General features: G+C 39.5%; 10 protein-coding genes, 1 long non-coding RNA gene and 1 pseudogene across 14 annotated transcripts; 2 read left to right on the top strand and 10 right to left on the bottom strand.

Annotated features, from left to right (window-relative positions):
- Positions 1-292: 292 nt before the first annotated feature.
- LOC104457009 (L-type lectin-domain containing receptor kinase IV.1) lies at positions 293-3092 on the bottom strand. Its single transcript, XM_039299101.1, has 2 exons — positions 775-3092; positions 293-505 (listed from the first exon to the last, which is right to left on the bottom strand). Exon 1 carries the CDS (start codon positions 2851-2853, stop codon positions 814-816), a length of 2040 nt encoding a protein of 679 aa, XP_039155035.1. The 5' UTR covers positions 2854-3092; the 3' UTR covers positions 293-505; positions 775-813.
- A 2305-nt stretch (positions 3093-5397) lies between these two features.
- On the bottom strand, positions 5398-6469 carry LOC104447100 (disease resistance protein RPV1). Its single transcript, XM_039299703.1, has 2 exons — positions 6414-6469; positions 5398-6019 (listed from the first exon to the last, which is right to left on the bottom strand). The coding sequence occupies exons 1-2, from the start codon at positions 6467-6469 to the stop codon at positions 5398-5400; spliced, it is 678 nt and encodes a 225-aa protein (XP_039155637.1).
- On the bottom strand, positions 6466-7096 carry LOC120286288 (TMV resistance protein N-like). The gene is made up of 2 exons (XM_039299702.1): positions 6922-7096; positions 6466-6830 (listed from the first exon to the last, which is right to left on the bottom strand). The coding sequence occupies exons 1-2, from the start codon at positions 7094-7096 to the stop codon at positions 6466-6468; spliced, it is 540 nt and encodes a 179-aa protein (XP_039155636.1).
- Positions 7097-26823: 19727 nt separating this feature from the next.
- LOC104430993 (disease resistance protein RPV1-like) lies at positions 26824-30036 on the bottom strand. Its single transcript, XM_039299700.1, has 6 exons — positions 29621-30036; positions 29078-29339; positions 27839-28111; positions 27664-27751; positions 27003-27181; positions 26824-26859 (listed from the first exon to the last, which is right to left on the bottom strand). Exons 1-6 carry the CDS (start codon positions 30034-30036, stop codon positions 26824-26826), a joined length of 1254 nt encoding a protein of 417 aa, XP_039155634.1.
- Positions 30037-34235: 4199 nt separating this feature from the next.
- Positions 34236-94339, bottom strand: LOC104445161 (disease resistance protein RPV1). 3 transcript variants are annotated; one of them, XM_039299359.1, is made up of 5 exons: positions 94189-94339; positions 36535-37639; positions 36141-36413; positions 35127-36051; positions 34236-35050 (listed from the first exon to the last, which is right to left on the bottom strand). In XM_039299359.1, exons 1-5 carry the CDS (start codon positions 94293-94295, stop codon positions 34494-34496), a joined length of 2967 nt encoding a protein of 988 aa, XP_039155293.1. In that variant the 5' UTR covers positions 94296-94339; the 3' UTR covers positions 34236-34493. The 3 variants fall into 3 exon arrangements, with proteins under 3 accessions (XP_039155293.1, XP_039155294.1, XP_039155292.1); XM_039299360.1 differs by lacking the exon at positions 94189-94339 and adding an exon at positions 37773-37982 and having other exon boundaries at positions 34237-35050; XM_039299358.1 differs by lacking the exon at positions 94189-94339 and adding an exon at positions 38030-39144 and having other exon boundaries at positions 34238-35050.
- LOC104445165 (TMV resistance protein N) lies at positions 53431-54448 on the bottom strand. Its single transcript, XM_039299361.1, has one exon. It carries the CDS (start codon positions 54129-54131, stop codon positions 53643-53645), a length of 489 nt encoding a protein of 162 aa, XP_039155295.1. The 5' UTR covers positions 54132-54448; the 3' UTR covers positions 53431-53642.
- On the bottom strand, positions 94325-94639 carry LOC120287047 (TMV resistance protein N-like). The gene has a single exon (XM_039299699.1). The coding sequence runs from the start codon at positions 94637-94639 to the stop codon at positions 94325-94327; it is 315 nt and encodes a 104-aa protein (XP_039155633.1).
- A 1178-nt stretch (positions 94640-95817) lies between these two features.
- Positions 95818-100308, top strand: LOC120286378 (annotated as a pseudogene).
- Positions 100309-100764: 456 nt separating this feature from the next.
- On the bottom strand, positions 100765-102071 carry LOC104430628. Of its 2 annotated transcripts, XR_005546016.1 has the most exons (3): positions 101744-102071; positions 101009-101663; positions 100765-100809 (listed from the first exon to the last, which is right to left on the bottom strand). It is a non-coding gene; the product is annotated as an uncharacterized LOC104430628 (long non-coding RNA). The 2 variants fall into 2 exon arrangements; XR_005546015.1 differs by lacking the exon at positions 100765-100809 and having other exon boundaries at positions 100941-101663.
- A 5569-nt stretch (positions 102072-107640) lies between these two features.
- Positions 107641-109081, top strand: LOC120287045. The gene is made up of 3 exons (XM_039299698.1): positions 107641-107736; positions 108245-108313; positions 108825-109081. Exons 1-3 carry the CDS (start codon positions 107641-107643, stop codon positions 109017-109019), a joined length of 360 nt encoding a protein of 119 aa, XP_039155632.1. The 3' UTR covers positions 109020-109081.
- Positions 109082-112502: 3421 nt separating this feature from the next.
- LOC120286619 (alternative NAD(P)H-ubiquinone oxidoreductase C1, chloroplastic/mitochondrial-like) lies at positions 112503-123480 on the bottom strand. Its single transcript, XM_039298940.1, has 5 exons — positions 123305-123480; positions 122956-123233; positions 122759-122829; positions 112740-112849; positions 112503-112665 (listed from the first exon to the last, which is right to left on the bottom strand). Exons 1-5 carry the CDS (start codon positions 123417-123419, stop codon positions 112529-112531), a joined length of 711 nt encoding a protein of 236 aa, XP_039154874.1. The 5' UTR covers positions 123420-123480; the 3' UTR covers positions 112503-112528.
- A 7883-nt stretch (positions 123481-131363) lies between these two features.
- LOC104447196 (TMV resistance protein N-like) lies at positions 131364-135630 on the bottom strand. Its single transcript, XM_039299697.1, has 4 exons — positions 134824-135630; positions 133318-134428; positions 132893-133196; positions 131364-132789 (listed from the first exon to the last, which is right to left on the bottom strand). The coding sequence occupies exons 1-3, from the start codon at positions 135540-135542 to the stop codon at positions 133014-133016; spliced, it is 2013 nt and encodes a 670-aa protein (XP_039155631.1). The 5' UTR covers positions 135543-135630; the 3' UTR covers positions 131364-132789; positions 132893-133013.
- Positions 135631-143625: the final 7995 nt, after the last annotated feature.

The raw sequence follows: 143625 nt of genomic DNA, 5'->3' as shown, positions 1-143625 counted from the left end.
ATGTTCAATATAGTCCTTTCATTAATTCAGGATCAGGAGAAACATTTAATATTTTTATATAATCTAAAGATTAAAGTGAATATGTATCAAAAATTTGAGGACTACATTGTGTATTTGGCTAAAGTTTATGGACCATGTTAAACAAATTAAAAGTTCAAAAACCACAATATATATTGAGCTAAAATTCAAGATCATTTTATATCATTTTCTCATTTTGCCATCCTTGACTCTGAAGCCATGTTAATCTATCTATTCAGCTTTCTGGAGGAGGAAGGGGGTCATGAACATAATGTGATATGAGAAAGTTTTCTGTTCCAAGAGAACATGTAAAAACATCATAAATCAGGCAACCACTGAGATGATTAGGGTACATGCACCTACACTACACCTTGCTAATAACCCACTTGCACCTAGAAAATTCTACCCTTTGTCACACGTCTCTCTCTTTTCTTCTTCTCTCCATACGGTTGTTTCCTTCCGCCAGCTCTTCGCACCCATTCTTTCTCTGCAACTTGAGACCATGGCCATCAGCCCACACACATCTCTCTCTCTCCCCACCAAAAGAACGAAGAAACTGAGATGGAGTAAAGGAAAAACAGAGCAGGGGAAGAAAAAATGATCTTCTTTTTCCATGTGTAATCAGGTCCATAGAGGATTAATAAGGAACACCGCTCAGTGAACTAAGTCTCGGGAGCGGCAGCCGAATGAGGCTGCCGCACCAGAAGCTAATCTGAGCCATACTAAAATTAAGAGCAAGCGATAGGTGATACTTACAATGACTAGGACCGGAATGACTCTCGGAACCTGCAAATTTTAGATCTGCACATTGTCTCGCTTTACCGGGAGGGAAGGAAGAAAATCAGAAACTACACCAGGAGGCTCATCGCCCACCTGAGAGAAGCGATTTGTGACAGAAGATGAGTGCGCCAAATTGTCGAAAGCTTGGCGATGAACAAACGTTAACCCCGCAGACGAGATTCTGATGGAGGACAATTTAGGCATCGGAAGATCGCCCTCCAAGTACTGCAATACTTGACGCATGCTTGGCCTCATCAACGGATCGGAGTGGGAACACATCAACCCGAGTTTCAGCACCAATTCCATTTCTTCTCCCACAAACTCCAACCCCAATTTCGGATCTCTTGCCTCGAGAATTGCACCTCTGTCCCAGCAAGAAAATACCCAGTCCGCTAAGATCACGTCCTCCGTTTCCCCTTGCTTGATTGGCCTTCTCCCGCAGGCGACCTCGAGCAAAAACACTCCGAACGCAAACACGTCGGTGCTCGTAGTGGCCTTGCCGGTTTGCATGTGCTCGGGGGCCAGATAACGGAACGTTCCCACGACGTGAGTCATTTGAGAGTCGGTTCCATGATCGTGTAGTCTCGCGAGCCCAAAATCTCCGAGTCTTCCATTAAATTCAGCATCTAACAAGATGTTACTAGCCTTTATATCCCTGTGGATTACCACTTGCTCCGACCCTTCATGCAGATAAAGCAGCCCGGACGCCACTCCTTTGATCACCCGTAATCTTTGCATCCAATTAAGGGTGACCTTTGGTTGGTTATAGAGGTACTTGTCGAGGCCCCCATTGGGCATGTAGTCGTAAACCAAGAGCAACTCCCTTTTCCTGCGGCAGTAACCGAGGAGCGCCACTAAGTTGCGGTGACGGAGCCGACTGATGCTGATTATCTCCGCTACAAATTCTCTCATGCCTTCTCTTGATTCATGAGAGACCCTCTTTACCGCAATCTCTATATTCAATGTGGATAAGATTCCTCTATAGACCTGCCTGAACCCACCAGTCCCTAATAACTGTTGGTCCCGGAATCCTTTTGTCGCAATGTAGAGATCTTTGTACTTGAACCGGTGCAGGCCGTAGTCCCTCTCCCAATCTTCAAGGACCTCGGCCAATTCCCTTTTCCTTCTCATCACGTAAACTGCGCCCGAGATCAGCATCGATACAATGAAAAGAACCGTCAGTGGTAATCCGATGGTCAGTACTTTTGATGTTTCCTTCTTACGGATCTGAGAAAGCTTAGGAAGCTTAGGAAGTTGGGAGAGGTCAAGTGTCTGAGCCTCTCCATTCACACTGAAGCTCCAACCCAGAACATAGTGAGAAGTTAGGAGATTTACAGTCGATGCTGAGAAGCCCACATACATGTTCTCGTTGATGATTGGTGAGAGATCCCGTCGAAGAGACAGAAGGGGAATCTTCGGTTTTTGCACATGGATCGGAGCCAATGTGACATTGATCAGTTTGTCCGCACCATCATAGTCCACCCAAACTTGCATTTCTTGACCGCTGATTAGGGACAAGATGTTGAACTCCCCATTATCTTGATAATACCCCGCCGGAGCTGACTTTACTGACGTCAGCCCGTTCAAGTCGATCCCGATGTGATTATAGTTAAGGTCCTGAGACTGGACGCTGAGGAATGTGTCGAGTTCTACCCCAAACACATGATTGCTGAACTTGCCATTGTTGGTTTCATTGAACATGCCGAGATATCGGCCCGGCAGGGACCCAGGGAAGCCACTCTGGGGCGCGACAACAAAGGCAAAGCCGCTGCCTCTCATACTCTCATAAAGAGGTCGAATCGCGAAGACGAATGTGGTGGAAAAGGATTTGACGGAGCCTTTCGGCAAGTTCTTGAATTGGACCGGGTAGGGATGGAAGGCGTGGCCCTGCTGATTGGTATCGTTGTTCAGCTTCAGGAGGCCATTGGAGGTGATCTCGGCGATCCCGTCGAGGCTCAGATTGGCCGATCTGAAACCGTTGTACACGAAACCCGTCCCTTGAGCGTAAGTCAAAACTACTAGCAGAGAGACCAGAAAAAGAATCTCGACGGACATGGCTCAAACTCAAAGCCCGCTTAGCAATTAGGTGAAGAATGATGCGGATTACCAAGGCTATGAAGAATTCAATAGTCAAGTCCCCTGTTCATACGGCAATTGGGAATTTGCGGTCACGATGACTCTGAATAAACCAATCCGAGTTGGAGAATGACTTTTTTGTGCAAATTAAGTCTGGTGAGAGATTGAAGGAAGGTGGGTGGGCTAAAATCAAAAGCCTGTCAATTTCTTCCGATGAGAAAATTGTAACACGTAGTGTTCACGAAATTGTTTGAGGAAGGACAAAAGGCCCCGAGTCTACGACAAAAGGAAAAAAAGAAAAAAAGAAAGAAAGAAAGAGATTTGGATAATCACGATGAGCAATGCTAGCATCACGGCCGCTCTTATCGGTAGGAATGACGGCGGCCTCTCAACCACAATTATCTCATGCCAAGATAGGGCCACAAGCTTAGTAAGTTAAGGTCACCATTGACTAAGAAAGGGGAAAAAAAGCCAAATAAAGAAATAAATGATCCGTCCATTACTAAACAAGAGAAGGAGGAAAGATACTAAATAGCGAGTTATTTAATTTGTCTATTTGTAGATGACTTATTTAGAGTGATTTAGAATTAGACCACATTGCAAATTCTCTCGTTAATTGTCCATTTGCATATGACTTATTTCTTACTAAATTGAGATTGCAATATGTATTCCGCTACATTAAAATCATATTAGATATCATTTTGTTGTGACAACGGGAAAAAAATTAAAGTGTGACGTGAAATTGGTAAAAAGAAAGAGAGAATGATAAGGACAATGCTAGCCTAATGGCGCCATAAATACTTCAAAATAATGGTGCATTTTTAGCCTTTAGTATCACTTCAAAAGCAACGTGCAATCAAAGATTTGATTAATTAATAATTCGGCTTCACTGGTAGAAGATTGCAGGTATTTTATGGAAGAGAGAAATGAACAATTTCATTTAATTTAATAACTTAACATTGATATAATATCTATTTTATATAAGACAAATCCACCTAGCAAATTTGAAAAACAGATTTTAATTCTCATACGAAAAAAACAAATAAAATCCAAGGGAACAAGATCTGAAAGATTCCACTCAAAATCCTAGATTTCCCAAGGAAACCGGACAAACAAGTCTTCCGGTTTCCTTAAGAAAATATGGGGTCAAGACTGCACTATTACTCTTTGCAGAGTAATGGTGCAGTCATCTAAGCTTTTTCCAATCACCATTGATAAAAAAGAAAAGAGAGAGAAGAAAAGAAGGGTTGTGATTATCTAACACTATTTTTTTTTTTTAAGTTATAATGGAAGAACGGTCATAAAGGAACCTAGTCCTACTATTTAAATAAGGAAAAAAAACATAAATGGTCCATAAATTTTAGTCCAATGTGTAATGTGATTCATGAACTTTTAATTTATTTAATGTGATTCATGAACTTTTAATTTATTTATATGATCCTTAGACTTTTAGTGCATATTCAATTTAGTCCATTAAACTCTATGAAACTGTCAACAATCAGGGCATAGACCATATTATATATTAGGTCAATGTTCATGGACTATTTCTATCATTTTTTCAATAAATAATCTTTGACCTTGCGCAAATTTTTAGAGATTTAAGATATTTAGTAGTAAATAAAAGCTAAAAGTAAAATAAAGGGCAAATGTTAAAGATCAGTTGAAGGACTCAGCATTCGGATTCGTAGATTGCCATGCAGCAATGAGCCACCGGAATACCAACTTTTTCTCGATGAAGTACTGAAGTTAAGATAAAAGTCACAACTTAAATTGTATGGACTCAACAAGAAGAAAACTTGCACTTCTTTAGGATAAGTTTGACCTGTCAATGGTACTTTTCACCACAAATTTCATGGAAAGCACTAGAAGTTTCAGAAATTAGACTAAGACATACTAAGTCGTTGAATTTAAAAACAAGGCCCGTCCAAACATACGGAGGAAGTCTCCATGAAATCACTTGGACTTTAGGATAGTGAATTTTCCATTCAAGGCATAGACCAACTGAGCCTAAGCAACACTTGATTCCTCATGAGAAAGTTCCATTGGTTGGCACATTAATGGTTTGGCCCAATTCAATCGATCCAGTCCTCTAAATGGAGTACTCGAGTGTGATCATTCAATAAGATGACCATTTAGAGGTGGATCTCACCCTGTGAATCTCTTCATGGCACATTCCCTAATTGAAGTAGGATTATTTTTTATCAAGGACCTCTCGATGAGAATTTCCATTCCTATGGTTGTGTCGAAATCACAGCTGTCAAGAACTTCCTGATGTCCTTTATACTTTTCCCCTTAAAGAAACAAGCAATATCAAGGAAAATCTCCCCACATTCTCATCCAATCCATCGAAGCTTATCCTGAGAACTCGATTGATTTTTGATTCAGGAATTTTAGAGAGTTTATGCAACGTACTTTTCCATTCAGGTTCCTTTCTTCCACGTAGGAATGAGCCCAACACTTCCAGAGCTAATGGAAGGCCACCGGCATAATGCAGTGCTCCATCGATGAGATCCCTTCTTATTTCTACTTTATTGCTGTTTGTAAAGGCATGCTGACCAAAAGGTCTTGTGCTTCATTGTCTTCCAAAATTTTGACTTCATGCACATAATTTTTGTCATAAGAAGTTAATAAATGTCTATCTCTTGATGTAACAATGATTCTCCCTTTGCCAAACCAATCGCCTTTTCCAGCTAAGGCATTTAGTTGATCCATATCATCAATATCATCGAGAACTAGAGAACCTTCTTGCGACATAGTCTTTCCCCGTATCAAACTAATTCCTCTGTCAACAAAGTAGACCGTAAATTCTGGACAAGAAAAGATCTCAGATAGAAGTTGTTCTTGCAAAGCAACAAGACCACCGCTTTGGTTCGATTTTTCTATAACTCGCTCCAAAAAACTACAACCCTGAAATTGGTTCTCAATAGCATTATATAGTGCCTTAGCAATCGTTGTCTTTCCGATGCCACCAGGTCCCCATAGACCTATCATCAAAACATCACTGCCAGCTGGTTCTGACAAACTTATCAGATTTTGAACTTGGGATTCTATACCGACTGGATACTTAGCGACATATAAGGATCTTGGTCTGAGACGACTTGATAATTCATTGATGATGGATTGTATGAGCTCCGCTTCGTCATCACTGATGAGCACTCAAAAGAAATAGAAACATGTTTTACCATTTCAAGCCATGGCAGGAATTCAACGTCTAATGTCATAAGGAAAATTTCATAAGAAGATTAACAAAAATAAAATGAAAAGAAATAACACACACCTGCGCCAACGTCTGCGGAAGGAAAATTACAAAGAATGTGCGCCTGAAGACACTAATTACTCGGGTCCTTGGAACCACACTACTTATCTAAGACAGAAATTTCTGCTAGCTTCAAATTTTGGTCTTTCGACTTTTGTGTCTACTGCGAATTCAAAGAACTTGATGTATCGTTTGGGCAACTCGAAGCTATACATATGATTTGATATCTAACAGACAATCACAAGCTAACAATCACATAACACCACGTCACATTTGTGCATACCTGTCATTCAACTCCCACCCAGACAAGCTACCGGCTTCAGAGAGAGCCTTCTTCATCTCTTCACTTTCTCTGAATCCTTCCCGAACTTGGACTCATGGTTATCCATAGCTCTCTTATAACTCTCTCTGCCCCCTCTCACTTCTCTCGGTTCCACTTTGTAAAACACTGGGAACACCACCATCAGGTCGTTTTGCTCCTTGCACTCCATGATTTTCAAGAGCTCTTCCAAACACCACGGTGAGGAGGCGTAGTTCTCAGAGAAGACAATGATCGCGATGCGCGATTCCTTGATCGCCCTCATAAGCGCCGGAGATATTTCCTCTCCTTTCCAGAGCTCCTCGCGATCCACAAAGTGTGTATTCCTCTGGTCCAGAGCCGCGTAGAGATGACTGAGGAAGCCGTGGCGGACATCTGGTCCTTTTCATATTCGAAGAAGCAGCCATTAGAAGAGCTGATGGTACATGTGCTTCCCTAGAATGCCAAGCATCGGAAGAGAGAGTCTTGCTACGAAAATCAAGGGCTGAAGGCTGAAGCAGAGTGGGCTTTGCTCTCGGAGAGGCTGGGCGGCCTCTGACCCGGGGTTGCCCTTCCCCGATCGGCAGCGAGGTCGACGATCTCTTCCCTTTGCTCTGGCTCTTGCTCTTTCTCGCTCCAAAGAAACAAGCGCTCTCAGCCTGTCCCATTCTCAGGAAAATATTGACTCGTGAAGACGTTTTCAGCTTTCGATTTCAGATAAATATGCTGCTTATGCGCGGCGGTGAGGGTGTGGAGGGCGAGATCGACGTGATCGACAAACGAATCTGGAACTACGAAGAATCGGCCAAGGACTCAGAAGACGAAAGCTTCTACTAGGGTTTATAAATCTGGCTGTGAGGTCTCGGGTCCGGCCCGCGCCCAAGGACGCGCAAAAAGGACGCGTCAAAGAACGCGCAAAAAGGACGCGCAAAAAAGACGCGCAAGGACGCGCAAATCCACCTTTGAGGTATCAAGTCTAAGCGCTAGCGTCCTAGGCTTAGTCCTCGAGATAGAAGGATAATCACATTGAGACGAGCTGATGCACTGTCAAGCTCGACTCACATGTTTGATAGCACGAAACTTCACTCGAGCTTAGCTTGATTGAGAATTGAATTTCTTGCTTGAACTCAATTGAAAAAGAAAATCGAAGTATTCAAAAGCTGCACTTGGATTCAATTTTATTATGCTGAAATATAAATAGATTGAGCTTGAAATTTCACATAAATAATTTACAAAAAGAAAAACTCAATTAGACTTGTAAAACTATTGAGCTGAGTACTAACGAGTTGAAGTTCGATATCATATGGCACATTCATGTTTAAGTTTCGCCTAATCTCGATTTTCGTATATTGTAAATATTATTTTTGTGAAACAACGAACCCTCCCCCATGCCTAGCGAGGGGGTCGACAGTCTTGTTGGCCTTGTGAAGAAAGTAAAAATAGAATTTAAAATTTAAAGTTGTCTACATTAGTATTGACATCTGAGTTTTAGTTGACAACTAAAAAATTGTTCTAGTCTCAAGCTTCTGGAAAGGAAATTAACATATAGGCCATTGAAATGGCTTTTTAAAGTAAACAACCAAGCATTGAAAGCATCCAAGAAAAGGCATGGGAGATGAAAAACTCGATACAAGTCGGGCAAAAAATAAACATGGCATCGTTATTAAATCTTAGGACATGAATCCCCATAAGCTAAACACCATGTTAAGTTGGGGAAAGAATATATAATGTCTTGTTATTTAACCTTGGGACATGAACCCCATAAGCTTGGGATATGCACGCCCATGATCACCAATGGCGAGTATGTAACTAGATATAGGATTTGTCGTATGAATCAATCTCTCACTATCTCAGTCAACTTTTGGAGAATTAAAATTAGATTTTATTTCTATCTACTATAAGTAAGTAAAAAATATTATCTTGATCACTATGTTAAAAAAAAAAAAAAAAAATGAACTAGGTCAGTCCTTGCATACTTGGACTTTAGACTTAAAAAGCTTAATCAACATTATTTGTTTTGATTGGTTTTTGTCATCTCAGTTCATAGCAGGTTAAAGTTACTTTTTCACATGCGGCATTCCGTAATCGTGCACTTGTAGGAGTCACTTAATTATGATTTTTTTTTTTTTGTTGGCCACTATTCGTGAAGAGATAATAAGGTAAGTATAAATTCTGTCAACAAGAAATGTATAATATTATAATATCTCTTTTTAGCGTGCAAAACCGATATTTAAAATGATAGGTGAAATTGATGTATGGAGAGCCACATATAAAAAAAAAAAAACTGGGTTTGAACTTGGCTTTGATATCATATTGAATAGTCCAACCTAGAAATGTAACTTATTAGACGAAGAAAGACTACATATATAGAAGACCCTCGCAAACCCTATAGATAAGAAGATATTTTAGCATAGCAAAGTTACTTTGTTTGGTATAAAACATTGTAAAATTACTTGGAGTAAACAATTTGATATATATTTTTTAAAGAGACATTAATAATTTACAATAAATTCTATTTTGTGGTTGTATTAGTATAGTTAGAGTGTAACAAGCACACGAATTAAGTGTTTACATTAATAAATTCTATTTAGTGAAAGATTTTTTTTACCAAATAGGAAGAAAGACAAAGACGTGTTTATATTTTGTGTAAATCAATTATACAATAAAAAATTAAAATATAAAGCCTGAATTGCGTGCACAGTATAAGGGATTCTTTATTGTATAAATGAAGTAAACATAATATTTCACACTTGTATGATTCTGAGAGAAGAAAACAAGTAAACCTTTTAATAGGGGTAATGAATTTTTAGTCCTCCTAACTGTTTATTAATATCGGCCGACTCCTTATATAGTATGGAGATTATTTGTTGGCTCTTTCTTTGATAGAATAATATTTAGAGTAATTATAACTACGTTTAATTTTTTTTCTTGAGGTTAATGTAAATTCTTGAACCATGAATCACTATGTTCTTACCTCCTAATTCTTAAATTATATATATAAAAAAGGGTGTAAGCTTGACAAAAAAATTTGAAAAAAAAGATTGATTAATCCTGTTATTAAATGGTTGTAGCAGTGAATATTGATCCCCTTAAAAAAAGTACCAATTCAGAGAGCATTTTAAGTTGATATTAAATTTTAAAGTGGAATAAGCTAAATTTCAAAATTTCAAGAAGAGAGAAAATAACTAGAAAACGAGATTTCTATTTTTGCTCTCAGGGCTAAAAGGTTCAGAAAGTCGGGAAGACGTCGGACACCAAGATCGGTTTCAGAAGAAAATTTTAGGTGTTATCTGTTGTGGGAAGGGGCCGAGTCAAGAGGCCCAAATTATGAGCCGACTGAGTTGGCACTCATGAATTACACTTCTGCCCTTACCGAGCCAGGACGCTCAAGCTGCACATGGGAGACGAGCAGCTTTGAATTTCCAAAAGCCCTTGAGCCAAAGTTTTGGCATTTTGGAACACGACTTCAAATATTTTGGTGCAAAATTTTGCATTGAAAATGGTCAAAAGCTCAAGGCGAGCGAGAGCTCGGAGGCTTAACATCTTTGGCATGCATGTTCATGTTTTTTCTAACAGCAACATCAAGGAGTGTAAATGGTCCGGTTAGGTTCGATTTTTTTTTGAAAAATGGAACCAATAATGGAATTTATTGAACCAAGCCGAAATCCGATTTAAACTGAAATTGAACCGAACCGAACCGAAATCCCTGTTTGGGTTGATTCTGTTTAGCTTGGTTTTTTTGGTTTTCACTTTTGTGTTTGTATTTCTCCCTACATACACCCCTTTCTATACATTTTTCATTTTTTTAAACCGATTTTTTAATTATTATTATTTTTTTTCTTTCTTTCTTTTTCTTCTTCTTTCCGGGCCATGACCGGCCAAGGAATAAGAAGAGGAAGAAAAAGAAAAAAAAAAAATTAAAAATGATTTTTTTAAAGGCAAAACTTTAGATTTTATCGATTTAGTTCGATTAATTGAACTGATAAAAACTAAATCGGTTAAAAAGGTTCGATTTTTAATGAGAACCGAACCGAATCGAAAAAAAAAAAAAAATTGAATTTTTCGGTTCTGGGGCGGTTTAGTTTTTGACGCCCCCTACCCCCAACCCAATCGTGGATGGAGAAAGAGAGAGCCGTGGTCGCTCATGGCTGGGATGCTTTTTGGAGAAGGTTGGGGGACATTGGAAGGCTTGACGAGGGTTGGGGGACATCGCAAGCTTTACCGAAATGGTCGCTCTAAGCACCGATTCTACTTGCCTAGGGTCACCAACACCAAATCTAGTGTTTCTAATGCTTCTAAGATAAATTATCTCTATGAAGTCTCTCTTAGCGATGAAACCAAGATTTCGAAACCCAACTCCCCTCATGAACCCTTATTCTGCTTTTGCAAAACCAACCTCATCATTTTCACCTATCCGCTCCATTCGTCGCCTAATTCACCAAAGCCCAAAGCAAGTAAAGGATCGAGCATTGCATTACCTATTTGTGTGGCCATGGCGTTGCGCATCGCATGGGACCACGGCATCGCAATGGGATCGCATGATGTTGGCATTGGTCTAGTTTTGTGGCCCCCGCCTGAGTTTTCATATGCAACTGCAAGTTCCTTTGTTCTCTTCTTCTTTGCTTATTTGAAAAAAAATGCTCTGCAGTAAGTATTTTAACAAGGAATTAAACACTATTTACTTTAAAATTAATTCCTTTTGAGTCAATGTCCTTTGCTTAAATGCGAAATCTTGAAGCTAAAGCTCTCCCTTAGTACCTATACAATGCAATTTGCCTAGCGACAACAGAGGAGCCAACTAATCTTCCCGTATAGACCTTTTGATCTGTGAGACAATTAGATCAATGCTTTCCCAAATAGATGGATTATATTAGATTGAGCCAAACTTACTATCTCAAAATTTTAGAGTATGAAGTGCGAGCATCATCAATTAGATTATAAGAGGAGATAGATGTCCATATGATAAATTACACAAAGCAACTCGGAAGACCATGGCCATTCAGCAAGCATCCAATTAATTTTGAATTAAAATACTTAGCATCACAAATCATAAATAAAGAGAGAGAAAAGAAGAAGTTCCTCAGCCATGTCAGTAGCATGATGCGAAATCTATATTTCATAGTGATTTTGATTTCCGATCGAAGGAGCAGACATTTTCAAATTTCTAGTAGAGAGATGACCAAGGAAGTTGCTGCGGGCATTCTTGCCTCTGAAACTCAGGAGCATGCTAACACCTTTTTGATTCGAAGAAGCAGCCATGAGAAGAGCCGATGAATGATGGGCTTCAAGAATGTTTACTATCTGATGGGGTTTCCAGGCTCTAGCTCTCATCTATATATCACTTTGTTTGTGGATTATGGCTTACGCAATGGAGCAAAGACCAAAAAAAGTTATACATAGATTAGATCCCCACCACTACCGGGGTATCCGTCCGAAAATGATCGTGCGCCATTTGCTCATAGCCCAAGTTTCTTTCTCCTATTTCCCTTTCGGAACTTTCCTCGTTCCCTCTCCCCTACTATTCGAAAATGATCGTGTACACCGGTTCTGGGCAATCTCTTGAGTTCAGAAAGTGATTGGCAATATCATATCTACTTCATTGAATTTTGCGCATGACTTTAGGCCTCCCAAACATGAAACTAAGGGTTGATAGTGAGATGGAAAGTGAGAGAGATTAAACTTTAGCGCAAGTCAATGAAGAATAGAAATGCAATCCTATTATGAACTTCACTTTATAAAATATTCTTAGAGGGAAATCACTTGGCATTTTCACTTGCCAATTGAAACGGGACTGAAAACTCTTCAAGAGGAGAAGAAAAGAAAATGTATATATTAAATTAAAATAAAATAAATTGCTCTCATTCGAAATTTGTTCTTGCTTAATTCTTTACAATGCGTTTATATGTGTTTTTATTATCTTATTATTCTTAATCAGTGTCTTTTGATACCTCTTAATAAAAATTATTTTTATTTACACTCAAATCCGTTATTTATTTATTTATAAAGAAATGGAATGGAATGGGAAAACTGACGAAGGAGAGATTCAAGGTGAGCGGGGGTCAAAGGGATGGGGATATGCACTATGCAGTGGGGCCCGGAGACAGAGGTGGGTCGTTGGATATGATCGACGGCGGTGATTTGTTTAGGGAGGGGCCGACCGAAGAGGCCGAATTGTATGGCACATTCATGTTTTTTTTTTTTTTTTTTATCGACCACTTATGTTTAAGTTTTACATAAACTAGATTTTGGTTCCCATAAGCTGATCTGTGCCGTAAATTGGAAAAACTCTCCTTCTTTTTTTTTTCGATTGGCATAAAAATGGAAAGATTCATTATTTTTCAACGTATCATTCTTATTCAATAATAGACTCGTAAGTTGGAGTCATTTCTATACTACTTCGAATGTATAATATAATATTACAACATCCCGTTGTAATTAAAAGTACAATACTATTATGATACATCGGTATAATTGATTTATGGTATTACGAGTTATGGTGATATAGAGTGCAGATTCAATACGGTTTACACATTCTGAATGTTTAGCGAGGTTGGACAATCCTATTCGATCTCCTTTAACCCATTTGTTCACCGCACTTCTGTATTCCGTATACATCTAGCTAGTTCATCAGATATTGTTTTACCCCTTTTTAGCTCAAAGAATTTCTCCATAAACCAACCAATTGATAAGTTTCAATTGAAATTGGCATAGTTATAGAGGAATTTTTGTAATTATTAAAATTAGCTATATGGTAAAAATAAATTGTAACAACTAATGCGAATCTTTACTTGACTAAAACCGTACGATTGTCTCAATCACATGCAATAAGACTCCATCAATGGGCCAATCGTGAGCATGACCCCTTAAGAGTTATTCTTATTGGCGAGTATGCAACTAAATACAGGATCTATCTTATAAGTAAATCTCTCACATACTCAATAAACTCCTTGAAGATTAAAAATTACATTTTGTTTCATTTTTATTGTAAAGATCACCATAGTTTAATAAAGAATGAACCTCGTCATTCCTTGCATACTTCGACCTAGGCTTGGACTTAGCCTTACAAAAACTGAATCAACATTATGTGTTTTGATTTTTATTTTTTTTGTCATCTCAGTACCAAAACAGGGTTAAAGTTACTTTTGTCACATGTGGCATTCTGTAATCATGCACTTGTTGAAGGAGTAACTTAATTATGATTTTCTTTTGTTGGCCACTATAATATGGAGAGCTACATATATGAAACAAACTGGGTTTAAATTAGCTCTAATATCATATTCGTATGTCCATACAAAAAATTTAATCTATTAGATGGAAAAAGACTACATATATATAGGAGACCCGTGCAAACACTATAGATAAGAAGATATTTTAGCATAATAAATAAACTTTGTTTGGTTCCAATCAAAGGAAAATTTTACTTTGTTTGGTATAAAACATTGCAAAATTACTTGAAGTAAACAGTTTGAAATGTATTTGTAAGAGAAATCAATTATTTGAAATATGTTCGATACAAAGTGGTTGTATTTAGTATAGTGATAGAGTAATAAACACAGATCAGATAAAAAAGGAAAAAAGAAAAGTCAAGTACACATGAAATTTGACCATTATTTTACTTAGCACAAAATCGAAAAGAATATAGAAATTTCTTTAAGGCAAAAGAAAATGATAACATTAGGATAATCCTAACACCACTTGATCTTTTGAGATATTTGTGACATCCCGATTTTTCTCAATTTTATTTTCAGTCAATTGAATCGGGCAATTCATCCGTGCATGTAGTTCGTCTCTTAGAGTTGGCCACTCCGAGGGAACTAGTTTATTGAGTGAAGTAATTAAGGAATTTTACTTGCGTCGACTTGGGACCGATCACCCTCGGGTTGGATGCAAGAAAATTTCCCCAAAAGCTACTCAATGGATTAGGCGAGCTGAAATCGCACCGGATTGAATTCAACGGTAAAAATTGGGATTGAACTTAGAAGTTGGAAGCCGGTCATGTCACATACCCTATTAGGAACCTTGGATTAATTTATGGACTTTGATTTGGACTCAATTGGAAGAGAATTGATGGAAATTGAAGTAATTGGATGTGCAAGAACTTGGACCCGGAAAATGAAATCGAACCTATTGGACTAAAGTTGTGGAAGGTTTGGAGTTAGTGGATGATGATGTCACCAAGTGATGTCATGGATGAGGCAAGATGGGCTAGGGTGGTGACAAGTGGAAGGTGGGGATGAGGTCTTGGAAAGGTGGGATGTCACTTCCCTCTTGTCCCCATCATCTTCAACCTTGAACTTGGAGGAGAGAGGGGAAAGCGTGCCTGAGAAACCAGCGGAACCGTCGAGCTCCGTCCGCCCCGTGCCCGTTCGTCGCCGTTCGTCGCCGCCACCGGAGTCCGCCGTCGCGCCGTCCGTGCACGACGCTCGCCGTTCCGTGCGCCGAGCCGCCTTGCCTCCGTCTCCGCCGCGAAGCCTCGACCGTCGCAGCTCCAAGCCGCGTGCCGTTAAGTCGTCGCCGAAGCCCCGTCGCCGCCGTCCGTCCGCTCAAAGCCTCCGCCGGTTGTTGCACAAGCTGTCGCCGGTTCTCCTCCGCCGTTTCTCCGTCCGTTCAGCCGCTGTTGCGCCGCCATTCAAGCTGGTTAGTTGCTGGAAAGAAAACCAGCAAGATCTAGCATCTTCCGAGCTCGTTTTGGTCCCCTTCTAGTGCTCATTTGGTGTTGATCCGTATAGGTTTGTCGTCGGCGTCGTCGTGCTCTTCACCGGAGACCCGTCGGAAAGCGATTCCGGTGAGTTTACCTCACTAATCCGCGATTAGCGAGATAATGATGCCCTAAGTATGTTTAGCTTAAGTTGATTGAGATTAGGTGGATAGATTGGCTTAATTAGTTGTGGATTATATTAAGGTGATTGTTTAAGGTAAATGATGTTTAGTTTAATGGTTAAGTATGGTTATTTTTAAAATAAACCTTGATGTGACTTAAAGGAGTTTATTTATGATTTAAATAAATGCCTCGAAATTGTTGGATTATTTAATAATATATCTTATTCCGAAATTCATTAAAATATTATTTTATTAAAAAAAAAAAAACTCGAAAAATTTATTTTGACCCTAGTTGCTCGAATTTCGTTCCGATCGTTGTCTTTGTGCTAGTAGAATTTGAAATTGATGATTGGTTGTGATGAATTGAGTGTGATTGTGATTTATAGGGATTCTCTATGAAATCCTAAGTGTAGAAACTGATGGGAGATTGGCTGTGAAATACCACCTATTAGAGGTCGTGCCCGAGAGGCCGTGATAAACCACCTTGGAAAGGTCGTGCCCGATGAGGCCGTGAAAACCACCTACAAGAGGTCGTGCCCGATGAGGCCGTGAAATACCACCTATTAGAGGTCGTGCCTGGAGAGGCCGTGATAAACCACCTGTGAAAGGTCATGCCTGAGAGGCCGTGATAAACCACCCGTGAAAGGTCGTGCCCGAGAGGCCGTGATAAACCACCTGTGAAAGGTCGTGCCCCGAGAGGCCGTGATAAACCACCTATTAGAGGTTGTGCCCGATGAGGCCGTGATATGCCACCTATTAGAGGTCGCGCCCAATGGGGCCGTGAATTGCCACCTGTTAAAGGTCGCGCCGAGTGGGGCCGTGATGCCACTGATTTAAATTTGCCGAGTAGGGCCGTAGTTGAGAGCAATGATTGATTTGCTAGAATGACATGTAGTCGGCCGAGTCGATTGATCGCTGAGACGATCCAAGTGGTTGAATTGTTTTGATGATGTGATTGTGCCATGGTTGGTTGGTTATCATAATTGTACGTGGTTGAATTATATAAATTGTGCTAACCTGCAGATGAGGGCTAAGCCGAGGTAAGTCTTCTATGTGTTGTGGCTAAGCTACTTCGGGCGTATTTACTTTCTAATAGAGGTTTAGGAGGGGTTGAACTTGCTAAGACAAAGTCTCATCCCGGTTTGGGGAAAATATTACAGGACCGTAGATGGCGGTATCCCGGAGATGGATGGCATGCTGACGGAGGTGGACCAGACGATAGAGAGTGCTCTTGACCCTTTTTGATGCACATAAACCCTGACCCATTTTTGGTGCATAGTCTCTGGATCCCGTTGATGTTCGTAAACCTTGTAATGATGATGATGAATGAAAGTATGTTGTTTGATTTTGAATTGATGTTCCTGCTGTTCCTATCCCGTATGCTTTTGTAAGGGGTTTTCTTAATACGTTCCGCTTGCGCATTAAAAGAAATAAAAATTGGGGTCGGCGACACTACCTGGGAATGTCGCATTTACACGACCACGGCGGGTTGTTTCACGTGTCTCGGACTTCGGGGCGTGACATATTACTATTAGATAAAGACGTGATTTATAATTTAAATATTCTAAGACTCTCTCTTATGCATAGGTTGGTCTTTAACCTAAGCTTAGGCATGGAAATATGTAATTGGAGAAGCAAATAGGGGCCTGATAGATTTTAATTCAAGATCTCTTGCTCTAATGTCATATGAGATTTTGGTGGAACCATTCCTAACTATTCAAAAAAATTTGAGCTGTTAGATTTGAAGACTTGGTTTATTATTTAAGTATTCTAAGAGTCTTGCTCTCTTTCAAGCTCTGGCAAATTTATCCTCGCATTTGCTCATTTCCAGTAGGTATCATCCATGCTCCATTGTCAGATCATTGTGATAATTTGCTTGCACTTGTTGAAGATCGATTTTAGAACAAAATTTTGAGAATTGAGCTTGTCAAATCTAATGAAAAAATTCGATTATTACCAATGGAAAAAAAAAATCAAACTAAGAGAAAATATGGTAAGCGAGCTAATGGCAAAACCCAAAGTGAAAATATGACAATGCCTTTTTCCTTCATTGTCTAGAACAAATCCTGGTCCATCCCGACATAATCGAGAATTCTAAAAGTCATCAATGTGGCTGTCATTTATGCAAGATTCAAATCAAGACTACTCTAACTTTGACATTTTTCTTTTATTAAATTGACGAGTATATATAAATTTAAGTAATAGATGGACGTTTTTTTTTTGCCACGTTACCTCCTTACAATTAATTCTCGCATAGATTTTCAGCAGTCGTTGTCATTTCTTATATGGTTTCCTCCAATAAAAGTTAAGTATTGATTTGAAAGTGATACAACAAAGGAAATTATGAGATATTTTTCTTTATCTATTTGCCGTTTTTCATCCGAATGTTGAAATCAATGGCTCACAATTTGTCGAGTGATCTCCTAACCTCCATTCCACTAGTAAGTAACTATCGCATCATCGAGAGAAGGGTTGGGAGTTGAGTTCCTAAAGTCTAATGTTGGTAAGGTGGATAACTCAATGGGAATTTATTTTATAAACAATGAATGAAATGACTCATTCTTCTGTAATAAATCACCACCTTAATAAGTCACACTGCAATAGAAAACCATAAAAAATCGGTGCCATGGCCGAGGGAGTAGATGGCCCGGGCGTGGAACATCATGAGGGAGCTGCAGAAGAGCGCGATCAGGGAGTGGAGCACGCAGATCACCGTGAACGCTGACGACGCCGCCAGGGCCGGCGGGGGGCTTGGGGGTGGCGGGGCAGTGGCCGTGGTGGTAGGTCTGGGAGGGGGTGATGTAGGCGTGGTGCATTGCTGTTGGGTGAGAAGCTCTGAGCGAGAGAGAGAGAGAGAGAGAGAGAGAGAGAGAGAGAGAGAGCGGAGATGATGATGATGATGATGATGTTGGCTTTTGTTGACAAAAGCGGCTCTCTTTGTGCCGTTGATATTTTTTCCTTTTCAGCTTTGAGACTTTAAGAGAGGGGAGATAACGACAATGTTGGGGGCACTTTGGGGTTATTAATAGTGCTTTTGATAATATCAAAAAAATTGCTAACTTAAAAGCAAATTGCTCTTTTTAATTTTTTTTTAATAGATATTGGTACCCATTTTGGATAATGATATAAATAGCCCTTGGATTTTTATTCAGTACACCATACGGTCATTGAACTTTTAATTTGTTCAATAATCATTAAAATTTTAGTATATATTCAAATTAATTCCTAATATCCAATATTATCATTCTAATAATTCAAATTCATGGGCGATATTAAACATTTTTATGAATTTAAATAAATTAAAAATTTATGGATGATATTACATATTGAGTTAAAGTTCAGAGATCATATTAAATAAATTAAAAATTTTAAAGATTAGTGGTGTCATTTTTCCTTTTTATTTGTATGCGATTTCTTTTTAATAAAAAAATTGGAAATGAGCGGAGATTAGATTCGAGATAAGCGTATGGGTGGGGGCCACGGCCTAGGGATGGGGCTATACAGTGGGGCCCAAAGACAGAGATGGGGGTCGCTGGGTGGTGGGAGGAAAAGTATGTAATGAGACTCCGCACGTGGGTCGGGTCACTATGTGCCGACCCACGGGCCAGGCATGATCGACGGTGGTGATTCGTTCCGGGGGAGGGGGCCGACTCCAGGGGCTGAAATACTGAGCTGATTGAGCTTGGCACTTGTGCAAAATTGCTCTCGTGCCCTCGTTTAGCCCGGACACTCAACACTATAATCGGGGAAGAGCAGGGAAAGGTACTATCAAAGCCACTATTCGAAAATAATCGTGCGCATTTTTGCGTAACCTAATAGTTTTGTTTTCAATCGAAAATTTAAAGGGAAAAATTGAATGATCAGTGTGTCATTTTGGGTGTCTTGGGTTTTGGCCAAACCCAACCATGAGTTAACTCAAGTTGAAAGCTTGGAGTGAAGATCGATCCAAAGATGGAGTTCGTGTGGCATCCACGCGACAAGGGACATAGGATCAGGGGTTATGCCTCTTGAGAGTGTTTTAGGGTTTCTCTTAGTAAGTTTTGAGAGTAAAAATGTTGAGAGAGATAGTTTCTATATTTATTGCTTGATACTCTATTAATATCTTGTTTGCACAACATCATCAAATATTTCATGATATGGAGTTGTCATGCGATATATTAATACAAATTGATGGCAGCACATTATAGTTCCATAATTCATAACTCAAGTCCAAGGCCAAGGCCCTAAGTCTACGATAGGGTTTTAGGCTTGGCTCACGCTATAATTTGTTTGGCTAGTGTCTTTGGTCCAAGTGCTAAGGTCCTAAGTCTAGCCCTCAACGTGGAAATATAATCCAAATTGAGTTGAGCTAATACAGCGTACTCGATGCTTGAACCTTCACTTGAACTCAATCAACTATTAAAGTTCTTGTTCAAACTCAACTCGAAAAGAAATTGGACTATTCAAAATTGACTTCACTCAACTTGACTATATTAAATAATTGACAAAAAGTAAATTAAGCCCGATTAGGCTCTTGAGACTATCAAATTGGGTATTACTGAGTTTAAGCTTGATATTGTGTAGTACATTCATACTTAAGTTTCACCTAAACTCATTTGTGAATTATCTAATTGATTCTTATTGTAAATTGAAAAACCTTTTTTTTTTCAATCGACGTATTGCCACAAATAGAAAGTCTGAATGTCACTTTTTTCTTTTCGATGATAAACTTATATGTTTGGAGCACTTCTACGATTCTTCAAATGTATTATATAAGATTATTATGTGTTGTTGCAATTAAATACAAAAACGTCTTATATATATTATGTGTTATATCAGAAATCGTCGCAACCGTAACGTAAAACCGTTGTTAAAAAAGTGGGATCGGGGACCTTTTTCACATTCCTAGAATCTAGTTCACAACGTGTTGGATTTGCACTGCAGCATTCGTTTGCAGTTTTTTTTTTTTTTCGTTTTCTTAACCCATTTCTTCGCATGTGTTGGCAACTTGCCATCGAAGGTTGGGCCGACAGAACCCTCTCCCCATCGAGGATTTTTTTTTTTTTTACAATAATAAATAAGATTATTTCTATGGTATGATTTTTTGTTTTAATCAGTGAATACGGCTCTTCACTTGCCAAATCCTACTAATGCATGCAAATCATCTTATCCATGATCAGCAAGACCTCATCAATAAGCCAATAATAGGTGTGACCCCTTAAAGTTTTTTTTTAAATGGTGATTTCATAACTAAATACTAAATCGGTTGTATGAATTAACCATTTAACTACTCAAACTACCTCTTGGACTATAGGTTTAAAAGAACGAAACCCTGTCAATCTTTGCGTACTTGCCATCTAGACTCAAGCTTCAAACTAAAAAAAAAAAAAAAAAACGTGATCAACATTTATTTTGATTTTCTTTTTCATCTCACTTTCGTAGCTAGGTTAAACTGTTTTTTTACATGTGACGATGCATCAGTTTCATTTTGAAAAGTGTAAGTCAATCACTTATAGATGCGTACAATGAACTTCAACATTTTAATTTTAGCAGTTGGTATTCTGTAATCACTCACTTGAAGAATGAGTAAATTATATTTTTTTTTTGTTGGCTGCAATCCATGGGGAGATGATAAGGCTCGTATAAACTTCATATACAAGTGATGTGTAATTCTACAATAAGTTTCTTAGCATGTAAAACAAATGTGAGAACGACATGTGGAATTAACGAATGAGGAGTGCAAAAAAAAGGGTTAGAACTTGACATTGTGATTACGTTAAAATGTCCAATCCCAAAACAAAAAGCATTATACTGATAGAAATTACATGTACATGAAACCCGTGTAAACCTTGTAGATAAAGAGACATTTTAGCATGCCAAAGTTACTTCGTTTGGTATAAAACATTGTAAAATTACTTGAAGTGAGCAGACATTAATAACTTAAAATAAATTATATTTTGTGGCTGGATTTAGTATAGTGATAAAATAACAAACCCATGAATTACGAGTGAACATTAATAAACTCTATTTTGCACAAGATTTTTAACCTCACCAAATAGGAAGAAAGAATGCCACGTGTTAACATTTTTTTGTACATTAACTATAAATTAAAAAGCTAAAATATAAAACCTGAATGGCATGCAACGGGTTAAGGAGTTCGGAAAGTTGAAAGACGACAGACAGCAAAAATTAGGAAAATTCAGACATCCCCTCTTTTCCAAGATAGCCGAGGTTACACTTGTAAATACACAGGATCGGACGGCTCGTGTGGTCGGACGATTTTATCATTTTCTTTTTCCAGAGAAAACTTGACAGTTGAAATCAAGTGCCACGTTTTCTTACAATAAACTGAATTCAACGGCCACGGAGAGAACACCGGTTGGATAAGGTAGGAGAAAATAAAAGTCAAATACACGTGAGATTTGACCATTAAATTACTTAGCACAAAATCAAAGAAGAAAAAATTGATAACATTAGGATAATTCTATCACTACTTGATCTTGCTCTCTTTCTTGCTCTAGCCAAATTATCCTTGCATCCGCTTATTTTCATCAGGAATTGTTGATGCTGCTTTGTTGGATTGTCGCGAAAATTTGTTTATGCTCGTCGAAGATTGGTTTTGGAACAAAATTATGGAGAATTAAGCTTGTTAAGTCTAATGAAAAGATTTACCGATTAAAAAAAAACAAACAAACTTAGAGGATTATATACTAAAATACTTTTCTTTTTCTTCACTTTCCCTGACCTATTGATGATAACGTAAAGTCTACAACCGAGGGTACGATTACTTATAGTTGTTGTAGACTTTACCATTAAAGGTAGCCAGGTCGCAGTAGGTCTTGCACCTGCCCTCACTCACCCCAAGTGCAAGTGGTTACTATACCAGCTTACTCGAGAGTAGCTAGGACCAAAATCCTGATACGGTGTCTACCTTCACCACCATAAGGCCCCTTAATTCTAAACTCTAATTTTTTTTTCTTCCTGAGGAGGAGAGAATATGGAGTGATATTGTGGGGTCTCTCACCCCAAGGCGGATCTCCTGTATGTCTCTTCCCATGAGCCTTTTAAAGACTTGCTCTAGTCCACTATTGATGATATTTATAAAATGACAAACATTGTCAAAAAGTCATTGTCTAGAACAAGGCCTGGTCCATCCTGACATAAGTGAGGATGCTTGAAGTCGTCGATGTGGCTATCGCTGATGTAAGATTCAAGATCATTACCTCTACACTCTTGACATTTTTCTTCAATTAAAATTTATGGTTAGATAGAGATTAATTAATTTAAGAAGGATTTTTTTGGCCAAGATATTTCTCAACAATTAATTTCAAATAGGTTTTTCAATTGTAGTCGAGTGTCAATTTCTAATAGTTTCCTCAACTAAAGTTTAGTATTGCTTTGAAAGTGTTGTGAAAAAGGGATTTATATATATATATATATATATATATATATATATATATATATATATTTTGCTGTTTGTGGTTTTTCATTCAAATGTTGAATCTGACGGCTCTCAATTGGTCAAGTGATCTCTTAACATCGATTCCACTAGTAAGTAACTATCGTATTATTTTAATTGAGAAAAGGTGGGGTTTGAATTTTATGTTAAAGTATGATCTCTAATCTTAGTAGGGTCAACAACCCAATGTCGATTTATTTTAGATACAAGGAGTGAACATGGCCCATTCCTCAGTCTTGCTAGAGGATCAGCCAAAGAATCGGCCCATCATATCAGTCTTGGTTGCCCATTTGGTGGAGTTGACCCGAGACTTTTTCAATTCTGGTCGGCCCAAGAATTTGCTTGAGTAGTTGCCCAACATTGCTCATCCTTTTGAATTTGTTCTTGAATGTTGTTAATTCAAAGTAAAGTTATAACAACAAGGAAAGGGTAAAAAAAAGGGGGAATTACAGGATGTCTAAATAAAATCTTTTTGTAGCTTCCGTTTTTTCTAATCATTTTCTGTCAATGGTGTTGCTCCCATAAAATAAGATTCGAAAAGAGTCGATGTTTATTAAGTACATTCTCTTTTATGGGATTACACCTAGAAAATAGCCACTACCGTTCGTAGTGCTTTCTTATTCTATGTGATGTGTAAATTAATTCGTGCATGTACTTCTGTTAAAGAGAGAGAGAGAAAGGGAGGGAAAGAGGAGGGGGAGGAGAGAAGATGGCGATGACATGATTTTGGAATTTGATCATTTGTGGTAAATATATGTGAGATGAACACGTGTTACAATTCAAAAAAGACATAAGACATCACTAGTGTGTATAATCTCAAATCCTGAGATACGGACAACTGAACTGCCAAAACTTGGCACAGAGAGACTTAAGTGCCAAAAGTTTGGAAAATAACACTTAAGTGCTAAAATTAGAGCAAAATGAATCTAAATGCCAATCCAGCCAAAATGTTAACGTGGCAATTTTTCGGCGAGCTAAGTGCAAAACGACGTCATTTTGTCTCGACGTGGTAAAAATTTAATATAAGAATTAATTAAATTAAATTTAAAACATTTAAAAATATAAATACATATATTTATTTTTTATTTTTAAATGTGGGGAGAGGAGGCGTGGGCGAGGGCTGAGCCCTTGCCGTCGTCGCCTCCCCGCCGTTGCTAGGAAGGGCCAAAGAACGATGGGGGAGCGTCGACCGGGGTTGCCGACCCCCGGCCGACCGATGGCGAGGGCCCACAAGCCCTCATTGGATCTAGGAAGGGCCACAACCCTCCCCCCTCTATCATTGGCCCTTCTCGGTGATGGCGGGCAGGTGGCGAGGGTCGGCGACCCCGGCTAACGCTCTCCCCACCGTCGGCAGCCCTTCCGGCGGCGGCGCGGCGAGGGCTCAGCCTTCAGGCACTGCCTCCTCTCCCCCACCTTTTTCTATTTTTATTTTATTTTATTAAAATAATTATTATTTATTTTTATAATTTAATTTAATTAATTTTTATATTAACATTTGAATTCACTTAAAAATGACGTTAGTTTTGCCTTTTTTGGTTGAGTTAGTATTCGGAGAGCCACATAGACGAAAAAAATAATAAAAAATTGCCATGTAAGATTTCCAAAGTGAGGTTTGTCGGAGATGACACTTAAGTGTCCCACTTTTCAAAAAAAAAGTGATACTTAAATATCACTTTCCTAACTCGTTGGCACTTAAGTGTCCATTCGTGCCAAGTTTTGGCACTTGGGCTATACTTTGCCCCTCAAATCCTTAATGATTGTAAGTGATAGTTTAGTGACAAGCATTTGACATCTCATATTTTCTCGTGATGTGATTATGTTGCCTGTGCGAAGACTATTGTAATCTTTTGCTCTTGCCAGTTCTTGCCTTCAGAAAGTGATTTGCGATATCATTTCTACTTTATTGAATTTTGCATTTGACCATGGACGATTTGGGACCACCAAGACTAATACGAAGGGCGACTGATGGGAGAGAAAGTATAAGGAGAATGACTTTAGTGAAAGCTAGGGAAGAATACAAAGGCAATACTAGTAGGAACTTGACTTCCCAAAATTCTGATAGGAAATTATCAAAATGCCACTTGGCATTTCACTTGCCCAATGAAATGAAACTTGACTCTTCAAAGGAGAAAAAAAGAGAGGAAATAATACATATATATTACTAGGATTAATATCACAAAATATCTTCAACTGGTACTACTCCAACATATTTACTTCCAAAAAAAAATAAAAATCGGACTCATAAAAACCCCTTAAGTGGTACCGGTATTTCAATTTTAACCTTCGTTTCAATCCCATCCAATTTTGGCCGTTAAAAATTTGAGTGCTGAGTCATCTTGAATTAAGCTATTTTGGACCTTCAAGGGCCCTTGAGTCCAGGATTTGATGTTTGATAACAAAATTTCAAAGATTTTGATCCAAAGTTTTGCTTTGAAAACGCTCGAGTTCAAGGTAAGCCTCTGAGCATAGGCTTTAGCATTTTAGAAATGCAAGTTTAGGTTTACTGAAGTTTTTGTCTTTCCAATCTTACCGTCACTAATATATTTGCAATCATATTTTACCCCTCAACCTTCGATAGTAGAGAGAAAGATGTGGTTGATCATGGCCGGGAAGCTTTGAAGAGGGACCGAGGGATGCTGGTGCAGCTTTGCCGAGGGTTGAAAGACATCAGCAAAGCTTTGCCGAGGGTCACGCAACGTCGAGGAGCTTTGGGAGGGTCACTTGGTGTCAAATTTAGCTTGCTACGGGTCAAGCGTCATATTGCCTAGTAGTGTGGCCCCAGTGTAGCATCACTTGGGGTTGTGTGACACTAGCATTGTGTCACTTAGTTTTACTCGGCCTCAGTGTCACGTTGCCGGGTTTGCTCGACTTTAGAGGCGCGTTGCCTAGGGTTGCAAATGTCGGCACAATGTCACCCCCGCTTGTGCCTTCATATACAACTGCAAATTCCTTCCTTCTCTATTTTTTTTCTATACTAAAAATTATTCTGTAATAAATATTTTACAAGGCGTTTGTCAAACACCATTCGTTTGTCATGAAAATCTTTTAAGTCAACACCTTTTGCTTATACGAAAAGTCTTGCAGTCTACCTAAGAACAACAAAGGAATCAACTAATCTTTCCCGTGTAGACCTTTCAATTTTTTAGACAATTAGATCAACACTTTCCTCAGGAAACAAAGCTTTACTATCTTAGAATTGTAGAGTATGAAGTATCAGCATCACTGATTAAATTAAGAGAGATGACAAGAGATCTATGTGATATATTTCACTGAACTTGGAAGACCATGGCCATTCAACAAGCATTCACTTGATTTTGGATTGGTGCACTTTGCATCACGGATCATAGAGAACGAGAGGGAAATAAAAAGGTTCCTCAACCATGTCAGTAGCATTATGCGAATTTTAATTGAAGCAGTAGACATTTGGAAATTTCTAATAGAGACAAGACAAAACGGGGAAAAGCAAGAGGCATGATTTTGATTTGACATTGAAGGAGCATACATTTGCAAATTTCTAGTAGAGACAAGATAAAAACAGGGAAAAGCAAGAGGCATTGGAATCAAGATCAACCAGTTCGCATCCCCAAGAATCGCTACCTCAACAAGTGGTGCGAGTTGAACCCATACTCTCGCCGTCGTTAAGACCATCTCATCTTCTTGTTGAGTTCAGTCCCACTGGATTATCTTCTTCATTGATTGAGAATTATCTTTCGAGTATCTTTCCTTGAAACTCCAATTTCTTTCCATCGGCTGATGGTGTTGGAAAACAGACCCTCAGATCATCCTCCCGTTGCTCACATATTAGACGGAATCCATGCTTCTTTATGCTTCCTTCTGGTGTGCCGAAGCAAACTTGGATATGGCTCCAATTGTTTTGCAGAAGCTTCTCTTCTCCTCTCTTATTGTCGCTTGGGACATATACAAGCCTCACATGATCGGATTCCAATGGAGAAATAAATGTCAAACGGAAATACTCTCTTTTGCCATTAACAAATATTCTGACCTCAAATAGATTTTCGAACATGCGTTTTTTTATTCTGGCCAAGAATAACACAAAGTGCTAATCCTAAGAAGTTGTCACGTAGGTCTGGGGGAACCATAAAAGATATGGAGTCCTCTTTACACTGGAGAATCCATTCAGGCATTTCTTCCATTTACAAGAATCTCAACTACCTGTCGTACATATAGTACACGTATCAAACATTCAAAATCTAAGAGAGGGAGAGAGAGAGAGAGAGAGAGAGAGAGAGAGAGAGAGAGAGAGAGAGAGAGAGAGAGAGAGAGAGAGAGAGAGAGAGAGAGAGAGAGAGAGTGACCTTGAGTGGTGACACATCAGCCACACTGACCCCTTTGCTTTCCTTGCAGCTATAAACAAACAAGTCTTTCCCATAATCATACTTGTTGATGCATGTTGGCAGATGAGTAAACTTATTATTTGAAAGATCTAGGTGCGTCAATGTAGGACAACTTGAAGCATTCTCAAGGAACTCTACTTCTGATAAATTGCAGTCACAAAGGTCTAGCCAACTTAGACTTGGGAATCCCAAATCGCCATCCAGATAAATTGGATTCTCCAAGTTCTTTGGAAACACGGCAAGATTCGAGCAATTGTAAAGATAGAGAGCCTTGAGATTTTTCAACTTATGAATGCTCAATGGAAGCCTTGTGAGGTTTTCGCAATATCCTAAATCTATTGTCTCTACAGAAACAAGATTTTCAATTGATGTAGGGAGTTCTTTAATAGCCATCCATTGTAGATCAAGATGCTGTAAATGTTCCATCTTTTCCGGAATATCAGGGTATTTCTCAAGTTTATGGCAATAAGAGAGATCAAGGTTTTGAAGAGACTTTGTCTTGAGTGTGCTTGGAAAGATCCTAAGATTAGAGCAACTTGATATCGACAAAATTTTTAACTTGTCAAGATATCCGGCAGATTGGTGAACCTCCACCAAGCTTTCACACCTTAAAAGATATAACCTCTCAGATTTGGAGCTGATGAAAGATCAGGAACAATAGCCAAGAACTTGCAATCGCAGAACTCGATGGACTTCAAATTTATAAAATTCTGCAAAAACATACTAGTGCGGTCATTCAGCTCCGCAAATATATTCATAGCTTTAGAAAGTTAAAACTGATCATCACAAGGGCTTACCTGAAAGTTGCTTCCTAATTGTTTGATATGACCATTCTTGACATGGAGTCTCACAAGTTTCTTTTGACCAGGGCTGAATTCTAGATCCGGGTAATTGGCCCATTCAAGCCAGCTAAGCTCATTAGGGAGGCATATTGGACCTCGTGAAAAGATATGCACTTTAGGCATTATAAACATTCTCAACCTTCTCATGTTTGTGAAAGCATTAGGACTAATGGTCATCTCTTTTGGTGTAGGCAAGTCCAATACTATGGCCTTTATCACATTCTTTCTCTGTTAACAACAAAGCAAATTCAATCATCGACAAAATTTCCTATTGAGTTTTACATTTTACTATTTGAATTAGAGTGATGTAAAAACTGAGATTGAATAAAATGGACATAAACGACTTTTACCGTATATTCGCGTAGAATGTCTTGAACCTCTTCAAAAAGCCATAACCTACTACACTTCCTAGGATCATCGGGACATTCATGTTTAACGATATCCTTACCCATCAATTGAACCAAATCATGCATTTGTAAGGTTCCATTCACATTTTTTATCGTGGGACCTCTCGATGAGAATTTCTATTCCTATAATTGGGTCAAAATCACAGTTATCAAGAACTTCCTTGATGTATTCTATTCTCTTCCTCTTAAAGAAACAAGCAATATCGAGGAAAATCTCCCTCTCACTACCCCCCAATCCATCGAAGCTTGTTTTGAGAACTCGATTGATAGTTTGGTCGGGACTTTTTGAGAGTTTATGCAATGTACTATCCCACGCAGATTCCTCCCTTCCATATAAGAATGAGCCCAACACTTCGAGGGCTAATGGAAGGCCGTCAGCATAGCGCAAAGTGCCCTATCAATGAGATCCCTTCTTATTCCAACTTTCCTACTATTTGGAAAGGCATGCTGATGAAAAAGTTCTCGTGCTTTGTCGTATTCTAAAGGTTTAATTTCATACACACAATTCATTCTATGGGAAGTTAGCAAATGTTTATCTCATGATGTCACAATGATTCTACTTCCTTTTCCAAACCAATTGCCTTCTCCAGCTAATGCATTCAGGTTGATTCATCTGGTCAACATCATCAAGAACTAGGAGAATCTTCTTGCAACATAGTCTTTCTCATATCAAACTAATTCCTCCACCAACACTATAGATCATTAAAGATTTATGAACTAGGATCTCATATAGAAGATCCCTTTGTAAAGCAACAAGACCATCACTTCGGTTCGATTTTTCTCTAACTTGCTCCAAAAAACTACAACCCTGAAATTTTCTCTCCATAGCATTATATAAGGCCTTAGCAATTGTTGTCTTCCCTATGCCTCCAGGTCCCCATAGACCTATCATTAGAACACCACCATCAGCCGACTCTTGCTGTATCAACCGTATTAGTTTTTGAACTTGCGAATCTATTTCAACAGGATACTTAGTGACATATAGGGGTCTTCGGTTGAGGTGAACTGATAATTCGTTGACGATGCATTGGATAAGCTCCGCTTCATCTCTGATGAGCACTCAAAAGAAAGAGAAACATCCTTTAGCATTTCAACCTCTAAAAGTCATAAGTGATATTTCATAAGGAGGTTTGCAAATAATAAGATGAAAAGAAATAACACGTGCTTGCGCCAACATTTGCGCAATGAAAATTACAAAGAGCCTGCGCCTAAGGACAATAATGCCTCGAGTGCAATGAACCACACTATTTATCTAAGACGAAATTTCTCATGAATTGGATTCAAAATATTTGCTAGCTTGAAGTTTTGGTTATTCAAGTTTTCCGCGTACCTGTTATTCATATCCCACCCAGACAAGTTACCAGCATCAAAGAGAGTTTTCTTCCATCTCTTCACTTTCTCTGAATCCTTCCCGAACTTTAACTCATGCTTAGCCATATTTCTCCCATAACTCTTTCTCCTCACTTTCACTTCTCTTGGTTCCACTTTGTAAAACACGGGCAACACCTTCAAGCCTTTTTGCTCCTTGCACTCCATGATTTTCACAAGCTCTTCCAAACACCATGGTGAGGAAGCGTGCTCCTCGGAGAAAATGATGATTGCGACGTGTGATTCCTCGATTGCTCTCATGAGTGCCGGTGATATTTCCTTTCCTTTCCTAAGCTCTTCGCTATCCACAAAACTGTGTATTCCATTCCGGTCAAAAGCTATATAGAGATGACTAAGGAAGTTGTTACGAACATCCATGCCTCTGAAATTTAGGAGCACTTCGTGATTCATTTTCGGCTTTGAAGAAGCAGCCATTGAAAGAGCTGATGAATGATGTGCTTTAAGAATATTTGCTATCTGACCGGGGATTCCAAGATCTAGCTCTTATGTGTATTTGTATAGACGTGGAGTATGAGATACGCAATGGAACGAATGACTAGACGAACTAATCACGGTGAGACTGGAGATTCTGCCCGAGTCCCACATCTATTTGTCAGAGTTGCTTTTTGACTTTTGTCTTCTTTGTGAGTAAACCGTGGAAGCCTTTTGTCTTCTTTGTGAGTAAAACCGTGGAAGCTACCACACCATTAGAGCCACCATTAAAAAATGATCCTTCCCCGTTCCTTCCCTCCGAGTAAATATCCCCACACTCCAGTTCTGGGCAATTTCTTGCAATATCATTTCTACTTTTTTTTTGGTCGTTAAAAAAAAAAAAAAAACATGAATGTGCCATACGATTCGGCCTCTCCGGTTGGCCCCTCCCTAAACAAATCACAACTGTCAATCATATCGAACGAGCCATCTCTATCTCCGGGCCCCACTGCATATCCCCATCACTCTGGCCCCCACCATGCGCTTCTCTTGAGTCTCTCCCTCACCGACTTTTCCATTCCGTCCTTCTTTAAAAAAAAATAAAACACAAATTTGAGTATAAATAAAAATAAATTTTATTAACAGATATCCAAAAGACACTGATTAAGAATAATAACATAATAAAAACAAATGCAAATGCATTTTAAAGAATTAAGCAAGAACATATTTCCAATGAGAGCAATTTAATTTAATTTAATTTAATATTTAACATAGACATATTTTTCTATTCTTTTCTTCTTCTCCTTTCGAAGAGTTGAGTCCCATTTTATTTGACAAGTGGAAATGTCAAGTTATTTCCTCAGAGAGCATTGGTTAAGTCAAGTTCATGGCCGGCACTAAAGTTCACTCTTTCTCGCTTTCCATCCCATTAGCGACCCTTCTTTAAGTATTGATGGCTTGAAGTCATTAAGTCTACCATTTAGGTTGCATATGGTAGGACTTTTAAGGAAAGCCTTAGGGAAAATGTAAAGAAATTTAAAATAAATACATTTTTCAGAATGCAAAAGTCCACTATGAAGTACATTTGAGTAAAATTATATTTAGAAAAATTATATTTATAAATGACTTTTGTTATTAATAAAAAAAATAACTGGCCCTTTGTTTACATAAGCGGCCGTTGTTCGAGGTTCCGGACCTCGGGTGGCCCTCGGAAACTAAACTGTTAAACGGGTTGGTCGGGTTGGGTTTAGGTAGAGTCATAAATAGTTTGATCCAAATCGACTTATATAACCCATTTATGACTCATTTATTGTGATGCAAAATTCTTGACTATACCCACCCCAACCCATTACCAACCTATACCTAACTTGTTTAACTAAATCCAAGAAATCTTATTTCTTATTTTTTTTAAATAGTATTGCTAAAACACTTTCATGTAATACAAATCTAGTGGACAATTTTTATAATCTTTTAAAAGAATAAGCCTCCATTTGTTTCTTGGAAGAAGTTTTTTTTAAGGAAAATTACAAAATTTTTGGTTTTTGCCTAAAACCTGAAAATGAATTAGAAAATATTTTCTGTCATTTAGTATGAAAAAATGATTAAATTTTCCTTCGTGCACTCATTTTAATTTTTTTAAAATATCAAATTTATAATTATTTACTATTGGATGCCACAAACGAGGGCCATTTTGTGCATAGAAATGAATCTAACTTAGGAGTTTGTTATCGACAGAGAATGATACATTGAAAAATATTGAGTTTTCCCTTTTTTTATTATGCCAGTTGGAAAAAGAGTAAAGTTTTTCAATGTAGAGGACAGATCGACTATATAAACCAAAATTGAGTTTATGTAAAGCTTAGATATGAATGGTCGATCGAGAAAAAAAAAACATGTATTGCCAAACAATTCTGGCCTCTTCGGTCGGCCCCTCCCTAAACAAATCACCACCGTCGATCCTATCCAACGAGCCATCTCTCTGTGAGCCCCACTGCACGTCCCCATCACTCTGGCCCCCGCCATTCGCTTCTCTTGAATCTGTCGCTCCCCATCGTTTTTTCCATTCCGTCCTTTTTCTTTAAAAAAAAAAAAAAAACACATATAAATGCATTTTAAAGAATTAAAGAAGAAAAAATTTCCAATGAGAGCAATTTAATTTAATTTAATATCTAATCATAGACATTTTTTTCTTTTCTTCTTCTCCTTTTGAAGAGTCAAGTCCCATTTCATTTGGCAAGTGAAAATGTCAAGTAATTTCCTCAAAGAACATTGGTTAAGTTCATACTAGGATTGTGTTTAAATTATTCATTGGCCAATGCTAAAGTTCACATTCTTTCTCACTTCCCATCCCATTAGTGACCCTTTGTTTAAGTCTAAATGGCCCGAAGTCGTTAAGCCTACCATATAGGCTACATTTGGTAGGACTTTCGAGGAAAGCCTTAGGGAAAATGTAAATGACTTTAAATTAAAGGCGTTTTCCAAAATACAATTTATGTTTGTTAAATCATAACCTAAAATTTTATTGTAAAGTACCTTTAAATAAAATAGTATTTGGGAAAATTATTTTTACAAAACACTTTTGTTATTAAACAAAGAAAAAGCTAGCCCTTCGTCGACACAGGCGACCGTTGTCTAAGGTTGCAAGACCTCAAGTGGCCCCTGGAGACCAACAAGGGGCCGCACGACCACCCCCCAATGATGGTACTTGGGTCACCACGACCACACTGGCCCCTCTTTAGCCTATCATAGGTCCCTCATAGCCACGCACAACCACACTGGCCGATCTCAATAGAGAAGAAGATGAAAAGTCATAAATGAGGGCAAAACCGAAAAACCAAAATGTTAATGAAGATAATTTGGGGAAATTTTTTACTAACCCTAGCCTTCTTGCATGCCAAGAGTGTCTTGGGTTTTCAGCCTTCTCAAGGTTAGCAAAGGCTGACTTTTGCTGAATGAGATTTCTAAAACACTTCCAAAACATCTATAATTTGGCCAGCCCAAATTCCCTTGGGAGGGTCTTTCCCAAACACAGCCATAATATTACGACATACAGTTGTAATTAAAGTACAATATTGTTATGATACAGTGGTAAAATTGATTTATGGTATTAAGAGTTATAAGTGATATAAAACGGTCGTTGAAGGAGTGGAGATTGGGTATGGTTTAGACATTCCCGTATGATAGCGAGGTTGGACAATTCTACTGGATTTGTACTGCAGCTTTTTGTTTTGAGGTGTTCTACTTTGACCCATTTGTTCAGCGCACTTCTTTATTCCGTATACATCTAATTAGTCCACTAGATGATTAACAAGATATTGTTTTACCGTTTTTCTAGCTTAAAGAATGTTTTACCCCTCAATCTTGGTCAGGAGAGAGAAAGCCATCGTTAGTGATGGCTAGGAAGCTTCATGAAGGAGGCTGAGGGTTGATGGACAGCGGCAAAGCTTCGTCGAAGGTTGCATGATTCTCATAAGCTTTGCGAGGGTTGCATGATTCTCAGAAGCTTTGCGAGGGTTGCGTGATGCCAGATTTAGCTTGTCGAGGGTTGAGCATTGCGTTGCCTAGTCGTGGGGCTCCGACATTCCGCCACTTGAGGTCATGGGACACTGGCATTTAATGTCGTGTAGTCTAGGGTCAAGCGACACTGGTGTTGTGTCTCCAAGGTTTGGTTGACCTCAGCGGCATATTGCCTAGGGTCGCACAAGGTCGGCACTGGTCCTACTATTGTGCCACTTGCTTGTGCTTTCATATGTACCTGCAAGTTCCTTCATTCTCTGTTTTTTTTTTTTTTCTCATTCTAAAAATTGCTTTGAAATACTTATTTTAGAAGGCGTTTGACAAATACCGTTTGCTTTTCATGAATATCCTTGAAGTCAATCTCCTTTGCTAAAATGCAACCTTTCTCATCAGAGCTCTCCCTTTATACCAATCCAATGCAAGCTGCTCAGTAACAATAGGGGAATCAACTAAATTTCCCTATATAGACCTCTTGATCTTTGAGACAATTTGAACAACACTTTCCTAAAGATATAGACTATACTAGATTTAGCAAAACTCACTATCTCAGAATTTCGAATTATGAAGTATCGGCATTATTAATTGGATTAAGAGCAACTTGGAAGAGCAACTTGGAAGACCATGGCCATTTTAACAAGCATCCTCTCATTTTTTGGGTTAATGCACTTTGCATCACAAATCAAAAAGAAACGGAGGCAAACAAAATTTTAAAAAATGTTCCTCAATCATGTCAGTAGAATGGTGTGAAAACTCTGTTTTATAATGATCCTGAATTCTAATTGAAGGAGCAGACACTTGCAAATCTCTTGCGGAGGCCCAGAAAAGGGAAAGGCAAAGACATTGGAACCCATTGTCTCACCGTAGTTAAGATCGCCTCATCTTCTTTGTTAAAGGTGATGAGCTTTCCTCCACATCTGTTTGAATAGGAGTATTTCTTCCTCAGTGTCTATTGAATTGTCTTCTTCTGAGTCTTCCCCAAAAAACTTCACTTCGTTTCTATCAGCCGATGGTGCTGGGAACACCACCCTCAGATCATCCTCCTTTTGCTCGCACATTAAACGGACACCACACTTCTTTATGCTTCCTTTTTCTGCTCCAAAGCAAAGTTGGAAATGGTTCCAATCATTTTGCAGATGGTTCTTTATTACAGACAGAAAACCGTGTGAATAGCAAAGCCACACATGGTCAGATTCCATTAAATAAATTTTTTTACTGTGGATCTTCAACTTTCGGCCATTAACAAGTATGTTGACATCACATGAAACGTCAACCACTTTTCCTTCCTCCGGGCTAAGAACAACACAGAGTGCTAATCCTTTGAACTTATCATGCAAGTCCCCTGGAACCATGAAAAATATGGAATCCTCTTCACAGGGGAGAATCCATTTAGGCATCTCTCTTCCCATTATAGTAATGTCGACACTGATCGTCTTTGGCAGTTTCTGTCACACAGATGGTACGCATATCAAGCATTTAAGTTATATATGAGAGAGAGAGAGAGAGAGAGAGAGAGAGAGACTCGAGTAATGACAAATTAGCCACACCATCCATATTGACCCCTTTGCGGAATAATTCACTACATGAAGTCAAGTCAACCGAAAGATAGCGAAAAGGGTAAACCCCCGAACCCCCCGAAAAAGCTTGGCCGCCCAAATCTGGGAGTTTTTGCAAGGATTTACAACAACGTGCTGATAGTGTAAAAACATTTGATGGAAGCTGAGGAATCTCTTGTAGTAGCTTGCATCCCCTAACAACCAATGTGCTCAAATAATAGTACTTGTTGATGCATGTCGGCAAATGAGTAAACTTGTTATATGAAAGGTCTAGGACCTGCAATACGGGAAAACTGGAAGAACTCTCAAGGAACTCTACTTTTGATAGATTGCAGCCCCTAAGTTTTAGGTAGTATAGTCTTCGGAATCCCAGAAGGCCATCAAGATCAATTGAATCCTCCATGTTTTTTGGAAACGTGATTAAATTCGAGCAACCGTCAAGATCCAAATACTTGAGATTTTTCAACTTATAAATGTCCAGTGGAAGCCTCACAAGGTCTTTGCAAAATATTAAGTACATCTTATTCAAAGAGACAAGATTTTGAATTGATGCAGGGAGTTCTTTAATAGCTGTCCTATTTAGATAAACTTCTTCCAGATGTTCCATCTTTCCGTCAATATCTGGGAACTTCTCAAGTTTAGAGCAACCAGAGAGATGAAGGAGTTTAAGAGATTTATTCCTTAGTGTGTTAGGAAAATTACTAACATTAGAGCACGATTCTAGCAACAAAACTTCTAGCTTGACAAGATTTCCAACGGATGGGTGAACCTCCACCAAACTCTCACACCCATTAAGAATCAATTTCTCCATATTTGGAGCCGATGACAGATCAGGAATACTAACCAAGGACTCGCATTTATAGAGATTGATGGACTTCAGCTTTCTAAAATTCTGCAAAAACATACTAGTGCAGTCATTAAGCTCCGCAAATATTTTTTATAGCTATGAAAAAGGAAAAGCTAATCATCGCAAGTGCTTACCTGAAAGTTGCCCATCAATTGTTTGATATGACTTTCCCGAACATCGAGTCTCACAAGTTTATTTGGACCAGAGCCAAATTCTAGATTCGGGGCATTGAACCATTCAAGCCATCTTAGCTCGTTAGGGAGATGTACTTGAGCCTGTGAAGAGATACACCCTCCGTGCAAAATGAGTATTCTCAACCTTTTCATATTTGTGAAAGCATCGGGACTGATGATTATCACTTCTGGTGGGGCCAAGCACAATACCATGGCCTTTACAACATCTGTCCCCTATCCATAACAGAAAAAATTCATTTGTCAGACAAAATTTCCAGTTAAGATTTACACTATACTGTCCAAATTAGAATAATATAAACTGAACTGTAGCAAAACTAACATAAACAACTTTTACCGTATTATGATAAAAAATGTCCTCGACATCTTCCAAAAGCCATAATCTGCTGCGCTTCCCAGGATCATCGCGACATTCTTGTTTAACAATATCCTGACCCATCGACTGAATCAAATCATGCATTTGCAGGTAACCCCACTCATTTTTTATCAAGGACCTCTCGATGAGAATTTCTATTCCTATGGTTGTGTTGAAATCACAGCTATCAAGAACTTCCTTGATGTCTATTATACTTTTCCCCTTAAAGAAACAAGCAATATCAAGGAAAATCTCCCTCTCATTCTCGTCCAATCCATCGAAGCTTATCTTGAGAACTCGATTGATTTTTGATTCAGGAATTTTAGAGAGTTTATGCAATGTACTTTCCCATTCAGGTTCCTTTCTTCCACGTAGGAATGAGCCCAACACTTCCAGGGCTAATGGAAGGCCGCCAGCATAATGCAGTGCTCCATCAATGAGATCCCTCCTTATTTCTACTTTATTGATGTTTGTAAAGGCATGCTGACCAAAAAGGTCTTGTGCTTCATTGTCTTCCAAAGTTTTAACTTCATACACGTAATTTTTGTCATGAGAAGTTAATAGATGTCTATCTCTTGATGCAACAATGATTCTACTCCCTTTGCCAAACCAATCGCATTTTCCAGCCAAGGCATTCAGTTGATCCATATCATCAACATCATCGAGAACTAGGAGAACCTTCTTGCAACATAATCTTTCCTGTATCAAACTAATTCCTCCGTCAACATCGTAGACCGTTAATTCTTTATGACGTAAGATATCAGATAGAAGTCGTTTTTGCAAAGAAACAAGACCACCACTTTGGTTCGATTTTTCTCTAACTTGCGCCAAAAAACTAGAACCCCGAAATTGCGTCTGAATAGCATTATATAGGGCCTTAGCAATTGTCGTCTTCCCTATGCCGCCAGGTCCCCATAGACCTATCATCAAAACATCACTACCAGCTGACTCTGATAAACTTATCAGTTTTTGAACTTGGGATTCTAGACTGACCGGATGCTTAGCGACAGATAAGGATCTTGGTCTGAGACAAATTGATAATTCCTTGACGATGGATTGTATGAGCTCCGCTTCATCTCTTTCATCTCTGATGAGCACTCAAAAGAAATAGAAACATGTTTTTCCATTTCAAGCCATGGCAGGAATTCAACGTCTAACGTCATAAGGAAAATTTCATAAGAAGATGAACAAATAATAAAATGAAAAGAAATAACACACACCTGCGCCAACGTCTGCGGAAGGAAAATTACAAAGAATCTGCGCCTGAAGACACTAATTACTCGGGTCCTAGGAACCACACTACTCATCTAAGACAGAAATTTCTGCTAGCTTGAAATTTGGTCTTTCAACATTTGTGTCTACCGTGAATTCAAAGAACTCGATCGTTTCGGCAATTCGAAGCTATACATACGATTTGATATCTAACAAACAATCACGAGCTAACAATCAAAAATCACTGCATCACATTTGTGCGTACCTGTCATTGAAATGCCACCCAGACAAATTACCAGCATCAAGGAGAGCCCTCTTCCATCTCTTCACTTTCTCCGAATCCTTCCCGAAGTTGGACTCATGGTTATCCATAGCTCTCTTATAACTCTCTCTGTCCCCTCTCACTTCTCTCGGTTCCACTTTGAAAAACACTGGGAACACCATCAGGTCGTTTTGCTCCTTGCACTCCATGATTTTCAAGAGCTCTTCCAAACACCACGGCGAGGAGGCGTAGTTCTCAGAGAAGACAATGATGGCGATGCGCGATTCCTCGATCGCCCTCACGAGCGTCGGCGATATTTCCTCTCCTTTCCTAAGCTCTTCGCTATCCACAAAAGTGTATATTCCTCTCTGATCCAGAGCGGCGTAGAGATGACTGAGGAAGCCGTGGCGGACATCTGTTCCTCTGAAACTGAGGAACACATGGTAATAATTCCTTTTCATATTCGAAGAAGCAGCCATTAGAATAGCTGATGGTATACCGTATATGTGCTTCTCTAGAATGCCAAGCTTCGAAACAGAGAGAGAGAGAGAGAGAGAGAGAGAGAGTCTTGCTAAGAAAATCAAGGGCTGAAGGCTGAAGCAAAGTGGGCTTTACTCTTGGAGATGCTGGGCGGCCTCTGATCGGGGGTTGCCCTTCCCCGATCGGCAGTGAAGTCGACGATCTCTTCCCTATGCCCTGGCTCTAGCTTTCGCTCGCTTCAAAGAAACAAGTGCTCTCAGGGCCATTTGGTTGGTGAAAACGTTTTCAGCTTTCGATTTCAGATAAATATGCTGCTGGACGAGGAAGGAACACGCGGCGGTGAGGGTGTAGAGGCCGAGATCGACGTCGGGATCACCGGAAAACCATAGACGTGCAAAAATAAACGAAGCTGACCCGTAACGACGATGGATCGCCCGGCCCTGACGGTGTCGAGGGCGAGAAGATAGAGAGATCTAGGATTGTAGCTGCCAGGCGGTTCTGCGTTGACTATCGTTTTGAAGGAGTATGAAGGAGGAGGAAGAAGAAAGTAAAAAGAGAGAGAAAGCCAGGGAAGCAGAAAGAAGAACTCAGAAACAAAAGCTGGATCGATGAAGAATCGGCCAAGGACTCAGAGACAGAGACTGCCGCTGGGGTCTGTAAATCTGGCCACGAGATCTCGGGTGCGGCCCACGCGATCACCCGTGCGGATGGTGTCTCTTGGTCCACTTTTGAGGCATCAGTGTAATCGCAAGCGACCTAAGTCTAGTCATCGCGATAGGGAGAAAAAATATTCAACGGTTTGCAAGCGCCACGTCAACGTCTCATATGGCGGTCACTTATTTATTAATATCCAGTTAGATCTTGACGTATGGATATTGACATTGAAATTAAAAAAAAAATTAATCTTTTTCTCTTTTACGCCCCCTGCTTCAACCTATGCTCTGCCTGGGCTTGGTTTCTCCACTGCCCAAGCCGCCATCGCGGCCGGCAGTCTGGTTGGCATGTGAATAAAAAATAAAAAAAATAAAAAAAATTGTCCACACGTCAATATTGGCACCTAAGTTTTAGTTGACAAATCAAGCATAGACTTTTGTAAAATATATTAAAATGAATTTTAAAAAAAAAAAGATAAAATGATAAATAGGGCTCCAATGTGGTCCCCCTCCTCTTTCCTTTCCCCTTCCCCTGTCAGAAGATATTAACAAGACGTGCGCTCATAGAGGGGAAGTACTTGCATCCACGATAGCAATTTCCATGAAGCAAAATATCGATAGATTTTATTGATATAATATGTGAACAAAAAGATCATAAGTTACGAATGCATATATCTTGTATCCATGCACCCAATGTATTTCACGATAGACAAATGTTATGGAAGGAGCTAGAAGGTATTAAACATCCGAACCATCTACCGTGGATTTATGTAGGGGATTTTAATGAAATACTCTATCCTTAGGAGAAGATGAGGAGGAGGATGGCTAAAAATTATTGACTAGTAGCATTTAGAAACTTCCTAAACAATTGTGATATTATAGAAGTGGAAAGCAAGCGATGTGCTTTTACTTGGGATAATAATAAAGAAGGGGAGGAATTTGTCAAAAAGAAACTAGATAGACTCTTGTAACACTATCTACAAGTGTATTACAAAGGTGCTAGCTAATCGGGTGGCCCTAGCTTTGAAGAACATGATAGGCCATTTTCAAACTGCTTTTATAAAAGGTAGACGAATTAGGGACAATATATTACTGGCCCAGGAGCTATTCTCTAGCTTTCACCTTCAGCCTTATCTACCTAAATGTGCGATAAAGGTGGACTTCAGGAAAGCATATGATACGGTGGATTGGAGCTTCCTTGAGAATGTCATGCTGGCCTTTGGCTTTCCTCACTCTGTCACTAGCCTAATTATGACGTGTGTTCGCACTCCGAAATTCTCAATTGCCTTGAATGGAGAGCTCCACGGGTTTTTTGCGAGCGGTCGAGGTCTTCGCCAAGGGGATCCCATCTCTCCTTACCTTTTCACTATGGTCATGGAAGTGCTCTCAGGGATCATTCTTAAGCAATCCTCGAGGCCTAATTTCAAATTCTTTTGGAGGTGCAAGGCAGTGGGTCTTTCACATCTCTTCTTTGCAGATGATGTCTTCCTTTTTTGTGAGGCGCACCTTCCTTCGGTAACTCTCCTTAAGGAAGCTCTAAACATATTTTCCTCCTGGAGTGGCCTTCGTCCTAACTCATGCAAGAGTGAAATCTTCTTGGCGGGTGGCAATCCTTCCCTAAGGAATAATATTCTATTGGAGTTGGGCTTTCGAGAAGGAAGCCTGCCAGTTCGGTACTTGGGGGTTCCCATTATCACTTCGAGAATCAATAAAGCAGACCGTTGTACCCTGGTCAATCGCATCACTGCAAGGGTTCAGTCTTGGACTCACCGTTTCCTCTCTATTGCTGGTCGGCTTCAGCTTATCGGCCGTCGATTCTTCATGCTATACAAGCCTCTTGGGCTAGTGTCTTTGTCTTACCTTCAGCTGTGATAGAACAGATAGAGAAAATATTTAGACAATTCCTATGGAAAGGTCCGGACCTAGGCAGGGGTGGTACGAAGGTAGCCTGGGATGACGTTTGCCTTCCAAAGGATGAAGGAGGGCTAGGTGTTAGGAGGCTCCAAGATTGCAATAAAGCCTCCATGCTAAAGCATATTTGGATCTTGTTCTCCGACAAGGAAGCGCTTTGGTGTAGATGGGTCCATTCCACGTTCTTAAAAAACAAGAATTTTTGGGTTGCTAGGAAGCCAACTTCGGCTCCCGGGCTGGAAGAGCTTGTTGACCCTAAGAAGGAATTTCAGGATGGCCTTCGTCTGGAAAATTGGCGATGGCCAAACAACCTCTCTGTTGTTTGACAACTGGCATCCTAGAGGGCCCTTGAACCTGTTCTTTTCAAACTCTCTTATCTATAGTTCAGGGCTCTCTAGACAAGCTTGTGTTGCTGACCTCTTCTCAGATGCTGGCCAAGCTCTTAGATTGGTGCTTCAATCGTGGGGGCAACCTCTTCCGACCCTGACGAATGACCCGGATCGTTGCTGTTGGCGAGGAAGCTCTTCGGGCCAATTCACTATGGCATTGGCGTGGAACTTCATCAGGAAGAAGAGGACGCGGGTCCACTGGTACTCCTTTGTATGGGACAACGCCATAGTGCCTCGATATCAACTTAATCTTTGGCTCATGGCCGGACGTAGGCTTCCAACCCAGACCTCCTTTTGGCCTATGGTATTATTGGAAATGCTACCTGTGCATTTTGCAAGAATGTGCCTGACTCTCTTGACCACTTGTTTTTTGACTGCTGTGTCACGGCTAGCGTTGCCTTCTTTTGGGCGTCCAGATGCAATTTACCACCGGCGCAACGAGGTTGGGGGAGAATTTCAGGTGGGCAACTACCTATTTGATGGGGAAAGATTTCTATAAGTGCATAGCCCGTTTTTCATTTGGCGCGTTGTGTCATATCATTTGGAAAAATAGGAATGCCATCATCTTTAGAGACCAGCCTCTCTCTATTCCGGCCATTAAAAACCACATCTTTAAAGTGTCTTCGCGACAAGGCTATCACCTTCGGAACGTCGAAGACAATTTCAGAAACGTAAGGCTGCGAGAGAAGTTGGAGTCTAGACCCGATTATTTTCAATGGGGACCCTTAGGTCCTAGATCAGACGATGGCCTCCTCTTTGTTTTTTGCCTCTGCTTGATAGCTGGTCGAGCTAGCCGTGCTTAGTTTGGCCTTGTTGTTGTTGTTGTTGTGCCGCCTCTGCGGCTTTTGCATCTCGTCACCCTTCCACTTCTTTTGGTACTTCATTTGGAGTGCAAGTTACTGGTGACGAGATCTTTTGTACATTTGGCTTTTCTTAATATATATCTTACCTTTACCAAAAAAAAAAAAGTCTTTGCTTTATTTGCAGTTGGTCAGACCATAGTCCTATCTTGCTTAGATTATTCCCACAACCAGTAGAAAAAGCAAAAGAATTTAGATTTGAAACATAGTGCTTGGAGGACGAGGAGTATGGAAATATTGTCAATGGGGTTTGGTTATCTCCCAAGCGAGAAGGAGCTGATTTAATAACTAAATTGTGAAAAAGCAACCTAAACCCTTGCATCTTGGAGTAGGAAAAAATTCTCAAAGCGCTCATATGAGAATTGAGACACTAAAGCAGGAAATCAAAAATATAACAAACAGCCCAGATATTTCCCAAAGTAAAGAAAAGATATCGAAATTGAAAAAATGAAATTGGCTCACTGTGGAAAAGCGAAGAAATTTTTTTGGGGCATGCATTCTAGAATTAGCTGGTTGAAATGGGGGATAAAAAACTCCAAAATTTTTCATGCAACAACTATTCAAGGAGGTAGGAAGATAGAATCTCTATACTGCTAATACTGATGGGGAGTGGACACATGAACCTAATGCTCCAAAGCAAATGATGGTGGAATACTTTAAGAGTTTATATATGTCGTCAAGACAAAGGAATTTCCAACCAATTATTGAACATATTCCAACTTTAGTTTTGGAAGATATGGATTGAAGGTTGATAGCTGAGGTCACCATACTAGAAATTTCAAAAACTGTACGCTAGTTACGAGCTCTCAAAGCCCCCAATCCCGATGGTTTAAGTGGACATTTTTTCAAACATCACTAGGAGGACATTCAACATGATGTTTTTCAAGAAGTAACTTGGTTTTAGAACACTGGATGCTTAAATGCTAAAGCAGATAAAACCTAAATTATACTTTATTCCCAAAATGCCCTACTTAGAAAAGCTGAAATAGTTTCGTCCCATTAGTCTGTGTAATTTTGTCTACAAAATTATATCTAAAGTTATGACCAATAGATTAAAATCATACCACCGCCTTGGTGGCCGCGATGGTTTGGGCTCTCTCCCCCTCACGAAGGGGAGGAGTTCGAATCCCCTCACGGTCGCTTGGGGTCTTAAGTGGAACGTCAAGGGTGGTGGGTCCTCCTACTTACGTGTCCCCCCAGGTTTACTCGCCGTCTGCCGACTGTACGAGGTTCTTGGGTCACCAAAAAAACTAAAGTTAAAAAAAAGATTAAAATCATTAGTTTTGGATATTATCTGCATAGAACAAAATGCTTTTGTCGGTAGCCATCAAATTCAAGACAATATACTTTGTTCAGGAGATGTTGCCCTCTAAGAGTGCATGTAAGCAATAAGAAGTTGCCAACTATGCTGAAACTTGATATGCAATAGGCGAATAATAGAATAGATGATACCTTTTAGAAGCACTTCGAGGGAACTATTTGACAGACTATGAAAATTATTGTTATTCATTTAAATTCACAATTAACGGAAGATAGATTAGTCTAGACAAACAATAAATATGGGACATGCTCTATTAAGAGTGGGACAACAGAGTATTTACTATGACCGTCAAATAGCTTGATTCTTAGAGGATTACATACTAAAAAGTAAATATATTGCAAATATAAAAAATGAAAATATATGCAATTTCTTTCGCGTTAGTCTTTTTCCCTTGTTTCTTCGAATTTTTTGACCCCTTGATGATATTTATGGAATGATAAATATTGTCAAGAAGTCATTGTCTAGAAAAAGGCCTTGGTCCAAACCTGACGTGACTAAGAATGCTTTGAGTCATCAACGTGGTTGTCACTGGCGTCAGATTCGAAATCAAGATTAATCTACTTTTGACATTTTTCTATGAGAAGTAGATAGAGATAGATTAATTGATGGGATTTTTTTGGCCAAGTTATTTCCTAGCAATCAATTTCAGATGGGTCTTCCAGTTGTGACTGGGTGTCATTTTCTTCATATGGTTCCTAAGATGAAGTTCATTATTGCTTGGAGACTGTTATGGAAAAAGAAATTATCTGATTTTTTTATTTTTCTTTCCCTTCCCTATGCCGTTGTTCATCCAAAATCTGAACTTGACGGTTGTCGATTTGCCGAGGGATCTCCTAACATGGGTTCCACTTGAAAACCATCGCATTATAATTTAAGAGCGAACTAATTTTTTATAAAGCGAAAATAAAATCCCTTGACTTTTTTTTTTTTTAAATGAAGAGTTTATTACAATTAACATAAAAAAAAAATTGTGTTTAAAAGTGTAGAAGTGCCCTAAAGATACTAGTTAAGACTACTAATATGAACGAACGCTTTGTCAAAGCATTTTACATGATCGGGATGCGTTAAAATTTACTTCGGGCTTAGCTGACACCAAATTCTGCATTCGAGAATTTACCAAATACTCAAATAGAGTTACTTTTAGCTTTTTTTAAAGTAAAATCATGTGAATTAACCGCACTGATCAACTACAATAGCACATGATTTATTTCTTTGGCCAGTTTAGAACTTAGAAATCATCATCATCATCATCATCATCATCATCATCATGATGCTGGGAACAAAAAAAAATTAAAAAAGTAGGGAAGAAAATTTTCATGAAATGTAAAGCAAATCCAAACCATATTTTCATTCATGTTCCAATTAAGCTAGCAAGAGAAACGGCCCATCGTTTCAGTCTTAAGAGGCCCATTTTGACCTGAGCTTGTTTCAAATCGGATCGCCCTAGGATTTTTCTCGTGAATTTGCCCAACATTGCTTCGCGCTTTGTTGGTTTTCGTGTGGCAATTTTGTAGTCATCCTTTTGGATTTTGTTCTCAAACGTTGTTAACTCAATATAAATCACAACAATAAGGAAGGCTGGTAAAATGGAATGATCCAACATATAAATAGAAATCGGTACATTGCTTAAGGTTTTATTAATCATTTTCTATCAATGGTGTTGCTCTTGCTCTCATTGCATAAGATGTGAATTAAACTATATATTTTTGAATGAAAAAATAGTATATACTTGTCGTGACCTAACTCATTGTTAGGTTTAGGAATATTATCAACTTAAGGCCGATGACCATTCCTTGACTCTAGCTCTCTCAAATTCATATCATGCGTGACTTTAATTTCAATCAATTTAGCCTATGTAAATTTTAACAAAAAAGTGGCCACTAGCTTTTTTGGGGGCAGATAGAAATCAGTAAGATACAGGAGAATTTCTTATTATTTATACAATCAAAGATTATAGACTCATGGATTTAATTACGTTAGCCCTAAGACTAACGCCCTTTCAGTACCTAACTTGGTTATGTTAACTAATGCCATAACAACCTATTGAAAAAATTTAAGTTTTGTCCTGAAAATTCTAAAACAAAAGAAATAACATCCAATATATTAAAAAGTACAACCGAGTATAATAAAAAGAAAAGATAAAAACTTCCTAATATTGTTCCTTAAAAAAAAAAAATCCAAACCACTAAAGAACCCAATTGTAAAACTCTAAAGACTTGTCCAAATATGGGTTTCAATTTCTAAGGGCTTCTATTTTCTTTGAATTTTTTTATAATTTTCTATTTTTTAATATGTTCTGAGTTTTCTAAATTTTTTAATGAATTTCTGAATTTTCTAAATTTTTATGAATTTTCTCATTTTTCAAAATTTTAAATGTTTTTATTGATTTTTTTAAATATTTTTCGGATTTTTAAAATCTTTAATGATTATCTAAAAATCCTGATATTTTTATTGATTTTCGTATTTTCTAAATTTTTATTATTTCCTAAGTTTTTTTATCATTTTCTGAATTTTTATAATTTTTTTCGAATTTTTATAATTTTTTAATGACTTTTTGGATTTTTAAATTTTTTATAATTATTATTAATAATATATTCGGGGAATGGGTTCGGACTGTTTACCCGATCCGACCCATTGACCCGACCCTTATACCCGTATCCGACCCGCTTCGGATTAAAACTGGATTTAAATTTTTTTTTTTTAAATTATTTTTGTCTTTTTGTCTTTTTCTGCCTGCACTTCCCCTTCTTCCTCCAGACATCCTTTACCCGAACGCCATTTTCAACCCGCAACCCCATCTTTCGCGCCATTTTTTTTTTTCTTTTAACGAAACAAATACCATCGTTGACGAGTTTATCACCAGAACTTAGATTACCGCCGATCTATCTACAACCGCCGATCATTTATTCCGACCGACGTTGACCACCTCTGGCCGCCCGCTCCATCTATCACAAAACTTAACAAAAACCATCCTACCTAATCCACACTTTTCACCGCAGCATCCCAACAAATTAACAAGCAAAAATACATTAGAATGAAGTGAGATGGGCTAACTAGTATGTCCCGGAAACGCTGACTTCGCTGGTGCAAGGGGATACTCTGACGAAAAGCTTTGCGGCCTTGGAGATACGCATGTACGTTGGACTCAAGCAAAGATAGCACATAGAAACACAGAGAAAATTCCATCATTAGATATGATTCAACAAAAAACACAGCAAGTACGAATCGATCTTGAATTTAGACGGGACTTGACATTCGGCCTCTTTTAGGCATTTTTTCAAACATGTAATACGCAGATTTTTCAATGGTTTTCTGTCTTAATTTTAACTAGATCCTGAGCCTCACACGTTACGAACAGACTTAAAACACCATGGTTATCAACAAAGAAACTTCGTTTTATCATGATCTCTTCAAGAAAATCGATCGAACCGAGCATGTCTTTCTCGGCCAAAACAGAGACGAAGTAGAGCGTTTGGACCGAGACTGTACCTGGTTTGTTTGGCGAGTCGAGGTCTCGATTGACGACGATGAAGGGCGTCTGGTTAGAGCTTTTCCCCCGCTCGCGGAATAAATCTCAGTACTCGTCTGACCTTCGACACCGACCCTGTGAAGAACAACTCGCGGATTGGCCGTTAACCGGAGCTCTGAAAACCGTCGGCGAACTCCGGCGATGCGGTTTTCTGCTACTCCGAAACGGGATGCACTCTCCCTTTCTCTCCCATTCGAGCTAGCTCCCCTGCTCACCTATATGGTCGAGCACGCACTCTCCATGTCGTCGAGCGTCCTCCTCCCCTCTCTCTCTCCGAGAAGGAATCTTTTATGTTATTTTCCCTCTCTCGCTGTTCTCTCACGGACCGACTCACGGACGCCTCTCTTGCTCGGTCACTGCTCGCGTCTTCGTCGCTCACGGACGGGGAGCAGGCAAAAGAGAAGGAGCCTGGGATATGGGCTGGGCCTTCTTGTTTTAAGTTCAGATGGGCTATTGAGGACAACATAAGGAACAAAAGAAATGGGCTCAAAGGGAACTAAAAGATGGGCTGAGGGGATTAGATTTTGGGCGGAACTAATTCTAATTATTATTATTTGCACTTTTATGTTTTTGCCCAAAATGGACACTTGAACAATGGACAAAATTCAGATGTCAACAATACTCTTTATGGGGTGACATCCAAAAGAGGGTCACTAGCGTTGGTAGTTCTTTCCTGTCCTTTGTGGAGTATAAATTTATTTGCACATGAGAGAGAGAGAGAAGGAGCGAAGCAGTAGAGGTGAGCAGCGGTCTAGGGTCGACCCTGGACCGACCCTGGATCGGCCCAACCCTGTCAGTCCTGGTCCGGTTCCCAAGGGGATTGGGTCGGTCTTTGGTCCTGAAATTCCAGGACCAACACTGTGCGAGTTAGTCTCCGGTCCTAAGAGTTTTTTGTCGGTCCAACCCTGGACCTACCCTATATATTATATTATATTATTTATAATTCTTTTATATATTCAAACCTAAGTAAAATGTCTGTTATATTATATTATTTATAATTCTTTTATATATTCGAACCTAAGTAAAATGATGTTGAAGATGTTGACTCCTCAGGCTCACAGTCACAAACAGACGGCATCCAATTCCAAAAGGCGTGAAGTTTACGCCGTAAAGGTCTTCACAACGTCCTCTATAGTCCAGAGTATGTTCTTCAATCTTCATTGTGAGGACCAAGGAGTCCTCACAGTCACGAACTCGCGACATCCAAAATGGCGCGAAGTTTACGCTGTAAATCTCCTCACGGCTTCCTTCCCCAAAGGACATTCTCTTCCATACTATCTTCCTTGTTCTTCAATTTGCCAAAATCAACAGTAGCAATATCCCGCTCGCCTCTGGTTGCCCACGCTGCTCACCTCTGATCGTGCGTGCCACTCGCATCGCTTGCCGCTCACCACTTGCCCTTTGCTGTCGTTGCTGGCCTCGCTCAACGCTCGCCACTCACCACTCACTGCTAGCCTCGCTCAATGCTCAATGCTTGCTGCTGGCCTTGCTCAACGCTTGTTGCCCGCCAATTGACGCTCGCCCCACTCAACGCTCGACACTTGCCACTCGCCACTCATGCCGGTCACCTCACTTAATGTCAAGTAAATCAGAAGGAAAAAAAAAAAGAAAAAAAAAGCCCTAACTAGAAACCCTAACACTCGGGTCACCCTTGCTTTCCAAACACAACTTGGCTAGTGAGTTCTACTTTGTGCTTCATTTGAGATCTTCAATGCTCTTGATTTGTGTTGAATTTTTATTTTTCCACATTTGCTTCGCGTACGTGATCAGTTTGGCTGGGTATTAGTCCCTGTGACCTCCCCTTTTGGACCCTCGATTGATGGGGGTGATTGCATCCGATGTGTTCTTTCTGGGCTTTTCTTTCCTTTTTTGGAGATGGGTTTTAGCTTTGATTGGAGAACCGAATCGTGCTCATCATCCATCGTGATTTTAACTGAAGTAGCAATCAAACCGTATTGATGTCATGTTTTTAAAATCTAGATCGTTGCATGTTGGAACAACAAGCTCGATAAAGACACGAGCTTGTAATTTATGAGCTGAAATTGAGGTCATGGGACACTTGATGTCAGATTTAGCTTGTCGAGGGTGAAGCGTTGCGTTGCCTAGTCGTGTGGCTCCAACATTCTGCCAATTGAGGTCATGGGACACTTGCGTTCAGTGTTGTGTCGCCTAGGGTCAAGCAACATTGGTGTCGCGTCCCCTAGGTTTGGTGGTTGACCTCAGCAGCATATTGCCTAGGGTCGCACGACGTCGGCATTGGTCCTACTGTTGTGCCACTCGCTTGTGCTTTCACATGTACCTGCAAGTTCCTTCATTCTCCCTTTTTAATCTTTTTTCTCATTCTAAAAATTGCTTTGCAATACTTATTTTAGGTGTTTGCCACATACTATTTGCTTTTCATGAAAATCCTTGAAGTCAACCTCCTTTGCCAAAATGCAAAGTTTCTTAGAAGCTAGCGCTATCCCTTTATACCTATCCAATGCAATCTGCTGACCAACAACAGAGGAATCAACTAATTTTTCCTGTGTAGACCTCTTAATCTTTGAGACAATTCAAACGACATTTTCCTGAAGATACATATTATACTAGATTGAGCAAAACTTACTATCTTAGAATTTTAAAGTACAAAATATTGGCATCATTAATTGGATTAAGAGAGGCAACAGAGGCCCGTGTGATAAATTACATGGAGCAACTTGGAAGACCATGGCCATTTTAACAAGCATCCTCTTAATTTTTGGTTTAATGCACTCTGCATCACAAATCATAGAGAAACAACACATAAAAAAAAAAAAAAAATTCCTCAATCATGTTAGTAGCATGGTGCGAAACCCCTGTTTTATAATGATCTTGAATTCTAATTGAAGGAGCAGGCACTTGCAAATCTCTAGTGGAGGCCCAGAAAAGGAAAAAGAAAAGACATTGGAACTTATAGTCTCACCATAGTTAAGACCTTCTTCTCTTCTTTGTTAAACGTGATGAGCTTTCCCCTGCATACATTTCAAATAGATCATCTGCTTCCATGGTGTCTATTGAACTATCTTCTTCTGAATCACTCCTTGAAAACTTCAATTTGTTTCCATCGGCTGATGGTGCTGGGATCACCATCCTCAGAACATCCTCCTTTTGCTCGCATATTGGACAGAATCCACACTTCTTTATGCTTGCTTTTTCTGCCCAGAGGCAAACTTGGTAATGACTCCAATCATTTCGCAGATTTAGAAAAAGGTCTGGATGATAATGAAACCACACATGGTCAGATTCCATTGAATAAAAATTTTGTGCCAATTGACCCGCTGACCAGCCATTAACATATGTTAATGTTCCAACTGAACATGAAGCATCGACCACTTTTCCTTCCTTCGGGCCAAGAACAACACAGAGAGCTACTCCTTTGAACTTATCGTACAGCTCCTGAGGAATCATGAAAGATATGGACTTCCCTTCACAGGGGAGAATCCATTTAGGCATCTCTCTTCCAGGTAGGCAAATGTTGAGAAGATCCACCTTTGGTAGATCCTGTCACACAGATAGTACGCATATCAAGCATTTGCAGTTGACATATATATATATATACATATAGAGAGAGAGACCTCTAGTAACGACAAATCAGCCACATCAGCCATAGTGACCCCTCTGCGGGATAATTCACAACATGAAGTCAAGTTAACGGAAAGAGAGAGGTCGGGGCGACCCCCCAGATCTGGGAATTTTTGCAGAGATTTGCAACATCGGGCTGATAGGTCGGCATTTGGTGGAAGCTGAGGAATCTCTTCTAGTAGCTCGCATCTATCAACAGACAATTCGTACAAACTATGGTACTTGTTGATGCATGTCGGCAGATGAGTAAACTTGTTATCTAAAAGGTACAGGAACTTCAATGTGGGAAAACTGGAAAAACTCTCAAGGAAGTCTACTTCTGATAAATTGCAGCGGCTAAGTTCTAGGAACCTTAGATTTTGGAATTCCCCACGAGCATTGGGATCAGTTGAATCCTTCATGTTGTTTGGAAACGTGATTAAATTAGAGTAGTCAGGAAGATTCAAAAACTCTAGTTTTTTCAACTTATAAATGTGCCATGGAAGCCTTACGAGATTTTTGCAAAATGCTAAATTTATCCACTCCACAGAGACAAGATTTTCAATTGATGCAGGGAGTTCTTTAATAGCCGTCCTACGAAGATAAAGTCTTTTCAGATGTTCCATCTTTCCGTCAATATCTGGGAACTTCTCAAATTTAGAACAACCAGAGAGATTAAGGGTTTGAAGAGATTTAGTCCTCAGTGTGTTGGGAAAATTACTAAGATTAGAGCATGACTCTAGCGATAAAACTTCTAGCTTGACAAGATTTCCAACGGATGGGTGAACCTCCACCAAGCTCTCACACCCATTAAGAATCAATTTCTCCATATTTGGAGCCGATGACAGGTCGCAAATACTAACCAAGGACTTGCATTCACTGAAATTGATGGACTTCAGCTTTCCAAATTTCTGCAAAAACATACTAGTGAAGTCATTAAGCTCTGCAAAAAAAAAAAAAATTATAGCTATAAAAACGAAAAGCTAATCATCACAATGGCTTACATGAAAGTTGCCCCCTAATTTTCTGATATGACTTTTCGGGACATTGAGTCTCACAAGTTTATTTCGACTAGAGCCAAATTCTAGATTCGGGGCACTGGGCCATTCAAGCCATCTTAGCTCGCTAGGGAGACGTACTTGAGCTTGTGAAGAGATATGCACTCCAAGAAAAATGAGTATTCTCAACTTTTTCATATTTATGAAAGCATCAGGTCTGATGATTATTGCTTCTGGTGGGGGCAAGTCCACTACTATGGCTGCTGGTGGGGGCAAGTCCAATACTATGGCCTTTACTGCATCCGTCCCTATCCATAATGGAGCAAATTCGGTTGTTAGACAAAATTTTCAATAAAGATTTACGTTAGACCGTTCAAATTAGAGTAATGTAAACCGAAATGTAGCAAAACTAACATAAACAACTTTTACCGTATTATAACAAAAAACGTCCTCAACATCTTCCAAAAGCCATAATCTGCTGCGTTTCCCAGGATCATCACGACATGCTTGATTAACAATATCTTGACCCATCAACTGAATCAAATCATGCATTTGCAAGGTCTCGTCCTCATTTTTTATTAAGGATCTTTCGATGAGAATTTTTATTCCTATGATTGTGTCGAAATCACAGCTGTCAAGAACTTCCTTGATGTCCTTTATACTTTTCCCCTTAAAGAAACAAGCAATATCAAGGAAAATTTCCCTCTCATTCTCGTCCAATCCATCGAAACTTATCTTGAGAACTCGAATGATTTTTGATTCAGGAATTTTAGAGAGTTTATGCAACGTACTTTTCCATTCAGGTTCCTTTCTTCCACGTAGGAATGAGCCCAACACTTCCAAGGCTAATGGAAGGCCGCCGGCATAATGCAGTGCTCCATCAATGAGATCCCTTCTTATTTCTACTTTATTGCTGTTTGTAAAGGCATGCTTACCAAAAAGGTCTCGTGCTTCATTGTCTTCAAAAGTTTTAACTTCATACACATAATTTTTGTCATGAGAAGTTAATAAATGTCTATCTCTTGATGTAACAATGATTCTACTCCCTTTGCCAAACCAGTCGCCTTTTCCAGCTAATGCATTCAGTTGATCCATGTCATCAACATCATCGAGAACTAGGAGAACCTTCTTGCAACATAGTCTTTCCTATATCAAACTAATTCCTCCATTGACATCGTAGACCGTTAATTTTTTATGAAGTAAGATCTCAGATAGAAGTTGTTTTTGAAAAGAAACAAGACCATTGCTTTGGTTCGATTTTTCTCTAACTTGCGCCAAAAAACTAAAACCCCAAAATTGCGTCTGAATCGCATTATATAGGGCCTTAGCAATCGTCGTCTTTCCTATGCCGCCAGGTCCCCATAGACCTATCATCAAAACATCACTACCAGCTGACTCTGACAAACTTATCAGTTTTTGAACTTGGGATTCTAGACCGACTGGATACTTAGCAACATCCAAGTATCTTGGACTGAGACGAATTGATAATTCTTTGACGATGTCTTGTATGAGCTTCGCTTCATCTCTTTCATCTCTGATGAGCACTCAAAAGAAATAGAAACATGTTTTACCATTTCAAGCCATGGCAGGAATTCAACGTCTAACGTCTTTCATAAGAAGATTAACAAATAATAAAATGAAAAGAAATAACACACACCTGCGCCAACGTCTGCGGAAGGAAAATTACAAAGGCCTGAAGACACTAATTACTCGGGTCCTAGGAACCACACTACTTATCTAAGACAGAAATTTCTGCTAGCTTGAAATTTTGGTCTTTCAACTTTTGTGTCTACTGCGAATTCAAAGAACTCGATGCATCGTTTCGGCAATTCGAAGCTATACATACGATTTGATATCTAACAAACAATCACAAGCTAACAATCGCAAAGCACTGCATCACATTTGTGCGTTCCTGTCATCGAAGTCCCACCCAGACAAGTTACCGGCATCAAGGAGAGCCTTCTTCCATCTCTTCACTTTCTCTGAATCCTTCCCGAACTTGGACTCATGCTTATCCATAGCTCTCTTATAACTCTCTCTCCCCCCTCTCACTTCTCTCGGTTCCACTTTGAAAAACACTGGGAACACCATCAGGTCGTTTTGCTCCTTGCACTCCATGATTTTCAAGAGCTCTTCCAAACACCATGGTGAGGAGGCGTAGTTCTCAGAGAAGACAATGATCGCGATGCGAGATTCCTCGATCGCCCCCACGAGCGTCGGCGATATTTCCTCTCCTTTCCTAAGCTCCTCGCTATCCACAAAAGTGTATATTCCTTTCTGGTCCAGAGCCGCGTAGAGATGACTGAGGAAGCCGTGGCGGACATCTGTCCCTCTGAAACTGAGGAACACATGGTAATATCTTCTGATATTCGAAGAAGCAGCCATTAGAAGAGCAGATGGTATATGTGCTTCACTAGAATGCCAAGCTTCGGAACAGAGAGAGAGAGAGTCTTGCTACGAAAATCAAGGGCTTAAAGCTAAAGCAGAGTGGGCTTTGCTCTCGGAGATGCTAGGCGGCCTCTGACCCGGGGTTGCCCTTCCCCGATCGGCAGCGAAGTTGACGATCTCTTCCCTATGCCCCGGCTCTGGCTCTCGCTCGCTTCAAAGAAACAAGCGCTCTCAGGGTTTGGAGGGCGAGATCGACGTGATCGACCAACGAATCTGGAACGATGAAGAATTAGCCAAGGACTCAGAAGACGGAAGCGGCCACTAGAATTTATAAATCTGGCTGTGAGGTCTCGGGTCCGGCCCACGCGCAAGAACGTGCAAATCCACCTTTGAGGTATCAAGTCTAAGCGCTAGCGTCCTAGGCTTAGTCCTTGAGATAGAAGGATAATCACATTGAGACCAGCTGATGCAATGTCAAGCTCGACTCACACGTTTGATCGCGTGAAACTTCACTCAAGCTTAGCTTGATCGAGGATTGAATTTCTTGCTTGAACTCACCTAGAAAAGAAAATTGAAGTATTCAAAAGTTGTGCCTGGATTCAATTTTATTATGTTGAAATAAAAATGGACTGGGCTCGAAATTTCATATAAATAATTTATAAAAAGAATAACTCAATTAGACTTGTAAGACTATTGAGTCGAATACTAACAAGTTGAAGTTCGATATTATATTGCATATTCATGTTTAAGTTTCACCTAATCTCAATTTTGGTATATAATAAATATTATTTTTGTGAAATAAGGGACCCTCGCCCATGCCTAGTGAGGGGGTCATTGGCCCTCACCTTGTTGGCCATGTAAAAAAAATAAAAATTAAATTAAAAATTAAAAATTATCTACGTCAGTATTGACACATAAATTTTAGTTGACAAATCAAGCATAGATTCTTGTAAAATAGATTAACATGAATTTTAAAAAATTAAAAGAAAGAGAAGATGATAAAAAGGGCTCCAATGCAGTCATGATTGGAAGGGCCTAGTCCAATTTGCATGGCCCAAAGAAGTGGATGTTTGAATTCAAACACTATCGACTTCAACTCATTGCCAAATAAAGAAACCAGAAGAATAAGCACACAAAGCACAGAGAGCATCCAAAGCCCTGCCATTTTCTTCTCTTTCTCCCTCCCTCCCTCCCTCCCTCCCTCCCTCCCTCATGCGCTCGTTGAGGAAAAGTATTTGTATCCATGATAGCAATTTCCACTGAGCAAAATACCAATAAATTTATTGATACGACGTGTGAATTGAAATATCATGAGTCACGAATGGTTATAACTTATATCCATGCATCCAATGTATTTCATGATAGACTAATGTTATGGAAGGAGCTGGAAGGTATTAGACATCTGAACCATCTATCATGGGTCTGTGCAAGGGATTTTAATGAAATACTCTATTTTTGGGAGAAGGTGGAGAGGAAGATGGCTGAAAATTATTGGCTAGTCACATTTAGAAACTTCCTAAACAATTGTGATCTTATAGAAGTAGAAAGCAAGGGATGCGCCTTCACTTGGGATAATAATAAAGAAGGGGAGGAATTTGTCAAGAAGAAACAAGATAGAGTCTTATGCACGATTGAATGGATGGTGCTTTTTCCAGACACAGAAATCTTTGATTTATTTGCAGTAGGATCAAACCATAGTCCTTTTTTGCTGAGATTATTCCCACAACCAGTGAAAAAAGCAAAAGAATTCAAATTTGAAACATGGTGCTTAGAGGACAAGGAGTATGGAAATATTGTCAACGGGGTTTGGTTGTCTCCCAAGCGAGAGGGAGCTGATTTACTAACTAAATTCTGAAAAGTGTCCTAAATCCTTGCATCTTGGAGTAGGATAGAATTCTCAATACTCATACGAGAATTGAGACGCTAAAGCAGGAAATCCAAAATATAACAAACAACCTAGATATTCCCAAAGCAAAGAAAAGATAATGAAATCGAAAGAGGAAATTAGCTCACTGTGGAAAAGGGAAGAAATTTTTGGGACATACATTTGTGAATTAGTTGGTCGAAATGGGAAAATAAAAACTCCAAAATTTTCATGCAACAACCATTCAAAGGAGGCTGGGAAATGGAATCTCCATGCAAGCTAATACTAATGGGGAGTGGACGCGCGAACCTAGTACTCTAAAGTTATGACCAAAAAAAAAAAAAACCTAGTGCTCTAAAGCAAATGATGGTGGAATACTTTAAGAGTTTATATACGTTAGCAGGACAAAAAACTTCCAACCTATTATTGAACACATTTCAACTTTAGTGTTGAAAGATATTGATTGAAATTTGATAGCGGAGGTCACCATGTTGGAAATTTTAGAAAACGTACACCGGTTAGGAGCTCTCAAGGCCTTTGGTCCTAATAGTTTAAGTGGACAATTTTTCAAACACCACTGGGAGGACATTCAATAGGATGTTTTTTAGGAAGTAACTTTCTTTTAGAACACTGGTTGCTTAAACGCTAAAGAGGATAAAAGCCAAATTATACTTATCCCCAAAATACCCTACCTAGAAAAGCTGAAAAAGTTTTGTCCCATTAGCCCGTGGCCAATTAATTAAAATCATTACTTTAGGATATTATCTGCATGGAGCATAGTGCTTTTGTTAGTGGTTGTCAAATTCATGATTATATACTCATTGTTAAGGAGGTATTGCACTCTAAGAGTGCGTGCAAGCAATAAAAAGTTGCAAGCTGTGTTGAAACTTGATATTCAATAGGCGAATGATAAAATAGAATGAGACCTTTTAAAAGCACTTCGAGAGAATTATTTGACAAACAGACAGTGAAGGAAATTATTGTTATTACTTTTGGATATTATATGCATAGAGCATAGTGCTTTTGTTAGTGGGTATCCAATTCATGATAATATACTCATTGTTTAGGAGGTGTTGCACTCTCAGAGTGCGTGCAAGCAATAAGAAGTTGCAAGCTATGTTGAAACTTGATATGCAATAGGTGAATGATAAAATATAATGAGACTTTTTAGAAGCACTTCGAGGAAATTATTTGACAAACAGACAACGAAGGAAATTATTGTTATTCCTTTAAACTCTCACTTAAGGGAAGATAGATTAGTCTAGACAAACATTGAATATGGGACATACTCTATTAAAAGTGGAACGACAAAGTATTTACTATGAACGTCAAATAGCTCGAATCTTAGAGGATTACATACTAAAAACTAAAAATATGTGAGCTAATTGCAAATATCAAAAATGAAAATATACGCAATTCCTTTTTCCTATGTCATTTTCTCTCGTTTCTTCAAATTTTTTGACCCCTTGATGATATTTATGTGATAAATATTGTCAAGAAGTTATTGTCTAGAAAAAGGCCTTGGCCCAATCCTAACATGATTGAGGATTGCTTGAAGTCATTGATGTGCCTGTCACCGGTGTAAGATTCGAAATCAAGATTACTCTACTCTTGACATTTTTTTGGCCAAGTTATTTCCTAGCAATCAATTTTAGATAGGTTTTTCCAGCTGTGGTTGGGTGTCATTTTTTTCATATGGTTCCTCAAATGAAGTTCATTATTGCTTGGAAAGTGTTATGAAAAAGGAAATTATCTTCTTCTTTTTTTCTTTTCGTCTGCCGTTATTCACCCAAAATTTGAACTCGACGGCTGTGGATTTGCCGAGTGATCTCCTAACATGGGTTCCACTAGCAAGTAACTATCGCATTACAATTTAAGAGCGAACTAATATTTTATACAGCGAAAATGAAATCCCTTGACTTTTTTATTTCCCTAGATTTTGAAGAGTTTATTACAATTAACATAAAAATTCTTGTTTAAAAGTGTAGAAGTGCCCTAAAGATACTACTTAAGACGAGCAATATTAATGAACGCTTCATCAAAGCATTTCGTGATCGGGATTCGTTAAAATTTACTTCGGGCTTAGCTAAAACCAGATTCTGCATTCGAGAATTTGCCAAATATTCAAATAGAGTTACTTTTAAATTTCTCGAAAGAAAATCATCTGAATTAACCGCACCGATAAACTACAATAGCACATGATTAATTTCTTTGGCCACTTTAGAACTTAGAAAAGAAATAATAATAATAATAATAATAATAATAATAATAATAATAATAAGAATAATAATCATCATCATCATCATCATCATCATGCCGGCGGCAACAAATTTTTTTTTTTAAAAGTAGGAAAGAAAATTTTCATGAAATGTAAAGCGAATCCAGTCAAGAGAATTGCCCCATCGTTTCAGTCTTAAGAGGTCCATTTTGACCCGAGATTGTTTCAAATCGGGTCGGCCCAGGATTTCGCTCGTGAATTTGCCCAACATTGCTTTGCGCTTTGTTGGTTTTCGTGTGGCAATTTTGCAAAGGTAGAGTCATCCTTCGTTGTTAACTCAAAATAAATCACAACAATAAGGAAAGCTGATAAAACGGAATGATCCGATGTATAAATAGAGATTGGTACATCGCTTCGGGGTTTATTAATCATTTTCTATCGGTGGTGTTCCTCTTGCTCCCATTGTATAAAATGTGAATTGAAGTACAGACTTTTGATTAAAAAAAAAAGTATATACTCATCACAACCGAACCTCTTACGGAAGCTGTCAGGAAGCTGTTAGGTTTAGAGGTATTGCCAACTTAGGGCCACGAGTTTCCATTTACTCAGGTTCTTCCAAGCTTATACCTCGCACAACATCAGGCGTTCAAAATTTAAATTAATTTAGCCTATGTAAATTTTAACAAGGCAGTTGCCACTAATTTTTTTGGGATTCAGTTAGAAACCTAATAAGATATGAGAGAATATCTTATCATTTACGGAATGAGACATTCTAGACTAGGGGACTCCATTACATTAGCCTTAAGACTAACGTCATTTCGGTACCTAACTTGATCATATTAATTAAAGCCATAGCATTCTATCAAAAAATTCTAGGTTTTATTCGAACCATTATAAAACAAGGAAAATAACATCTAAGATATCAAAAAGCGCAACTGAGTATAATCATAATGAAAACATACAAGCATCCTAATATTGTCCCTAAAAAGAAAAAGGAAATCCAAACCAAAGAATCCTATTGTAAAGCTTTAAAGGCCGTCCAAATTTGGGTTTCAATTTCTAGGTGTTTCTAATTTTTTTCCTGATTTTTTCTGATTTTTTTAATAATTTTATGATTTTTTTAATGATTTTCGATTTTTTTTTTTTTTTTTTGTTTTCTGGATTTTCCTTTTTAACGATTTTCTGAATTTTATAAAATATTTTTTAATGATTTTCTGAATTTTTAAATTTTTATTAATTTAATATTTTTAAAATTTCTTAATGGTTTATATTTTTAATGACATTTTCGGATTTTTTTAAATTTTTTTAATGATTTTCTGAAAATTTTAATTTTTATTAATTTCCGAATTTTCTAATTTTTTATTATTTCCTAAAATGTTTTACCATATTCTGAATTTTAATTCTTTAAAAAAATTTTAGAATTTTTTAATTTTAATGACTTTCTTCGGATTTTTAAAATTTTTCATTATTATTATTATTATTATATTCAGGGAATGGGTTCGGACTTGTTTACCCGATCCGTATATCCGGATCCCACCCCCGTCCGATTAAAACTGGATTTTTTAATGTTTCGATTTTTTTAATTCTTTTATTTTTGTCTCTTGTTCTTTTTGTCTTTTTCTGCCTGCACTCCCTCTTCTTCCTCCAGACATTCTCTACCCGAACGCCATCTTCAACTTGCAACTCCATCTTTCGCGGCCATTTTTCTTTTTAACGAAACAAATACCATCGTTGATGAGTTTATCACCAGAACTTAGATCACCGCCGATCACTTATTCTGACTGACGTTGACCACCTCTGGCTGCCCGCTCCATCTATCGCAAAACTTAATAAAAACCATCCTACCTAATTCACACTTTTCACGGCAGCATCCCAACAAATTAACAAGCAAAAATACATTAGAATGAAGTGAGATGGGCTAACTAGTATGTCCCTGAAACGCTGACTTCGCTGGTGCGAGGGGATACTCTGACGAAAAGCTTTCCGGCCTTGGAGATACGCATGTACGTTGGACTCAAGCAAAGATTTTTCATCAAATCTCATAGAAACACAGAGAAAATGCTAGTATTAGATATGATTCAACAAAAAACAAAGCAAGTACGAATCGATCTTGAATTTAGACGGGACTTGACATTCGACCCTCTGTCAAGCATTTTGTCAAACATGCAATACGCAGATCTTTCAATGGTTTTCTGTTTTAATTATAACGAGATCCTCATGTTAGACGCAAATTGCGCAATCCCAAGATCTCCATAACCAGAACAAGAACGTAATTGAGTAGAAAGATTAACGCACCTGTTTTGGAATCCATTGAACTTAAAGCGGAAGCAGGAAAAAAGGATTACCCACATATATCAAGAGGATCCACGCATCAAGTCCTTCTCCTCTATTGCCCTCCGTATCACTGGCTCAATGAGGCGGCCCCCTCACGTGCAGCGTTAGGTAAACGCCCCCTTAGGTGAGGATACATGTGAGAATCAGGGTTAGAGGAGAGACTTGAGCACTATTTATAGAGTTTCCAGCCAGTCCCTCTCATTACGGGTCAGGCTCAACTCGGCCCACACTAGCCAGCCCATATTAGACTAATTAAGAAACATTCTATCTCACCTTAGACCAACCCTGTTTTACGATAGCCGTAAAAACAGTAAATTACAATATCAATTAATTTAGTCCACATTAGGAAAAACTCTTATATTCTCCCACTTGGACTATATTAATTGAAATCGTACTGTATGTGCGCACATTTGGTCCAGAGATAATTCTTAATAGTCAATCATATCCCATAAAATCTTAAACACCGAATCATGGCGGTAACTGCATGTATACACACAGAGCCTTCCATGGTCACGAATGTTCTCAACTTTATTGATATGGATTCAATATGGTAGTGTGGCAAATGGATAACATCTCTCATAGAGAGATCCCATTTGTTAGTCATCATTCTCTTAACTTTAGGCGTCACAAAAACTTGTGCCACTAGAGAATGCTTTATGGTTCCAATGAACCCACATATGTCTTGTCCTTATGGTTAACCTTTATTTATGTATCACAAGACATATGCACAAGGCTAATAACCGGATGCCTAGATGCCCCTAACCTTCACTCAAGGTTTATACAATCCCTTGAAACTTTATCAATATGTATTCAACATAATAACAACACATTCAAAATATTTTATTGAATGCAAAAGTTGATACATATCAAACCGTTACTAAGTGTAACGAACCACATGTGAACTTTATCAAAGTAAAGCCAAAATAACTCCCACTAAACAACAGTATCCGAAGATACTCCTAGGCCCATGTTAACAATATGTTACTAAAATATACATGGGCGTAGGCCTTTAGTTTGTGGATCTGCAACCACATCATCTGTGAAAATATGTTATATCATAAGTCACCTTTCTGTACCGTTTCTTTATGGTTAAAAATATCTGACCACCATATATTTAGACCCCTTGAGACCTCTGTAGTAAATAAATAATACTACAAATTTGTTATCTCAATACAACCGTATGGATCTATACATAAAGTTAAAACGATCAACTCCTTTAATGAGGTTCTGGAGCTTAAAAGCCCAAGTAACAGCCTAAAAGAATGTTACTAACACTGCTTACATAGTAGAAGATGACATAGAACTTTATTTATTGCACTTACTGCTAACATAAATATGTATTATGTTATTGATTGCATGTCATCAGAATAGCCAGCAAAGTTTACATTTAAATACCTTACTAACTGCAAGAATTGAACATGTCTATAAATTAGCATATAATCTCTTGTTTTCTTTAAGTACCTTTAAAATCTTCTTAGCAACAACCTAGTGATCACGTCATGGATTTGACTGATATCTTCCTAGAAGTCCCGTCACAAAGACGATATTTAGTCTAGTGCAAATTTGAGTATACATTATACTTTTAAGTGCACTGACACAAGGTACAACATTTAATTAGATTTTCTCAATATTAAGGACAATGTGATTGATTTAGTCCATCACCTTTAACAACAGGAGCAATTCCTGGCTTGCAATGATGTATATTAAATATTTTAAATATACAATCAGCAAATATCCTCTGAGAAAATCTAATATAATATGGAAAAAACAATCCTTACAGACCTCAGTACAAAGGATATAAGATGTCTCAAGGTCAAAACTTGTAAGCAAAACATCATGTACATAAAGTATGAGAAAAAATAAATTTCCTCCCACTGACCTTGCAGTATATTGAATTACTTTGTTCCCAATTGAACAAAATAACAACACTATGAAACTTTAAGAATATTGTCTGGAAACTTGCTTAAGACCATGAATTAGAACTTTTCAGTCTACATACAAGTTTACTTGAATCTGCTGCAAAATCATCCAGTTGCACTATATAGTTTTTGAATCTGTTTAACGTAACTCCAAATAAAAAAGAGTTATTAATGGCAAGTTCACTCTGAAATAATATTTAAAGAAATAATTATTTCTTCACTATAAACTATCCACCCCTCTTTCAGAGTGAAAACTGTAGTTATCAATTTGGCTTTAAATTCCACAATCTTTCTTTGAAATTCTTGTAATTTTGAATGCCAATTTGCAACTAATGAACTTGTAATCTTTAGACAAGTCAGTAAGTTTCCAAACATGTTTCATAGATTGCATATCGCATTTTATGGCATCTAATCACATACTTAATTGAGAATAAGAAACGACATTTATAAATATGTCATTACATCAACCATATAGTGGATATTGTAATCATGCTCTCACAAATAGACTATATAGTCTGATGGTATAACTGATCATCTTTCCTTAACAAATCTCCTTAATAAAGCTGCAACCACTTCATTCTGCACTTGAGAGGTTTAAGAAATTTCATTATAAACTATATCAAGAATAGTACATTAAACCTCAACAAGTTTAGTCTATGGTTACAGTAGATTCCATAATTATCTGTATAGGTAAAGACAAAAACATAGTAACCTCCATCATACTATTCTCTTTAATAATCTGAGAGCAGCTATCCTCTACAATTACGTCAATATTTAGAAACTTTAGAGTATGTGATTCTATAATTCTTTTACCTTCTTTAGGGTTATAAAATCAATACCCCTTTTGTATATGAAAAAATTGATTTCAAAATATCAGCCCACAAAAAACCAGATAAATTAGTCTTACTAATCATACTCATCACCATGTTCAATATGGTGCATTTATGCCTTTTGCCCAAATTTTTTTGTCAGAATTTTCAGGTATAGTAATTAAACTAGCACCCCAGAATCTATCAAGTATTTGACAAATGACCCTTTAAGCTATTTCGCATTGTCATACTTGCCAAAATACTCATTGCCATTGTTAAACCTAACAACCTTTTTAATCATATACGAGATGTATATGTCATTAGGATTTAAACACAATTTTTGCAGATGTGTCCTAATTTCAATGTCAGACAAGACATAATTTCAAGCAACTAAGGCTTCCTTTATCTTATAGCAGTGCAGTCCGCAGGCAAACCTCTTTTCAAGTGTTCCAGAATGGAACGCTTCATTGACAATAAGCAAATTCAGTTGCTCTTTACTCAAGTAACAAATCATATGTCCACAACTTAAAATTTGAAGCGGTAAAAAACCTCAATGATGACGGAATTACCATTTACAGAAAAGGTGACTGAAAAACAAGCAGTATATAATTAGCATCATGTGAGCATTGTGTAACTTGACGTACAAGTACACATCTAGAGAGTTACATGCAAAATCACATAATCACCTTTGGGCAGAATACATGACATGCAATTGTACACTCTCCACATGATAAGAGTTATGAGAATATGTTCCAATTCTTCGTAAATTCATCACCTTTGGGCATATGAATCACTAGAATCAGTCACTCCTCCACCACACTATCATGTATCCCTCCATGAACTAATACACAATCACCTCCTTTGGGAGTATGATTACACATTAGACCAGGAGACATCCCAATCATCATACGAGACCGAAATTTCTCAAACTCAATCAAGCGTGCCACTTTGGCGGTCACTACTCAATTGAATCATTGAAATTCTCTCATACCAAGGATATAAACTTTACTCCTCACATACACCATATACATGTGATTTTAACTTTAGTGATAGGGGCAGCATATCACCAAAATCACATAATCATGCTAATTACATTGCTTTATTCATTAATAAAAATTAATCATACATATATATATATATATATATATATATATATAGCGAACCTGTTTTGACAGATTCTAATGAGATCATTGATTACAGTAACACAAGAAACTTCTCATAACAGAGAATAAAACATCTCTTATGCACCCTGATTACATATTACCAGAACAACATAAAAAGAATACTGATCTAAAATATATTTCACAAATTAACATCAATAGTAATACAGGGTACACCAAATCAACAAGCACTATTGCTCATGAGTTTCATACGACAAAACATGACTCCAAGGCCAACATCTGATTTATTAGCCAATTTTAAGCAACAAATTATCATTGTAATTAACCAGTGACCTATTAATTGAGTCAAACCAGAGAACCAAATATCTAAAATTTAACAGTAGATATTATTGCTCTGCATAAATGTTGTCATACTCCTTAACCATAAAAAATATTCAACTTGATAGACATTAACAAGTGACCAGATGAGTTCATGTACAATATGCAGTAACTTAATTGACATGCATTACCCACATTCAGCAGATGTGTTAATCAGTACATCAGTTTGGTCACGAGTCCTTAAGTCGTCTATCATTCAAATATTACTAGTGTGTAAAGGAGTATACTTGAGTAACAAAAGTTTCATAATCTTTATTGTTTCTCATCATCTCAATACATAACTCAAATATAATCTCATATGAATTGTATCGCATTAAGCCAGCTTCAGTTCACAATAAAGTTTGATTTTTATTGATGAATCACACCTTTTTATTATGTGATAACATACTGCTAACCCATCACCTGTATTTCCAAAATCACAGAAAATACAAGAAAAATACGCAAAAATACACTAAAAACACACGTATTTAGGGTTCCGCATGTATTTTCACATCCATAAAACCATCAAACATATAAAATAAATATACCATAAGATAGGAAAACATCATACGAGTTCAACGCCGTCAGACACGCGCCGATCCGACGCTCCACGCACCCTCACGCGCCTCCCGAGAGCGTGGCGCGTGGATCTCACGCGCGGCGCGCGTTCGACGCCCAGGCGGCGCGTGACCGTGCGAGAGGGCGCGTGCGGACTCTTCTGGCGACGCGCCGCCGACCTTCTTGCTCGTCTCATCGAGCCCAGTCCAAATTTGTGATTTAATTTAATTTTTATTGAACAAAAGGTCTCGAAAATCGCAAATTAGGGCAAGATCCGCACTAATTAGGGCTAATCCGTACAAATTAGGGTAGATCCGTACAAATTATGGTAAATCCGTACAAATTAGGGCAAAACCAATTGCGTTCGAGTTCTAGGGTTATGGTTGCTCTGATACCACATGTTAGACGCAAATTGCGCAATCCCAAGATCTCCATAACCAGAACAAGAACGTAATTGAGTAGAAAGATTAACGCACCTGTTTTGGAATCCATCGAACTTAAAGAGGAAGCAGGAAAAAAGGATTACCCACATATATCAAGGGGATCCACGCATCAAGTCCTTCTCCTCTATTGCCCTCCGTATCACTTGGCTCAATGAGGCGGCCCCCTCACGTGCGGCGTTAGGTAAACGCCCTTAGGTGAGGATACATGTGAGAATCGGGGTTAGAGGAGAGATTTGAGCACTATTTATAGAGTTTCCAGCCGGTCCCTCTCATTACGGGTCGGGCTCAACTCGGCCCACACTAGCTAGCCCATATTAGACTAATTAAGAAACATTCTATCTCACCTTAGACCAACCCCGTTTTTTACGATAGCCGTAAAAACAGTAAATTACAATATCAATTAATTTAGTCCACATTAGGAAAAACTCTTACACCTCAGCCTCACACGTTACGAAAAGACTTAAAACACCATGGTTAGCAACAAAAAAACTTCGTCTTATCAAGATCTCTTCAAGAAAATCGATCGAACTGAGCATGTCTTTCTCGGCCAAAACAGAGACAAAGTAGAGCGTTTGGACCGAGACTGTACCTGGTTTGTTTGGCGAATCGAGGTCTCGATTGATGATGATGAAGGGCGTCTGGTTAGAGCTTTTCCTCCGCTCGCGGAAGAAATCCCAGTACTCGTCTGATCTTCGACACCGACTCTGTGAAGAACAACTCGCGGATTGGCCGTTGACCGGAGCTCCGAAACCGACGGCGAACTGCGCGATGCGGTTTTCTGCTACTCCGAAACGGGATGCACTCTCCCTTTCTCTCCCATTCGAGCTAGCTCCCCGCTCACCTATATCGTCGAGCACGCACTCTCCATGTCGTCGAGCGTCCTCCTCCCCTCTCTCTCTCCGAGAAGGAATCTTTTATGTTATTTTCCCTCTCTCGTTGTTCTCTCACAGACCGACTCACGGACACCTCTCTTGCTCGGTCACTCCTCGCGTCTTCTTCGCTCACGGACAGGAGCAGGCAAAAGAGAAGGCACCTGGGATATGGGCTGGGCCTTCTTGTTTTAAGTTCAGATGGGCTATTGAGGACAACAAAAGGAACAAAAGAAATGGGCCCAAAGGGAACTAAAAGATGGGCTGAGGGGATTAGATTTTGGGCTGAACTGATTCTAATTATTATTATTTGCACTTTTATGTTTTTGCCCAAAATGGACACTTGAACAATGGACGAAATTTAGATTTCAACAATACTCTTTATGGAGTGACATCCAAAAGAGGGTCACTAGTGTTGGTAGTTCTTTCCTGTCCTTTGTGGAGTATTAAATTTGTTTGCACATGAGAGAGAGAGAGAGAGAGAGAGAGAGAGAGAGAGAGAGAGAGAGAGAAGGAGTGATGTTATGACTGGTGAATCATACGAGACCTGAATAGATGTTACGATCCAAGAAATTCGATATTGAAAAAAGACATCGCTGGTGCACATGATCTTGAACCTTTAATGATTGTAAGTGATAGTTTAGTAATGAGCTTTTGATATCTCATTCTCTCATAATGTGATTAGGTCACTTGTGTGGAGACTATAGTGATCTTATATTTAGCTTAAGATGTCGGATTGAGAAATCAGCAAATGTCATTTCTACATCATTGAATTTTAATGTAAGCCGATGAAGAATATAAAGGCAATTTTGGTATATTCCAATTTCACCTTCTGCTTCAATCCCATCTAATTTAGCCATTAAAAATTTTGAGTGTCCGAATTAACCTGTTTTGGGACTCCAAATGCCCTTGATTCAAAGTTTTGACATTTGGTAACACAATTTCAAAGATTTTTTGTACAAATTTTTGTTTTGAAAATACTCAAAGCTCAAGATAAGTCCCCAACTTTTGTTGAGGATTGCTTGACACTAGATCTAGCTCGTCGATAGTTGCACAATGCTGGGAAGCTCGGTCAAGGTCGCTTGATGCCAATTTTAGCTCGCAGAGGGTCAAGTGTCACGTTACCTAGCGGGTGGCCTTGGCGATGCGTCACTTGGGGTCCCACAACACAGACGTTGCGTTGTGTGGGCTTGCTTGACCTCAATGACACATCGCTTGGGGTCGTGCAACGCCAGAATCGGTCCCACCATTGTGTCACTCGCCTGTGCTTTCATATGCATCTACATAGTCCTTTGTTCTCCTTTTCTTTTTTCTTATTTTAAAATTGCTTTGCAGCAAATATTTTACAAGGTGTTTACCAAACACTAGTTGCTTAATGTCGGTGTCCTTGACTTAAAAGCAAAGTCTTGAAGATCAAGCTCTCCCGTTGTACCTATTAATGCAATCTGCCAGTCACAACGGAGGAATCAACTAATCTCCCTTTGTACCTATCAGTGTCAGTGTCCTTGACTTAAATGCAAAGTCTTAAAGATAAAGCTCTCCCTTGTACCTCTTGATAAGTGAGACAATTTAATCAATGCTTTCCCAAAGATATAGATTATATTAGATTGAGCAAAACTTACCATCTAAATTTTTAGAGTATGTAGTGCTGGCATCATTAATTGAATTAAGAGAGGTGACAGAGGTCCATATGATAAATTACACATAGCAACTTGGAAGACCAATGGCCATTCAACAAGCATCCATTTAATTTTGAATTTATGCACTCAGCATCACAAATCATAAAAAAAGAAGAAGAGGAAAACGAAGAAGTTCCTCAACCATGTCAGCAGCATGAGATGAAACCTCTATTTCATAGTTATTTTAAATTCTGGTTGAAAGAGCAGACATTTTCAAATTTCTAGTAGAGACCAAAAAAGGGAAAAGTGAGAGACATTGGAATCAAAATCACTTGGAATCATTTCCTCAACAAGTCATGACCAATTTGACAAGCATGTTTTGCAAGCCATACTCTTACCACGGTAAAGACCATTTCATCTTCTTTGTTTAAGTTTTGTTCCACTGGACAATATTCTTCCTCGGTGTCTATTGACAATTGTCTTCCTTTGAGTCTTTTTCCTTAAAACTCCATTTTATTTTTATTTTTTTATATCGGCTGATGGTGTTGGAGTGCAGACCCTCGGATCATCCTCCTCTTATTTGCATGTTAGCAAAGTCCACACTTCTTTGTGCTTACTTTCATTGCTTTGAAGCAAACTTGGCAATGACACCAATCCTTTTGCAGAAGCGTCCGTGGTTCACACAGTCTAACGAGTGGTAAATATTCAAGCCTCACATGATCAAATTCCAAGGAAAAAAAATAATTTCAAGTTTTAAGTCAAACTTCGGCCATTAACAAATATTTTGACCTCACATGAAGCATCGACCACTTCTTCTTCCAAGCCAAGAACGCTAGAGAGTGCTAGTCTCAAGGACTTGTCATACAAGTCCTCGGGAATTATGAAAGATGTTGAACCCCTTTATCGTGGAAAATCCATTCTGGCATCTCTCTTTTAGGATTATGTCGAATCTGCTTGTCTTTGGAAGTCTCTGTCATACAGATAGTATGCATATTAAAAGTTGAGAGAGAGAGAGAGAGAGAGAGAGAGAGAGAGAGACCTTCAAGTGACACATCTGCCATATTGACCCCACATGAAGACAATGTTGGGATTTGTTTTGATAAACAAGAATACATGCATAGATAAATTTGAATCAAAATGATAAGTAACAAAAGTAAAAACGTCCATACACGTATTTTCAAAGCATTGTTCATGCATTTTAATAAAAGTACATAGAAGTGATAAATGGGCTAATCACACATCTTGGACCGTGCTCCAAAAATTTGCTAATGATGTTCCTCAGATTTTGACCACAAACGTCTGATGTCCTCATAACATTGATTCCAACATTTTTTAGATTCTGACTATGAATGTTTGATCTTCTGGCAACACTGATTTTGACATTATTGGAATTCTGACCACGAATGTCTAATGTCTTCTGTTAATACTAGTTCTAACGTTCTTTAGATTCTGACTATAAATGTCTGATCTCCCCATAATGCAGGTTCTGACGTTCTTCAGATCCAGCCCCACAAATGTCGAGCCTCTAATTCAAACACACCACCAATCTTACGTTGAATAGTAGAGATAAATTGAGAGATCTCACAATTACAACTGTGTTAGCAATTGTTCTCGTGTGTAAATGACTTAGTCGATCACTATTAACACTTTTAATTGTTGATTGTTAGTCATCTTGTGATCAGCTCTCTCAATTGCCTTTTATAATTAATCCCATATCACCTTTAAATCGGTTCATTAACTCTAAAATTGTTTTAGAGAATTAATTCGACCGTAACATTTGAGGGACGTAAGTTCAGAGACCGTTTCAGACACTAATCCGTGCATTAATTTTGTAACCGTTACAGAATATTATTCCAAGCATTAATTTGTAACCATTACAAGACTTTATTCTGGGCATTAATTTTGTAACCGTTACAAATATTTAATTTGACCATTAAATTTGAAACCGTTTTAAATTATTAATTGGTCATTTGAATATGAAACTATTTCAGATCATTAAACTGCCCATTGATTCTAAAATCATTTCAAATCATTAATGTGATCGTTAAAACTACAGTTTTAGATATTTAATTTAGTCATTAAGTCTGAAACTGTTTCAAATCATTATTTGACTGTTGATTCCGAATTCACTTTAAATCATTAATGATGCAATTGATTCTGAATTCACTTTAGATCATTAATGTGGCTATTAATTCTGAACTCACTTTAGATTATTAATTCGGTCATTGAATATGAACCCACTTTAGATCTTTGATTCTACTATAAATTTTGAAACATGCTTTAGATCTTTGATTTGTCCATAAAATCTGAAGCCACTTTCAGATCTTTTATTTTCAGCCTGACTCAATCTAATTGACTCAATTGCAAACACATTTGCAATATCGTCTCTATCATTCAAACGTCATTCCAATTGGTTATAGTGTATAATATCCCTAGGTTCATCATTGAACTAGCAGCAAGACTTGTACTAACACATTAGCACAACCAAGAGAATTGATTGTCTTGATCAATCTCTGATTCCTATAAATCATGAATGACATCTAGCAATATGTTATGACTACAAAGACAGTGCGAATGTTTCAAGAACATAATGAATCTATTAGCTTTGGTGACTATGTAATTTGATCATTCTGTCTCATCATGTCCCAATCGAATAAAAGCCATGGAACCATATGTCAAGCTACCAATTCGATCATATGCCCAAATCTAATTGACATGTATTCTACGAGATATGAACCATTCATTTTCGATTACAACTCCAACCGACGATTTCAATACAATGTCATTATTAGATCGCATACAACATCAACTTTTTATCTTGTATATCTACATATGTATACCAAGAAGATAGATTCTACATTGCACGCGCATGTGCCTTCGTATATGAATAGACAATGACCATTGAGAATAGAGACGGTTTGACAAAGTATCAATATGCGCACTTGTGAACCATAGACATCCAACATATAAATTGTTTGAGCTACATGGATTATCTAGAGGGGTGAATAGGTGATAGTACGGAATAAAATAAATTTAAAACGTTACAACGTCTGACAACAAGTTGAGTACTTTTCAAATCTTATCAGTGTGCGATTAACTTTTATCACAAGTAAAATAAAGAGAGTAAGGAATAGAAAATTACACACAAATGATTATAGTCATTCGGCTTTTGTAACCATACATCTATTCTCTCGCACTAACAGCTAATTGGTTGAATTCACGATGAATCTATCAGAGGAACAAGATCTGAGTAATGACTATTCAAGCTTGTGTGAACAATTCCTCACACACTCTTAACCTCTAAAAGATTACACAGTATAGTTCATTGAAACAAATATATATGATTGAAGATCACTCAAGACTTAGGAATTATAAACTTTAGAATTTCAGCTTCTTGTTTCCTTTCAGCATCCTGACCTTCTTTTATAATCCTCTTTCTCCAAGTTGACCGTTGGACGTAACCTTAGAGGATCGCCCATCCAATGTACCCATTGAACTTGAATGTTGTTAGAAGATCTTATTGCTTCAAGACTACTAAGATTGAAGTCTCTCAATGATTTTGCCGCCTATATAGTAGATAGAGTTTCTATAAGAAAAACACTTCACTTGGAAAAAATATTTCTCCTCTTGTAGATTGATTTATCCAAGTCTTGCTATATTCCATCTTGAAAATTTTTTATGATATAATTTCATTCTTGGATAGATCTTTTAATTTTAGCAAGGAATTCACCAAATTTCTAGCCGTTGCATGAAGATTACTCTCTCTATCAATATCCCCGAGTATTGAATATCAAAGATATGAACTTCTTCAATATTTAGAGTCCGATTTTCTAAGTCTAATGAGTAACGTCTAATAGTACTCATCACAGTTTCCACTTGAAAAATCTTACCATCAGAATTAATGAACAATTAAAGAAAGTTTTGTTAATCATCAAAACTAAAAAGGGAATTTTCCTTAATAGTCTCTCCCCTTTTAATGATGACAAAACTTTCACAGCAAAATCATTTTAAAAGAAATGATTTTGGTAAAGCTTTGAAAATAGGAAGATTTTTAATTAAAGCGCAATCTTAATCTATAAGAATGATAGATAAAAAGATTATGATTCTTATAGATATTCCAAATCCTGGAAGATAAGAGATAGGAAAGCTTTAACTAATCTTGCGAGAAATAAATCTTCAAAATATGGATCGCGTTGCATCAACATCCTTGCATCATCACATCAAAATCCACAAAATTCTACGTCCTCATATTTCTTCCCCTTTTTGTCAATAGTACAAACGGTAATAGCAAGCCATATAATATATATAATAGCAACCATAAGTCCAACACTTAGTGGCAAATTGACATAGCAAACCCAAATCACAAACTAAAGCAAACTGATAGTTCAAGCAAAAAACAAGCCAACACAAATGAAATTGTCTTAGAAATTTTGAAAAGAAACTAAAAGATTATTTAGAGGTGGAGGGCTGGTTTGGGTCTTGTGCTGGAGGACTTAAAGAAGGGAGATCATCTGGAGGCACAAAGACAAGGACATAGTGACTCATGTGAGCGATTGTGTTCTCAAGCTTCTCTACCCTTCGGTCGCCGTCCCATGTGAGCCTCTTGATATGATATTTCAGTTCCTTGACCTCATCCTTTAGTTCCATTAGCACTCGAAGAATGTTATCATTGGAATTAGCTGTAACCTCCGGATGAGGAATGATCTCAATGGATAGATCATTGTCTTTTTCCTTTCCACCTTGCTCTATCTCCGCAACCCTTGTAGTCTATGGAAGGGCTAATGCAACCACCTAGAGGGGGGTGAATAGGTGTAAATAAAAATTTTCGCAAGACTTAGGGGAAGTAATTTTCTCTTAGAAAATGATAAACTAAGAACGTAATCATTTTTAAATGAATATGCAAATATACGAATGAAAGTAAAGAGTTCAAGGAAAGAGAATTAGAACACAAGGTTTATAATGGTTCAGCTTAGATCAAGCATACGTCCACTCTCCTGAGCTGACAGCCCACTGGCTAGATTCCACTATGAATCAAAAGAGATTTTACAACTTGTGATCTTTGACTTTCTCAGTGATGAGTCTCTACTAGTCTCACACAAAATCTCACTAAGTATTTCTCTCTTTTGTATACAACTTTGAGCTCAATGAATGAAACGGTAAGTAACTGGAGAGCTTCAGACTTTGAAATTCTTCTTTCACGCACACATTCGAACAACTTGAGAGTCTGCCTTAAATACTCCTTCATACCTTCATAACCGTTGGCACTTACCAAATGAATTCTTCCAATCTACCCGTTGGACAGAATCAATCAAGGGGATCTTCGAGTCGTTAAATGATTGTGATGAAAGCCCATCAATCATGTTTGCCCATACAATCAGGATTTTTGGTTTTCACAAATAGAACCTTCCAAGTTTGCTCGTCTTTCAAAAGATCTTTAAATCGGAATTGATTCGATAAAGATAATCAATCAAATAGGTGCTATATCCAGCCATAAGGTCATCCATAAACCATACGAATCAAAATCTTGAAGACAATCCCCGCATCTGGATAAGTCTTCATTCTTCGGTCTGGAAACTGTTAGTGAGGGCAAACTTTTTAGACTAAAGTCTTGCGGTCTTCAAATTTTGACAAAAGAGTTTGGAGTTCTTTAGATAATAACTTTTGAGTCTGCAAGTCTTCAGACTGGACTTTTGGAAATGTTTTGTCAACTTCAAAACACTAATGGAGTTTTCTCTAACAGTCTGCACTTGCTCACCCTCAATTGGAGCATCCTTGTCTACTTCTGCTTCTTTCTCGGCATCTGTTTCTTTGTCAGCCACCACGACTTCTTCATTCGCAACTGAGGCAGCAAACCTTTGCTCCGTGGTTGCTCCCGTATTCTCATTAGGATCTTGGGGTACCTCTGCCAGCATTTGTTCACCTTGCAACTAATCCAGAGTTTCTTTGATTTTTGGATGATTTGATAAAGTAGCATTGTCCATTACAGTTTGCTTTTCTTTACTGACACTAGCCACAACTTCTTCCAACACATCCTTAATCGATGCTAAGGTATCAGCCACTTCCATCTCTTTCTCTTGCGTAACTGTTGGAGGGTCAGTACTTGCACAATTGCTGGGGGGTTAGTCCTTTTTTTTTCCACCCTGCTTTGTCTCCACAACCCCTGTAGTCTGCACTTGTTCCCCCTCAATTGGAGCATCCTTGTTTGCTTCTACTTCTTTCTCTACATCTACTTCTTTGTCAACCACCACAACATCTTCATCTGCAACTGAGGCAGCAACCTTTTACTTTGTGGTTGCTCCCACATTCTCATCAGGATCCTAGGGTACCTCTGTCAGCACTTGTTCACCCTATAGCTGATCCGGAACTTCTTCGATTTCTGGATGATATGATAAAGTGGCATTGTCCATTTCAGTAGGCTTTTCTTTACTAACACTAGCTACAACTTCTTGCAACACATTCTTAATCGATCCTAAGGCATCGGCCACTTCCTTTTCTTTCTCTTGCACAATTGCTGGAGGTTAGTCACTTGCCATTTTTGCGGATTTTCCACATCATCTGGCTTGTCCAGTTTAGTTTCATCTACAATCTTATCTTCCTCCAAATCAAAATCCTCATCCAGAGGGCTATCGCCAATTCTGTCAATCAACTTGTCTAGATCATATTCCTAATCTTATGTTACATTGAAGTCCTCACATGATTCCTTAGTCAATTTTTGCAAGAAGGATTGAGATCCACTCCTATGAATCTGAGTTTTTCTCCTCTTTGCAAGTGGTGAAGCTAAGTCTACCACTGGATTTTCAACATCTGTTCGAATTGGTTTTCCATGTCTATCTTGCCATCTTCATTGGACAAACCTAAAACCCATTTTTTTTCCATCATCTTTTCATTTACCGACATTAAAGGGAGTTGTTTTTTCTTGAAACTATCTAGGATCTCGATATCATAGTGCATATAGATTTTGGTAATCAAAGATCCATAGGACAACTGTTATTTGGACTTTAAAACAATTCAGTACGTGTGAAGGATGACCATGTGTGCGAGTGAAAAATGATGATTATTTAAAAGAGCCCAGATGATCTTGGTTCCATACCAAGATACATCTGTTCTTTTGATTGAAGATAGTTAATGATGATTTTATGCAAAACTATTTGGTTCAGAAGAAAATTGTGATGTGAAAGATGGGATAGAGTATCTATGGAAAAATCAGAGATACGTGAGATCGATTGATAAGCCACATCAGGATCAACATTGATTGGAAAAAAGACTAAGTGATTGACACCAAGAATTTTTGCCAAATTAGTGGCATGGATAAGAACATATTTGTCAAAAATAGTGAACTCAATAGTGTCAAGTGCGTAAAACGACAGACTTGGGTAAAAATATGTTGTTAAAGAGGGATAGTTTGGAAACTTGTTAATATACGGATCAATCATCAAAAGTTTGTCAAAAATGTGCTTAATCTAAATTCCAAATGATTCAAAAAATTCAAACTCAATAACCCTGTGATTCATGACTACTATTCTTATCAAACTTTGCAAATAATTCATATGTCAAGTAGAATCTTATCAGCTTTCCAACCCTAACTTCCAGCAGCAACATATCCAACGAGTGAAGTTCATGAACAATTTCTCATCATTATTGCCTTTCCTACCATCATCTAGATCCAAACCTCTAGCCTTAGATGATTTTCCCTTCTTTCTAGACATAGAGGTTTCTGCCATTTTTTCTTTCCCCTTCTTAGCAAAAGACCTTACTCCACTAGAGGTTCATGTTGATACCTGATTTTTAGTCGACATGTAAAAAAGAAAAGGTAAAAATCAAAATTCGAGATTCTGATCACAACAGAGCTCGTTTCTCGGCTAAAAAATGTTGTTTTTCATTTCTTTTTGTTGCATTACTATTTGTAAACAATTTTCAGCTCATTTTCAAGGAAAACTTGAAAAGTTAAACGGTTGACTTTCGAGTTGACTTTTTTTTAGTCAACCCTTTGATAAAAATTAACCTCGAGTCAAAAATTGGCTTTTTACCAAAAGAGATGCCAATTTCACTTTTCTCAAGTCAATTTTTTAAAAATCCAAAGATTTGGCTCAAAAATCAACTTTGAGGAAAAATCAACTAAATGGTTGACTTTTGGTAAAATTTTTGACAAAAAAATCAAACTCAAAATATCAAAAATCCACAAAAACATTTCTTTTGGTCTCAATTTTACTTTAGTATCGAAAATTTCACAAAATTGATCAAGAACCTTGTTTTCTAATTATTTCGATTTTCAGTTCTAAATTGACCAAAAATAAATTTACTTCTATTTTGGGCCATAATTAGGTGTAGTTCCTTCTTTGAAATTTGGTTTAGAGATTATTCTAAATCCGCTCGTGCTTTCAATTTTGCGAATTACCGTGTCAAAAGATAAATGTTTATTTTACGCCGTAATTAGGGGATAAAAATTGATTCTTTATGATCTACAAACGGACAATTATTTTCCACTTGTTTTCTTAACATAAGTCCAAATCCAAAGTCCTTTTTGAGAAATTTACATTAGAACTTTCCAATTTAAGGGATTTCACTCTCTTAAAAGTAAGAAAACTGAACCATCGAGCTCCAATTGAAGATATTCGAACTGACCCATTCTAAACTAAGGCCCAATTGTATGAATCTAAGTCCAATTTTAATATTAGACCCGATTTAGTTTTGGTATCTCAATTCAAAGTAAATTTGAATACTCTAGGTGATCTTACACATGGCTAATTAGTTGGATAGGGCAATTACAGCACAAATTGAATCTAATTTCCATTAATTTGCAATTTTGGCCATTGAATTGTAAATTTGCGCATTTTAGGCCTTTAGGGTCAATCTTAAGTATCCATGGTTTTAGCTCGTTGTTTTCACAATAATTGCTCAATTAGGTCAATAGATAATCCATAGATCACATTTATAAAGCTTAATTGGCTTAATTGAATTGAAATCGGGCAATTTTCCTTCAAACCGTGTAAGTTTTCTCTTCAATTTGATCCTTGATTGCATGAATTTTAAACCCACAGGGACCACAAATGGGTGAATCAATTAGAACCAAACCAAACTGGTCAAGAACTGGCCAAACTGATGCAAACCAATTTGACCAGTCCAATTGGTTGCCGACGAGGCAGGCTTGTCCGACCCCTTGTTGGTCAATTCTTGACCTTTGGCGACTAGTTCCAAGGTCCTCATTGTGTCAATTTTACTTCTGCATCTTTAGTTGCACGAGATTTTGAAGATTGGCCTTCAGATTTAGTAAATTTGCATTTTGACCCCTAAATAGACATTCTAACACAATTCTTGAATTCGGCTTTGGTTTTGCGAATCGAACCCATTAGATCGATTACTTGACACCTCTAGATCATAATTAAACTTTCGAAATCAAGTTTTGCCTGTTGGATTAGGATTTTGACCGTCGGATCGAACTGATGGTCAAGATTGACCGATTTGAGGTGGTATAAATAGACTTTTCCCTTCAATTTTTTGAAAGGGGGCTCATTTATGCATTTCTCTCTCTCTCTTCTTGGTGAGCCACTCGCTGCTGATTTAGGCCCCGATCGACAGCCTCTCTGACCTCTTGTCTTTCCCCTCCGGAACAACTTCCTTTTTTGGTGGTCAAATTGCTTTTGAACCAACAGTGGATTTTTTCCTCCATGGGAGACCGGCAGCCGTCTCCAACACCCTCAACACCCTCAGCCACTTCCAATTCAATCCTAGGTGAGTCTCCGACCATCTATAAATCTTAGTAGTAATGACTGAATGTTCTGCTGTTTTGACAACTTCTTGATGCATTGTTACTTGCTTTTTGACTTTTACAAAATCATGCTTAGCTCTTTTGGAAAACTTCCTTCATGAAAGTTGTTCTATATCATGTTGTGCATGTTAGGAAATTTTCTTATAGTTAGATTATCGATGGATACTTTCCAATTTTGTTGATTTGCTGTGCTTGGTTTGAAATTTTCCGATATGAATTTGTTGTTGTGATTGTTTAGTTAAATCTTTAGGTTAGTTTGTCTATGATATTAGGGCATATCATCTTCATGAAATGTGTTGCAAATCGCATGATCGTTGTTGTCAAAACGGTTTTCAATGAATGGACTTTTCAAATTGTATCTCGAAATCGCTTTGGTACATATGATGTTTCAAAAAGCAACATTTTAGAAATTCTTTCCACAATCGATTTGACTTAGGAAAAATCATGGTTTGGAGTGTGTTTTAAATTTCTATGACCCTTGTGAGTGCATTTATGCAAGTCTTGGGTTAATCTTGCCAATTAAATGTGTTTCATAGCCTAGATATTCCTTAGTCCAAAATGAATTCAAATCTTTTCAAGCTTTGATTTGACATTGTGAAAGTCATGGTCTGGAGATGCTTGTGAGTAAATTTATGCAAATCCTAGGTAGGTTTGGTAATTAAACGTGTTTCATAACCGAGACATCACATTGTCTCAAAAATCTTTTAATGATTTCGAATCCATTTTTGAGACGTCACATGTACCATATAATCACGCCATTTGATAGAAATGCTTGTGTTCGTGATTGGCGCGTGCCTTGGCAATAAATGACCCGCTGACGGTTCATTCATCTTGTTTGATTGATTGGGAAATAAGGCCCAAAAGGCATGTGTGTCGCAACTTACCACTCGGGAGAGGGAATAGGTTTAGGGGTATAAACTAAAAGATAGACCTAAGGCCCATCATTAGGCGCGGACTCTCCCAAACCCATACATTGCGTGACATTGGGGTATTTTTAAGAATTTTGCAAAAAGGAGTGGCCACTAGCATATTAGGGTTAGCTAGAAACCAAGTGAAGAAAGAGTATACCTCACTTCCTACGCAACCAGAGAATCTAGGATCGGGGACTTGATTACACTAATTGATCTTTTAGTGCCCTTTCAATACCTAATCTTGTTCATTTTAAAATAAAAAAAAATTGTCATGTAGTTTGGATTGATTTTACACCTATCCACTAACATGTGAGGTGATCATGCAGAAATGCAATCATTAAAGTGACAATTAACAACCAAGCTCCTAATTGCAACAGAAATAACGTATGCAATTAAACAATTGCCAACATAATTGAACATGTAAATTAAACCCGTGACATAATCAATGTAAAAGCAAATAAAGGCCTGATTATACTAAAAAGGCATAACATGGCAATTTCCAATCAAACCCTACATTTTTTTAATTTTCGACATTTTTTTTTAAAAATATTATTATAATATTATAATATATTTAAAATGACCCGGGTCGGATCCCTGGGCTCGGCCAGACAGCCCGAGCCCAGACCGGATCAGGCCAGACGACCCAAGCCCGGACTGAACTGGGCTGCGCGATCCAAATCGGTAAAAACCTGCTAGGCTGGGCCTGATGTGCAGGCCCAGTCTGGTCTAATTTTTTTTTTTTTAAATAAAGCCCACATGCAAAAACAGCCCAAACCCGGCCTGAATTGCTCAAAAACCCTACCCATTTTGCGACCCGCGTTCCGACTTGCTTTGAAGACCAAATCCTACCCGATTCTACCTCTTCTCTCCCTTGCTCCTTCGCAGCACTGATGAGGGATGTTTGAGGATGACGGCGACTTGGCGGCGGCGACGCGATGAGCAACAGTAGTGTGGACGACGGCAGCGACACGACGGGTGATAGTATGGCGATGGGCAATTGCGGGGAAGGGAGGAGGTGCGGCTCGGACGGCGTTGGGCGAGTGGCAGGCAAGTCACAGGCCAGCACGGCGAGGGCTTCGTCGAGGATGGCAGCACGGCAGTGGTCTACGACGTGCCTCAACGAGGTGATAACAGCCCTACGTGGTGGATCTCGTGGTGGGTTGCTTAGGAACCGCATGGGGACTTCTTCGTTGGGGATAGCGTCGTGGTTTTCGAGCTCAAGTGGCGTCATTGGCAAGGGGGCTGGGAGTGGCGGTGGCCGGCAGTAGTGACGGCAAGTGTTGCAGGTCGCGCGATGAGGGGGCTCAGCGACCGGCTCGAGCTGCTGGCGTCACGAACTCGGGCAGAGGGGAACATGGCAGCAATGGTGGCACTCAAGTGGGTAGTTGGTGGTCACTCAAGCAGAGGGCTCAAAATAGTGGTGCTCGGCGGAGGAGGGCTCCGACGGCCACGGGCGTCGGGTTGAGGTGGCGAGGCCTCCTCTCTCCTTAGCCGCCATCATCCTCCCCCCCCCCCCAAATTTTCCTCTCTCTCTCCTTTCTCGAGATCTCTCTCTTCTCCAACTCTCTCTCTGCGTCTCACCCTCCTCGCTTCCCCTGTGCCCTTGCTGCTTTTCTTTTTCCCCCTCAGGTGCAGAGGATGGCCAGGAGGAGGAAGACCGTTGGACGCGGGCCGGGCCCAAGGAGACTAGGGGCTGGGCTGCACGGGGGAAAGGAAAAAGTAAGAGGGGTAGGCCAGGCCGGGCCAAGGCCGGATCCGGCTCGACCCGACCCCTAAACGTTTTGTTTTGTTTTGTTCTTTTGTTTTTGTTTTTTTTTTTTAAATTAATTTGTTGTTTTTTTTTTTTTTTGGTTTTTTTTTTTTGGTTCAAAAATAGGTGTCAACAATGTGTGTGTGTTTAATTCATGCCTGTATGTGAATTCTAGATGCATGTTAAGGACGATGTATGATACCAATGGAAAATCCCAAGGATCACATAGAATTCTTTAATTAGAGACTTATAAGCGTTATTAGCCATGCGAAAATACAATTGGTCAATGATAGCTTTAAATCATAAAACGAACCAGGTAGGTATCTAGAGGGGCCTATGCATGTTTCCAAAGGCCACCCCTGAGGCTCAAACTTATTTGATAAATCTTATTTTGTTGAATTGTTTGATATTGTTTTTGTATCATGTTTATGATTGCTTTGACTTGCATGGCCGTTTCTTTACATTGTATTTACCTAGCTATAATTCTTAGACTAGGTTTAGATTAGGATCCTGAAGATGAAGATGATGGAAGATTGATGTCCATTCCGATCACTCTTTTGTATTTATTTTCCTCGACATATGTTTCGGGTTCCCCTTGTTTGTATAAACACCCAATGAATTGCGGGTATTTCCTTTTCGCTTACTCCTTTTTTATTTCCATCCTTATTATGAATACGCAATAAGTTTACCACTTTTTTTGATTGTTTACTTATTGTTTCATACTCTCAATTCAATTGATTGTTTTCTTTTATCCTTCTTGAAAATAGAATAACATAAAAATGATTATCCACGCATGATCCTCTAGCTTAGGATAAAACGATCCCGAAAAAGTAAATAAAAATGCATGGACACCTTAAGTAACACGACATATTGTTAGGTATTGAAAGGGCGCTAATAGAAATATTATCATAATCCAAGTTCTCGAACCTAGATATCTGATTGCATAGGAATCGAGAGACCACTCCCGACCCTTGATTGTGTTTTATAGCCGACCCCCAAAAATGAGGCTAGTGGTGACTCCTATGCTATATCTAGGTTATCTTAAACAACTAAATTGCATAATTAAACCCTCATATGGACCTTTGGAAAAGGTTCACGGCCGTGATTTAGCATACCAAGATGATGAAGTCGATAAAGATCAAGTGATTATAAAGATCAAGTGATGCCATCTTTAATAGATGTGCATCTTAAGAGGGCTATCATGATTGTAAAATACCCTCAAACTTACTTTTACTTCTAGTTTCCCTTCAAACTTAAAATCGTCGATCAAGACGTGCTGTGACGTCAACATAAGGTCAAGAAACCTTCCGCTGTCATGTGAGGTATGAGCTTGAAAGAGCTCATGACCATGATCAAATAAACTCACAAGAGGTTCGTTCGAAAGGTGAGGTGATGACGCTTTTGTGAATGAGAACTTTGAGGGAACTTTCATGATCGAGTACCTCTAAATCCGACCTTTCCCTATTCCTCTTTTCCTGAAGGGCCGGGTGGTGGTTATTCCTCTTTTCCTGAAGGGCCGGGTGGTGGTGAGGTCGGGTCATGACAGTTTCGACTACTACGTATGATATAATACGAATAGGATTTGCAAACATTAAGTCTAGAGCCTCCTCATTGTCAAACCCATTTTGTAGCCAAGAGGGTAGATATTATCTCTTTGTTGTTTCCTAAGCTTCGGAGCGATGCAATGGCCTCTTTCAACTTTCTCCACTTAGCCGAAGAATCACTCTTAGAGGTTACAGGAGCCTCGCTTGTAGTACCATTGACATTGTTGGAAGAAGCTGACAGTTCAAAATGCGCGATGCTCCCCATCGCTCCCGATGCCATTCCTGCTATATGTCTAGATCTTCATGAAGCAGAGGGTCTAGATTTTGTTCCTTGGGCAGATTTTGGGGCCATGGATGTTTTGGGAGAAAAAGTTTCGATCTTTGAGAGGATGAAGGAGACGTTTCGAAGAATAAGGGTTTCGAAGAGGAAGAAAAGTGGTTTAAGAGAATGAGGATTACTTCTTGGAAAAGATGTAAAAATATAAATAGCAAATTTTTGGAAACTGAATAAGGGAAACCGAAAAGGCACGATTTTTCAATAAGCGGTTTCCGAAAAAATTTGAATAGGAATCCGATTTTCAAGGGATAATCGTAAATAAATTTCTAAATAAATAAATATGGAGAGAATAATTCGTACCTTATTTTTTGTCACACATAGAACTTACCCGGCAAAAAAACCGAATCCTGTGAGATCCAAATGACATCATCTGGAAATATTATCAGAACACATGTATATGAGGAGTGCAAAAAAACAACTGGTTTCGAACTTGACTTTGTGATCATGTTAAAATGTCCAACCCCAAAAACAAAAAGCATTATACTGATAGAGAACACATGTATATGAAGCCCGTGTAAACCCTATAGATAAAGAGACATTTTAGCATACTAAAGTTACTTCATTTGGTATAAAACATTGTAAAATCACTTGAAGTGAGCAGACATTAATAACTTAAAATAAATTGTATTTTGTGGCTGGATTTAGTATAGTGATAGAATAACAAACCCATGAATTACAAGTGTACATTAATAAACTCTATTTTGCATGAGATTTTTTTAACCTCACCAAATTGGAAGAAAGAATGCCACGGGTTAACATTTTTTGTACATTAACTAATATTAGAAAACTAAAATATAAAACCTGAATGGCATGCAACACGCTAAGGAGTTCGGAAAGTTGAGAGACACCAAAAATTAAGAAAATTCCGACATCCCCTCTTTTCCAGGATAGCCAAGGTTACACTTGTAAATATACCCAATCGGATGGCTCGCAGCGGACGATTTTATCATTTTCTTCAATTTTTTTTTTCCAGAAACGACAACTGAAATCAAGTGCCACGTTTTTTTTGCAATAAACTGAATTCAACGGCCACGGAGAGAACACTGATTGGATAAGAAAGGAGAAAAGAAAGTCAATTACACGTGAGATTTGACATTAAATTACTAACACAAAATCAAAGAAGAAAATAAAAATATCTTTTAAGTAAAAGAAATGATAACATTTGGATATTCCTATCACCACTTCATCTTGCTTTCTTTCTAACTCTGACCAATTTATCCCTGCATCCACTCATTTCCGGTAGGTATTATCAATGCTACTTAGTCATATTGTCGCAAAGATTTGCCTACGCTTATTGAAGATCAGTTTTGGAACAAAATTTTGAGCATCGAGCTTGTTAAATCTAATGAAAAAAATCATATTGTCACCAATGAAAAAAAACTAAGGATTATACACTAAAAAACTAAAAATATAGGAGCTAATTTTTATTTTTTTTGGTGACCCAGGGAACCCTCGCACGGCCGGCAGCCGGAGAGTAAACCCTGGGGAGGCATGCAAGAAACCACCACCCACGCACCCTGGGCAAGGCACCACACAGCGCTTCAGCCTCCCTGCTTCGCAGGGAAAATATAGGAGCTAATTGCAATTATCAAAAGTGAAAATATGCAATTTCTTTCTTCTTTTTCATTTTTCCCTACTTCTTAGATCTTCTGGACCCCTTGATAATATTTATAGAATGACAAACAATGTCAATAAGTCATTTCTGGAACAAGGCCTCGTCCATCCTAACATAATTGAGGATGCTTGAAGTTGTCGATGTCGCTATCATTGATATAAGATTCTAGATCATTACCTCTCCACTTTTGACATTTGTCTTCAATTAAAATTTACTAGTAGATAGAAGTTAATTAATTTAAGAAGGATTTTTTTGGCCAAGATATTTCCCGACAATTAATTTCAAATAGGTTTTTCAGCAGTAGTTGGGTGCCAATTTCTAATAGTTTCCTCAAATAAAGTTCAGTACTGCTTTGAAAGTGTTGTGAAAAGGGGATTTTGTTGTTGTTGTTGTTGTTGTTGCTGTTTGTGGTTTTTCATTCAAATGTTGAATGCAACAACTCTCAATTGGTCAAGTGATGTCCTAACATTGATTCCACTAGTAAGTAACTATCGCATTATTTTTACTTGAGAGGAGTTGGGGGTTGAATTTTTTGTTGAATTATGATCTCTAATCTTGGTAAGGTGGATAACCGAATGTCAATTTATTTTAGATTTGAGGAGTGAAGATGGCCCATTCTCCAGTCCTGCTAGAGGATCAGCCCATCATTTCAGTCTTGGTTGCCCATTTGGTGGCGTTGACCTGAGACTGTTTCAATTTTGGTCGGCCCAAGATTTTGCTCGAGTAGTTGCCCAACATTGCTCATCCTTTTGAATTTGTTCTTGAACGTTGTTAATTCAAAATAAGTTACAAGAACTAGGAAAGGCTCATAAAAAACGGAATGATTAGATGTCCAAGTAAAATCTTTATGTTACTTCGGTTTTTATTAATTATTTTCTCTCAGCGGTGTTGCTCCCATAAAATAAGATTCGAAAAGAGTCGATGTTTATTAAGTACATTCTCTTTTATGGGGTTACACCTAAAAAAGAGCCACTAGCGTTGGTAGTTCTTTCCTATTCTTTGGGAAGTATAAATTATTCCGTGCTTGTACTTGTGTTATAGAGAGAGAGAGAGAGAGAGAGAGAGAGGAGAGTGTGAGAGAGGGAAGGAAAGAGGAGGGGGAGGAAAGAAGATGGTGATGCCATGATTTTGAAATTTGATCATTTGTGGTAAATATATGTGAGATGAACACGTGTTACAATTCAAAAAATTAGATATTCAAAAAAGACATAAGACATCACTAGTGTGTATAATCTCAAATCCTTAATGATTGTAAGTGATAGTATAGTAATGAGCATTTGACATCTCATATTCACTCGTGATGTGATTATGTTGCTTGTGCGGAGACTACAATAATCATCTATTCTTACAAGTTCTTGCCTTTAGAAAGTGATTGGCGATATCATTTCTACTTTATTGAATTCTGCATTTAAGAATGGACAACTTGGGACCACCAAGACTAAAACCAAGGGCAACTGATGGGAGGGAAAGTATAAGGAGAATGAACTTTAGTGAAAGCCAATGAAGAATACAAAGGCAATACTAGTAGGAACTTGACTTACCAAGATTCTGAGAGGAAATTATCAAAATGCCACTTGGCATTTCACTTGCCCAATGAAATGGGACTTGACTACTGAAAAGGAGAAAAAGAAAGGAAATAATACATATATGTTACTAGGATTAATATAACAAAATATCTTCAATTGGTACCACTCAAACATATTTACTTTATAATAAAAAAATCGGACTCATAAAAACCCCTTAATTGGTACCGGTATTTCATTTTTACCCTTTGTTTCAATCCCGTCCAATTTGGCCATTAAAAATTTGAGTGCTCAGTCATCTTGAATTAAGCTATTTTGGACCTTCAAGGGGCCTTGAGCCAAGGGTTTGATGTATGATAACACAATTTCAAAGATTTTGATCCAAAGTTTTGCTTTGAAAATGCTCAAAGTTCAAGGTAAGCCTCCGAGTGTGGGCTCTAACATTCTTGAAATGCAAGTTTATGGGTTTAATAAAGTTTTTTTCTTCCAATCTTACCATCACTAATACATTTGCAATCATATTTTACCCCTCAACCTTGGATAAGAGAGACAGAGATGTGTTTGATCATGGCCGGGAAGCTTAGAAGAGGGACCGAGGGACCAAGGGATGTAGGTGCAGCTTTGCCGAGGGTTGAAAGACATCATCAAAGCTTTGTCGAGGGTCACGCGACATTGAGGAGCTTTGCAAGGGTTGCTTGATGTCAGTTTTAGCTTGCCAAGGGTCAAGCGTCGCATTGCCTAGTAGTGTGGCCATGGCGTTCTATTACTTGGGGTTGCATGACACTAGTGTTGTGTTGCTTAGTTTCAGTGTACCTCAGTGTTGCATCGCCGAGTTTGCTCAACTTTAGAGGTGTGACATCCTGAATTTTCATATTTTGTTTTCGATTAAATCGGGCCTTTCATTGACGCGCCGATAGTTTTATTCCCTGAGTTGGCCACTCATAGGATAACTAGACTATCTAGGGAAGCAATTAGGGAATCTAAATGCAATTTGACTTGAGAATTCGACCAAGAATCGACTACTCGACCATGTTGATCTGCAAGGGTCATTACGGCACCATCAGAGATCGATTAGAAATCAGAAATAGGTCGATTCGACTGAAATATGTGATCAAATTGTGGGTGATTCCACTTGATTGAAAAATTCTCATTGATCGGCACTAAATTGATTTTCTGTCGTTTTGGTACCCGGTGCCCGTAATTGAAACGTCGAGATTTTCACGACAACTGAGAGTTGCTAATGTGTCGAAGATGTACTTTGTGACTCGAGATAAATCGATCACGGGTCAATTGCACCAAAAATTCCTAAAAGTTACCCGGTAGACTAGGTCACGCTAAAAGCGCGCCGGATTGAAAATAACCGCGAATTTGAACCCGATTTCAGAAATTGAAAGTTCTAATGTGTCACGATCTATTTTAGGAATGTCGACTCACCCTCCGAGAAATTTTCAGAGATTCCAGGATTTTTGCAAAAAATCGATACGGACGTTGCGGAAAATCAGCGGAAATTCAGATGGGCTAAATTGATGGAAATTGAGACTTCTAAACTGAGCATGTGAGCGTCAGGCACTTACAGATAATTGTTCGGGATTTTTCTTCAGCAAAATCGGACCTCGATTTGGACAACCGGAGAGGAAATTAAGCATAAAGCTGAAAATTGGGACTTTAAATTGGATTAATTAGTGATTTATGCATTACAAGAAAGTATTAAGGGGAACATGCTTTTAATGGAGGGGATAAGGATGCTTGATTGGGACCCTCCACCGGCTGCTTCTCCCGCACGCCAAGACCACCGCCTCCACCTCCATCTTCGTGCGTCTCTTGTCCCAGCTGAAGACCGCACGCCACTTCTTCTCTCTTTCTCTCTCTCTCACGGATCAACACAGGCCAGCAGCTACTCATATTTCTCCTCCATCTTCATCCACTCACACGCCCACAACTCCATTGGATTCTCCTCTGCACGCCACTCGTCCAAACATCCATTTCCTTCGGTCAAGGCCCAGCAGAAGGCCATTTTTGTTGACCAATTCTTCAACGCCTACAACTTCATCTCCGCTCCTTCTTCCACCGAGTAGTCCAGTGTCTTCGGCCAAGCTTCAACGTCCAACGAAGCAAGTCAACCGAAGCTGCTCCCTCTTGCCGTTTGTTGACGAGCAACGCCCCTGCTCCTTCCACCGAGGCCATCTCCACTTCGGTTTGTTCCCCCTCCGGTCAACAAACGAGCGTGGAAGACCACCGTTCAACCCCACGCACGCCTCCACGTTTCCTCCGCCCCCGTCGATCCGCACACAGCCTCCACCGAATTGAAGCCCACGAAGATCGAAGCCAGCGAAGTCGCGTCTTCTCTCTGCAGCTCACGTTTTCCTTCAGTTCCCATCTTCGTCCGCGTGGTCTCCTCTTGCTCGTGGATTTCGGCCAGCTTCTTCAGCGCGTGGACGTTGTTGCTTCCTCTCCACGCTCGATCGGCCCGACAATTGAAGTCGGCCCAAGCCCAGCTCAGTCCATGCATCTTCATTTCCAAGCCCACGCAAGTCAGCAACCTGCAGCAGCCCAATCTCCAACAGATTTTGAAGCCCAACCTTAGGCACAAGTTCAGTTAGTTCTAGCCCATTTGAAGTTCAGCCCATTTTGGGCCCACGAAGAAGGCCCAAGCCCGTGACCAGCAGCCCTGCAGAAGCCCAAGACCGAAACTTAGCCTTGCCGAGTTGTGTTGGGCCCGTTTTAGGCCCGGTCCGAGAGTTCGCTGACGCTGCCGAAAATTAAGATTTCGGCCGCAGTCGCGTTGTCGTTGCGGTGAGCCGGTTTCCGCAATTAACCGGTGAGTTTATACTCTAAACTCTGCTTAGTAGGCTAATGACGTTTAAGGGATGTTTAGATTTATTTTATTATGAATGAGGTGGTTAGTTAGATTAAATTAGAAATGTAATTATTTAATTGAGCATGTTAGGTGGTTAGCATGGTTTAGCTAAGGCCTAAATAAATTGTACTAATTATCTAGAAGGGTTCGGGAATTTTTCGGGTCCATATTGGTATTTAATTTAATAATTTTGGCCAAGGTTAGTATTTTTAGAAATTAAATTGAATTAATTGATTAATTTTCGAAATTAATTAATTATTAATTATTTTTCCGGAATTTAGGCCGAGATAGCTGATGACCAGGATTTTGTGTTGATTGCAATAATGTGGTTAAATTCTGCACTTAAGTGTTAAATTATGCAAATTGAGTGCTGATTGGATTTTTGTTATTTAATTCCAAAAATTGTGAATTTCCAATATTTATTCAGAAAATCCCGGGTGTCGAGTTTTAACACCGAAAATGGATTTTAATTACTATATCAAATAGTGGGGTTTGAAAAAGATAGGTATCGGTCTTCTGGTTCGAATTAACCGTGTACCCACACACGACTATTTTCAGGATGTTTTTAATACGAAAAAAAGAGGCCAGGATCACTATTTTAATGGAGACATTTGAGTGCAATGCATAGTGTCCTGGGCCGAGATTGATTGGTTGTGTGTTGGTTAAGAGAAACCATCCTAGGCTGTTAAGCCGGATGTTACCCATTCATTGGGACTCGGGTCGCAGTAGATTCTGGACCTATGCCGCTTCAGGGAAGCCGTCTAATTGAGAGACGTAGCCGTGCTCAAAGGAGGTGAGACGACGCCTGGCAATGCCAGAAGACCGCCAATAGAGTTGGCCGTACCCTTGAGGGGTGTAATTAACAATTGGAACACATGGTTGTTGAGTTTGATGCACCCGATTATGAGACCAAAACTGTGTGACATGGAATGGGACGTGTCATAACGGTTTGGCCTTATAATCAGGACCCCGGTGATTAATTGAATTGACGAGGTGTTCCAGTTGTTATGTGCATTGATTATATGCATTGCGTTATGAACTATATTGACATGCAGGAAAGGAAACTGAGGCGAGATAAGTCCTCTATGCTAATTGTATGATTGCGTGGTTAGGATGCTTCTGGGCGTATTTCCCTCCTAATTGGGGTTTAGAGCTTAGACTCGTTGAGATGATATCTCACCCTGTTGTGGAACAACATTTTCAGGGTCGTCGAATGGAGGACTTGGAGCTGAGAGGAGGTGATCGGAAGCGTAGGTCAGTTAGGACCGCTTAATTTTGGAAGGCTAGTCTTTTGTAGTCTTTGGCCATAAACCTGTGTACATGACTCAGTGTAAATATAAAAGCATGTTTGTTTGTGAATCTATTGTCCTGCTTTTCTATCCTGAGATAATTACTGTCAGGGGATTTCTTTTCGCTTCCGCATGTGCAATAAAATGGAAAGGGTCGGCGACTCGTCCTGGGAAGTCGCAAATTATTATCGACCAGATAGGGATGGGCACGTGCTCCGTGTTCGGGGCGTGACAAGAGGTGCCTTGCCTAGGGTTGCACAATGTCAGCACCAATCCAACTGTTGTGTCGCCCCCACTTGAGCTTTCATATACAACTGCAAATTCCTTCTCTATTTTTTTTTCTCTATACTAAAAATTGTTCTGTAATAAATATTTTACAATGCATTTGTTAAACACCATTCGCTTTGCATGAAAATCTTTTAAGTCAGTACCCTTTGCTTATCCGCAAAGCCTCAGAAGCTAGATCTCTCCCTTGGTATCTATCCAACGCAATATGCCTAGGAACAACAAAGGAATCAACTAATCATTCCCGTGTAGACCTTTCGACTTTTGAGACAATTAGATCAACATTTTTCTCAAGAAGCGAAGCTTTACCATCTAAGAATTCTAGGATATGAAGCATCGACATCATTAATTGGATTAAGAGAGGTGACAAGAGTTCTATGTGATATATCTCACTGAATTTGGAAGACAATGGTCATTCAGCAAGCATTCCACTTGATATTGGATTGGTGCACTCTTGCATCACAGATCATAGAGATCGAGAGGGAAATGAAAAGTTCCTCAACCATGTCAATAGCACTATGCGACTAATTGAAGGAGCAGACAATTGCAAATTTTTAGTAGAGACGAGAAAAAAAGGGAAAAGCAAGAGGCATTGAAATCAAGATCACCGGTTTGCATCCTCAAGAATCGCTACCTCAACAGGTGGTGCGAGTTCAACCCATACTCTCGCCATTGCTAAGACCGTCTCATCTTCTTTATTGAGTTCTGCTCCAGTGGACTATTTTCTTCCTCGGTGTCTGTTGATAATTGTCTTCCTTCGAGTATCTTTCCTTGAAACTCCAATCTGTTTCCATCCCCCGATGGTGTTGGAAAACAGACCCTCAGATCATCCTCCTGTTGCTCGCATATTAGACCGAATCCACGCTTCTTTATGGTTCCTTCCAGTGCCCTGACACAAACTTGGATATGGCTCTAACCGTTTTGCAGAGGCTTCTCTTCTATCTTTCTGTTGCTTGGGAAATAAACAAGACTCACATGATCGGATTCCAATGGATCAAAAAATATCAAACGGTAATACGATCTTATGCCATTTACAAACAAGCTGATGTCAAATGAACAGGACGAATCGTCGAACAAGCCTTTCTTATTCTGGCGAAGAATAACACAGATTGCTAGTCCCAAGATCTTGTCACATAAGTCTGGGGGAACCATGAAAGATATGGTGTCCTCTTTACAATGGAGAATCCATTCAGGCATCTCTCTTCCATTTACAAGAATCTCAACTTCCTGTCATACAGATGTACACGTATCAAACATTCAAAATGAGAGAGAGAGAGAGAGAGAGAGAGAGAGAGAGAGAGAGAGAGAGAGACCTTGGGTGATGACGCATCAGCCACACTGACCCCTTTGCTTTGCTTGCAGCTATAAACAAACAAGTCTTTCCAATAATCATACTTATTGATGCATGTAGGAAGATGAGTAAATTTGTTATTTGTAAGATTTAGGCACGTCAATATAGGACAACTGGAAGCATTCTCAAGAAACTCTGCTTTTGATAGATTGCAGTGAGAGAGGTCTAGCCACCTTAAACTTGGGAATCCCAAATCGTCATCAGGATCAATTGAATCCTCCAAGTTCTTTGGAAACATGACAAAATTTGAGCAGTAGCTAACTACCAGAGACTTGAGATTTTTCAACTTATGAATGCTCGATGGAAGCCTTGTGAGGTTATTGCAACAACCTAAATCTATCTGCTCTATAGAGACAAGATTTTCAATTGATGCAGGGAGTTCTTTAATAGCCGTCCCTTTTAGAAAAAAATATATTAGGTGTTCCATCTTTTCCAGAATATCAGGGCATTTCTCAAGTTTAGAGCAACCAGAGAAATCAAGCCATTGAAGAGACTTTTTCTTGAGTGTGTTTGGAAAGATCCGAAGATTGGAGCAACTTGATATATTCAAATGTTTCAACTTGTCAAGATCTCCAACAGATTGGTGAACCTCTACCAAGCTTTTGCAACTTAAAAGATCTAAGCTCTCCAGAAGTGGAGCTGATGAAATGTCAGGAATACTAGCAAGGGACTTGCAATCCCGGAACTCGATGGACTTCAAACATATAAAATTCTGCAAAAACATACTGGTGCAGTCATTAAGCTCTGAAATATTTTCATAGCTTTGAAAAGGGAAAGCTGATCATCATAAGGGCTCACCTAACAGTTGCCTACTAATTGTTTGATATGACTGTTCTGAAAACGGAGTCTTGCCAGTTTCTTTGGACCAGGGCCAAATTCTAGATGCAGGGCATTGGGCCATTCAAGCCATCTGAGCGCATTAGGGAGGCGTACAGGACCTTGTGAAGAGATATGCACTTTGTGCAAGATGAGCATTCTCAACCTTTTCATTTTTTTGAAAGCACAAGGACTAATGGTCATCTCTTTTGGTGTGGCCAAGTTCAATACTATGGCCTTTACTGCATCCATTACCTATCCATAACAGAGCAAATTCAATCGTCAGACAAAATTTTCGATCAAAATTTACACATTACAATCCAAATCAGAGCAAAGTAAAAAACTGAGATGTTGCAAAATGGACATGAACAACTTTTACTGTATCTTCATAGAGAACTTCCTCAACATCTTCGAAAAGCCATAATCTGCTGCATTTCCCAGGATCATCGGGCCATTCCTCATTAACAATATCCTTACCCATCAACTGAATCAAATCATGCATTTGCAGGGTTCCATATTCATTTTTTATCAAGGACCTCTCGATGAGAATTTCTATTCCTATGGTTGTGTTAAAACCAGAGTCATCAAGAACTTCCTTGATGTATTCTACTCCCTTTCCCTTAAAGAAACAAGCAATATCGAGGAAAATCTCCCTCTCATTGTTCTCCAATCCATCAAAGCTTGTCTTGAGAACTTGATTAATAATTTGGTCAGGACTTTTGGAAAGTTTATGCAATGCACTTTCCCATGCAGCTTCGTTTCTTCCACATAAGAATGAGCCCAAGACTTCGAGGGCTAACGGAAGGCCGTCACAATAACGCAGTGCTCTATCTATGAGATCCACTCCTATTTCAACACTCTCGCTATATGGGAAAGCATGCAGACAAAAAAGGTCTCGTGCTTCACAACATCCTAAAGTTTGAATTCTATGCACACGATTTATGCCATGAGAAGTCAGCAATTGTTTATTTCTTGTTGTAACAATGATTATACTTCCTTTTCCAAACCAATTGCCTTTTCCAGCTAATGCATTCAGTTGATTCATATGGTCAACATCATCAAGAACCAGGAGAACCTTCTTGCAACATAGTCTTTCTTGTATCAAACTAATTCCTCCAGCGACACTGTAGACCGTTAAAGGATGAACCAGGATCTCAGATAGAAGATCCTTTTGTAAAGAAACAAGACCACCGCTTTGGTGTGATTTTTCTCTAACTTGCTCCAAAAAACTACAAACCTGAAATTGTCTCATCATAGCATTATATAGGGCCTTGGCAATTGCTGTCTTCCCTATGCCTCCAGGTCCCCATAGACCTATCATCAGAACATCATCATCAGCCGACTCTTTCTGTGACAAACATATCAGTTTTTGAACTCGGGAATCTATTCCAACCGGATACTTAGCGACATGTAAGGGTGTTTGGTTGAGACGAATCGATAATTCCTTCACGATGCATTGTATGAGATCTGCTTCATCTCTAATAAGCACTCAAAAGAAAGAAAAACCCGTTTTAGCATTTCAAAGCCATAGCAGGAATTCAACCTCTGACTTGATAAGGAAAATTTCTTAAGAAGAATAGTAAATAATAAGATGAAAAGTGGGTGAACCTGCGCCAACATCTACACGAGGAAAATTACAAAGAACTTGAATCTGAAGACAATAATGACTAAGGCACTATGAATCGCACTATTTATGTTTGATAAATTTTTCATTATCCACACAGCAAGAATCAATTCAAAGAATCTACGAGCTTTGGTTATTTGATCATATGTCTACTGTCTAATTTATCTCCACTTTGTATCTTCAATTCAAGATCCAAAAAAGTGCATATGATATGATATCTAGCAGACAATCACGAGCTAACAATCACAAAACACCATTGTCACATTTGTGCGTACCTGTCATTCAACTCCCACCCAGACAAGCTACCAGCTTCATAAAGAGCCTTCTTCCATCTCTTCACTTTCTCTGAATCCTTCCCCAACTTGGACTCATGGTTATCCATAGCTCTCTTATAACTGTCTTTCCCCTCTCTCACTTCTCTGGGTTCCACTCGTAAAACACAGAAACACCTTCAGCCATTTTCTCCTTGCACTCCATGATTTTCAAGAGCTCTTCCAAACACCACCGTGAGGAAGCGTAGTGCTCAGAGAAAACGATGATCGCAACGTGTGATTCCTCAATTGCCCTCATGAGCGCCGGCGATATTTCCTCTCCTTTCCTAAGCTCCTCGCTATCCACAAAAGTATATATTCCTTTTTGGTCCAGAGCCACGTAGAGATGACTGAGGAAGCCTTGGCGGACATCTGTCCCTCTGAAACTGAGGAACACATGGTAATTCCTTTTCATATTCGAAGAAGCAACTGTTAGAAGAGCTGATGGTACATGTGCTTCTCTAGAATGCCAAGCTTCGGAACAGAGAGAGAGAGAGAAAGAGTCTTGCTAAGAAAATCAAGGGCTTAAAGCAGAAGCAGAGTGGGCTTTGCTCTCGGAGACCCCGATCGGCAGTGAAGTCGAGGATCTCTTCCCTATGCCCCTGGCTCTGGCTCTCGCTCGCTTCAAAGAAATAAGCGCTCTCAGGGTTTGGAGGGCGAGATCGACGTGATTGACCGACGAATCTGGAACGATGATGAATCGGCCAAGGACTCGGAAGACGAAAGCTGCCGCGAGGGTTTATCGAGTGAGAAGCTCTGAGCGCTGTTCATATTTTTTTTCCTTTTGAGCTTTGAGACTTTAAGATAGGAGAAAATATTGGGTACGTCTTATGCTCCAGGCTGTCAAACAAGAAGGTGGTCGCAGCACGACACGTGTCTCGTGGGACGCACGATTTCAGAGGCGCCCATTTTGAAAATTTTCCTGTACTGTAGCTCTGCCGCGGGTTCTTTTATTGCACCTCTCTCTCTCTACACTCGCTCTCTCTCCCGACGAAATCCCTCTCTGCGACCTCCCTCTCTCTTTGGCCTCTCTCTTTCCGACCAGCGAACGATTGCCTGCAACCGACGAACCACCGCACGGGATCGGCGAGAGGACCGCGACTTCCCTCTCTCTCTCTGCTACCCTCCTTCTTTATGACCGACGAACCACCGCATGGGACCGGCGGGAGGACCGCGACTTCTCTCTCTCTGCCCTCCTTCTTTCCGACTGACGAACCACCGCACGGGACCGGCGAGAGGACCGCGAGCAATCAATGAACCACCACACGGGACTGGCGAGAGGACCGCGCCCTCCCCCTCTCTCTCTCTACCCTCCTTTCCGACCGGCGAACCACCGCGAGAAAATCAGATGTTGTTGTAGAGATCTCCCATCGTCGCCTTCATCTTCTTTTTCCCTTTTTTTTTTTTTTTTTTTTTTCCTTGTGTTTTGATGGCGGAACTGGAGTTGCATATGGAGGACGACGTGATGTCTCACATCAACATGGACGGCTTCTTCGGCGACCTCCTGAGGCCGGCGACGTCATCGGCGCTTGCTCCTCGAACGCGTCGTCATCGTCAATAGACTCGGGGTTCGACGAGATCGAGAACATCTTGATGAAGGACGACGAGGCTGGCGGAGTTGTCGGTGGCAGGATTAGGGCTGATTCGAGCCAGGAGTTCTGCGATAGGTTCCTCGCTAATGTGCTCGTTGACTCCCTCGGAGATGGGTCCGCGGAGATAGCCGATGGGTCCAGTGACAAGGAGGAGCCTGGATCGTCGGATGACGGCGGGGTCGACGCTGCGAAGGTTGATGGGGCTAAGGGTGGCAGTGAAGCCCATGATCCTACTTCTAAGAAGCTCAAGAGGTACATTGATTGATCGGTGCTGCTTAATTATTTGATCGGTTGCTTTATGTTGAATTATGTCGTAAGCCTTTGTAAAACTGAAATGAATGTCATTAGGGAGGGGTCCATACATCACCTATTTTACCTTTGTAACTCAGTTTCTCGGGAAAGGAAAAAATTATTTAGTGGTTTGCCTATCGACAGTGTAGCATTTAGTCAGATGCATAATCTATTACAAATGTTTTGGTATATATAATGTAAAATTGTTTGATTATGTGGTTGATAGAGAGAATATGAGGAGTTCAAGGTGCGAATCAATGCTTTGGTTGCAAAGGCACAAAAGATGCCAGAAGAAGGGTGGACAATGCAGGATGGCACTGCCTGGGCTGGAAATAACCCCAGGGATCACCCTGGAATGATACAGGTATACGATATTAACCAGTATTCCAGAAGCATTTAAATCAACCTTCTCCCCTCTTATGCATCTAGTTAGTGTTTTCTTTTTGTTGTCGAAAATAATAGGTTTTCCTGGGCCACAGTGGGGGACTTGATACTGATGGAAATGAGCTACCTCGACTTGTTTATGTTTCTTGTGAAAAGCGACCTGGTTTCCAACATCACGAGAAAGCTGGAGCCATGATTGCTTTGGTTTGTCATCTCTATACATCTTATGTAGCTTTTCTTGTCATGTGTCTCTTTTAGTGACAGGCTGACATCTTTAATTGTAAACAAATGAATGTATGTTGGTGTGATTTGGTTTTTCAGTTTAGATTCTTCATCGCTTGCTTGCATTGAAATTTATATCTATATGCATTAGGATCCTGATTAATGGATCTCTAGGTTTGAGAAATCGCATTCCAAGTTCACGCTACATTATTGAAGCTTATTCTTTTTGTGCTTTCAGTTTGAATGTACAGTTGGAATTATCTTTTTCAAGGATCAGTTACCTTTTATTTTTTCCCCCCGTGGATTGTAATGTTGATAGTGGTGTCTCTAGCTTATAGTGAGGATTTGTTTATCATAAAGAGATTCATTGTTCCTGACCCTACTTTAACTTCATACTAATTCTCTTCATATTGAGAAACAAATATTACAGTTTGATTTTCCCACATTGATGCTTGTCTGAATGTTGTTCTTATCTGCTGGAGAAATTGGTTAGATCTGCTTATTACTTTTTGGCATTTCTGAATTTATAAATTACTGTTTTATTTTGTGTAGATCTGGGTCTCAGCTGTCCTAACCAACGGACCGTATCTTTTGAATGTTGACTGTGATCATTACTTTAATAATAGTAAAGCATTGAAAGAAGCAATGTGTTTCATGATGGATCCCGCTTATGGAAAGAAGATGTGCTATGTGCAGTTCCCAGAACGTTTTGATGGGATTGATTTGCATGATCGATATGCTAACGGCAACATCGTCTTCTTTGATGTAGGTGTGTCTTCATCTTTTTCCTATTTCCAAAATGCTAGTTGTTTATGTTCATTTGTTGCCTTTTTTAACTGAGCTAGATTATCTTATTTATGATCTCAATGCAGATTAACTTGAAAGGGCTTGACGTCATCCAAGGTCCTGTCTATGTCGGAACTGGATGTTGTTTCAACAGGCAACCCTTTATGGATATGACCCTGTATTAACTAAGGAAGATCTGGAACCAAATATTATTGTAAAGAGTTGTGGTTCAAGAAAGAAGGGGAAGGGTGGCAATAAGAAGTACATTGACAAGAAAAGAGCAATGAAAAGAACTGAATCCACTGTTCCAATTTTCAATATAGAAGATGTTGAGGAGGGGGTTGAAGGTAGGTCTTGATTTAATTATGAGTTTTGTTTTGTATCTTTGGATGTTAGAAAGCAGACTTATACTGGTCCAAATGCCTGGACTTACTCCATGATTACTGTCAAAACTAGCCTGAATTGATGTCAGATTGGGGTATCTTACCTTGCCCTTAAAGGACCCCCTTAAGCTTTAGAATAAACCAAAAAATGTCTCTCTTTTGATGTCACTTAATTGTTCGACTGACTTAACAGTACCTTTGCTATGTGTTATATCATGTTAACAGCACCAATTTGTTTTGTAGGATATGATGATGAGAGGTCGCTCCTGATGTCTCAGAAAAGTCTAGAGAAAAGATTCGGTCAGTCTCCTGTTTTCATTGCGGCTACTTTCATGGAACAGGGTGGCCTACGACCATCTACCAATCCTGCAACACTTTTGAAAGAAGCCATCCATGTTATTAGCTGTGGCTATGAGGACAAGACTGAATGGGGCAAAGAGGTATGTTATGATGTTATACAATTTCTATTCTAGATGTTAAATTCCATGTCATATGGTTGGAATTGACTTGATGTTCTTTCTATGAATAGATCGGATGGATATATGGTGGGCCTTGGGGTCAATTGAGATTTTGCTAAGCAGGCATTGTCCTATATGGTATGGATATAATGGGAAATTGAAGCTCTTGGAGAGATTGGCGTACATCAATACAATTGTGTATCCCCTCACCTCAATACCGCTGATTGTGTATTGTATTCTCCCTGCAATTTGTCTTCTCACTAACAAATTTATTATACCTGAGGTAAGTGATACTTCTCTCTTCATTGTAGAGTATTCAATCTCATGTATTTCGTTTGTTGTACGTTAATCCACATTAACTCTATTTAAGTGAGATGAACAAAAGAAGGGTCATTGTTTACTTCTGTCATCTGATCCTAGCATCTCCGCCTCTCTGGAATGGAGTTAATGTTCTCTTTGTATTTAGTTTTCGAGTGGCTCTGCATCTTGTTTTAATAAAGCTTGGATGAGAAACCATTAGGAAACATTGGTAAAAGAAGATGCCTAAACATCATTCCAATGGCTATGGTGGTTGAATAATATTCAGCTGATAGCTGGCAAACATAGGCCTTTTGATATAGTTAAATAGAAAGCCCTAAGTCAACCATATCTAGGTGCCCTTACTGTGTGGTCACCAAAGTCCTCTTCACAGGTGGACTCTTCTTTGTATTCTTTAGAGTATGATCATGATCCTCAATTTCATTTATTTGCATTTTTTTAAACCTTAAAAATGATGTAGCTGTTAGTCCTAGCTCTTCTGCATCATTTGTACATTTAAAGTAATCTTCATTGACAAAAGACGGCTCAATTACGATGCTAGTTTCCATCTTTATTAGATATTCTCCTCATTATGCTATACTACCAATTTCATAAACTAAATATAGTTGTCTCTACGCTAGACTATCTAGAGCTACATGTAAGTAATTTCAGCGTAATTAGAGATTGTTTCCTCTTTTCTTTCATTTGATGACCGATCCGATGTTAAAAAAAATAAATTGCAGATAAGCAACTTTGCTAGCATGTGGTTCATTCTCCTTTTCGTCTCAATTTTTGCAATTGGTATTCTTGAGCTCCGTTGGAGTGGTGTCAACATTGAGGATTGGTGGAGGAATGAGCAGTTCTGGGTCATTGAAGAGTCTATTCCGCTCACCTTTTTGCTATGTTCCAAGGGCTTCTTAAAGTGCTTGCTGGCATTGATACCAACTTCAGTCACTTTGAAAGCAGCCGATGAGGAAGGAGACTTTGCTGAGCTTTATGTGTTCAAATGGACATCGCTTCTCATTCCTCCGACCACAGTTCTTATCGTGAACATCATTGGCATTGTAGCAGGTGTGTCTTATGCGATTAACAGCGGGTATCGGTCATGGGGTCCACTGTTTGGCAAGCTATTCTTCGCCATATGGGTTATTGCTGACCTTTACCCATTCTTGAAGGGTCTGTTGAGTCGGCAGAATCGCACTCGTACGATTGTTATTGTGTGGTCTATCCTTCTTGCTTCCATATTCTCATTGCTCTAGGTATGGATTGACCATTTCACCTCAGCCTTCACAAAATCTGCTGCAAATGGTCAATGCGGCATCAACTGCTAATTGTATCATGCTCGCCTGTGGGGGAAGCCATCTTCAAGTGCTTATTGTTCTTTTATGTATATAACAAGATTCTCATTGCCACACAAAGTCACTTTTCATCATTGAGGCAATACTTTCGTTCGAGAAGAAGGTGGGTGTAAAACAGAAAAAGCAGAGAATGTCATTTTTTGTCATGTCCTTTCCACAGTTGCCCGTGTTGGAAAATAGGCATCTCGAACCTTTGATTCGTTTGTTATTTATTGTGCAGTATTTTGTTGTTTGATCACAAGAATGTAGCACTTTTGAACTTAATTCAACACTTAAAGGTTGAATACAGAACAAGCTCATTGGTCAAGCTTAAGTCGATGCCTTTATTACTATTCCCACAATTCTCTTGCAAATTGTCAACAGGTCTCTCATCAACGCAAGGCTCTACGGAAAGCATTTCCCGCACGTCGATTAATTCTCTCTCACACACTATTGATAATTGAAACGTGATGTTGTGTTCTTTGTATATCGTCAAATTCAGAGTCGACAGGGTTGAATTATTGCCACTTTTCGATTTTATACTAAGTAGCAATCCCTTGGAGCCGCAGGTTTGCCAAGATTGGTAGGGCAGCGAGAGCTTTGCCTGGCAAGGTAACCAGCCACAGTTTGGATCAGAAATAAAATCAACATCTTACGAGATCATTTAATACAAAGCTTTGTTCTGTCAAAGAAAGCTGAAGGTACTCGAATCTGAAATTGAAACATCATACTCCAAACATGAAACTGTTATTCATTCAAACCAACAATCCAATAAGCAAAAGAGCTTTCCTTATGTTAGGTACTCCAAGAGATTTATGCACACGCAAAGTAGCCCCTGTGAAAAACATTGCGTCTCAATTAGCATTATATTGGACAAATTGGCCATCTTTCTTGGTTCGACTCTTGCCAACTCATCTTCTCGTGAAAGGCAATACTCACATTATCAAAACATGCCGTACCTTCTTCGAAACACATAGAACTCCAAAAGAAAAGTAAACCCCTCGAATATCTTTGCGAGTGCATGTAGAACCAACCTTGGTAACAAGAACTTCCTTGAAGAATTCTTCTGAAGAAATTGTATGAGCAAAAGAAAAAAACATAAACTAAACCATTCAATTGCAGTATACATCTGACCAAAAAAAAAAAAATCGCAATATACAAAATAGTCATCTTTATCCACTCTTTCTGTAGATGATCCATAGCAAAAGACCTCGTATTTCTTCTTGTCAAATATGTGGTTATGCCTCTTCATCATCCTCAACCATAATCCTCTTGCACGCTTCATAGCACATGAACATCAGGTAGGGAAAACCTTAATGACAATCGACAGGAACATCAGGTAGGGAAAACCATAATATATACATTAGCTATTTAGATTACATGGATGCAGGATAGATTGTAAATATTGTAACGTAGGAGCCAATCCATGTGACCTCCTGAATGATCAAGTCATTGGCAATATTTTTATATATCAAGATGATAACAAGTACAATTTTCCTTCCATGAAGGAAGATCAAGAATTATAATGGCGACTTGAGATTCAAAAACAAAGTTCTCAGAAAATGTGTGAACCACACTTAAATAGCTTACTATAACTGAGTTCCCCATAAGATTTGTGATGATCTGCTGAAATCTCCCCGGATCACCAATCAACTTCTGCGGAACATTTTCAGAAATGTGAACTGCTAGCTGCAGATTTGAACGGGTGGACATTATTAGATAATGACTCAGGTGACTTAGCAGCACCATGTAACAAAGGCAGTCAATACCTCCACTCCTTTTTCTTGAGATTTCCCCGAGAAGAGAGACGACATCATCCAATATGGCCCTTAGATCAAACTGCACAGCCTCAATCTCAATCTTACCAGATTCAATCTTCGCTTGGTCCAAGACCTCATTTATAAGTGAAACCAAATTTGCGCCTCTGAAAATGTAGGAGTCAACTTCAACGATATATCACCATAAGATTCTTCTTCTTGCACATTAATAAGTCCGTAACTCTTTAAAGCCTGTCCACATCCATATGAGAAGTCATCAACTTCCCTCAGCAGCTCTTTTAACATGACCAGAAACAGGGGCGTCCACCAATTTTGGATATTTTCCTTCACCTGCAATATGACACATGCAGCACGAAATTTAGAATAAGAATGCTGGCAAATAAACCCTTTAGTTTATCGAATAAAACTTTTAGTAAAAAGTAAAAAGTCTTCAAAACTATGCAACATAAGTTCCAAATTGATCAAATACATCGACAAAAATGATTTCTTTTGTTTTACTGTTTGAAAATGACTTGATAGTCGACATCTCGTTTATCACTTTTGTTGTTTTAGTTTGCACAGTTTTGTCTTTAGACAATAATTCAATCTTGAACATATGAAGTAATGAAAAATTATAGAAGGTGTCCAATCTTTCTTGACAATAAACAACAATACTTGAATTTTCACTTTTTCTTTCAACATCCATCAAGAAAAAAATTCCCAAGAGATGAGAGCAGCTTCCCCATGCTTCTTTTAGTACGCTTGACAGATTGGACAGGTGCTATAGAATGATTGCTTCGAGCAGTCGCAAAGTCATGTTTAAGCTAATTTAGACAAACTTCAAAAACTGAAGATTCATATCTTTGGACAATGTCGTCTCACAGCATTATATGATGAACTATTATTTATCATGACAATGAAAATGGAAAATATTAATTTGAAGGCCATTCTTACGGAACAGAACAAGGGTCAAGTGGTCTTGGGACACCTCGATGTGGGTCCACTACTATTTCTTGCATGTGAAGTCGATGTATTGAAATACCATTACTACCAAATCAGTACACAAGAAGGTGATGGTCTCAAAAGTTCACTACTTGATAGGTTTCACATGCACCGAGAGATATGTAGTGCCAAACCTACCTAACACTTTACATCAGTTTTAACGCTACCAAGTCATTATCATTTCCAACTGAACTATGAGAACTAAGAAAAATGTTTAGCCTACATGTAAACAGCTGCATTAAAGGGGACACAAGTGATCATTAAAGATGTCCATGCATCAAGAAGCCCCTGGTTTCTAAAAGTATTAAGGAAGCAGAATATAAGAAACAAGATGTACAGATAAAGAGTTCAGGAAGTCACTAGCCCGATGGAATTTACATATTCAGAGTGTGATAGGAAACAATACTGCTAAACAAGTCGGGCAACGTTCTGCACATAGAAGAATAAGAAAAAGGCAGGTTCAATTTAAGATACCAAGAAAGTATTCTCCCTGTAGTATCTGTTATTTTGCAGTAAAACATGGCAAAAGCAGTTCACATGCATAAAGAATCGACAGAAAATGCCCTCTGGAATGACTATGCTAGTTATATTACAAAAGGAGAAAAAATGAGAATCAACAAATTGGTATTCAAGAAAAGGAGGAAGTGATTGAAGTCAATCTCCCAGCAATTTGCATAGTTTTCAATAATCTCCCAGGAAACAGGGGGAAGGAGACTTTTCACTATGGTCTACCAAAAAATAAAAACAGAGGCTTTTCCCTGTCTTCTCCTCCCTCAAGAACAGCCAGGTGATTTTTTACCCGTTAAGAAAGCAATTATACCAGGCCTCTAAGCATTTTGCATCAATACATGGCCAATGAGACCGAGAAGGAGCATATCAAACTGCGTTTGTTACTTTAATGGAAAACAATCTAATATGTGACTGATTCCTTCCCACAAAAATCACTGTATTCCCTATGACTTCTACCTGAACCAAAGCACTGGCGGGATCGTGATGCGAGCGGAACTGGAGATCAACAGGCCGGCAGGTGTGAGACGGTCGGGCACCAACGTTCCAGCGTACAAAACAAGCCGATGTCGGATCTGGAGCTGGAGGGGGGGCGCGGTAGTTTGCCGGTCACGCGGTGGTTCGCCGCGAAGAGAGGGAGTGCAGACAGAGAAGAGCGGGATCATAATGCGAGCGGAACAGCGTACAAGACAAGCCGGTGTTGGATCTGGAGCTGGAGGGGGGGTGCGGTGGTTCGCCGGTCACACGATGGTTCGCCGCGAAGAGAGGGAGGGCAGACAAAGAAGAGCAGGAGACGGACGAGTCGGGGCCAGATCCGGAGCCGGAGGGGTGGCGCGGTGGTTCGCCGGTCGGAAAAAGCGAGGGAGGGCAGAGAGAGGGAGGTTGCACGCCGGTCGGTTGCTCGCGGTCGTCTCGCCCGTATCCTCCTCGTTCGTCGGTTGCTCGGAGTGGTTTGCCGGGCGGAAAGAGGGAGGGCAGAGAGGAAGGTCGCACGCCGGTCGGTCGGTCGCAGTCCTCTCGCCGGTCCCGTGCAGTGGTTCGTCGGTTGCAGGCAATCGTTCGCCGGTCGGAAAGAGAGAGAGCAGAGAGAGAGGGAGGTCACAGAGAGGGACTTCGTCGGGAGAGAGAGTGTGTAGAGAGAGAGAGGCGCAATAAAAGAACCTGCGGCAAAGCTACAGTATAGGAAAATTTTCAAAATGAGCGCCTTTGAAATCGTGGGTCCCACGAGACACGTGTCGCGCTGCGACCGCCTTCTTGTTTGACAGCCTGGAGCATAAGACGTACCCAATATTTTCTCTTAAGGTAGGGGGAGATGGCGATAATGTTTCTGTGGTAGCGGACTTTCGGGTTATTAATAGTGCTTTGATAATATTTAAAAAAATTGCTAACTTAAAAGCAAATTGCTCTTTTAAAATTTTTAAATGGATATTGATATCAATTTTGAATAATGACATAAATAGTCTTTGAATTTTGACTCAATTTATAAAATGATTATTGAAATTTTAATTTATTTAATACGATCCTTAAAATTTTAGTACACATTCAAGTTAGTTCCTACACTATACGAAGATGCTTAATGTTGTTATTAGGGGTGTACAACTAAATCGATTTTACTTAGAAACTGGATCGAACTTTCGGAAAAATAGGTTTGAAAATGATTCTCCTTAAAGTAGTTCTAGAAATAGGTTCCAAGTAAAGACCCATCGATTTCACTTTGCTTTGGAATCTATTTTATAAGTTAAAAAGCTTAAATTCTATTTTTTTCCCTAAATTTTAACCTCAACACTCTTTCGTCTTTTTGTCCTTTTTTGAAACTTCTTGCTAGTCTTTCATTTTCCTTTAACTTTTATGGATGAATGGGGAATTTATGTTTTATATTACGCGTTTGAACTTTTTTATCATTTATAATTATACTTGAATATGTATTCAGATTGTTGTTTTTGGTAGATTAGGATTCTTGTTATTCATCTTTTACTTTGAATCATTTCGTTACTCATAATCTCATATGATTTTGCAGTAAAAAAAAATTGGAAAAAAAAAGATAAAACAGATTCTCGAGTGAACCCTCGAATTAGATCGGAAAAATAGAGGACGCGATAGGTTCTAGAGTCCAAAATCTTGACATAAGCGCCAGCAACGATGATGATGGAGTGCTTCGAGGACTGGCGACGAGGAGAGAGTGGAGAGAGAGGGATAGAGATTATGCTAGCAAAATGCGGGAAGCAAAGAAGCGGGACCCACTTGACGTTTGTAAAAAACTGCCGGTTCAATAATTCAAGCTCAATGATAGTATTAAATATTTTCATATAATCTAAAAATTAGGTTGGATATGAATTTTATGAACTATATTGAATAAATTAAAAGTTCATGGACGACATTAATTGTTAGGCTAAATTTCAGAGATCGCGGTGTCATTTTCCCTTTTTATTTTTATTTATGCTCAATTTCTTTTTAATAAAAAATTGGAAATGGACGGAGATTAGATTCGAGATAAGCGTATGGTGGGGCCCATGGCCCGGGGATGGGGGAGAAAATATTGGGTACGTCTTATGTAGACAGCGTGGCAAACAAGAAGGCGGTGGGAGCGCGACACGTGTCCTCGTGGGACCCATAAAGTCAGGCGTCTGCTCCTTGACTCAGCGCTTCTTCCTCTCTCCTCTAACTCTCGTCTCGGCTGGTGGCTCGGCTCGGCAAAAGAAAGGACGTCCTCTCCTCCCGACCCGCACGCTCACGCTCTCTCTCCTGTCAGAGCATTTATTGCGGAAACTTTTCTCTTTCCTTCGTTTGAGAAAGAAAATGGCCGTTCGTTCCTCTTTCCCTCTCCATTTCTTTCCTTTTGAATTTTTGAATCTGAAATCCTCTCTCTGCGCTCTTTGTTGCTCCGCCGTGCACCAAGTGGTCGTTCTCCTGCCATCGCCGACGAACCACATTACGGCCGCCTCTACTCCGGTGCTCACTCGCTTCTCTCTTCGAGTTCGTTGCTGCTCCGTCATTCGTTCCGGCGTTCCCGGGATCGCAGATGCAGCACGCGGAGGAGAAGCAGCCTCTTCGAGCTCCCCTCAACGTCGGCGGCGTCGCCCGCCAAGCGAGACCCGCACACACGGAAGGCTCGGAGGCGAGGTTGCTGGAGAAGCTGGTGCTGAGCTGCCTCGTCGTGTTCGACGCTCCTCCGCCTCCCTCTCATGACGTCCGCTCTGCTCTCTCTCTCCCCCCTCTGCGAAGTCGTGCCTCTCTTCCAGCGAAACGCGACGCCGACGGCCCTCCACCTCCGCCGGTTGACTCCGTCGCCCTTGACTTCGACTCCGACGCCGACGCCAACGCAGCCTCCTCCCCTGAACCCGACTCTGACGCCAACGCCCCTTCGCCGGTTGCCTCCGTCGGTGTCAGAGTCTGTCGCCCCCGACGCCAACGCCTCGGCCTCCACCTATGCGCCTGACACTGACGCCGACGCCGACGCCGACGCCCCTTCGCCAAGTCCATGCATCGCAGAAAATGGTAATGCCGACCCAACATTACTTATTCAGTTATTTCCTTTTGCTGATGATGGGGAAATTCTCATCTTGGACGATAAGGAGTCCATAGTATTCTCATAGTACTATAGCATCATCCGTAACCATAGCATAATGATTTAGTTTCTCGATGTCTGCATTTAATATCCAAAGCTGTAGCAAATTAATGAGGATAGTAACAAGATATCAGAGAATGTAGGAGGGAGATTGGAAGCTTTCAATCGAGCAAGAGTGAAATCACATGGAGTTTCAGATTTGAGGATGACAACTACTTCAACCGTTCCTGCGTTAAATCTATTTGACATTGCATTCGGATTTGCATTTTTGTGCCTATGTACTTCGTTGTAAATTTTTTCCTTTTGATATTCAATGGTAGGATGGGAGAAGGCTGAAAATGAAGTCTTGGTGCTAAAGAAACAACTGGAGGCTGCAACACAAAGGAACTAGACACTAGAAGATCGAATCGAGTCATCTTGATAGAGCACTTAAGGAATGTGTGAGGCAGCTCGGACAGGTGAGGAATGAGCAAGAGCAGAAGATCCAAGAAGCTGTGGTCAAGAAAACTCGTGAGTGGGAATCAACAAAGGCCGAGCTTGAGACTAAGCTTTCCAATGTCCATGCTAGCTTCAAGCAGCCAAGAATGAAGCTTCTTCAGTTATATGTTTTGATCTCGCCCCTAAACTTGATGCTGCTGAAAAAGAGAATGTGGCCCTCAAAGCCAAAGTCCTTTCTATGTTGGAGGAGCTAGAACTTAGGATTATTGAGTGTAATTTGAGCACCCAAGCAGCAGAAACAGCCAGCAAACAGCATTTGGAGAGCATAAAGAGGTAGCTAGGCTGGAAACCAAATGCCGTAGACTCAGAGCCATGTCTCGGAAAGCAAGTGTGACAAATGATCTTAAGTCTTACAGCAGATGAGGTTTTGCCTCCTCGGCTGCTATTTTATGTGGATGAGGCTTCTTACGTGGAGATAGATAATTGCGAGATTGTATAGTCCTGTAGAGTTTTGATTTGAATGATTTTCTAGCAATCCGAATCAAACTGCATTAGAATTTCTGAGTGCTGTCTTCGTTGCTTGTGCATCAACTACCTCCCAGACCCCGCAGTGCAAGGGACACCCATAAATTATTTGTCGAACATGAATGGCTGTATCAGTTAAATATCTGCTTGTTATTGTCCTCTGCTTTGTCCCTGAATTTTACATCAACTTACATAATTTGCTTGATATCCTGTTGATGTCTTGAATCTTAATGACAGAGCATTTGGCTTTAAGTCATATCCTGATCATCTGGCTCAACTGAATGATTGTTACCACTTATTTGCCTGCATCACCCTATAACAACAATGTCCTAGATATGATGTGAACTCATAATTTACAGGAACTTTTTTTCAAATCATATGTCATTGTATTGTGCCACTCTGCCTTGCGTATTTGCTAGTTTGTATGCTGACTCTATCAATGATTTGAATGGGTGAATCCACTTGTCATCCTGTAGGAAAACTATGACAAGTTGAATGAAGCACTTGCAAGAGGAGACCACTCATGGACTGCCCTAACATTAAAGGTGATGATGTTATGTTCCCTGGCTAAGAAATGATTCATTGATCTGCATTAGCAATTAGCCCGTTTTCAGTTTATTGTTGCAAAACCGTGCTGGAGTTAGTCTATGAGCATTAGTTAGTTCTCTGTTTTTCCATCCCTCTTATGTTAGTTCAGAGCTCATATGGTGGGTTTCGCTAACTATGCATGCTCCATTGCATATTTCCTTGCCATTTTCCTGCACCATACTCTGTTACCTCCTCTATATGTGGATAGCACTCCTGATTTCCATCCAATACAGTTTTCACAGAATGAAATATTTAGAGGGCTTGATGTAATTTGAGACATCTCTCTATTATATGAAATGATTTCTTTGAGGACAGGTGTAATTTTCCTTCTCGTCCATCGACTTGGTGCTTGTTATTTCTATTCACCATCAGTATATTTTCGAAAAATCCATTCACATGAACTTGGGTGTTTTAGCTATTTCAATCAACTTTGGCATTTAATGTTCTTACTTAGCATAAAATTTGCAGTTGTGCAGTTCTCTGGAAGTGGCTAATAAGTTGGTCCAATCGACACACGGGAATGCTGGATTGCTGTTAGAGAAGGTTGAAGAGCTCGAGAAGATTATTAAAAGGGGAAATTCAGCTGTGGCAGCTGTGAAGGCTATCACCATAACTTCAGTTGGTGATGGAAAGCCTTCTACTGGCAGTGAACATGTAAAGTGATCCTCTGTATGTGGGAGCAACTTCGGTAAGTTTCGCCAGATTCCTCGGTTGCATGAGTGCAGAATTATCTGTCTCCTTGGAGTCCTGGAATTTGATTTTATACCCAAGGCTTAGGACTTCTGATAAACTTTTCCTGTAAAAACACTTCCGTTCACCTAAAACGCTACTCAGAATATAAAGGAATTATTTTATACTTCAATTCGTTGGAAAAATTCTTACTTGACTATGGATGTTTCATTAGTTGTGCTTTATTATTCGTGTTTACTTATAGTCTTGCATCACAAAAGTATGGTATAAGAACAGCATAAAATCTTAAGTTTAAAATTACCTCCGCCCTACTCATGTTGACAGAATACTCAGGTTTCCTCCCAGAATCTTCGCCTAGAGAAGTTCACAATTTCCCCTCTAAACGAAGTTCTCAGTCGACTTATGTATCGCATTTTTTGATATCAAATCGCAGTTTTCGATATCAAATTGCTGAACTGACGTAGAAATGCGCCTTACCAATTCTAGTCGAGCAGACAAGCCTTGCGAGAGTGCTCTGCACTTGAAGAGAGACGAAACTCGGGAGTTTTGATCTTGCATGCACTGTGCATCGTTACGATGAAGGCATCGTTTGAACTTTCACTGTTTTTCCAATTTATCCCCGAACCCTTTTTCATTCGATCGAATCCTCGGGCTCTGCTGTTCTTTTTTTTTTTATTCAGCTTTTTGAACACATTTTGTTTCGGGTTTCCTCAATATAATTCCTCTTCATGATCAGGAAGGTGATCTTCCTTCATTGAAGACAGGACACTCCTGCTCACGAGTTTTCACCCGACAGTTTTCTCATCTCTCGCGTTAGCAGAGAGCCTCCATATCTAGGTGATGATTTGTGTAGGATTCACTCCGCACAGATTGAGGTGCGCGGCGTGAAGATTAGAAAACCATGTGGTCACGGCGTTTGCGGACGCCCCGCACGCAGATGAGTGGCAATGTTACAGTTGCATGTAGAGTGAGTTCCATCTGCATGAGAAAAGAGAGATGCCTCTCTTTGTACATTCACATCCTGTGTCTGGACATCTGATTTGGGTGCTTTTTTATGAGATATGACTTCAATCTCCCAGGTAATTAGTTATTTATTTATAGCCATCTCAAGGAAGATGAAATGATTATTTTCCAGTAATGCAGCATGGTTTTGATCTTCATATTGACATATAGCTATGTTAGAAATAGGATGGCTGCATCAGTATCTTGTACTTTATTAGTACGAACTGTATGATTAGGGCACAATCTAAACAAATCTCAAATTTCACTGTAGCATTGAAGACATTCAGAGGTTAATATAGAATTTCAAAGCGCTTAACCTTTGATGTAACGTAATTTTCGAGCTTAAAAAGCACTTACAGTGTTGTGATGGGGTGCTTCTAAACTAACTTAACCAGAAAATGCTCACACTAGGCGAACTTTTTTTTTTTTTTCTGTGGGTTGTGGTGCTTTGAGCAACACTGCGCTTGCTGACGCCATCAACCATCTGATAGGATCAACTTACCAATGTTTTATTCATGCTAAATGGGCGATCATGACTTAGTCTGAATTTAGTTCCCTTCTTAAGTTCTCATTTAGTTTTGTTATGTAAAACAGGAGCAAGAGCTAGCAGTCGCTACTAGCCGGTTTGCAGAGTGCCAGAAGACTATTTCATCTCTCACTTAGCAATTAAAATCTTCGCCGGTTCCGATCCAACGTGCAATCACATTGATGAAGGATTACTAAGCCCCAAAAACGAGCTGCACCATTTAAACAGCCCACCGGTCCTCATTTCTGCTAAACAAAGATGAAATAATCATGGTTTAAGAATTTGATTCTTCAACTAGCTGAGGCAGGAAGATGAAATGAGTGAGGTGAGATAGGAAGAGTGTCTACTTTGATTTTTTGCCTTGTGAATAAACAACCACCATTGTAAATGCATTCATGACATCTCCAAAACCGACACTCGTGAATCTCAAGTATAGCGGTACATAGTCAGATTTTTGAATGATATAAGGTTTCAATTCCTTTATAGCATGTGGATGTCCAAATTGCTTAAAACTGCCAATTGTCTTGTTTGGTGTTAGTGAGTTGTAGAGAGGTCGTAAGCTCATCTTGGCCCCTGGCAATCCCATGGCGGGCCACCTAGAAGATTACACATGCCCCAACTTTCTCCGCCAAACAAAATAATTAGCGACTTTTGTGACCATTTTAGTTTGATTTTTTATTTTATTTTCTTAGGAAAAACCTTTAGCTAGACCGTTTGGCAACTTGGCATTCAGTTTTTCCACTAAATCAAATCAAAAGTGGAAAATAAAATGAAAAGGAGTTGCGTAGGAGCAATACGAAAACTAAACGGAAAAACAGTTTATCCTCTGAAACTTGCCATCTGTATAGCTCTACATCCTGCAATTTATGTAGTCTTACTTGTCCTTTGCTTTCACAATATCAAGTCCTTTCGATGATTTTTCGATTGTGAGAAGTTCATAAACCATTTCATTTTGCCCAAAGACACCATATGTACCGGCAAAATGTGGATGGAACTGAATTTCATTTGGAAAAGAAGCACGGCCAACCAACTCTTTCTAACTTTTTTTTATATTATAATCTAGTAGGTCCAACATCTCGTCTCGACATTAATTTTTCACAATTTTCAAGTATGTGTCTATTGTCATTTATCCCGGTGATGTCGTGTAATAGTTGATCTATCAATCTACTTTCATATTTCAATGGTATGTAAATCTCTATTCCCTCTAAAAACAAGTAGGTCTCAATTTCCTTTTATCTTCACCAGTCGTATGATATGCCATTCAACACAACCCAACTATTGGCTTGCTCGATCATATTGTTCGGGGAAACTTGAGCATCAATACATCAACCCCTAATGCCTGACTCGTGGCAGCAATTTCATTCAGTTGCGCAAAACCAAAGGCTACCTCGTTTTGTCTCGTCGATGAATGTTCTCCATGAAGATCATCGCACGGCATACGCATCTTTCATAACCAAAGTACCATTCTTAATCATACTGCTACAAGTTTGAACCAATACAAGTAATAGAAATCTTAGTCCTCGCTTCATATCAAATTGCTCCAGCCGATTCTAGTATTAGGTTGAAGCAGGAAGTTTACGTAGATTCGCTGCCCACTCATTCCTCTCTACCCTCTTCATATGATTCATTTCTATGTGTTTCTATGTAGCCGACAAAATATCAAAAAATTATAGTCCATCTAAACAAACAAAACAGTACATGCATAGAGTATCGTGAATATATAACACGATGCTTCACATGATTCTGAAGTCTTGAAAATTATAACAATGATAATTCATCTTCAATAGGAACTTCTAATTACATGTTATCTAGAAGTGGACTATCAGGTTGTAGACCTGCACAACTGGTGAGTTACCATTGTCAAATTCCTTTTCCTCCAAAGTGGCCACAAAGCAAGGTAAAAACTGCCAATGGTTTAATTAAAAAAGTAGAGCTTGGATGAAAAAATGATTTGCTAGCCCGCAAGAACTCTCGTAAGGGTGCCCTGAAGTGATGTGACTGAATCTATGGCAGACTTAGCAAGCCAACTCATTCCCACTTTAATTCGATGCTCATCCGTGGGCAATCTTATCAAATGTGCAAATTTTCTCGCTGCAAATGCAGAAATATATGGATTAACATCATTTTTTTCAAAGGACCAATGTGACAGAAGTAAAGAAAAGAACCTACATGTCCAACTGGACCTTCCAGAGTTAATCCATCAATGAAACTTGGTGAAATTGCAGCATCATTTCTTCCCAATGTCATCATCTCGCCCAAGTTTTGAAACCTGAAAATTATATTAACAGAATCATGCACCAGTCACATATCCAAAGCTTCTACCAGTATGATCTACAAAAAATAAAAGTTGCCACACACTAGTAGAGGTACCACAGAAGGATACTTAATGGTGTTTGTGATGGATAACAGTAAAGTGCTCCTTGTCACTGGGGGATGTCAACGTGCAACTGAAGCTAACTTGTTACCTCCACCCTGATATTGCTAGTATAAACACCTAGAGGGGGGGTGAATAGGCGCACAAACAATTTGTCCCAAATACGGAAGCAATTCTTAACAAATTGAAATACGATCGAGGTAGAGAGAGAGAGAAATTTGAACACAAGATTTATAGTGGTTCGGCTTATTCCAAGCCTACGTCCACTCTTCCGCACTGACAGCCCACCGGCTGGATTTCACTATGATCAAAAGAGAAGTTACAGCACAGCTTTGCCTTGATTCCACAGTGTAGATGTTCTACCACACCTCCTCAAGGTCTCTCACAAATATAGACTCTCTTTTGTATACAAGTATTCGCTCAAAGGATTTATCTAAACAAATAGGAGCTTCGGACTTTGGAATTCTTCTATCGCGCACACCTCGAACAACTAAGAACGTCTTCCTTATATACTCCTTTATGCCATCATACCCGTTGGCACTTACCAAAGGAATTCCTCCAATCTACCCGTTGGACAGAATCAATTAGGAAGATTGTTCGAGCTATTAAAGGAACGTGTTGATAGCCCATCAATCTGTTCGCCCATACAATCAGGATCTCGGTTTCCATAAGTAGAACCTTCCAATAATATTTAGACAATCATCGAATCTTCAGTCATTGAATCAAACTTGATCAATCAAAGGATTATGATACGTCTTCTCCAGCCACGGGATCTTCTCCAGATGATAAGGTTAAATCCTGAACAAAACATCCAGTTCTGGATAACCTTTCTTCAACGGATTAGAGACTGTCAATGAGGATAGACTTTGAGTCTTGAGTCTGGCTGTCCGGAAGTCTTCAGACTTTAACTAACAGAGTCTGCAGACCTTCAGACTAGACTGATGGAAACGTTTTGTCAACTTCAAAACTCTTCACGAGGATTTCTCCAACAATCTCCCCCTTTTTGATGGTGACAAAACCTTCCTGCAAATTTGGATAACTTTGACCTGCAAAACATTTCTCAAACACATATGCGTATCTTATAGAAATAAATGGCTAATAGAATAACACTAGAATCTGCAACCACAGAAAATAGGTTAGTCCAGTATATGATTAAGCCATTCATAAGATATCAATATTGATTAATAGAAGCAGTCAAGTCAAGTCCAAGTCTAGGCAGTTCTTATCCAGATACAAAACAAAGTCAAACAGGTTCAAACCATAAACCTCAAAACAGTCCAACAAAAAGTTTAATGAATGAAAAGTTTTTGAATCAAATCTTGCATCTCTCCCCCTTTTTGTCATCATTAAAAAGGATGAGATGAAGTTAAGATTGCTTGGGAACGCGGACAAGCTGGAAATCTTCCATAGACTGAACAATGCCTTCCAACCTTTTAAAGTCTTCCTTCAGCTGTACAACCTCCTCACTCTTGGCATTGGCCTGATTCTGAATAGAGAGGGCTTGCATCTTATCATTCAATGAACAGGAAGAAGCTTGACCTTCATTCTTCAAGCTTTGAACTTCGCATCCCAAGGCATAAATCTGACCTTTCATCTTCAAGAGAATATCCATGATTCTGCGAAAATCTGCTCCATTATCAGTCTGAGTACTTGCTTCGGCTCGATCTGATGGAGTAAAAGCAGACGATGGTGGATCAACATAATCTCGCAGGTTTGGCGATGAAGCTTCATGACCTTCCTCTGGAAATTGAGATGCATAAACATCTTCTTGGTCTGCAGGCGAGCGACTGACTCCTTCACTTGCATCTGGATATGAAGACGTCACTCCTTTCTCCTGATCTCCCCCTGTTTCCATGCCTACAGGTGGAGAAGAGATTTCCTTAGGTACTCCTTCTTCTCTTCTTTCTTCTTCAGGTCTTTCTTTCTCTGCTTCTTGCTATGCTTCTCTTTCTTCTTCTTCCTTCTCCTCTGCTTCTCTTTCTTCTTCTTCCTTCTCATCTGCTTCTTTCGTCTTTTGTTATGATTCTTTCTGTGGAACAGGACGACTTAAGCTCTTCAAAGCCATTGCAAAGATGGTGATGTCTTCATCATCATCTTCATCCTCAACGAGGAGAGCTCTTCTTCTCTTTGATGGAGCAGCCATGGGCTCCTTCCCTTTTCTCTTAGCAGCAGAAGAGAGTTGATGAGATTTGGCGAGTCTTCTCCTTGAATTTCTCCAATTCCTTGCTCAGTTCCTTTAGACGCATTTTGGTCACCATTTTCAGTCCTACCACCATATGATCGCATGATCGAACACAAAAGATTTGCGAAGGCTGAATATTCAGATGTCTGAATAACTTCGTAACAAGGCTTGGGTAAGGGAGTTGACCTCTGTCCTTCATCACTGCTCTATACATGTGAAACATAATAGTATGAGGGAGAGAAAACTTCTTTCCACGAGGGATGGCATACATCAACTTTGCCTCGAGCTTGAAACATCGGTTTTGGAAGTTGATTTCGGCCGAAGGCAATTAATCACAATCTTGTGAAGCAAGATGTTGAATGCATTCATCCTTGAGTAGGTGATCTTCTCATCCGTTCTCCCGTCCTTCACCGTTCAAGTGTGGCCCGAGCAATGGAAACTTTGATTGGTTGATATCTGCGCTCTCTCAACTTCTAACACATCTCGCCATATTCATATCCACAACATAGTCTTGTTCTTTAACGCTGAAGGAAAATCTATTCGCATCTAAAAAGCTAAGATTTGAATAGAAATATGCAGTCAATTCAGCATAAGCCTCGGTTGAGTCGAGCGAACTTTTCAAGTTGAAGATAACTGAACTTTTCCCTCAAGTTCACTTTCACAAAGATCCAGAAAATCAAAGTCCACACTCCTAGGGTTTATTACCCCACGCTTCAGCAATTTCGAGTACGATCCTTTTGTTCCTTTGATCTGAACAAATCTCCCATTTTTCCTTGAATTTCAGCCGCAATACCCATTTTCGGTTGAAATAGACTGAACAGATTGTCATCGTCATTCCCATCTACGAGATTCGGCCCCGATCACGAGGATCACTTGGGATATTCGCAAGGGTTTCCTCGGCCACCCCTTTACGAGCGATTCCCAAACTTTCCATTTTTCGCAAAAGATATATTCGTTCCTATATCCTTTTTCTTTAACAAAATCATCAACATAGTTCAAAGGAGTACGAATTCCTTTTAAGGCACGATATAGCTTGTAAATAAAAGCGGGCTTTTGAACTCTTACGAGTCTCGCATCCTTGATGATTTCTTCCCCGATGCTGATGAACAACGCCTTGAGGACTAGATGGTGGAGAATGACGCTGCTGAGAATGTTGTGGGCTCGGTTGCTAATCTGGAGTAACTTCATCTTCAGTAAGATCGAAGTGCGTAGGCCCCTCACTCATTCTCTGTGGTCCCCTGCTTGCGATTCTTGAGGACTTTCGCGAAGATGACATCTTTCTCAGTGTTTGGAAGATTCCTTGATTGACTTTCCTAGAAAAGATGACAACTTTTTGAAGATTGAGCGAAGAAGACAAACGGGAATGGAGGATCGATGCTTTCTAGGGTTTTTGAGAGAAAAGTGAATAGAAAAGTGAAGAGAAATCGACGGTGCTCGTTCGGTTAAAAAGAAGGGTAAACGAACCGTCACAAAGGAAATAAAAATATGCCTTTTCAAAATAACTGTCTTTATCCGCAAAAATAGCTATTTCAAAAATAACTTCCCTTTTGAAAATGAATCGATGCAATTTTTTACGTTAATTAAATATAGCAACAATTTAAACAAGTCTGATGATCGTACCTTTTCAAGATAAGATTGGAGAGAGAAAGACTTACAGTCTGAAGGTCGAGCCAAGACTGTAGTTAAAGTCTTGTAAGCCTGAGTCTGAAAGTCTTTAGACTTTGATATCCTCATACCTCAAAATGTTGAGTCTGGACCGTATAGACTCAAAATGATTTTTCTCCAAAGGCTTTGTGAGTATATCAGCCAGTTGATTCTTTGAGTCAACAAATTGAATTGAAACATCTCCATTTTGAACATGATCTCTAATAAAGTGATGTCGAATCTCTATATGCTTTGCTCTTGAATGGAGAATTGGATTTTTGGTGAGGTTGATAGCGCTGGTGTTGTCGCAATTAATCTCCGTGCATGAGTCTTCAATTTCAAAATCTCTTAGCTGTTGTTTTATCCATAGAATTTGCGAACAGCAGCTTCCAAGAGCTACATACTCGCTTTACATTGTTGAAAGAGACACATGATTTTGTTTCCTTGAAAACCAAGACACTCATTTCTGCTTCCAAGCAACCGGCAAGTTCCTGAAGTGCTCTTTCTATCAACTCGCAACCGGCCGGATCTGCGTTTGAATATCCCGAAGATTAAAGTCTCCCTTCTTAGGATACCAAAGACCGATGCTTGATGATGAAGCGACGTATTTAATGATGCGTTTCGCAGCACCGAGATGAGATTCTCTAGGATCCGATTGAAACCTAGCACAGATGCAAACACTCAACAAAATATCAGGTCTAGAGGCGGTAAGATAAAGAAGTGATCCAATAATGCTCTGTCAGCTTTTGATCAACTTTCTTCCCTTCTTCATCTTTGTCTATCTTCAAAGAACTTGACATCAGTATGTCGGTCTTTTTGCACTTCTCTAGTCCAAACCTTTTGACAAGATCATTGACATATTTTTCTTGATAAATAAAAGTTCCTTCCTTCAATTGTTTTACTTGAAGACCAAGAAAGAATGTTAACTCTCCCATCATACTCATTTCAAACTCATCCCGCATAGACTTTGAAAATTTCTTGCACTGAGACTTTCATTAGAGGATCCAAAAATAATATCATCCACATATATTTGAACAAGTAAGAAACTTTTGTTTTCCTTCTTGATAAATAAAGTCGTATCTACTTTACCTTTGACAAAACCATTTTGTATTAGGAACTTACTTAATCTGTCGTACCAAGCCCGAGGTGCTTGCTTTAAACCATACAAAGCCTTTTTCGTCTAAAGACCGAGTCCGGCTTCTTTGGGTCTTCAAACCCCGATGGTTGTTCCACATAAACTTCCTCATGGATAAATCCATTTAGGAAGGCGCTTTTGACGTCCATTTGGAATAACCTGAAATTCTTATAACAAGCAAACGCAAGTAATAGTCGAATAGCTTCTAACCTTGCCATTGGAGCGTAAGTCTCATCATAGTCTATTCCTTCTTCTTGCGTATATCCCTTGGCCACGAGTCTTGCTTTATTTCGTACGACTTTTCCTTTCTCGTTCATTTTGTTTCTGAACACCCATTTAGCTCCAATAACAGTTTACCTTTTGGTTTGGATGTCAATTCCCAGACATCATTTATGCTGAACTGTCTGAGCTCTTCTTGCATAGCTTCAATCCAGCTTTCATCAGATAAAGCTTCTTCCATGCTCTTTGGTTCAATTTCAGAAACAAGTGCCACATCACTAGACTCTTCTCGCCTTTTAGATCTGGTGCGAATTCCTTCATTAATTTCGCCAATTATAAGATCTTTGGGATGACTAGACTTATGCTTCCAGTTACTTGTTGATTTGTCTGGTTGATGATCTCTTTCTTTATTTGGATCTTCACTAACAGCCTGATGCTGGTTTTCCAGAGTCTGAGATGCTTCTTGAGTTGTAGACTTTGGAGGGTCTAGAGTAGGTTCAGACTCTTCTTGATGAGTCTGACTTGATTCATCTTGCGTTGAGTCTTGAAATTTGACATTCATTGATTCCTCTACAGACTGACTCTTCTTGTTATAGACTTTGTAAGCTTTGCTTGATGTAGAATATCCAAGGAAGATACCTTCATCTGATCTTTCTTCAAACTTACCAACTCGATCTTTTGCATTTTTCAATATAAAACATTTACAACCAAATACATGAAAGTATGAAACAATAGGCTTCTTTTCTTTGAATAACTCATAAGGGGTTTTCTGAAGAATAGATCTTAAGAAGACTCTATTGATGATATAGCAAGCTGTTGAAACAGCTTCAGCCCAAAATCGAGAAGAAATTTTACTTTCAATTAAAAGAGTTCTAGCCATTTCTTGAAGAGATCTGTTCTTTCTTTCCACAACTCCATTTTGCTGAGGAGTATATGGAGAGGAGAACACATGCTTAAAGCCGATTCATCACAGAATTTTGTAAAATCTTGATTTTCAAATTCACCTCCATGATCTGTTCTTATACTAGAGATAACACATCCTTTTTCATTTTGAACCTTTTTAGCAAATTTTTCAAAATACGAAAAGGTTTCGGACTTACTTGAAAGGAAATATACCCAAGTAAAACGGGAGTAATCATTAACAATTACTAGGCAATACTTCTTACCCCAATACTGAGTTCTGGTTGGTCCGAAGAGATCCATATGCAGCAAGCCGTAGTACATGATTAGTAGAGACATAATTTATTGGCTTAAAATAATTTCTTACCTGCTTTCCCAGAATACATGGAGTGCATGAATCAGTCTTTTGGTATGGCAATTTGGGTAGACCTCGAACAAGCTGCTTTGATGAGATTTTGGCTAATTGCTTCATGTTGACATGACCAAGCTTTTTGTGCCATAAGCTTGCTTCGTCTTGAATTGAGATAAGGCATTGCGATTCATTTGGTTTCACATCCAGAAGATAGATATTTCCATGTCTTCGACCCATGAAAGACGAGTAGAGTCTTTATTGATTCCGAACATGTTCCTTCTTGAAAGAAGATCTTGAAACCAAGTATCACACAATTGACTAATGCTTTGAAAGATTGTAATTGAGTCCTTCCACTAAGGAAACATTACTTATTGTGAGAGTACCAATTTTCACGGTTCCAAATCCCACAATACTTCCTTTGTTGTTTCCTCCATATGAAACTTTTCCACCATTTACTTGAGCAAGTTTTATAAAACAATTTGAGTCTCCTGTCATGTGTCTTGAGCATCCGCATGATCAAGATACCACTTTACTGTTTCTTGACGGAGACCCGCATTTAAAATAAAGTCTCAAGCTTTCTTTGGTACCCAAATTTTCTTGGGTCCTTTGGTGTTAGTAAGATAAACAAGTATTAGCCCATACTTTCTTAACGGGTTTCCATACCATAGGACACTCTTTTTCAAAGTGATCCGGATTGTTGCACTTAGAACATCTGAGAGCATTTCTACCTACGGGTTTTACAAAAACTTTCTTGAAGTGATTTTTGTAAACCTCACTCGAAAGCCTTTTCTTAATTCTTTCTTTTACTTTAGAAAAATCAATCAAGGGAATTGATTCTTCCGTCATACCTAGACCAGACTTATTGAAGTAAGGTCTTTGTGCTTTGAAAGAATTTTCTCAAGTTTTTAGACCCTATAGAAAATTTCTTTGATATATTTGATAAGTCTGTTTTTAAAAAAGCATTTTCTTTTAAAAGATTTTCTTCATTTTCTTTAAGATTGGAAACAGACAAGTCTAGACTTTTAACTCTTTCTGCTAAAACATTTTCCTTTTGTTTTAGAGCTGAGTTTTCTTTTTTCAGTTTGGAAATTCTTTTGAGAGAAGTCTTAAGACTAAAGCATAGTTCATCAATATATTTAGAAACTTTGACAGGAATTTTAAAATTACTTGCCTCAAATTCACTGTCGAGTCGATCCCGAGTCGATCCAGTCCGAGTCGATTGTGCCATCGACATAGATTGGCATATTCATTATCACTTTCTTCACACTCGGTATCACTCCGTGTTTAAGCTTTGAGAGCTTTTCGAAATTTTTCAGCTTTTCCTTTCTTCTTCTTCGAAGAGGACAGTTGGGTCGATGTGTCCATTTTTCTTGCATTCAAAGCAGACTACATCTTTATTTGGTTCCTCATCATCAACAGACTTGGTCGGTTGTTTGAAAGCTTTGTTTCTTTGAGTTGAACCTTCTTCCTTTTCTATTTAGTTTTCTGAATCTTCTTATCATGAGAGCAAGCTCCTCATCGTCCATATCATCTTCAGAATCAGTATCATCGTAATCATCATTTGATTTTAATGCAATGGATTTCTTACCTTTTGGATCTTCATCTTCATTGATCCTTTCCACTTCATAGGACTGAAGAGTTCCAATCAACTCGTCAACAGATAGTGGCATAATTCTCTGCGTCTCTCTTATCGAAGTTTTTATGTGATTCCAATCCTGGAGAGTCCACGCAAGAGCTTGTTTACCTTCATGGGATCGAAGTTGGTTGACCTTGATTTTCAAGACCATTCACAATATCTGTAAAACGACTAAACATGTCGATATTGATTCTCCTGGTTTCATTCTGAAGGCTTCGTATTGACCGAGAAGAATGTTGATTCTTGTTTCCTTCACTCGATCTGTTCCTTCATAGGTGATATGCAATCTGTTCCAAACTTCTTTTGATGTACCACAAGAAGATATTCTATTATATTCAGTTAGTGATAAAGCATAATATAAGGAGTAAATTGCTTTTGCATCGAGTGTTTGTCTCTTGATTATTTCTTCCGAGACATTCCGCTGGTTTCTTCAGTTTCTTTTCCTCTTTCGAGACGATGCGGTGGTAGGAGTAATTCCTTTTCTACAACGTCCCATTCCAAAGGATCCTTTGATCGTAGGAAAGCTTTCATCTTGTTCTTCCGGATGTTGTAATCCTTTCCATCAAAGTAGGGTGGTCTGGTATTGCTTTGCCCTTCCATCATCCAGTGCTAGCATACTAGCCATGTATCTTTTACTATGAAGTAAAACACTTCAAATAAAGCAAGTACACAGGCTCTGATACCAATTGATATTGCTAGTATAAACACCTAGAGGGGGGGTGAATAGGCGCACAAACGATTTGTCCCAAATACGGAAGCAATTCTTAACAAATTGAAATACGATCGAGGTAGAGAGAGAGAAATTTGAACACAGGATTTATAGTGGTTCGGCTTATTCCAAGCCTACGTCCACTCTTCCCGCACCGACAGCCCACCGGCTGGATTTCACTATGATCAAAAGAGAAGTTACAGCACAGCTTTGCCTTGATTCCACAAAGTGTAGATGTTCTACCACACCTCCTCAAGGTCTCTCACAAATATAGACTCTCTTTTGTATACAAGTATTCGCTCAAAGGATTTATCTAAACAAATAGGAGCTTCGGACTTTGGAATTCTTCTATCGCGCACACCTCGAACAACTAAGAACGTCTTCCTTATATACTCCTTTATGCCATCATACCCGTTGGCACTTACCAAAGGAATTCCTCCAATCTACCTGTTGGACGGAATCAATTAGGAAGATTGTTCGAGCTATTAAAGGAACGTGTTGATAGCCCATCAATCATGTTCGCCCATACAATCAGGATCTCGGTTTCCATAAGTAGAACCTTCCAATAATATTTAGACAATCATCGAATCTTCAGTCATTGAATCAAACTTGATCAATCAAAGGATTCTGATACGTCTTCTCCAGCCACGAGATCTTCTCCAGATGATAAGGTTAAATCATGAACAAAACATCCAGTTCTGGATAACCTTTCTTCAACGGATTAGAGACTATCAATGAGGATAAACTTTGAGTCTTGAGTCTGGATGTCCGGAAGTCTTCAGACTTTAACTAACAGAGTCTGCAGACCTTCAGACTAGATTGATGGAAACGTTTTGTCAACTTCAAAACTCTTCACAAGGATTTCTCCAACACACCCAAATTTAATAGAACCACAGTCATTGGGGGAAGGAAGGTGAGATAAAGCTACAAGATGCATGCTGATCACAAGCAAGGGCACTGCATTGCAAATCGAGCAGATTGAACCATAAAAAATGTCCAGCACAAAAGGCACAAGTGAAATGAAAGACCTAAAGGCAGAAGAGGATGGTCATTGATTGCTGCCCACAGATTCCAACCAGTGGAATCCGCTTGTTGAAAAGCAACCTGGTAGGCCACGAAAGAAATGACTAAAATTGGCTAGGAGATAGCAAAACTAAGAAAGGTGCAGATGTTAAAGTTGCACTACAACATCATACTCCAATAGATGAATTGCATTTCTTGCTTGTTTACCTGAGCGGTGGCTGGAAGAATCTTTCCATCTGAATCTCTTAATGCAGAAGAATCACCAAGGGCAAAAATGCGTGGGTGGCCCTTGACACGTAGAGTTTCATCAGTTTCTGTTTGACCATGGGCAGTCAAAGGAAGCTCATGCGGCTTATCCCAAGGTTCTAATTCGGGAAGTGAAGGCTTAGAGCCCACAGTCCATAGGACCAAATCCGCCTCCAGAATTTGACTTCGTAGTCCCCTTTGAGCAGGTTGAAGTTCCAATATAAATGTCTCAACATCATCTTCTGCCGAAACCCCTTAGTCAGTCCACTCTTTTTCTGCATTTCAGGATCTTCAGAGTTTCCACTGAAACAGAAAGAATCTTCAGCATCGCTGGACTTCCTTATACTGTGTACAAAGTAACCCAGAAGCAGCTCAACTTTCCTTGATGAAAGAACCTGGTATGTATTGCAAAAGCTGTACATCATGATCCACCCTCTGTAGTGTCATATCTTCATACCTCCAGATAAAAGTTCATATAGCATTGGCTTGAAAACAAACCGCTCACATTGGTCAACAAGGACCTACCGCATTATCAAAGTGACACAATTTAATAAGATGGCTCAAGCTGAATAAGTCATTTGAACATTATACGCAGCATCAAATGACAACATACTAGTTTCAACAAAATATACAGACTTCTATAAGACAGTTTGTTATAGTCTAGAGGAGTGATCTTTGTTCAAATATGCAAGTTCAGCTTACGATTCCATTCCAGTAACAGGGATGTATCAATGTAGAACGCGTACTAACTATACAAGGATCAAAGGAACTACCTGAGGTTTCTTGCTGTCGGGCCGGACAAGTGATTCCGGTCTCAAAAGCGGTGTATAAAACCCCAAATCCACCACCTAATATACACACCCTTGGTCTCTGCAAAGAAAGGTTTCTTCTGTAAAACTTAACAATAAGTACCTTCGGATTCATGTACAATAATTTCAAAAGAATATGAGGAAAATAAACATATTCAGGAGTGATGACAGAGAATAAAGCAAACACCTCCACCCACAAAACCATAGTGATTAGATTCAACTAAACTCTTCTCAGTTTCATCATCTCTTCTGCTTCTAACCAATCCATGATTAACCTCATTCCCAAGCCACAAGGCTCAAAGTTATAAATTATATCAAAGGCAAAGCCCAACCTTAAACACCGAGCTAGAATGAGACTGACTTTGGGCGAGCCCAAGTGGCACATGGAACTGTGGGAGGTATTGGAGTGGACTAATCCATTCACAAAAACCCACACCCAAACCGAGGATTTGACCCTAGTGTTTCAGCCGGGCATTGCCAATGATGACAGAAAATTTCGTCCAAGATGAGAATTTCCCCATCATCGAAAAGGAAATAACTGAATAAGTAATGTTGGGTCGGCATTACCATTTTCTGCGATGCATGGACTTGGCGAAGGGGCGTCGGCGTCGGCGTCGGTGTCGGGCGCATAGGCGGAGGCCGAGGCGTCGGCGTCGGGGCGACGGACTCGACACCGACGAAGGCAACCGGCGAAGGGGCGTCGGCGTTAGAGTCGGGTTCAGGGGAGGAGGCTGCGTTGGCGTCGGCGTCGAAGTCGAAGTCGAGGGCGACGGAGTCAACCAGCGGAGGTGGAGGGCCGTCGGCGTCGCGTTTCGCTGGAAGAGAGGCACGACTTCGCAGAGGGGGGGAGAGAGAGAGCAGAGCGGACGTCGCGAGAGGGAGGCGGAGGAGCGTCGAACACGACGAGGCAGCTCAGCACCAGCTTCTCCAGCAACCTCGCCTCCGAGCCTTCCGTGTGTGTGGGTCTCGCTTGGCGGGCGACGCTCGCCGACGTTGAGGGGAGCTCGAAGAAGCCTGCTTCTCCTCCGCGTGCTGCATCTACGATCCCGGGAACGCCGGAACGAATGACGGAGCAGCAACGAACCCGAAGAGAGAAGCGAGTGAGCACCGGAGTAGCGGCGGCCATAATGTGGTTCGTCAGCGATGGCAGGAGAACGGCCGCTTGGTGCACGGCGGAGCAACGAGCGCGGAGAGAGGATTTCAGATTCAAAAATTCAAAAGGAAAGAAATGGAGAGGGAAAGAGGAACGGACGGCCATTTTCTTTCTCAAACGAAGGAAAGAGAAAAGTTTCCGCAATAAATGCTCGGACGGGAGAGAGAGCGTGAGCGTGCGGTCGGGAGGAGAGGACGTCCTTTCTTTTGCCAGCCGAGCCGAGCCACCAGCCGAGACGAGAGTTAGAGGAGAGAGGAAGAAGCGCTGAGTCGAGGAGCAGACGCCTGACTTTATGGGTCCCACGAGGACACGTGTCGCGCTCCCACCGCCTTCTTGTTTGCCACGCTGTCTACATAAGACGTACCCAATATTTTCTCGGGGATGGGGAAGATGAGATTCCAGAAGGAGCGGGAAGGCGGGAGAGAGAAACTTTAGAGAGAGAAACTTTAGTGAGAGATTTTCTCGTGGCGATAAACTTTAGTAAGCTGGGGCCCACCTCGCAACTCCACAGCTGTCCGTTATTTTTTCATGTTGTTCCTCGTTTCCTTCCTAAAGTAAGTGTTCTTTTTCTTTTCTTTTCTTTTTTTGGTAATATGTTGTTGGGTTTGGTGTTGCCGTAAATAAAAAAATAAATTGTAAATGTTGGCTCTTGGGAACAATATGGCATAGAAAATGTCGTTGGGTTTGGTGTTGCCATAAATAAAAAAGATAAATTACAAATGTTGGCTTTTGGGACAATGTCGTGATCATCTTTTCCTGTTTTTTAATCTTGGCATCGGGTGAATATATGAAGTAATATTTTCACATGACTTCTTATTAGATTTTAAGTTTTTAACTTGCACAGACTTGCCAAATTTGAGCTCTAGCCATTCGCGATGTGAAATTGTAATTGGCAAATTGACTCTCCGCCCGTTTCTCCATAGACCCAACACCCTTTTGTTCCACCTCAGATTCTGAACAGGGGACAGCGCCCGAATTCTTCAATCTCAATCCGAAGGAGTATAATTCGTACAAGGGCATGAAGGAATCGAGGGAAAACAGAAGAAAAAGGAGGAACTTACTGGATAGAGCAGATTCTGAGGGAAGATTGAAGATGCTGTGCAGGAGGCAGACATTCTCAGGGGCGATTCCTTCCTGGGTTTTGGGCTATTTCCCATGCTTCCGTTTGCTTATTCGCGACATTAAAAAAGGTTAAAATGGCAAGAATAGCCCAAGGTGATTCCGATAAGCCGCGAGGTGGAGGAGATCGCGGGGATGGCGAAGCAAGCGCCGGCGACGATGATGATGGAGCGCTTCGAGGACTGGCGGCGAGGCGAGAGTGGAGAGAGAGGGACAGAGATTATGCTGGCAAAATGCGGGAAGCAAAGAAGCGGACCCACTTGACGTTTGTAAAAAACCGCCGGTTCAATCGAGATTGGCCGTAGAATAAAACGAGATACACCGGTTCAGTTAATATCATGTGGGGAATTGAGTAAGGGCGCAAATGATAATCATTTTATTCTAAAAATCATCTTATATGAGAATAATTAGTTATATCGGTAGCCAAATCAGACATGCTTATTTGAGATAAGAGCCAGAAAACCGCTCTGAAGCATTATAAATCACTCTGCTCTCTCCGCAACCAACAGAAAGAGGGATGGGTCGTTGGCTGGTGGGAGGGAAAGCACGTAAAATGAGACTCCGCACGTGTGTCGGGTCACTGTGTGCCGACACACGGCCCGGGTATGATCGACGGCCGTGATTCGTCTCGGGGGATGGGACCGACTCGAGAGGCTGAAATCCTGAGTCGACTGAGCTAGGCACTCGTGCAATTACACTTGTGCCCTCGGTGAGCCAAGACTCTCGCACCATCAGGGAGAGCAGCGAGTTCGTTTTTTTATTTTTTATTTTCCTTCTTTGTACAGGAACCGGGGAAAGGCACTTTCAAAGCCACTAACCGAAAACCATAGTGCGCATTTTCGCCTAACCTAATGAATTTTTTTCCGATCGAAAATTTATAGGAAGAGATTGAGTAATCGGACATGTCATTTTGACGTCATGGGTTGTGGCCAAACCAAAGCATGAGTTTGACTTGGCTTGAAGCTTGGAGTGGAGATCGATCTGAAGATGGAGTTCGTGTGGTTCTACCTTGAGAGCGTTTAAGGGCGTGCACGGTTGTGTTCTTTTTTTCTGTTTATGAACAAAAAAATTGTTTTTTTTTTCGGGAACAAAAAAAGAACAGAAACGCGTTTGTTTGCGTTTTTGTTCAAAATATTTTTTTTTGTTCCTGGAAACACATTTGGAACAGAAACAAGAAATAATAAATAAAAAAAACTTGTTTCTACCACCCACTGTGGTGGCGTTGTTGGATTGAGCTTTGTGCTTCTCACGAAAGGTGCCAAATTCGAATCCCAGCAGTGTTACTTGATGACTTAACCGTTGGCATGAGTGTAGTGGCCAGCTTGCATCAGCCCCAAGTTCTTCCCGCCGGTTGTTAGCTTTCAGGGTTTCCTGGGTCATAAAAAAACTCTTTTCTTGTTTCGGAACAATTTTTAAGAACAAATTTTCTCTCTCCTATCTTTTTCTTCTCTTTTTTTCTTCTTCTTTTCTTCTTTTTTCTTTGGTCGGTCACCGGCCTCAGCCATGACCGGCGACCGGCCATCGAGGACTGGCAACCTCACCGAAGCGTCGCCAGCCCCTGGTGAGGCTCGGCCTTGCCTTGGCTAGGCGAGCTTGAGCTCGCCTAGATCCTCGCTAGACCATCGCCAGGTCAGCCTCGCCGGGGGCCGATGAGCCTCACCGTGGCTGGACAAGGCCGCCGGCTAAAAGAAGAAAAAAAGAAAAAAGAAAGAAAAAAAGGAAATATAAAATAAAAAATTTTAAAAAACAAAAAAGAACATAAATTTATCAAACGTGTTTCGGTTCTTTTTTTATTTCCAGAACAAGTTTACCAAACGCGTTTTTCTAGTAAAAAATTATTCCCCATGACAGAAATAGTTTTTTTTTTTTATTTCTGTTCCCACTGGAACAATTTTTTAACAGAATTTTATAAATTTTTTTTTTTTGAACAGAAACACAAACAAACGCACTCTTAGAGTTTCCCTTGGTAAGTTTTGAGAGTAAATATGTTGCGAGAGATTGTTTTTGTACTTATTGCTCGGTACTCTATTAATATCTTGCGTTGTGGTGGACTCAATGATCTTTTTTGTACAACATTGTCAAGAATTTTGTAATATGGAGTTGTTATGCGATATATAAATACAAATTGATGATAGCACGTTATAGTTCCATAATTCACAACTCAAGTCCAAGGCCAAGGTCCCAAGTCTATGGTAGGGTCTTAGGTGGCCCATGCTATAATTGTTTTGCTGGTGTCTCTAGTCCAAGTGTTAGGGTCCTAGGTCTAGCCCTCAATGTGGAGACATAATCCAAATTGAGTTGAGCTATTACAACATACTCGATATTTGAACCTTCACTTGAACTCAATCATGTATTAAAGTTCTTGTTCAAACTCAACTTGAAAAAGAAAATCGGACCATTCAAATTTGACTTCACTCAATTTGACTATATTAAATAATTGACAAAAAAGTAAGTTAAGCCTGAATAGGCTCTTGATACTATCAATTGGGTATGGGCAAGTTTAAGCTTGATATTGTGTGCAACATTCGTGTTTAAGTTTTACCTGAATTCATTTGTGCATTATCTAATTGGTCTTTATTGTAAACTGGAAAACTTTTTTTTCCAATTGGCATGTTGCCATGTATAAAAAGTGTGAATGTCACTTTTTTATTTTCCTTCGATGATAAATTTATATGTTAGGAGCACTTCTACGATACTTCGAATATATTATAAGATTATTATGTGTCATTGCAATTAAATACAAAAACGTCTTAATATACTATATATATATATATATATATATATATATCACAAATCGTCATAATCGTGATGTAAAATTGTTGTTAAAAAAGTGGGATCCGGTACATTTTTCACATTCCTTGAATTTAGTCAACAACATGTAGGATTTGCACTGCAGCTTTCGTTCGCAGTTTTTTCTTTTTTCTATTTTCCAACCCATTTGTTCACATGTGCTGGCCACTTGCCGTTGAAGGTTGGGCCGACCGAACCGTCTCCCCCATCGAGGATTTTTTTTTTTTTTTTTACAATAAATAAGATTATTTCCATGGTATGATTTTTTCTTCCATTAGTGATCACGAATCTTCACCTGACCAAATCTTACTAATGTATACTAATCATCTTATCCATGAGCAACAAGACTTCATCAATAAGCCAATAATGGTTATGACCCCTTAGAGTTTTTGTAATCGGCGACTTCGTAACTAAACACTAAATTGATTGTATGAATTGATCATTTAACTACTCAAAGTACCTCTTGGACTATGGGTTTAAAAGAATGAAACCCTAACAATATTTGCATACTTGCCACCTAGACTTGGACTTTAAACTAAAAAGAAAAACTCGAACAATATTTTATTTTGATATTCTTTTTTATCTCACTTTTGTAGTTGGCTTAAACCTTTTTTCTTTTACAAGTAACGATGCATCACTTTCATTTTATAAAGGGTAAGTCAATCACTCATTATTTAAAAAACTAAGATGCGTATAGCGAACTTCGACATTTTAATTTTATTGAATATTGCGTTTCAAATAGATGGTATCAGCTAGCTGGACTTAAATGAAGGGTGACTAATGGTAGAAAGTGAGAAAGAGAGTGAACTTTGGTGCAAGCCAATGAAGAATATAAAGGCAATTCTAGTATGAACTTAACTTACTAATATTCTCAGTGGAAATTATTAAAATGTTACTTAGCATTTTACTTGCCAAATGAATCAGACTCAACTCTTCAAAAGGTAAAAAGAAAAAATAATAATACATAAATATTATTTGGATTAATATTATGGAAAATCTTAAATCAGTACCCTTAAATAATTTACTAAAAATTATTTTTTGACCCACGAGGACTCCCAAAGTGATACACTATTCCAATTTTGCCCTCCGTTTCAATCCCATCCAATTTGGCCTTTAAAAATCCGGGTGCTCCATCATCTTGAATTAAGCTTTTTTGGGCTTTGAAAAGTTCTTAAAATAAATTTTGATATTTGGTAACACAATTTCAAAGACTTTAGCGAAAAATTCTACTTTGAAATGCTTGAAGCTCGAGGCAAGTCTGACCTTTGGGCTTTAGTATTTTCCGAATGTAAGTTCGGAAGTTTAATGAATTTTTTTTCCCTTACAATCTTACCATCATTAATATATTTGTAATAATGCTTTGTCCCTCAACCTCGGTTAGGACAGAGAAAGCCATGGTTGGTCATGGCTAGGAAGCTTCATGAAGGAGGCCGGGTTAACGGACACCGGCAAAGCTTCGTCGAGGGCTGCATGATTCCGAGAAGCTAAGAAAGGGTTGCTTGATGCTAGATTTAGGTTGTGGAGGTTGAGCTTCGCATTGCCTAGTCCCGTGGCTCCGACATTCCACCACTTGAGGTCATGGGACATTGGTGTTCAGTGTTGTGTCGCCTTGGGTCAAGCAACACTGGTGTCGCATTCCTTAGGTTTGGTTGACCTCAGCGGCATATTGCCTAGGGTCGCACGATGTGGGCATTGGTCCTACTGTTGTGCCACTCGCTTGTGCTTTCACATGTACCTGCAAGTTCCTTCGTTCTCCCTTTTTAATCTTTTTTCTCATTCTAAAAATTGCTTTGCAATACTTATTTTATAAGGTGTTTGCCACATACTATTTGCTTTTCATCAAAATCCTTGAAGTCAACCTCCTTTGCCATGATGCAAAGTTTCTTAGAAGCCAGCGCTATCCCCTTATACCTATCCAATGCAATCTGCCGACCAACAACAGAGGAATCAACTAATTTTTCCTCTGTAGACCTCTTGATCTTTGAGACAATTCAAACGACACTTTCCTAAAGATACAGATTATACTAGATTGAGCAAAACTTACTATATTAGAATTTTAAAGTATAAAATATTGACATCATTAATTGGATTAAGAGAGGCGACAGAGGCCCGTGTGATAAATTACACGGGGCAACTTGGAAGACTATGACCATTTTAACAGCATCCTCTTAATTTTTGGTTTAATGCACGCTGCATCACAAATCATAGAGAAACAACGCAAAAAAAAAAAAAAAAAAAAAAAAGAAGTTCCTCAATCATGTCAGTAGCATGGTGTGAAACCCCTGTTTTATAATGATCTTGAATTCTAATTGAAGGAGCAGGCACTTGCAAATCTCTGAGTGGAGGCCCAGAAAAGGGAAAAGCAAAGACATTGGAACTGATAGTCTCACCGTAGGAAAATGTAATGTCTTCTCTTCTGACTTAAACGTGATGAGCTTTCCCCTGCACATATTTCAAATAGACCATCTTCTTGTCTATTGAACTATCTGTCAAGTAAGTCCTTGAAAACTCCAATTTGTTTCCATCGTCTGATGGTGCTGGGATCACCATCCTCAGAACATCCTCCTTTTGCTCGCATATTGGACGGAATCCGAACTTCTTTATGCTTGCTTTTTCTGCCCTGAGGCAAACTTGGTAATGGCTCCAATCATTTTGCAGATTAAAAAAATGGTGTGGATAATAAATAAACCACACATGGTCAGATTCAATTGAATAAAAATTTTCCGCCAATGGACCCGCTGTCCCGCCGTTAACATATCTTCCGACTATACATGTAGCATTGACCACTTTTCCTTCGTCTGGGCCAAGAACAACACAGAGCGCTACTCCTTTGAACTTGTCGTACAACTCCTGGGGAATCATGAAAGATATGGAATCCCCTTCACAGGGGAGAATCCATTTAGGCATCTCTCTCCCAGGTAGGCTAAAGTTGAGACGATCCACCTTTGGTAGATCCTGTCACACAGATAGTACGCATATCAAGCATTTGCAGTTAACATATATATACACATATAGAGAGACAGACAGACAGACCTCGAGTAACGACAAATCAGCCACATCTGCCATAGTGACCCCTCTGCGGGGTAATTCACAACATGAAGTCAAGTCAACCTGAAGAGCGAGGTCGGGGCGACCCCCCAGATCTGGGAATTTTTGCAGAGATTTGCAACATCGGGCTGATAGCACGATTCTTGGTGGAAGCTGAGGAATCTCTTGTAGTAGCTTACATCTATTAACAGACAATTCGAACAAACTATGGTACTTGTCTATGCATGCCGGCAGATGAGTAAACTTGTTATCTAAAAGGTATAGTTTCTCCAATATGGGAAAACTGGAAAAACTCTCGAGGAAGTCTACTTCCGATAGATTGCAGCGGCTAAGTTCTAGGAACTTTAGTTTTTGGAATCCGACATTGGGATCAGTTGAATCCTCCATATTTTTTGGAAACGTGAATAAATTCAAGCAATCAGAAAGATTAAAAAAAATGAGTTTTTTCAACTTATAAATGTGCCATGGAAGCCTTATGAGTTTTTTGCAAAATGCTAATGTTATCTGCTTCACTTTGACAAGATTTTCAATTGATGCAGGGAGTTCTTCAATAGCCGTCCTATCAAGATAAAGTCCTTTTAGATGTTCCATCTTTACGTCAATATTTGGGAACTTCTCGAATTTAGAACAACAAGAGAGATTAAGGGTTTGAAGAGATTTAGTCCTCAGTGTGTTGGGAAAATTACTAAGATTAGAGCACGACTCTAGCGACAAAACTTCTAACTTGACAAGATTTCCAACGGATGGGTGAACCTCCACCAAGCTCTCACACCCATTAAGAATCAATTTCTCCATATTTGGAGCAGATGATAGGTCGCAAATACTAACCAGGGACTTGCATTCACTGAAATTGATGGACTTCAGCTTTCCAAAATTCTGCAAAAACATACTACTGAAGTCATTAAGCTCTGCAAAAAAAAAAAAAAAAAAAAAAAGTTATAGCTATAAAAACGAAAAGCTAATCATCACAATGGCTTACATGAAAGTTGCCCCCTAATTGTCTAATTTGACTTTTCGGGACATCGAGTCTCACGAGTTTATTTCGACCAAAGCCAAATTCTAGATTCGGGGCATTGGGCCATTCAAGCCATCTTAGCTCGTTAGGGAGACGAACTTGAGCTTGTGACGAGATATGCACTCCAAGCAAAATGAGCATTCTCAACCTTTTTCATATTTGTGAAAGCATCAGGACTGATGATTATTGCTTCTGGTAGGGGCAAGTCCACTACTATGCCTATTGGTGGGCGCAAGTCCAATACTATGGCCTTTACTACATCCGTCCCCTATCCATAACAAAGCAAATTCAGTTGTCAAACAAAATTTTCAGTAAAGATTTACGTTAGACCGTTCAAATTAGAGTAATGTAAACCGAAATGTAGCAAAACTGACATAAACAACTTTTACCGTATTATAACAAAAAACGTCCTCAACATCTTCCAAAAGCCATAATCTGCTACGTTTCCCAGGATTATCACGACATGCTTGATTAACAATATCTTGACCCATCGATTGAATCAAATCATGCATTTGCAGGGTCCTGCCCTCATTTTTTATCAAGGATCTTTCGATGAGAATTTCTATTCCTATGATTGTGTCGAAATCACAGCTGTCAAGAACTTCCTTGATGCCCTTTATACCTTTCCCCTTAAAGAAACAAGCAATATCAAGGAAAATCTCCCTCTCATTCTCGTCCAATCCATCGAAGCTTATCTTGAGAACTCGATTGATTTTTGATTCAGGAATTTTAGAGAGTTTATGCAACGTACTTTCCCATTCAGGTTCCTTTCTTCCACGTAGGAATGAGCCCAACACTTCCAGGGCTAATGGAAGGCCGCCGGCATAATGCAGTGCTCCATCAATGAGATCCCTTCTTATTTCTACTTTATTGCTGTTTGTAAAGGCATGCCAACCAAAAAGGTCTCGTGATTCATTGTCTTCCAAAGTTTTAACTTCATACACATAATTTTTGTCATGAGAAGTTAATAAATGTCTATCTCTTGATGTAACAATGATTCTACTCCCTTCGCCAAACCAATCGCCTTTTCTAGCTAAGGCATCCAGTTGATCCATATCATCAACATCATCAAGAACAAGGAGAACCTTCTTGCGACATAGTCTTTCCTGTATCAAACTAATTCCTCCATCGACATCGTAGACCGTTAATTCTTTATGACGTAAGATTTGAGATAGAAGTTGTTCTTGCAAAGCAACAAGACCACCGCTTTGGTTCGATTTTTCTCTAACTCGCTCCAAAAAACTACAATCCTGAAATTGGTCCTGAAATTGGTCCTTAATAGCATTATATAGTGCCTTAGCAATCGTCGTCTTTCCAATGCTGCCAGGTCCCCATAGACCTATCATCAAAACATCACTGCCAGCTGGCTCTGACAAACTTATCAGATTTTGAACTTGGGATTCTATACCGACTGGATACTTAGCGACATATAAGGATCTTGGTCTGAGACAAATTGATAATTCATTGACGATGGATTGTATGAGCTCCGCTTCGTCATCTCTGATGAGCACTCAAAAGAAATAGAAACATGTTTTACCATTTCAAGCCATGGCAGGAATTCAACGTCTAATGTCATAAGGAAAATTTCATAAGAAGATTAACAAATAATAAAATGAAAAGAAATAACACACACCTGCGTCAACGTCTGCGGAAGGAAAATTACAAAGAATGTGCGCCTGAAGACACTAATTACTCGGGTCCTTGAAACCACACTACTTATCTAAGACAGAAATTTCTGCTAGCTTCAAATTTTGGTCTTTCGACTTTTGTGTCTACTGCGAATTCAAAGAACTTGATGCATCGTTTGGGCAACTCGAAGCTAGAGATACGATTTGATATCTAACAAACAATCACGAGCTAACAATTGCAAAGCACTGCATCACATTTGTGCGTACCCGTCATTGAAGTGCCACCCAGACAAGTTACCAGCATCAAGGAGAGCCCTCTTCCATCTCTTCACTTTCTCTGAATCCTTCCCGAACTTGGACTCGTGGTTATCCATAGCTCTCTTATAACTCTCTCTCCCCCCTCTCACTTCTCTAGGTTCCACTTTGTAAAACACTGGGAACACCACCATCAGGTCGTTTTGCTCCTTGCACTCCATGATTTTCAAGAGCTCTTCCAAACACCATGGCAAGGAGGCGTAGTCCTTAGAGAAAACGATGATCGCAATGCGCGATTGCTCGATCGCCCTCATGAGCGTCGGCGATATTTCCTCTCCTTTCCTAAGCTCCTCGCGATCCACAAAAGTGTATATTCCTCTCTGGTCCAGAGTGGCGTAGAGATGACTGAGGAAGCCGTGGCGGACATCTGTTCCTCTGAAACTGAGGAACACATGGTAATAATTTCTTTTCATATTCGAAGAAGCAGCCATTGGAAGAGCTGATGGTACATGTGCTTCCCTAGAATGAGAAGCATCGGAACAGAGAGTCTTGCTACGAAAATCAAGGGCTGAAGGCTGAAGCAGAGTTGGCTCCGCTCTCGGAGAGGCTCGGCGGCCTCTGACCCGGCGTTGCCCATCCCCGATCGGCAGCGAAGTCGACGATCTCTTCCCTTTGCTCTGGCTCTCGCTCTTTCTCGCTTTAAAGAAACAAGCGCTCTCCGCCTGTTCCATTCTCAGGAAAATATTGGACCGGACTCAGGGTAATTTGGCTCGTGAAGACGTTTCCAGCTTTCGATTTCAGATAAATATGCTGCTTATGCGCGGCAGCATCGACGTGATCGACAAACGAATCTGGATCGACGAAGGGTAGGCCAGGGACTCAAAAGACAAAAGCGGCCACTGGGGTTTATAAATCTGGCTGTGAGGTCTCGGGTCCGGCCCACGCGATAACCTGTTCGTCTGGTGTCCCTTACTCCACGCGCAAGGACGCGCAATACACCTTTGAGGTATCAAGTCTAAGCGCTAGCGTCCTAGGCCTAGTCCTCGAGATAGAAGGATAAATCACATAGCGACGAGCTGATGCAATGTCAAGCTCGACTCACATGTTTGATCGCTCAAAACTTCACTTGAGCTTAGCTTAATCAAGAATTGATTTCCTGCTTGAACTCAACTGAAAAAGAAAATTAAAGTATTCAAAAGTTGTGCCTGGATTCAATTTAAATGGATTGCTCGAAATTTCATATAAATAATTTACAAAAAGAAAAACTCAATTAGACTTGTAAAACTATTGAGCCAAGTACTAACAAGTTGAAGTTCGATATCATCTGGCACATTCATGTTTAAGTTTCACCTAATCTCAATTTTGGTATATTGTAAATTTTATTTTTGTGAAACAACAAACCCTCCCCCATGCCTAGCAAGAGGCGTCCACAGTCTTGTTGGCTCTGTGAAGAAAATAAAATTAAAAATTAAAAATTAAAAAATTGTCTATATTAGTATTAACACCTGAGTTTTAGTTGACACCTAAAAAATTGTTCTAGTCTCAAGCTTTTGGAAAGGAAATTAACATATAGGCCATTGAAATGGCTTTTTAAAATAAACCACCAAGTATCAAAAGCATCCGAGAAAAAGTATGGGAGATGAAAAACTCGATACAAGTTGGGCAAAAAAATAAACATGGCATCGTTATAAAGTCTCGAGACATGAATCCCCATAAGCTAAACACGATGTTAAGTCTAGCAAAGCATATATAATGTCTTGTTATTTAACCTTGGGACATGAACCCCCATAAACTTGAGACTAGATACTAATCCTAAACCTAATTCTATTTATTTTATGATGGTGAAGCTAATTTAAGCTATTCTGACCAATTATTTAGGATGTAGTTCTAAGTATAATCAGGCTTTTATTAACTAGAACCTAAACTAACTTACTTCTTGAAACCTAAGTTTATTAATCCAAGCTAGCCTGTTAAAACTAAGCTAGGCTAATCTAATTAGGTGTCTTCGGACCACTGTAGACCGCCGCCCTTGGCTCCTCCTCGGCTGTTGGGTCGTCGGGAACCAAGCTCTAGCTCTCATCATCGTATCACTTAGCTCGTGGAGTATGACTCACGCAATGGAGCGAAGACGAAAGATAATTTCCCCACTACCGCGTACTGTCACAGTCAGGTCAATAAAGTAGAGATTCTGCCCGACCCCATTTATTTGTCGAGCTTCTTTTTAACTTTCGTCTTCTTTTTGCGTAAACCACGGAAAGCAGCAATTAGGGCCACTATTAAAAAATGATCGTCTACATCTCACGGAACCAAAAGTTTCTTTTCTCCCAGGTTTCTTTTGGGACTTTCCTCGTTCCCTCCCCTCCGAATGAATATTCCACGCACCAGTTCTGGGAAATTTCTTGGCAATAACATTTCCGCTTCCTTGAATTTTGTGTTTTGGATAGAGGACGACTTGGGGCCGACGAGAATGTAAACACAATCCTAGTATGAACGTGACTTTAGCAATATCCTTTGAGGGAATCACTTGGCATTTTCACTTGCCAAATGAAAAGGATTTTGACTCTTCCAAAGGAGGAGAAGAAAAGAAAGAATATATCTATATTATCGAGATTAATTTAACAAAGCAAATTGCTTGAACATATTTATTTAAATGATGTTTCAATCCACTATTGCCTCAAATTTACTATCTGTTATAATTCCGTCCAATCTTGCCATTAAAATTTTGCTAACGAGACGAATGATATTTGCAATGCATGATGGCCATATCGCCATTTTTTCATTGGAGACCCAAGTAAAATTGGAGAAAGTTGAATCTACCCAACGTATCTCTACTATTGTAAAGTCAAAATTGCATATGGCAATACTTTTTTTTCGGTCCAAACATATCGCAATTTAGAATTCCATACAAGTGAGATTGGTAGACCTATAAAAACTTGCTAGGCTCTTAGTCTATAGAAAATCTTGCCCCGTGGGGATTACGCACAAATTGCCTAATACTCTCCTTCCATGTAGGAAAATAATTATTTCATATGATTAAAGTGTCCTCCTAATCTCCAACAAAGCCAGTCTGAATCCCTATGATGAGCCCAGCCAGGGAAAAATTGTCATCAAGTCTAAGAAAAGCATTTTACCAAAAATGTGAAGAGAATGACTCGCATGTCTCTCTCCACAACCCTAAATTGAGTGTGCTTGCACTGTATCAACTAGATAAAAACAACATGTCAGTACTACTGACGATAGTGAAATTATCTCGAAAAGGCAATTACAATGAGATAAAAACTTTTTTTTTATTACTTTTATCAAAAATTAACTTTCAGGTGGTCGGTATCAACAACACATTGGATCTGAATAAGACATGGTATGAGATAAATTATTCACATATGACATTGTTTATATTTGATGATACGAAGAATCGATCGTTGTGTGTCTCGTTCTTACATATATCCATTCAGATTAGCTGACTAATTCAAATTAGATCACAAGAGTAAGGAAAGGCTGATAAAATGGGATGATTCAATGTCTAAATAGAATCGATATATCGCTTAAGGGATTATTTAATTTTATTTTTATTTTTGTTGAAGTGAAGATAGGTGCGAACAAGGAATTTGCACGTTGTCCAGGAGACAAGGAACATGTGGTCAGGTGCTCGGGGTAAAGAGGTTGAAAGCCAGTGACCAATTGATTTTGTGAGATTGGCCATCCCCGCCGTACAATGATAATGTGCCCACTAGAGAAAATGGGTACTCCCAGTTCATGATATCTACTCGTCATGCGATACATTGGTATCAATTGATGACTGCACTTATAATTCCATGATTCATAAATGAAGTCCAATTTTGACACATAAATTTTTGCTCAAAAACTTCTCATGGATTTCCATAAAAATTAAGAATAAGAGTAGTAGAATTTGACTCGTAATCAAAATAGGAATATCACATGATTTCGCATTCACATTTTTTAATTTCAATTTTTAATAGTAGAATTTGGCTCATGAAATAGTATATCCGAGTCGAATATTGACTTTTGTGAACTAGCCTGTCATGCAACTCAATAAAAAGGAAAAGGGGAGCAACGCTCTAACAAGCACGGCCATTAAGGCACAAGCTACGCTTAGAAGCAAATAAAAAAAAAGGGGAAATTTGTAAATAAGGGTTTAAAGTGCCATAATTTTTTCAAATAAGAGCTCGGAGTGGACTTTGTGTCCATAATTATTTCAAATAAAGGCCTAAAATAGCTATTGTCATTTTAAATAAGGGACTAACCTCATCGGTCATCGGCCAACTAAATATTTTGACCGGTCAAGGATGTTTTCTTCTAATAACAATTTTAATTTTGAATTATTTTATATTATTTTATATTCTTTTCTTTCCTTTTTTCACTTTTTTTTTTTCAGGCTAAGGGCCAATGGCCATCAGTGAGGACTCTACAAGGTTGACCTCACCTAGGGCTGACAAGGGCTTGGCTACCCTGGCTGGTTGCTAGTGAGGTGACCCTCGCCTAGATCTAGTAAGGGCTAACCTCACCGATGGCCGCAAGGGCGGCCTCTCCCAGGGTCGGGGTCACCAAGCTCTCGTCAGCTCTAGGTGAGGCCGACCCTTGCCCAACCGTTTCCAGTGAAGAAGAAAGAAAAACTAGAAAAAGGAAAAAAGAAAAAGAAAAAAGAAACAAACAAAGGAAAAATATTCAAAAAAGAAAAAGAAAAAGAAAGATAAATGACTAAATGCCCTTGACCAGCCGAAAAGTCCGACCCTTATTTGAAATAGATATAGTCCAGTTAGGCGTTTATTTTAAATAAGATCTACTTTGAACCTTTATTTGAAAAAGTAATGACACTTTAAGCCATTTTTTTGAAATAAGGTTCACTTCAAACCCTTATTTGAAAAAATAAAAATATCTTGAGCTCTTATTTGGGATTTTCCCAAAAATTGGGCCAAAGCCTTAAAGAGCACATAGAGAATAAAAGGGAAGAGTTAATAAATCACGAAAAATCATAAATCAATATACTTGAACAAATTTACCTTAAATTAATTTATATTTGACAAATGAAAGATAAAACCTCAAATAAGAAGCTTTGCCATTTTCACCCCTCGCAGGTATTGTTCATTGGGCTCTCCATTTCCAGGCGAATTTGGTATTGTTCACGTTCTGGTGTTTGGCTTGTTCCTGGAGCTAGAGGCATCCGTTTGGGCTGATTTTTGGAGGATAGGTCATTCTTATCCTCTTCTACATCCCTACCAAAGGATTTCCTCAAACTCCTTCTTCATTTTGAGATCTGAGCTGCCCTAGGTGTGCTGCTGAGTCTGTTCCTGCGATTCTGGTTTGAGCTTCGTGCAGTGGGCATTGTTGATCGTCTGGGCTTCTTCGGTGGTAGGGTAGGTCGCCTTACCTCCATCTACCATCCTGCTTAGTCGGCCCTCTCCCTTTTGATCCACAAGCCCTGGTCTCGTCGGTTTTGGAAGGGCGGAACTATTCCCGCGTTTTCAATTCTCTATAACGACTAAGATGTGTTGTGGGCCATTCTTATTCAAGCCTATGCTGTTCTAGGTCCTATTTGGTCTCCTTGAAGTCTGTCTGGGTATGTTCCTTTACTTCTAATGGGCTTTTTGTAGTTAGTCTTTGGCCTGCACGCCAGGTGTTCGACGTATGGCCTCTTCCACCCCTATTGAAGGTGATCAGTCCCGTTTGACACAGTAAGATGCTGGGACTTCCAGGGGACATAGCCCATCGTCCTGCTCCCATGGTAACCCCCCATTGGCAGCCCTAACTCAAGCTGATCATGCTAGATTGCCCCTGCAAGCTCTAGCTAGCCATCGAGACAGGAGTAGAGCCAGGTTTGCTTCGAAGGGGCCTCAGCAAAGAGGCTAGCAAAAGAGGGATTCGAAACCCCCTCAAGCCCGCTCCTGGGCCACTGTCGCTAAACTTGCCACTAAAGGCTTCGATCTGAAATTTATTCCTCCTCTTGTCATCAACAATGAGCCGGTTATGGAATTGACTGATATTATTAAGGATGCTGCTGATCCTAAGTTCTTTGAATGCCTTGTCAGCTATTTCGTTGGAAGGAAACTTCCTTTTTAGCTAGTGGAGTCTTCTATTAAGAATGCTTGGGGCTCTAAAGTGTTGGAAGTGATGGCTAACGGGCAGTGCTTCTTTTTCTTCCGAGTCCCTGATGCTAATTTCCGAAGGAAGGTATTGGAGGGAGGCCCTCTCACAGTTGCAAGAGTGCCTTTGGTCCTTCAGCAATGGAAGCTTTCATTAGATATGAGGAAAGATGACCATTCAGTTGTTCCTGTTTGGATTCGACTGAAGAATTTGCCCACTATTTTTTGGTCTTCGTAGGGGATTAGTGCAGTGGCTAGTGCGGAGGGAAAACCGTTATATGTTGACTTGAAAACTGAGGAAAATAGTATGCTGGTATTTGCACGTGTTTGTGTTGAGATATCAGCAAAGCAACCCTACTATGAAGCTGTTAAGGTGGTTCACCGATGAGAGGTAAGCTCTGTTGAGGTGGAATACGAATTGAAGCCTAGTGTTTGTCCTTCATGTGGCATCTTTGGCCATACTTGCCCCGCGCCCTCTGTTCCAGCTGCGACTGGAAGTGCAGATGTTCATGCAGCTCCTTCTTCTGTTCCCCACGAAGCTTCCCATGTTGCTGGTGCTAGCTCGGATCAGGACAAGAGTGGGAGGATGGATCTTCCTTAGCAAGCTACCAGACCTATCGTTAGCAGCTCGATTGAGGAACAGAGGCAGGCGTTGCCTGCGCTTGAGCCGGTTGACCCTGTGGTTGTTCCGCATCTTGATCCGGTTTCTTAGGCCCCTTCAGGTGCTGGTTCAGAGTGGAAACAAGTAAAAAGGAAGAAGGAAAAGGGCCGGGTGCCCAAGGAGGCCTCTTTGGGCGTAGCGCCTGCTGGTGTTGGTGGCCAGTCCAAGCTTAAGGAACCCATTCAGGCAAGGCCTAACCCTTTTGCTCCGCCAGCTAAGTCTCAAAATCCTGTTCCCGTGAAATTGGTCCAGTCTTCTTCGTTTGTTAAGCCACAATGTGTTGGGGTCTCTTCGGTACAAGGCAGTGGCCGCACTTATCCTGTTGCGAGCAAGGCAGCCCCTCCTGGTGCTCCGTCTGCTTATCTGGCTTCAAGTGCAGGGGTTGGTGGCTCGATGAGGGAGGAGTACAGCTCCTCGGATGAAGATGTTCCGCCTCTTTGCCCCGTTGTCGCCCCTCCTGACCTAAGGAAGCCTCTATTGATCCAGTACAAGATTTTGGAGTTGTGCCCAGATCCTCCCCCCTCTGACGTGCCTACTTCGGTTTCTAATCGGCGTGGGCCTAGCAAGAAGAAGTAACTTTCTCTCCTTGTTCTTTTTGGATGTTATTAGGATTTTGGAATAGTTGGGGACTTATGAATCCCCTAAGGCGGGCTGAGATAAGAAGTTCGGTTGCTTCCAATAATCTATGTTTTGTTGGTATCTTGGAGACTAAGGTACCGGAACCCCTTTTTTAGTCCATCTCTACGGACCTTTTGTCGGGGTGGAGTTGGGTTGCAAATTATGATTTCGCTCCTCATGGTAGGATATGGGCTAGCTGGAATCCCGCCCTTGTTAGTTTTGATGTCTCATCCTTGAATGATCAGGCTATTCATGGTAGTTTGACCTCTATTTTGTCTGTAGTGGTTTGCTGCATTTCTATGATATATGGTGAGCACACTTTTTTGCACCGTCGGCCCCTTTGGGCGGATCTTGTCCAGAAGGATAACTTATGGCAGGAGTCGGCCTGGCTGGTGGCAAGTGACTTCAATGCCATCAGAGACCCATCGGACCGTATGGGTAGCTCGGACACCTGGATTCCCTATTTTGATGAGTTCAATGATTGCTTGGCTTAGATGGAACTCAAGGATCTCAAATATGTTGGACTTAGGTTTACTTGGTCCACCTCTATAGGAGAGAATCGGAAGCAAAAAAAAAATTGACCGAGTTTTGGTGAATTCAAAGTGGAGACATGACTTCTCTTTCTCAGAAGCTTCTTTTTTGAGTCCAAGTATTTTTTATCACACTCCCATGGTGGTTAGAGTTTTGCACCCGGTTCATACAAGGAAGCATTTCAAGTTCTTCAACTTTTGGATGAAGCATCCGGATTACGACTCTATTGTTAAGCAAGTCTGGGATTCCCCTGGGGCCGATTTTCCTATGTTCAGGCTTGTTAGCAAGCTAAAGGCTCTCAAAGGACATCTAAAGTAGTTAAATAGAGAGTCATTCTCTGATATATCCATGAGAACGACTGAAGCAAGGAATGCCTTGAAGCTTACCTAGCAGGCCCTCCAGCTAGACCCGACCAGTATTGCTCTTGCTGAGCTAGAGAAAGAGCAGCATTGGTGCTTCATTGATTTGCGAAGTTAGGAGGAGTCTTTTTATAGACAAAATTCTAGGATTCGTTGGTTTCAGGAAGGTGATAGAAATACTAAATTTTTTCATCACTCGGTTAACCGAAGATAGCTTCGAAACAGAATCCTCTCTATCAAGGATTCAACCGGCTTGTTGGTCATGGATCCGGATAGGGTGCAGCAAGTTTTTGTCTCCTACTCCACTGATCTTCTTACACTGCAGGCTGTCCTTGTGAAGCCGTCGCTGTAGGAGCTGCAAGTGCTCATTAGGTGTCCGCTCTCAGAAGAACATGTTAGTATTCTTTCTCGACTTGTGCTAGATTTTGAGATCCATGATACTTTATTTTCCCTCGCTAGAGGCAAGGCCCTCAGCCTAGATGGTTGTACTGTGGAGTTCTTTAAGAGTTATTGGGAGAGTATAGGCCCGTTGGTCCTGGAAGCGGTT

The sequence above is a fragment of the Eucalyptus grandis genome, chromosome 8, assembly GCF_016545825.1.
Source record: "Eucalyptus grandis isolate ANBG69807.140 chromosome 8, ASM1654582v1, whole genome shotgun sequence".
Taxonomy (NCBI): Eukaryota; Viridiplantae; Streptophyta; class Magnoliopsida; order Myrtales; family Myrtaceae; genus Eucalyptus; species Eucalyptus grandis.
Note: the sequence above shows the minus strand (reverse complement) of the source record. Positions and strands in the feature narration are given on the sequence as shown.

Bases quoted from the DNA above. Each gene is read 5' to 3' on its own strand.
- LOC104457009 (XM_039299101.1), bottom strand. From the start codon at position 2,853: ATGTCCGTCGAGATTCTTTTTCTGGTCTCTCTGCTAGTAGTTTTGACT.
- LOC104447100 (XM_039299703.1), bottom strand. From the start codon at position 6,469: ATGAAGAAGGCTCTCTCTGAAGCCGGTAGCTTGTCTGGGTGGGAGTTG. The intron at 6,020-6,413 runs GTATGCACAAAT...AGTGCTCATCAG, and splicing joins GGGTGGGAGTTGAATGACAG to TGATGACGAAGCGGAGCTCA.
- LOC120286288 (XM_039299702.1), bottom strand. From the start codon at position 7,096: ATGGGACAGGCTGAGAGCGCTTGTTTCTTTGGAGCGAGAAAGAGCAAG. The intron at 6,831-6,921 runs GTAGCAAGACTC...GAATATGAAAAG, and splicing joins GCCTTCAGCCCTTGATTTTC to GACCAGATGTCCGCCACGGC.
- LOC104430993 (XM_039299700.1), bottom strand. From the start codon at position 30,036: ATGGATGTTCGTAACAACTTCCTTAGTCATCTCTATATAGCTTTTGAC. The intron at 28,112-29,077 runs GTTAGAGAAAAA...TGTTGTTAACAG, and splicing joins GTTGTAGTTTTTTGGAGCAA to AGAAAGAATGTGATAAAGGC. The intron at 26,860-27,002 runs GTCACTCTCTCT...TATGTACGACAG, and splicing joins CTGATGTGTCACCACTCAAG to GTAGTTGAGATTCTTGTAAA.
- LOC104445161 (XM_039299358.1), bottom strand. From the start codon at position 38,505: ATGGCTGCTTCTTCGAATATGAAAAGGAATTATTACCATGTGTTCCTC. The intron at 37,640-38,029 runs GTACGCACAAAT...AGTGCTCATCAG, and splicing joins GGGTGGCATTTCAATGACAG to AGATGAAAGAGATGAAGCGG. The intron at 36,414-36,534 runs GTAAAAGTTGTT...TGTTATGGATAG, and splicing joins ACATTTTTTATCATAATACG to GGGACAGATGTTGTAAAGGC.
- LOC104445165 (XM_039299361.1), bottom strand. From the start codon at position 54,131: ATGGCTGCTTCTTCGAATATCAGAAGATATTACCATGTGTTCCTCAGT.
- LOC120287047 (XM_039299699.1), bottom strand. From the start codon at position 94,639: ATGAAAAGGAATTACCATGTGTTCCTCAGTTTCAGAGGGACAGATGTC.
- LOC120287045 (XM_039299698.1), top strand. From the start codon at position 107,641: ATGATCTTAAGTCTTACAGCAGATGAGGTTTTGCCTCCTCGGCTGCTA. The intron at 107,737-108,244 runs GTATAGTCCTGT...GTCATCCTGTAG, and splicing joins AGATAGATAATTGCGAGATT to GAAAACTATGACAAGTTGAA. The intron at 108,314-108,824 runs GTGATGATGTTA...TAAAATTTGCAG, and splicing joins GGACTGCCCTAACATTAAAG to TTGTGCAGTTCTCTGGAAGT.
- LOC120286619 (XM_039298940.1), bottom strand. From the start codon at position 123,419: ATGATGTACAGCTTTTGCAATACATACCAGGTTCTTTCATCAAGGAAA. The intron at 123,234-123,304 runs GTTTCAGTGGAA...TTTCGGCAGAAG, and splicing joins CGATGCTGAAGATTCTTTCT to ATGATGTTGAGACATTTATA. The intron at 112,666-112,739 runs GTTCTTTTCTTT...CTGCATTTGCAG, and splicing joins AGGTCCAGTTGGACATGTAG to CGAGAAAATTTGCACATTTG.
- LOC104447196 (XM_039299697.1), bottom strand. From the start codon at position 135,542: ATGGAACAGGCGGAGAGCGCTTGTTTCTTTAAAGCGAGAAAGAGCGAG. The intron at 134,429-134,823 runs GTACGCACAAAT...AGTGCTCATCAG, and splicing joins GGGTGGCACTTCAATGACGG to AGATGACGAAGCGGAGCTCA. The intron at 133,197-133,317 runs GTAAAAGTTGTT...TGTTATGGATAG, and splicing joins ACGTTTTTTGTTATAATACG to GGGACGGATGTAGTAAAGGC.